The sequence below is a fragment of the Primulina eburnea genome, chromosome 4, assembly GCF_022965805.1.
Source record: "Primulina eburnea isolate SZY01 chromosome 4, ASM2296580v1, whole genome shotgun sequence".
In the NCBI taxonomy this organism is placed as follows: Eukaryota; Viridiplantae; Streptophyta; class Magnoliopsida; order Lamiales; family Gesneriaceae; genus Primulina; species Primulina eburnea.
In genome coordinates this window covers 44,498,223-44,633,461 of record NC_133104.1, presented here as the reverse complement: position 1 = coordinate 44,633,461, position 135,239 = coordinate 44,498,223, and the positions used below count along the sequence as shown (strand labels likewise).

Below are 135,239 nucleotides of genomic sequence, written 5' to 3'. Positions count from 1 at the left end.
CTTCTTCGAATCTCGAAGGAGGATGAGTTGGCGGGTATGGATCTGACCCGACATGGTGGATTAGCTTATGTGTACGAGGATGATGATGTGCATAATAAACATGGGATGCAAATGAAGAGAATAGAGCCAACTATATCTTAACGAAAAAATAAAGAAAACAATTCTCCTAAACTCAGGTGTATAGGCTAGATATTGTTTTCCCAAGATTTGAAATGTTACATTTTTATTTATTTTTTGCTTGAAAATTCCTACTTTATTCGACTGACTAGTTTGGTCATACTATTGGGTCGTTGGAATTAAAAAGACTGCTTTGAAAATGTGATCCCATCGAATCCTCTTCGAAAGTTAGAAGTCACGTGGCGCTTGAATCAACAAAACCAAGTCCGTCATTTATTAAATTTTACCAAGTTCATTTTCTTCTTATAAAACATATCTCAAAGGATGTATTAGTTTTAGATTTTTAATAATTTTCGTCAATTTAAATTTTTATATATTATTTTATAAAAGTTTAGTGTGTTCTTGCATATTGCATGTATATAGTAGATCCTGAATTCATAGTAGATAAGTTTGACGGTAAAAATAAAAACGTAACGTTACTAAAACTGTGAGATGGTATTTATAGCACATTGTAAACTTGTTAATTCTGTGTTTAATTTCAGTCCTCTTCTTCTGAATTTTTCCTGATGTCACACTTATGCATGCCCACGTCATGGTAGCAAATTTTCTTAGAAAGTTGATGAGCCCATCAATCAATTGCAATTTGCAGGTAGGCGTTGAAACTTTTGAAGGTACGGGGCTTGACCGTAGTACAGGAAACTAATATACTAAAGTCATGCTCTACCGGTTACGGTTCACTAATTTGTATAATTTTATATTAATCCATCAACTTATCAAATTTTTATTTTGGTTCATTAAAGTTTGATTTTCGACTATTTTATTTCAACTACTAATGTGATTAGGAGCAAAAAAATAATGAATTTTCGATATATTGATGTTATCGTACCAAATTTATCGAAATTTTCGGCATGATACCGGTATAAATATTTGTAACACTGTAAATTTTGTTATGATATATATGATATGCATTTTTCTATACGGTATATTATATCACACCCTAGATATGATTCTGAATTCATCAGCAATTTCTGACGTCGTCACGTCAGTATTTTTGGACATCATTAATATTTTTCGATATCACGTCAATAAAACTCAAAATAAAACAAGTATAATTAATTTCCCTCTATTATGTTTGTTGATCATCATTACATCAATATATATTATATACCGCCTAGATTATTATTTTTTATTTTAGTTTAATGTTATTTATATCTAAATGTAATTTCGAAACTATTTACAGTTCTTTCAAATAAAGGAATTTGTACCAAAAAAAAAAGTCATTGTTGATTATAAAACATGAAATAAGATAATTATTGTTTGAAAATATAGAGAAAAAAATATAAATACAATCCGAAGGGAAGAATGAGTCAATTTGATTGTGTAATATATTTTATAGCTGTTTGAGAAATTATATATCATTTTTACAGTAGAAAAAATAATAACTAAATAGCGAAAACAAAGCACAGATCATGTGATTCATATGGATACCCCTTTTTTGCGCAAGAACTTGGACATGGTTTACATTTACTGGGTCATGTAATATAAAGGTTAACAACCTCAAATAGACACTTGTCGTTCTCGCACGAGTCGATTAACTCTATAAAAACCTTTTAAAACAAACTAATCACATCATATACAACAAAAATCATCCAAGATTTCGATCCTAAAAAAATATTTGATTTTCTAAATCCTTGTAAAGGTTCAAGATGTCGAGTGGTCAGTTCAATGCAGGACAAGCTCGTGGCCAGACTCAGGTAACAACAATTTCAATACAGATGCATAAATGACCAATATTTAATATACCTATGTAAAAAAAAAAAAGCATAAAATACACCATAGTATTTTATTATATTAGATATGTAAAATTTCATTTTTCGTCATAGTATAAAATACACCATTAGTATTTTATTATACTAGATATTTGACTCTTTACGATTTTTCCATGAAAATATTATAGATGTACAAATTTATCGGAACGAAGTCGACGATTCCTAAAAGTAGCGATGAGACCGAATATTTAAGATAGAGAAGAGTAAAAATAAGAAATTTGGAGAATAATAACCTAATCACAGTTGAATATTATACTGTTAATTAAAAGAACCATATATCATCTAAAAATATGCTTCTTCTTCTTTTTTTTTTTTTTTTTTACTGGTGTGCATATATTTTATATTGGACAGGCGAAGACAGAGGAGTGGGTGGAGTCTGCTAAGAATACGGCAAGCAAGGCCCATGATAAGGCCTGCGAAGCTGCTGGTCAAACCCAACAACAGGCCCAACGTAGCAAAGAGGAGAATGCTACCTTCCTTCAACAGGTCCTCCATCCATGTTACACCAATTTAAAAAAAAAATAATTATATGATTTTTATACAAATATAAGATAATGTTGTTTTGTGTATTGTAATTCAGACTGGAGAACAGATGGCTCACATGGCTCAAGGTGCCATTGATGGTGTGAAAAACACACTCGGGATGGGTGACAAGAAGTGAAAACAACTCATCTCGTGCCAATAACGTTACGATTTCATTCTCATGTTTTTTGGATTTTTTTATCAGCATCCCTTTTGAGATGTAATAAAATATTTAGCATCGCTATGCTCAGAGATACAATTTTTTTTGAATTTTTAATGATGATTTTTTTCACGAGAATCTATCAATTTTATTTAAATAAATGAAAAGAAATTGTAATACAAATTTCATTTTCACATTTTTTTGATGTGTTAAGTCTTATGGCCCGTGGAATATAACAATTTGTTGTTTCTAGAACTTTTCATGATCAAAACAGTCTTGTGTCATGAACCACGAGTGTAACAACTAAAAGAAAACGCAACTCAAACCAAACGTGGATTGCATGGTAAATAACTAAATATAATCATTTATTATAAATAAAGAAATGAATATTTATGTATAACTTTATATTTTCAAATCTCACGAAAGTCATTAGGTTCTAACGACTGGACAATGTCATCGATATACAATATGGGAAAAATAATATAAAATCAAACGCTGTCCGCCAGCTACCAACCGAAACGCGCATGCATCAACCATGGATCTTCATAGCTTCGGAAGCCCTGATTCTACTTAGTATTGGAGATGCTTGTGACGACCAACCTAACAGATGCCAATAACGTGGCATATTTTTCAGCTAAGAAGGAATGAATGGTTGTGTAAATTGTGTTTTTGTTGACCTTTTGCGTATACAAGTTTATGATGTCGTACTATCTAGATGAATGAAATGTTTATATAGAAAAAAACCTGACGTTTTAATAAAAACTGGATTGGTTTCCAGTAACAATGCTCTGAAGTCTGATGACTTTACCAGATATCAAGAAGGTGACACGAGATTTATTGCGGCAAACAGACTCCATTTTGGGGGCATTGATGGTTATAATTGCTGCAGTTTTAAAATTAAGCCAAAGAGCTGATTTTACAGGAAAGTTTGATGTCAAAGAAAATATGCCAGTGAATGACAAGGAGAGTGAATCGTTAGCAAGTCAGCCAAATGGATTGGTACTGGACAGAAAAGAAGCTGAAGAGATGAGGGAACTTTTCTCAACAGCAGAAAGTGCCATGGAGGCCAGGCCAATGCTAGCTAATGCGTTGGGGCATCAGACGTTTATTAAATCTGAATTCGAAAAAAATTGTTTCTTGGATTATGCTTCTACAGACACTCAGGTTTGTTTGAGTCTGCTCTTTATGCACCTTTTGTCCTACTCTTATTTATGAGATAGATCAATTTTGAGTAATGATATCCTTTGTGACTTTTACTGCCACATCTCTTAAATGCTTTGCTCTGTGGAGAAAAAAACTTAATTTAATTGTCTTTGCCTTTATTTCAACTATTTTGCCACCACACCGCTCTGCTTTGACATCCAACACATCACCATAGACCTCTTTTTTTAAGTATGTTTCCCCACTACAAATTTATAAATGCATTGTATTTGGTTACATAGTGATATGATTTGAAGTTAGTCTTTTTAGTGATCATGTACTTTTTAAGGAAAGCATGTAGCACTTTGGCGAGATCCCAGAACAAAAAGATTGGTTATAGCTTTCAGGGGAACAGAACAAGTAGGTTTTGGAATTTTGCTGATCAGTTCAACAAGTTTTGTCTGTTTTCCTTGTCAATGTGCTGACATTTTTCCCATCCAGAAGCGCTGGAAGGATCTGCTGACTGATTTGATGCTATTCCTGTGGGGAAATGCATTGATTTAACAAAAATTCTGCTTTGTTTTCTTTCCATCACGTATTTGATGTGTCAAATGTTCCTCTTCAATCCATAAACATGAACCTGTTATAAATAAATGTGAAGTACTTGCCCGAGAAATTTCTGATGGTGATGATGCCTTTAGCATTATATTCGGATGCTTGCTTAAAGTTACTGTTTCTGGTCTTCTGTACTGCTTCTACAGGCTAAATCCTGAAAGGATAGGTGGAGATTTTAAGCAAGAAGTTCAGGTACTATTCAGGTTGTGAGCTTCAGTTTGGCAACTACATCTATTGGACCCACAGATATTGACATGCAATTATTCACAATTGCTTCATAAATCTGCAGGTTCATAGTGGCTTCTTGAATGCTTATGATTCAGTTAGAACAAGACTGATCTCGCTTATTAAACAGGCTATTGACTACCGGTATATCCCCTTTTTCTGATTTGGATCCTCAACTGAATTTCTGCCGAATAATTGTATCACTGTTCCTATGCAACTTGCAAAAAGCATAATTAAGGACTGCGCTTTTTGAATTTGAAGTACATGAAAAAACTTGTCCTCTTATATGTTGCTCTTGTTCTGAATGGTTATCATCTTACATGTGCTATATCTTACAGGTGATCCTTTGGAGATGCTCCCAAAGTGGCATATATCTGTGACTGAACATAGCTTGGGGGGTGCATTGGCTACTCTTTTGGCTCTTGAATTGTATTCAAGTCAATTATCCAAGTTAGTTTCTCTTCCTTCCACTCAATAGATTATATATCACCCAGTCCTCTTTTTAAGGCTTTCAGAAGTTGGCATTTGTAATTCTTGATTATTTTAGTTTTGGAACACCGAATGTGTTATTGACGCTCTTTATCTATGGATCAGGTGTGGGGCTATTTCCGTGACCATGTATAATTTTGGGTCTCCTAGAGTTGGAAATAAAATATTTGCTGAAATATACAACGAGGTAATTGTGCTTTTCAACCAACTTCAGTCAGGGTTTACATGTTGGAAACTATTCAATTTCCCTGTCTCGAAGTTTTCTGGGTTTTTTTTTTGAACAAAAGAAAATGAGGAATAAACTGTATGATACAATGTTACAGGAAATTGTTGACCTTTTGGAGGAAGGACACAGAGGCGATATTATCGGCGAAGCAACACCTGATGTTCTTTTCAGTGAATTTGTATGTACTTACTCATTCTTCTCCACAAATGATGTCAACTTTACTTGATCAAGATTATATTCAAAGATAAATTGTAACACCCTGATATTTTTATCTAGTTACATAAACACTCCTGAAGTTTGAATCGTTATAATGCTAGCTCCTGAGGTTTGTTAAACTTAGAAGAACGCCCTCTGAGGTTTGGTAAATCTTATTTTTAGCACATGGTTTTAAGGAGTGTAGTCATACATCTACCGACATTCAAGGATGATGATGTTAGTATTCGAACTCCAGCATTTTTTAATATACCCAGACCAAATCCACAGGTTTCCCTATATATTCCCAAGTTTTCTTTTGGTGTAAATAATTGTTTGAACCTTTTTTGTAACAATTGATGTTCATACTGCATATATAGTGCTCACTAAAGCTTAATAGCTGCAACTACATCTTTTCTGGGATGCATCAAAATGTAAATTTGGGATTTCTTTAGGAGGGATTTACAGAATTATCGTTGGACTTTGCCCCTTGACTTGGAGCTTTTGGTATGAATTGGACATGGGAGCGGGAGATCCCACGTTCAAACGCTCTAACCTCACGTTTCCCCTTTGATATTTCCGTCATTGCTTTTAGTTTGCAAAAAAATTATTGGTGAGCCACTTTTTTTTTTCAGCAACTTCAAACTTTTGGTATGGCTTGGTAAACTACCAGATTGTAAAGAAATTTTCTTACCACTTGTAAAGCCTTGCAGATTGGTTCTTTACACTGTGGTGCTAATGTTGCATCTTTTTTGTTTTGTGGTGGAACAGATGAGAGGAGAGAAAGAACTCGTTGAGAAGATGCTAAGCACAGAGATTAACATATTCCAATCAATTCGTGATGGAAGTGCTCTCATGCAGCATATGGAGGATTTCTACTACATTACAATTACCATGTCAAGCTGTTGCATATTTTGTGCATGTAGATTAACATACTACTTTCTTGTTACAATGCCACAATGTGAGATATAACTATCAGATTGTTGGTGGGTCAGAACCCGTGACAGACAAAAAGTTATCGATTTGAATAGAATGCACATTTTACGGCATCAGCAAAAAGAGTACAAGTATATTATTCCACACTGGTTGGATCAGTTTGCAGCTGTTTGTTTACGAAGGCATTAGGATTATTTACAGTTTGAACTATCCGTTTTTGCAAAACGAGAACGAATATGGGTGATTGTCAGTCTGCTAGCTGAGTATACTGCTTCGCGGGTAGTTCATTACATGAAAGGTATTCAGCTGCACATGAGGGGAAGGGGTATGTAATATCGTGGGATGTGATCTAGGATACTTTATTATGATATGGGGCTATAAAGTTCATTAATTAAGTCGAAGTCCCTGAAGTTAGGTTTGATTACAAAAATAGTCCCGAACGACTGCTATAATTAAAGCAATACCACCACCCCCCACACCATCGTGAGATGGTTGTTCTTTTTACATGGCCTTGTCTTGTTCATTATGGTTTGTGTGAAACTGAAGCATTCACGATTTTCAAAATAATTAAATTGATGGTTTCTGTAAGCTGTTTACAATTATATTTCCTTGAACTTGTGAGGTACTAGTAATTTGATGCTCAAAAGATAAGGTAGGCCAATGCATATAAACCAATATTGCATATGTAGAGGATATATGCTTTGTTTATGCTTCATGCTTGACGCAAACCTTAAATTTATTACATTTAACAACAAAAGATATGCCTTAGTCACCTGTTTGGCCGATTTTGTTGTTTAATTTCTTCCCGTGGCTCATAATTCTCAAGCTTTGTCTTAGTATGTCCACCTCTCTTTGCTTTTTGATTCCTTGATCTTCCATGGATGCTAACTTTGCTTCAAGATATTCAATTCTTTCTTCCATGGCTTTCAATTCTTTCTTATGCTCCTCTAGTATCTCTTCTTCTCTATCCCAACAAAGCCTTTCCTCTACACATACAAAAGAAGAAGAAGAAACAAGTAAATATATCTGGCACAATGGATTCTCGAATTAATCGTGCTCTCTTAGCCAAAAAACAAGAAACTATAAAATAATTTGTAGAACATAATATCTGTCCATAAATATTTTCAAACTTTCACATCAAATGGACTTTATATATTAAAAAAATTATAGTTTATATCACAAATTGCTTTGTTTAGCTAATATAATCAAGTTGTTTAACAATCAAGAACCAAAAACAACAGCAAATTCACAGCAAAAGCATTTCGATTCCAGTGACTCACATGATTCCAACTTCAACTTAACTGATTGCAAGATGATTCTCAATGAAAACTTTATGCAAGAAACATAAAAACTACACTAAAGCAAGGGGAATATATACGAAGTAAATGTAATTGATTTTGTTATTTTACCTCCATGTGTCCTTTGAATAAGCTCATCAAGCTCAACTTTTATAGTAAAATAAAGCTCTTTCCATTTCTCCAAAGTCTCATCTCTCTTCAATATTTCCCACTCAGCATTGAAATCCACGTTTTTCATGCAATACTTGGGCGAACTCTCTTCTTTTCTCAATTTCTTCATCTCTTCTTTCAATCTTCTCTTTTCCCTCTTCCACTTGTCTTGCTTGGCCGTAAAAGCAATCAATTGTTCCTCGTAAACTCGGCTCTCAATCTCTCTTATGGCCATGATTTCATTGATCCCACCTCGGAGAAGCCTGATTTTGTTCTTCAAACTTTTCACCTCATTTTCTTCACTTGGAGTTCTCTTGCATTTGGCTTGAGAACTACCCATTTCTTGATTTTGGTTTCTCTTCGTGGGAAGATTTCCTCAAGTTCAATTATTGTGTTAAGTTTAAAGACAGGTAATCTATATATTGAGTTGTCGACTCATAAATATTTGACATCAATTACTTTAGTATGCATGTTTTGAGTTAAACTAAACTTTTTCTTCGTTAATTAACTGTAAAACTTGTTAACAAATTACTCCTCAGTTTCATATATATATTTTTCTCATTAAATTATTGAAATTTACGAAAATTTACGCTTATTTAATAAATATTTTAATAAAATTTAATAATTGTTGAAAACAGTTTAATTTATTTAATGATAGTTGTAGATTGATAATAAAATAAAGGAAATAATATTAAATATGAATACTTGACTATATATTTGTTAAAAATGGAAAAAATATGTAGTCTTTATATATGAGACGTTGGAATATTAATTATTTGTAATGCCAATATATATTCAATGAGCACTTAAAGCATGAGATTTAGAAATTTGGGGAAAAAAGCGGAAATAATGAATTTTTACAACAAATTGGGTCTCTTTTAAGGCAAAAATTTATGTGAGACGGTCTCACGGGTCGTATTTGTGAAACAGATCTTTTATTTAGGTTATCTATGAAAAAGTATCATTTTTTATGCTAAAAGTATTACTTTTATTGTTATGGTTGACCCGTCTCATTGATTAAGATCCGTGAGACGGTCTCACACAAGACTCACTCCTCTTTTAATTGTTTCTTTAGACATCGTTTGAGGCTGTATATTATTACTCAATTGATAATTTATCTTATTCAATCTCATGTTTATTTGATCATATTATTTATTCATCTACTAATTATTTATCATATATCAATCAAATTATTGAATTTAAATTACGATATTATTTTTAATAAATAATGTTATTAATATTTTATTAAGTTTTAAAAATACAAGATGATATTTTATCATAACCAAACAAACTATAATTTATCGATCAAACTAAATAACATATTAACTATATTTTTTTATTATATTAAATCATTTATCTCTATATTTCTAATGTAAAGCCTCCGAGCAACGCTTCACTTGTTCTGTTATTATTAGTAAAAGTGCTCTCCTTCATCAACTCAATCGTCATTTATTGGGTGCTCAACAATCAATGGAGCGTGTGACCCATATTTCAAAATTTTGACTACTTCTAAACCAATTTTTTGGTAAACAGGTGATCAAACATGTTTACTTTAAAAATAATAATTTAATCGATTTTCATCGGTTGAATTGATTATCGAACCGAGTACTCTCACATACATATCTCTTGGTATACCTCTGGCCCCATCTGCTCCGATCATAAAATTGTGTATAAAAATGGTTTATAGGTTTGTTTCAGATCGAACTTATGGCTGGTTTCTGGTCAAATCGATCGGTTTGGTCTGATTTTAAAAACATTTTCTTAAACAATATAAAATATATTTTTTTCAATTCAAAACAATTTTATCTAACAATTTACAATGTGATTTGACATTTAGAAAATAAAACTTTTGTATTCCGAGTATGTTTTATGTGAGATGGTCTCATAAATTTTTTATACTATAAATATTAATTTTATGGATCGATTTTTCATGGATTGGATCAAATAATAAATTCATTTCACAAAATCGACTATTTAATATAAATTTCTATATCGTATTCCAGCTAGAACAAAACCAACTATGACCGCTATTGTGTTTGTTTTCGTGTTTTTTATGCCATTAACATGTAAAAAAAACCACAAAAAAAAAAAGAAAGCAAAAATTATAATGATGAAATATAAAATTATATATATATATATATATATATATATATATATATATATATATATATATATATATATATAAATTAAAAAAAAAATTGTGCGAGAAAAATACTGTGACCGACTGAGTTTGATGAAAAAGACCAGCGTGTTTCCAGCAGCATCCTCTCACATGAGCTTGGCCTTTTGCGGTTACCATTTTATGAGAGGTTCTTACTCCATCACAATCACCGTCATCATTTTCGGTGCTACCATTTCATTTCAGCTTGGTTTAACAATAACAAAAAATTAATATTGTTGCAATCAATTTATATGTCTAGTCAAAAATACAAGCATTCAATTTATTTTTCCAGTGAACCAGTTAGTCCATGTAGAACTTGGAAAAACGAGCTAACATAGCCATTCAAACTGATGGACTCACTCAACTAATTTGATGTATAATTTGACGGGCCTAGCCTATTTTATAACTATAGTACACTAACTAGAATTAAAGTATGCTTTCGAGTCACATTCCAAGAAACTGGAGAGTATATTTATTTTATAGAAATTTATTGTTGCAATTCCGGAAAATGCTCAACTGAATGAACAAGTTTTTAACTGAAAGAACAACAATGGTAGATGATCTTATCTTATAATATATAGACATAGGTTCTTTCTTTCAACCTCACTTTATGCTAAAAAAAAATACATATTAACAATAAAGATCGTGATTGATTAACCTTCTCTAATTTTGCAGCATCCCTTTCTCCATTGATGATATCTGTAGTTCTCTCCAAGAATCAGACTTCAGAGGTGTAAAACCTGCAGTAGAACTACTGCCCTGTTGTTGTCAATGAAGGAAGTGTGTCTGCTTATTTTTTATGTCCTCGTGAAAAAGAACTACCATTGTGGGTCAACAACCTATTATTGATGGCTATTTACCCTTTGTAATATCCATGTTATTTCTGCATTCAGCATATGTATGACCCTGACTGAGGTTAGATTTGTCATGCACATTTTTTAGTTGAGGTTGAGGTTGAGGAAGATAGCTTAGATCCGCAACTTTTTACTTTTAGTTTTGCTTTTTTGGCTGGCAAATAGTAGATTTCAAGATTAAGAGGGGGAGACTAAAGTGGACATGATGTGAATACAACTTGGCTACAGAAGAATATATTTTGTTCTTTTTTTTATTCAATTATTTACTTGAACTCCCATGGAAAGGGAAACCAGATGAACATACAAGAGGGTGATTTTGGAGCTGCTATCACCAGATTGGTACACAAACTCCTAAACAATAAACAAGAAAATTCAGAATCAAGACGATGTTTGCTTGGAGTAATTTGCCGTGTTTCACCAAATAGCCAGCAACTCAATTTAATTTAATTATCATACTGTAGCTTGAGTCAAGGTGTCGTTCACATGAAGAAGATGCTTTGTAATGTTGCGTCTGAAATAATTAATGAGGGAGGTTTTTTTCTCTTAATATAGTTTTAACAAGAAACTAACTAGTAAGCAAAATACCCAATCAATAGACAATATTAATTCATAATAGCATATGAAAATTTACGAAATAAATTGAAGAAATTAATATGGAACAAGCTGACGATATAGTAAAATTCATTCTCACATTCATATCAAAAAACTATGGAGTCTTTACAACTCTTACGTACTGTTCTATAATATTGAAAAAAAAGTAAAAACAAAAAAGTTGAAACATGTTTTATAAGATGTAAAGATTAATGCAGTCAAAATAATTTCTAAGAATACATAATACCCCGCAGAAGTATCGCAAATGCTACAAAAAACACCCTTTAATACAAAAAATTTTCTGATTCTAAATACCCCCAAAAAACATAGAATAGGCCTACAAAATAATTGCAAACTTTGAAAAGAAACCTCTCAACATCATCTTGGGAGGCCCCGTTGAGATTTCCCCCTTTCTGGAAAAAAAACAATGGACATGTGGTCACTCCTAGTACATAAACCGCAAAAGGGAGGAGAAGACAGTTTCTACACACCATGAGCCGCACTCTGAAAACTGTATTGCAAATCATAGACGCTTGCTCGTTCGCTGCTTCGATGGCCCTCCAGGAAATAGCCTCAATATCCATCCCAATACTCTTTCCACCACCTACTCGAAACAAAACAATGAGTAATGACAAGTCATTGGCACAAAAAGAGAATTTTCCAGTATATAATATTATAATTCAGTTCTTGTTTGAAAATCATCGTGTGTATGCATTTCTCACTAAACTGTGCAAATTATACCCAGTTGAGCGATAGACCAAATTAAGTTTTCCATTATATTTGATACTGCTTCATCAGTATACCGACTTATTTCAAAGTGTCGTGGTTCACCAGGCCAACATTATGACAACTGAATCAGCACAGAAAATATATCGAATATATTTTAAAGGCAACTGAATCGAACAATCTAAACGTAACAGATGCATTACCTCATCTCCTTCATCAGCATATGCAGTGTTTTCATGCTCAGAATGAAGATCTGGTTGTCTTGGTTGGATATTTTCATTTGCCATACTTTGAGACATCAAGAGTTCTAATCTTTGTGTTTGAGATTCAAGCTTTCGGGTTAATTCCTTGTTTAGTTCCTTCAGACAGCAGTAGATAAAAATGAAATAAAATCTACCATGCAAAAAACAAATCAAAATGACTATAAAAATAAACTCTTCATGTCTCTCACAGCACAAAACAAAATATAAAATGTGTATTTATGAGATAAAACATGCAACTTTTTCACACATTGTTCCGACCATATCTAAAATCTCCTAATCAAACAGAACGTTAACCCAGAAAGGAGAACGGACTAATTTTGGGAAGTGAATTATTAAAACAGAGGATAACACTTCTCTTTTTTGATGGCCTTGATTTTATTTTGTTCCTTCATAAGAGACTACTATTATAGTGCACAAAATTTCCTGATTGCGTACGGGTCCTGAGTCTTTGTGTAAGATCCCATGATCTACCTAACTTTATAGTAAACACGGGCAACATGCAAAATACTTTTTTATGCAGGTTATACACAATGGCTTACAAAGAGACATCACTCCATATCATCAATAAGATAAAATGTAGGTTTCATGATTGCGATGTCACCAGTCACCACCAACATTAAATTCCTTAGAGCAGTAGGTCTACTATAACAACAATTTCAATGGGCAAAAACAGCATAAAATAAAATTTACCGAAAGCTTTAACCTCTGAGATGATTCTGCCGACAAGGCTTGCATCAATTGATCTTTCTCCAAAGCCAACTGCAGTGGGAAAATCTTCTAGTTACTTTTGGGTTCTTGGAATGGTAACTGCAGTGATACTTCAACTAACGAACGCAAATCCACAAAAACAAAAGTTTCAAAATGCCAACAGAATTTACCTCCGCGATTAACGTGTTAATATTTTGAATCATTCTCGTCTGATCAGAAGGAAAAGTCAAAGGTAGACCTTCAAGGTGGAGCATTATGTTTTCATGACTAAGATCATCATCATTTCTGAGCAATTCAGTCCCATAGGAGTCCAAATTCGAACCTTCTGTGACACTACCTAGAATATATATCAACAGACTTCTTTTTAATCATAATTGACAAATCAATCACATAACCATATGATCCCAAACGGCAGAAATACAGTAGAAGACGGGAAATAGTGGTCTATCCGATTGAAACATGATACTGAAAACCCCAAGAATGAAATATCAAGGTCACAAAAGACCTAGAAGTTGCTGTTTAAGAGGCAATAAGGACAAACTGTTTAGGTTTATGCAAAGAACAAACATATCTAAATATATTAACAAGTTCTTCTTTATGTAAATACGTAATGATGAGAGGCATTGAATCCATCACAAGGTTTTCCAGGGGTAAATTGGTAGAAAATTTCAGTCCTAATTATACAACTCTAAAGAAGATCAGTACTCTCACATCAAATTGGAGCAGTAAAAGAACAAAAATATTGGAAATCAATACCAAGATCCTCTGTTGAAGTTGACATTTCTTTCTTATTAGTTGATGTCTCCTTGATGTCAACAGATCTCCCATTTGCAGAAGCTTTTCGTAATTTGACCTGTAACAGCTTTTTCTCTGCATGAGGGGATAATTATAGCATTACCATGTAGCACATCATAATGAATTCAGAAGGAAAATAAGAAAAAAAATCAAATATAGGTTATACACATATTAGAGTATGTATGGACAGATTCTTCTTAATCATATGATGACAGAGATAGCCACCACAGGTTCTTAGAGATGAGACATGAATTATAAAACAAATAGGCCACACTACAATGTTAAGAAATAATTATTTACTACCGTAAGACTTACAAGAAAATGGGAAATGATTGATATATGTCAAACAACAACGTAAGTCAAAATATAATGCAAAGTTCACACGCCAAAAGATATACTGGATATCAAATAATTAGGAGACACTTGAGTTATTTTCATCCTTTTGATCCTAAAAAGGAGAACTTTAAACCATCTGTCTAGAGAGAGAGTGAGAGGCAACAGCCAGAAGACAGTTAATGGGTTTGAACAGATAAAAAGGAAATTACTTTACTTTTCTGGTAATTTCATACATGAATATTTAGTCATCTGGAGTCCATTACGTTCTAACCCTAAGAATTCCTGAAAAATAAAAGATAAAGGACACAAAATCAAGAATGATACAGACTCCTAATTGACTTGAGATTCAACAATTGGAGTGACTCAATTCAGATACAAAAATCTTCAACAGAATCAAAACCATCTCTGTCTTAAGGCTAATGCTAAAAACTGGAGAATTGGAGTGACCCAAATTCGGTGATGATGATAGTCATAATGATGAAAAACAGTACAGGAATTCTCTTTTAGCAAGACTCCCTTCACCTAGAGAACCATTAGGCACTTGTGCTGCAACTGAGTCACAAAATGAAACAAAGCAAACAAAACTCATTCCTCTCTCTTTAATCAAACTTTAGCTCTCTTTTTTACAGTAATCACTCATTTTACCTATCTTCCCTGGTCTTGTATAGAACAGAAAGTAGCAGAAGAATATGGGATTTTTTGTGAAGAAGTAGATGGCAGAGGAGATGAATTGAATAGTCAGCACCTCCGCAGCTAAAATGTTGTCACAGCGGAGTTAACTTTGAGCTTAATTTAATATAATTAAGATACAGCGAGCTTTTTCTAGGGCTCCTTTGCGAATTCAAATTTTGATTTTAGCAAAACCAAAAATTCTAAGTTACTCAACACATGATTGGAATCAGTCAGACAGTCACTATCTGGAGATCAACATCAGACAAGGTTCAGAGAATAGAGTGTTGACAGTTTCAACAATTTCATGATTATGCTTCTCTCCATTTCAACTTCCTAAATATATTGCTCTGAATAAAGAAACATCAATAGAGCACATAAGCCGCATACCTTCTTGTAAAGCATCAACAGTTGACTGCAGATCTTGCCGATCTCTTTCAAGGCTTGACATTTTCTTCCTGTGGAGATCAAAGGGGCATTAACTATGAAGTCTTTTCTACTAGTAATGTGAATGTGATTAACAATAAGAGGAATCACAATACCTGTAAGAAGAAACTTCGGCCTGGGAATTTTCCAAAAGCCTCTCCAATTTTAGCTCATTAGACCTCAACCGTAATGCCTAGATGCACAGTTATACCACAGAAATGTAATTTGAAGAAACGAGGATAAAACTCCAAGCAAAGTTTGGCGTAACGTTAAATGGGACGGCTATTTCACTCTTTACATCTATATGACTGTAGTCAGTATTCTTCCCGCAGGAAGTCAAACTGTAAGAAATGGAATTATGGCAGAAAAATGTCTCACAGACAATAACGAGATAGATATCCTATCTCCTCGAAAAATAAAATGTAAACTGAATAAAGCATGAATATATGGCACCCTCTAGAGTCTAGAACTCCCATAAAAATAAGATTTAACAATGGTACTGTGAGCATTACTCTCCTTCTCAATTTATCAAAGCTGTTCATATCTAAAAATATTATGCAACAAATTACCTTCTCTTCCAACCCAATAACTTCAGAAGCCAATAGCTTTGCGCGTTCATCAGCTGCATTGCATTCCAATTGAGCATTAGCATATTCGATTTTCACAGCTTCCAGTTCCACCTACAAATTCATTACATTCACGAGTCAAGTTAGAGGCAGACTGCAAACAAATTGATTATGGTGAGTTGAAAAGAGCAAAAATTGTGAACTATAAAAAGGATAACAGTTTTTAAAATGAGCATCCCTCACAATGAATAACATAATAGAATATGAAAGATAGTGTCAGCAACTATCTACATTATGCATAATCAAGATGCAAGCCAGCATAATGAGAAACCAAAAATGGAGACATCCTACACTGGAAGACAAGCATATAACACCAGCAAAAATAAACACTTATATGTGCAGTCAACTAAGATGAGATACAAAAATTTGATCAAAGCAAAGTCTGTTCTGTCAACTCTAACCAGTTGAACTTTGATTTCTTCTTGTAACTTTTCCAAGTCAAACTTCAGTTGGTTGACAAGGCTTCCCTGAAGAGAAGAGGAAAAGAGTCATAAAACTCGAGATCATAGATGATGTTGTATCATAAAACATGGAATCTTATAAATTTGGATTCTCCAAGAGTCCAGATACGGCCAGAAGTTCAGCAATACCAGTGAGCACTGCATGTCTATTTAAAGAAGACAGGGAACAATGAGTAGGCATAAGTTTTTGCTTAAACACAAGAGAGCTAACAATAAAAAATGTTCCACCTGTCAAGGTTCAGCATTCATCAAAATAAAAAATGAGTTTATTATCAAATTGATCTGGGTATCTCCAAAAAATGGCTCATATATTCTCATACACGCATATGGGGACCCTGCAATGGAAGTCCTGCATATTCAGCTAGTAAATGGTATAATGTAACTATAATCAAAATAGGAACCCAAAATATAAAGTCCAGAGGGCACCAAATTTCTACCATGATTGACAAAAATCATCAGCCAAATGGTTGAAACTTGTCCATTAAATTTAATTTGACCAAAAGAAAAAAGGAAAAAACACAAATGCAAAACAGGCATAGAATTATATCTAATCATTTAAATTCCAGTTTTAACATGAAATCCACCAAGCAGTTAAAACAAAAGCTTTTCAGAAACAAGCATTGCGAGTACACACCTGCTGATTAAAGCTATCAGTCAAAGTTGAATTTTCAGAAGCCAAAGACTCTGCAAGAGCACGCGAAGTTTCCATAGCACGTTGCAATGAGAATTTCTCTTGTGTTAAATCCTCTATATGCTGCAAAGAAAAGAAAAACAGAACTGACTCCAAAATACAAACAATAAATCAGTTCCAAGAAAACAAACTAGAAGCAGTCCATCCTTAAATCAACGAAATAATCAATTTCATGGATCTTACAAATTAGTTTATAGCCTACAACATTTCCTATAAGCATGCGTCAAAAGAGACTTCAACTCTTATTTCATCCCTCGCCAACTTAGAACTGCAGCGTGTCCAATACATCAGCACAATAAACTAGCTTAATTCTATGATCATTTCTAAAAGATTCTCCAAAAGGGAATGCGAATGAAATATTCAATTCATCTATGCAAAGAAATATCTTATCCTTATGACAGTAAATGACTGAATTCACTGACATGCCAAAGATATTGTAGCTCCTAATCATCCATCACAATGTCAGCGCTTCATTTTCAACACAAACCCAACCAACCCCCTACCCCTGGAGGCAAAGGATGATGGATCACAGAATAAGAAAAAACATCAAATGCATAAAGAAATAAGAAACACAATAAACCAAAACAAAAAGAAATAAATGGGATTCTAGAATGCGGTATAATGGCATGAGGGATCCATATATCTAACCACAACAAATTTAAAACTAAAGATTTTATGATGATTATGTTAATTCGACAAGTATATACGGGAAAAGCATATAGAAGTGATTGAATTGATCCATTGTAGAAAAACAATATGCAAAAAAGATATAACAATATCAAGAAGCAAAAAAAAAAAATCAATATAGCAACAATCAATACGCAAATGTTCTTAAAGAAACCTGTTCCAGAGCAGCAAAATCTTCATTTTGCTTCCGTGAAAGAAAATCATGCTTGTTCTCAGTGAAATGATTGAATTTGGCAACCTCTTTGCTAGATGCAATAACAGAGTTCACAGATTTTGGAGAATCTAATTCAGCCAAACTATCCATTGGGTAGACCTTGGAATTAGATGAATCAACTTTTGTTGCTCCAAAGAGCGGAGGGGGTGATGCAGGACCTTTTGAAATCTGAATGGAATCAAGGAAAGAAGGACGTGATCTCCTCCCAGATGCAGTTGGAGATTGTGGTGCACGGTTTGACCATAATTGGGCATCAGAATAATCAGCATAAATATCGCTAGAACTCCATGGAGTTGAACGGTCTGAGCCTCCTATATGACCAGTGGAACCACTAAATTTCTTCTTCTCCTCCGTGTCAGGAAACTCAGGGATTTTTTGTCCAACTCCAAACACGGGTCTGACCATATTTGTGGAAGAACGAACAGAGTCTGTGACCCCACAGCATGACCAAGGAAAATATACAGAAGAACCATGCAACAAACACAATTAGAAATTTCTGGAAAAAAAAGGAGAGAGGAAGGAAATGTCCCAAAAAAGGACATAAATTAGTTTTTTATATTTATTTTTTTTTTTAAAAAAGCCCCAGAATCTTACTTTGGTAAGGTGTAGATATTTGTCCATTACCCAGGTAGCCACCATTCTCCAACTTGTCTTGCAGAAGAGCTCTAATAGAATTCTTAGGCAAAAATTTCGGAGTAAAAACAGATGTGCCAGAATTACCAAGTAAAAAATCCTTTTCAGGGGTATTATCGTAAATTGATGGGTAATTATCTATCCCATTGTCATTAGAGTGACTGGAAGCATGGTAAATTTCCTGGTTAGATGATGGGCGATGAGTCAAAACGTCGTCATTTCCAATAGTGGGAGCAACTTGAGTAGATGATACATCACCATTCATTTCATTTAGGAATTCATGGTTAGCCCTTTCATGCTTATCCGAACCCACATAATAGGCATCACCCTCGTACTCGTCGCCAATTAAGTGTGAATGCTTTGGAATAGATAAGTTACCATCGACGTTATTGGCCAATAAAGAAAGTTTAGTATTTTTATCAATGGAAGAACTAAAATCACTATTAAAGTCGGTTTCAGTTTCCTGAACCCTGTTATTTGCAATAACAACTGAAGGCTCAAAATGACCTTCAGCGAGATTATCATAAGAAATACCAACTCCACTAGAATCTGCAAAAACTTCTTCCTCTGATGCTTGCTTTTCAAGTTGAAGACCATCTGAAACTTGTTGTGGCGTGGATTCAGTTTTCTTAGCCTTCTCTGCTGCTTTCTTTCGTCGAAACTCTTCAAACTGCAGCATAATTACAAAAAATCAAACGAAATATTAACAAAGAAGAAAATATGCACTCCTTATGTCATGCTGAAGCACATTTAGAACACGTAAATTTGACGCCTAAAATCACATCTCGAGATTTTGACGATGCAAAAATTGTCACTGAAAAAGAGGTGTGTCCAAGTTCAAATACATCGACTAAGAAAAATTCAGTTTTTAGTAGATGATATTGAGAACTTCATCCATCATCCATCAATTTCTCACGCTCGGGCACCTAGCAAGAGGATTAAACCTAGTATTGGCACATCTTAGAAAGAAGGATAAGCTCCAAAACATGGTACGGTGATGAACTCATCAAGTCTAAAAAACAGGAGTAGATAAAGATGAATTTCGCGTTTATATTTTATATAAAATGCCGAGATAATATAGTCCTACTCTAAAAATAGAAGGAAACTCCATTCTTTGACCACCTCTCCACGAATATATCTCCAGACAACGTGGAGTGTTCTGTTCTAGCATAGAGTTCACACCACGCAGTATAACTTCTACATGTGGATCCTAAACCTTTTAATTATGAACAAGGCTGCATTTCGCAATAGAAAATTTGAGTTGCCACTTCCATGGTTTCAGTTTGTGGAATAAAGCCCAGCCCGCACTTCACAAGTATAATCGAGCCTCTCAACAGAAAAAGGTGGAGAGAGCTTCAATGGTTATCCGATTACAAGTAACTCGGCAGGAACTCACAAATGTGAATACAAAAAGTACATCAAGATTAAAAATTATTAGTTTCACTAAATACAAAGATGGTTGCATATGCTACAAACGCAATACAATAATCAAGCATCAAGCCCAAACAAAAAACTGCAACATAAAATAGTTATCATTACAACAAAATAGCACGTTTTTAAGGCAATAACCACTGAAAAAAGCTTCACTTTGAATAACTGAACAGGACAGAAAGTGCAGACCTTCTTTTTTCCAGCTTCTAAATGCCCTTGCTTCCTCGACACCTGAGCCGACGCCATTGAAAATTCCTATCACGGCCAAAATCTCAGCCCTTGATATTTTTTTATCAGATCACGGCATGAATTGAACAGACACTCGCAGAAATTTGCATCTATGCGCAAACACAAATTCAATGAAATGACAAAGAAAAGCAACGCTCCTGAAGAAATCAAACGCTCGGATTGCAACGGAAAAATAAAAAAATAAAATAAGAAAGAAAAGTAGAGTAAAAATTTTTCACCAAAATTACAGGAGAGAGAGGTCCGATCTAATCGGAGAAAGGGAGAACCGGGGGAAATCAAATATTTCTCTCTGTTTTTGTTTAGTATTTGTTCGACAAAATCCTCCCTCCTTCCCTCGATCTCTTCTCTCTCCCTTCCCCTTTGGCCGGTGAATATCTCGTCAGTTGGATATGCAAAATCGCATTCGGACATGTCTGAATGTCGCGAATCCGGATTTTAGGTGAAATCTTTATCAAATTTCATTTTCTAAAAATACGTACAAATATTATATTGAAAATTTCGTTTAAAATTATAAAACAGTCATAAAATGTTAGGTCCAATTCATATATATAATGTTTCCTCCAATTCATATAATTAGTAAGTATAATGCATTCATTGCATACGTAATATATAATTATTTTCACTAGATATTAATATATACACCAAAGAAATATAACACCTTAATTAATATCAAATATAAATTTTATTTTTTCCAATCTTTGACACTTCTCGTTGTTGGCACTTCCTATGATTTCCCCCCTGTATAAACTGAAAGCGAACTCAACCTGAAAGCCAGCATCTTTTTGGGTTTCGTGAGGGCCGACGGTTTAGTTTTTCTCGCTTTTGTTCTTCCTCTAGTTCGATGTCGGATCCAATTCGTGAACCAGAGAAATATGATTGGAAGAAGGCCAAGACTGGGGAGAATTAGGAGATGTTCATCCTCTCAGGTATTTATTCGATGCATTTTTGCACAATCTCGACGTAGAAACTGAGAATTTTGCTGAAAATGAAAGGGGAGAGGAGCAGAAGATTTATGGTGTCTATTAAATTGAAGTGCCCACTTTCTATGTCAACAATTGTCTGAGCGATGATATTGGTGATAGTTTTCATCTTGTGTCGTGACCGTCAGTAAAACGCTTTTGTACTTAACTATCAGACGTGTTCCATCAACCAATATTGCATTTCTCATGTATTTGAATCCTATAATGCATGCCAAGAACATATATTTGAAGGTATTTAGGTTGACCTTTAAATTTGTTGTTGACCCTGGATTTACTTGGTAAGTTGTATGCAATTTGAAACTCTGAACAAAAATTTTTTTAAAAAAAATGTCATAATATGTTACATGTTTTTTCTTGGTTTTCACAAAGAATCCATCTCCGGATTCATACGATCATTTATGAGTAGAGTAGGTCTCATGTGAGACCGTCTCACGGATCTTAATCTGTGAGACGGGTCAACCCTACCCATATTCACTATAAAAAGTAGTACTCTTAGCATAAAAAGCAATACAATTTCATGGATTACCCAAATAAAGATCCGTCTCACAAAATTTGACCCGTGAGACCGTCTCACACAAGTTTTTGCCTTATGAGTATATGCAACATAATATATATGGGCGCGTGTGTATATATTTCTCTGATTTGAATTGAATTTTTTGAAAAAAAAAGTATATATGGTGGCATAATAAATCATTAGATTGCGAATAATAAATGAATAGGAAACAACTCGTCTCCTTCTCGAAATATAAATATATTTTTAACAATTATTTTCTCCATTGATTTGTCATTATATTGAAACAAAGCAAAAGAAGAAATATATGGGGCTTTTGAAAGGATTCGAGGAGTCTTTTATGATTGACGATAACTTTCTCTTTAATTTCACTGAGGAAGGTGACAGCTCTACCTTCACAAATGGCGTTTCAGAACCCTCGAGCGCGAAAACGAAGGCGTTGGGACCTGGAACTCAGAACGATGCGTTTCCTGTAAGTTTCTGCCCTGTCTGTCTCACCTATATCGGGTTTTGTCGTTGTAAATTGAAAATAAATAAAACTGCAAACTTTTTTCATTCGGAAGCTGTGGTTGAGGCATGAAACCAGAGAAATTACTCCGCTTCCGATCACATCCCTGCAGTTTCCCGGCGGTGGTTGTTTACTGAGGCGGAGAACCGCTTTGACTCGGTTGCACGAAAATTAGGAGTCACAGTTGACGGCGCACGTTGCTGTATTGTTTTGTTTAAATAGGTTGACGAATCTGGCCTTGGGAAACCTAGAGGGGGAGTGAAGTATTTGGATTTATAATTTTATTTATGCGGGGTATTATTGGGAATAGTAAGTAGTTGTACACGTCATCAAAATTATATAGGATGATTGGTGCCTTGTGCGTCACCACACATAAATTAGCTGTTCCTTGTCAGCGTTTGAGATATATTCAAAACTGATTAATAACTATATATTTTTTCATTTTAAAATCCTCTAGTTAAATCAGAATACTACAGAAAATTTCCTTAAACAAATAGATGTCAATTGAAAAACAAAAATAATAGTAATCACAACAATGAGTAAAAAAAAAATTATAGGAATTTTGTTTTGTTAAGTGCTGCTCGAATTGGATATTTTTTTAAATTTTGGGATATGATTCTTTTCCTCAGAAGATATCAATTTGTTGGTGGTTTCAATTTTGTGTCATCAAATTAAGTAGCAGCATGCATGCACAAATCATTATTAGCTGAACTTCTCTTTTATTAACTTAGGCGTATGAGTTTTCCAGGATCCTATGGAGGATTTGGAATGGTTGATGGACAAAGACGCCTTTCCGACGGTGGAGAGTTGCTTCGAAATGTTATCGGACGACTCGGAGCTCATGCTGAACCAACTAGGCCTTATATCCGTGCTCGACTCCATCGAAACCAATGGTGACGGCTATAACAATCTCAGCGTGCCCATTGACCATCCAAAGGGCACCCGGAGCAACAAAAGGCGAAGAAGAACAGAGGGCTATGACGATCTGCCAAGCCACAGTAGCCTGTTGTCGAACAACTCAAGCGCCCGAATCGTGCAGGAGCCGGTGCCTTTGGTAAGGAGGTGCCAGCATTGCCTAGTCGACAAGACGCCACAGTGGCGGGCTGGTCCTAAGGGGGCAAAGACATTGTGCAATGCCTGTGGGGTACGGTACAAGTCCGGTCGATTGCACCCCGAGTATCGACCTGCTTGTAGCCCTACGTTTTCAAGTCATTTGCATTCGAATTCTCATAAGAAGGTGATGCAGATGAGGATGAAGAAGCATGGTGATTGATGGAGGGTTTTGGGGGTAGTTTTAGTTACTTTTTTTTAGTATAGTTAGATTAGGGTCTTAGGATTTGTTTCTTTTGAATGAAAGTACATGGATTAGGGTTAATTTATGTCTCATTGGACTAGATGGTTAGTTCTCATGTTGATTTGAATTTAGAGTTTCTCTTAATCAATTTTGTCATACCGTCTAATTTTTAAGTTTAAGTACCAGGATTTGATCTAATTTAATTTTTTTTCCCATAATTGCTAATTAAAAATTGCATTACAATGATAGAAATAGTAGTTTAAACTGGTACGTACCTATAAATTTTCCGAATAATAAGATCTTGTTATCATCTTTTGATCATAGCGTGAAACTCTCCTCTACTTTTTGAATGGCTATTTCAAATTACACGCTGTGTAAGTTAAATGACAAAAACCTGTTTGAAACGGTCTCGTAGGTCGTATTTATAGCTTATTTAAGTCATCCATGAAAAAATATTATTTTTTACTGTGAATATCGGTAGGGTTGACATGCCTCTCAGATAAAGATTTGTGAGACCATATCACTAAAGACCTACTCAAAAAATTTTGGACCAACAAATTCATCAAAATTCTTATATAATTAAAGTAGCTAGAACTTAAAATTTTAAAATTGGTTTTTACAAAAATTTAAAATTAATATATAATTTATTAGGGGCCTCCGCTCAGGTCCGGCCTGTCAATCGGTATACGTTCAAGATCCAATATATTAATATCAAATGCTGAGAGAACCAAATATTTAAATAAATTATTCGATAAGATTGATTTGGAAACGAATTATTCTTTATCACACACATAAAATGGTAACATGAGAAAAAGTTGCCTTTTGACTTATTAGATATATTTTATTATTGTTTAGATTTAGTTTAGATTCTTAGTTTTAATTTTCCAAATAAATTAATATTAGAAATTGATAATACAGAGAGCCGAATACAAAATGGTGTCGTATTTCAATTTAAATTCAATGTTGATAGTGTATAAGTTTAATATTTATGTCAGCCCTCTGAATTGATAAAATAGGTAAACGTTTCACAGATGATCATAGAATAATATGTCATATGAAATTTGTCCAGTATTGTTTACATACTAACATATGATGTGTGTTAATCCGAGATCTAACTTAATGTGCACCGAATAACAGCGACTACTGGTCCATCGTTATAAATAGGAAAAAAATGAGGGAGATTAATCTTAGCATAGAAATTTTAGATGTACTCAATATTTGTTGAAATAACCCAAAACAGTAATAATATCGGCTCACAATTTATCAATAATAGATGCAAGACGCAGCTCGACAACAAGTCATTGAGCCTTTGCCTTCCATTTCTATGTACCTAGCTTGAGAGTCGAAGATGCCACATCTTCGAAGCCATTGTCGATTAGTATGGACAGTGCTGTACATTAACTCACTCTTCACTGCCAGATAAGCTGAGCAAATGTGCGATCACATCTTCAAGTCGAGAGAATTGTTTCAAAATCAACTCACGAGCTTCAATTGGTTCGTCTCCGTCCCGTTTACATTGAGAAATACCGTCAACCATAACCTTTAAACCAGTCTGCAGCAATTCTACTCCTCTGCAAATTCCATCAGGAAATTTTCTTTTCTTATTGGGTTGTCTCTCTTTATCAAGTTCCATCATGTCACACGAAATAACCGCTGAATCAAGTTTTTGCAGGTTTTTTTGGACAATCTGTTTCAGCATTCGACCTTCTTCGACAAACATAGCTAAATGATCAGGACTTGGATGTATCATCCGACATGCCATTTCCTTCTCCAGGAATTCTTTTAATTTGGACATGAATCTTTCCTCGTCTGCTTCATTTCCAGACTCCACATCAAATGACAATGCAGCATCTTGTGGCAGGAATCTCCATAATTGATTGCAAGAAGTACGAGCAGCAAAATACCCAAATGCCGTGATTGCAAGATGAACAAACGCCCAGTGACGTTCCCTCAATATCATGTGGAAAAGCTCCCAAGTGGCTAAATTTCTGGCACAGTCTTCACTATCTGAAAATTCCATATGGCCAAGACCGGCCATGAAACAAGCTAGATTTGGTTTGCATAGAAAAAGTTGTCTATCTGATAGTGCTGGCTTTGAGATAAAGAGATTCTGAAGCTCTGAAATGACTCCGTCCATTTCATCGAACGAGTATAGATGCTTCATGCTAGAAATAATCCCTAGCAATTCACCAATGAGCCGGACATAATTTTCCCTACTTGTATCATCTGTGGAAGTTCTGTACTTGCGAATAATAGTGACAAGGAACTTCAAAGTCTTCATTTCAGTATCAGATAGGCTGACCTGTCTAAAGATGCATAAATGGGCTTTAATAACATCAAACTTTATTCAATCCTTTGTCAAGTAAATCTTTTATAATTTAAGAAAATAAATAATCGTAGTAATCTATATACTTACAGAGACTGCAATGCAGCACAAAGAGCAAAAACAGGACCGCCATAAACTCCAAAATCACACTGTCCTGGAGAATGGCCTTCAAAGCTCTCCAAGAGGTCAAAATACTGAGTTACAATTCTTTGTTTGGCTGAACTTCTATTCTTTTCTGAAAGGGAATTTAACGGGAACCCTTCCATGAGTAGTGCTGTGTGCACACTAGATGAATACTGAGTTCGGTTGCTCTCAAATATTGAACTGTAAACTCGATCAACCATCAGTTGAGGCCCATCAGTTGCAAGAACACAGATTAATCTTGCAGTTTTTCGAAGAGCACTCTCAGAAAATAGTACTGATTCTCGAGACGTCATCCATATTAGTGAGCAAAGCTTGTCAAAAATGTCATTCATCATATCAGGCCCGGAATGACGTAAGACAAAACACCAAAGTTCAGCAACAATTTCCCAACATAAAAAGTGAGGGTGGAAAAGATTTTCGATCAGGAATGATTCTATTTCACTCCATGTCGCACTAGAATCGATTGCCATGATCAGGAAAGTCTTCAGGTCATGAACAACAGCACAAAACATAGGCCGGTAAGCCAGTTCGTGCTTTTCACTAGAACCACAAACAACAGGAATTCGCATAACAAGAATTAAAGAATAAACATCTTCAACTACAAGTATGTCCAAAAGCCATCCTAGCTTTCTGGAGAGACCAAGCCGGACATCTTCTTCTAGATCAGCTTTCACGAGATTGAGAAATAAGAACACCCGACCAAGAGAAAGCATTTTATCCTTGTTCATAGCATCACAACTCACTGAAAATATTTCATCTACTGAAATGTGACCGTTATCACTGCTTACAACATCAGCCACCGAACTCACATTACTGCTACAACTAAATAGCCAGTCCAAGATTTCAAACTTGTCTTCTTGTTTCAGTTGAGTTGAATTTAGTAGAGAGTTGATCAAGTGAAATGATGTTGGCTCCACAATTTCTGATAATATTTCACTTGCAGATTTTAAATTTTCTACCTGGCTGAGTGAGATTCTGATGGTTAATATCAAGACAACACAAAGTGCGATCTCTTTGTAAGCAAGAAAGGCTTGCAATGGGTAGTGTGAGCTAATTCTTACAGCATTGATCAAGTAAAACTTGGCCAGACGGAAGATCCTTTTGGCTTCAGCTTCGGAGTCTTTTTCCTTCTCCAAAAATGACAAAGTCTGAGCAGCACATCTAAACGACTCCCTAGCAAGTGAAATTAAGGTCCTGATAACGCTTGTTACATCCACCTTGACAGCTAAAGCACCCTTGCCAAACTGAAGGAGTGTAACTACCCCTTTCCACGACATATTTAACAGGCTCACAAGACTGCCACCATCATTAGCTGCAACAACGCCAAGTTCACATAGTTTTTCAACCGTGCAACTTGTTATTTGGATTATATGATCTCCATTTTCAGCCTCTTTGTGATCTCTTACATTATTATCCTCTGTTTTTGCAAGGCGTGTATCCCAGTTTACACCATCACAATATACCCTGCATAATCGAGTCACCCCATCAATGGCCACCAATGCTGCCTTCAGTAATTCCGTCCCTAAAGTGTGAATTCTCTGAATAGAAATCATGGGAGTGAAATATCTAATGAGCGTTAAGTTTCAGAAAAGTCTTCAACTAACCTACTAGCCTATTTCAGACCCAACGAAAAACGGAAAAGGATAGTAGTATATGCATTAACGGGAAGTAAGTTGTCTAGAAGAACCAACAACTTAAGGAAAATGTCGAATAAACATGAACAAAGTACATAAATTAAAAAAGAAAAAAGAGAGAATGAGTGAAAAAAATAATGTTCGTGAAGCTCCATTGATGTTAGCTAAGTCCCAAATACGAGCATTGGAAATCTAGTGACTGAACACTGCAAGTGGTACCTTAATTTCAGATGCCAAATCCATTATTAGAAATAACTGTTCTGAAATGAAATTATCAATGCTGACTGTCAAGTCCTTACTAATGGAAACAGGATATCTAGCCAACGCTGAATAACTGGCAGCAGAGTAGCTGAGCAAATCCAAAAGCAACTGAAGAAGAGTTGACAGACGTCATAAAAACACAAACACGTGATTGGAAATTTGACACTTGTGCAGAAAATTCTAGAGTTTACCTGAAAAAAGAAACTAGAGTGGTCTTCTTCTGGAGAATCCTCAGTCGACATTAGTGTCATTTTAAGATGCTTTCTGCACCAAGCGTTGGCCTAAGAATGGTAAAATCCCATATCTTTAATGAGTTCAGATCAAAAGAATTAAGTTGCATGCAATGAAAAATATCTGCCAGTCCAAATATTAGCAATGGGAGACAAAAAACTTACTTTTATCCCTAGGACAAGAAATTGTACTAGGCATCCGGATATATCCAGCTCTAAGCATTTAGCAGCCACGTGTAAAACCGTTTTGTTCAATGTGCACTGAGATACATCCAAACAAGTGAAGTCTTCCCAAAATAGCTAAACAGTTAAGGTAAAAAGTGAGAGTAAAGGATGTTTTCGGGCATCCACAACATTTTGAAAATCCAAGGTACTAAACAAAACTATATGTGTTAACACCCATCATGACATCAAAACAATTTATGCATTCAACAAAATGGTGCAGAATAAAATAATTTTGTCAGTGTTTAGGATACTATTAAATACTCAACAACAGAATTCACTGCCGTATTCTCACTTAAATCTACTTCCTCCAACTCCTTAAGCAGTTGAATTCGATTCTCAACAACCTGAAAAATGGAAATTCCACATGAGAATCCAATCAAAAACATCAGAAACAGAAGAAAAAACTTAAATTAAAACAAGTGCCCATTCAAAAGTAGTTCCCTCTAAAAAGATAGTAATAAAAACAGAGTGTTACCATACTTTCCAAAAAGGTAGTAATAAAACAGAGTGTCGGGTGTCTGTTACATAATAGGCTCAAAAAACAAGTGCCCATTCAAAAGTAGTTCCCTCTTTATCTCTCTGAAGGTTGGCTAGTTACAATCGTACAGGTGGAACTTGTAGATGAAAATGAATTCTTGATTCATTAGTCAGTATGACTCAGTTTGCTTAATTCTCAGTGTTCCATCTTCTTTCTTTTGCTGCTGGCTTCAAAGCACTGGATTGAATCTCCACGAAATTGCATTTTGAAGACGGATTCAGTAAATTACTCTTTAACAATGCCTCACCTCATTTTCCACATTCGTGATGACGGCAGAGTAGAACAGCAAGAACAAGGTAGCAATTTAGGTTCAAAATGTACACCTTTATCCTATTACACCTAAATTGACCGGATAACCTAAATCTGACAGATAAATCCTTATATTATGAAGCTAAACCTCCAAAGCACACAAAAAATAACTCAAATCCTTGAAATACAGCAGAAGGAAAAAATCAAAATATGAAAACATGCAATGCAATTCAATCATAAAAAAGCTTGCCTCGGAAGATTTAATGGTTTCGAGTAGCTTCAGCAGATGTCCACCTGAGCTTGAGTTCTTCATTTTTTGCCAAAATTTGCTAAATTTTCTGTGTATAAAGCGATGTTTTAGGTAAAATTGTCTATTTGTAATGGTAAATCTATTTTCCCGCCAAGCGAATTTTGATCGCGTTTTGTTCTCAAGTAACCAAAAACTACTATATGAATATAATTTTTAAAACTACTATTTATGATTTTAATATAAAATATTATATCATTAAATAGTTTTACAAAAAAGAAAAACATTATAATTCATACATAAATTGAATTATAAGAAATTAATGTTGAAATGAAATTAAAAAACTCTGCCTCACACCTTGTTTTATGATATGAGGAGGCATAGACGATGCTCAATATGGACTATGAGTATCTTGGTGATGTAAAAGTTAATGTTCCTAAGAAATGAGTCAAGAATTAAACAAACTTCCTACTCTTTGAATGAAATCAAGACTTTTTCCGTGAAGAGTCTCCAATCTTGGATCTTTTACGGATGAAACCTCAAGAATCACAATAAAGTTGAACATTGGAAGATAAGAAATTAGAGAATTTGTTGAAATTTTACGTTTGATTATTTAAAAAAATTCTAATCATCCGTCTTATTCAAGTACATCAACCATTTTCAAGTTTCTTCTGAGAGTAAGGAAAATGATGTGACGGAATAAAATAAAAATGTATTATTTTTGGAAGCATAAGATTTCTATTACTGCGAGAAATGTTGTTAAGCCCAACCTCAGCCCAAAAAGGAGGCCCAATCCCTTATCTCACAATAAGAGGAAGAGCCCAGACTCGGGAAAGGGGATAAATTGAGAGGGGGTTGTTACTGCATACGACATTAACTTTAAAATTTTACAGCCGAGCAATATTTCAGAAACTGATACGATAATTTTTCATGATTGATCGAAAGCTCTCGTTTTATCTTTCAAAATAAACTTAATTCCTTTTCAGTATACAGAAGTAATATCTTCCTGGTATAATTTCTTTTGCAACCGATTATTCTTGTCTGAGATCTAGAATACTTTAACCTGATCGAACCGACTAATCAAGGGCTTTGATTGAATCTTAATATGTATAAAATTACTGAAAAGATAGGAAAATCCCATTAAGATATATGGCCACAATCCATGTGGGCTGGCTGGTTGATAAGTAAATGAAAACTGCTATGGACCCCAAACATATCACATGTAAAGCTTTGTGTTTTACTGATATGCCCACGTGACGAGTATTCCAATGTTTGCTATAATTTTTCATCTTCTCTCATAGATTTGATATTTAAAAAAAAAAAATTACTGGAAATAAAACATATATTTATGTTGTATTTAAAGTACAAATTTCAGAAGGGATCATTTAATTGTCTGCTGTGCACTACTTTGTCGCATACTTGCGAGATGTAAGGTGAAACACGATTTAAATTAATATTATTTACGTCCCGTTTGTTATTTTCAAAGATGGACTTAAAATTTGCCATGAATGCACCAAACATATATAAATGTTGTGGGGCATTCTGTTTATTAAAGGTACACCGCAAATAGTACAGAATAGATGTACCTAAATTTTACTTTATTGACTTCTGTGCTACTCCCTACACTAATTTGTCTACTTGATAAATGTAACAATTTAATTGTCTTTACTTAAATTAAACTGGTGACAATTATATATGCGTCTTAGGTGAGTTGCGATGAGAAAATTGTAGTAGCTTTGCAGCCTATATTACTAATAATTTTCATAAACATAAGAAAATCGATGTGTAGGAAAAATAAGTGATAAATGTGAGAAGTTGTGTATGAAATTAAAATTTTAATTTTAATTAACTTAATTGTCTGTACTGATCTATCGCTCTGTGGTAGTTGTGTGATGTTCTCTAACAGCAATAATTAAAGTTAATAACATAATTGTGCTAACATGCTGTACTAATCACACCTTTTCACCAGGGTAAAGCAAAACTCTAGTATTGTTTTAGATATTGTCTGATTTCTCACTCACACAAATGGCCCTATATTTTTAGACAGACAAAATATTATTAGACTCACTCACATGTTAATTTTATGAGACATATCTCGTTTATAATCCGACTCATGAAAAAATATTCTTTTTCTATGTCGTTATTTGGGTCAAAATAACATTATTTTGTATCTACTATGTATATCTATATAATTCAAGACCTGTTAACTTAACTTCTGGTTAGAATATCTAGATGAAATTGGCATTTGAGCTTTGATTCTTTGAGGATATTTTACTAACTTAATTTGTTAAAGTTCCTCATTATTAATCCCAAATCTTTCATTCATCTCCATCTTTGGATTGAGTGGCTAGCATCAATACTACAAATTGTGTGACATTGTTTTTAACCAAGTGATTTTTGTGAACGACAATGCCTGGTATAATATTAGCATACAAAACAGCAAGATTGCTTTCATAGACAAAGACAAATTGAAAGAAAGACATCTGTTACAAAAGTTCTTGGTTTTCATAAATTAGTAATTTTAACATTCACGCTATAGAGCTTGTATGACTCAAAGAAACTAAAAGAAGCGAGAAAAAATGACACACTATATATCATATCGTAACTATAAAAGACCAAATGCCAACACAATTATGTAAACTGAACAACAAGACTAATTGCAGACATCTATATATAGAGAGAGAGAAGAGGCAAGGCAAATCGTTCTCGTTAGGAAATGGATGAACCTGAGAAATCTTGAAGAATACTCGAACAACGCTTCGGCGCTTACTACCAGAATACTGGGTTTTTCTTCTTCCGACTAAAGCAGGCCGAGGTTGCACAGTAATGGTTGTGTTGGACATGTGTAAAAAATGAACACTTCCAAATGATGGAGTAAACAATTGCAGAAAAACGGATGAATGGTTGTTTTTTGAAGCCGTAAAAATGGACTGTGACAGTAAAAAGAGTGGGAAAAGAAGTGGTGAAAACGAAGAATAGACGACTCCCTTTCAATATTTATGTGGCAAGTGTAAGACTGTGCGTTAGCACTGGTGGCCGCGGCGGCAGTTCAGGACACCTGCACCAGAAGTAATCGGTCCAATCATGGAGGAAGATTTAGCACCCAAGCTTGAAGCTCTAGCGTAGCTAGCTGAAGCTCCAGCCCCAGATGGAGTAAAATAGGCGCCATTTAACATGAGGTCGCCTTCTGATCTCCAGTTCCAACCCTTCCATTGGCTTTCTGCTGTTTCAACCCTCTTAGTCACCTGATAAAAATCGGAACGTTAACCTTGTTTTAAATAGAGGTATTTATCCTTTGGGGACATTGAAAAAGTCGGAAGTTTTGCAACCTCTTTGGCAAAAGGATTAACTGGCGCAAGATATCTGTTGCCCTGGCTGTTGATTGTTGGGTTAGCACTTCCACCGATAGCATACATCTCCCAATGAGTATAGTCATTGTTCACGACGTGGAAATATCCGTGTCTGCACCTGTGATTACAAAATACAGGTGTAATCAGATTGTGTTTTGAAAAAAAAAATCCAGATTAGTACAAATGGATAAGTAAACATATGTCGGAATCTTAAATTCGACTATGAATTACCTAGGCATTCTTTGGATGAGGCCTTCTCCAAAATGATTATAGGCAATAGTCACTTGCATTTGTTTGTCTCTAACATAAGAATCACTATGACCCAACAGCATAACCTGTATTTAAAGAATCTTAACTTAAACTGCAGCAATGTTTGTAGTAACAAAAAAGCATTTGATAGTTACAGGCAAACCTCGTTGTGATGGGTGAAATAGTTGTTGGAAATGGTAATAGCAGTAGACCCCATGACAGCATCCACAAGGCCATCAGCACAGTTAGAGAGCGAGTTGTGATCGACCCAGATATGACTCGAACCAAATATTGAAATGGCATCTCCATCAGCCATAGTCCTCCAACCATAATGAGAAGGTGAGCTTCTCACCATGGCATTTCCCGTTGGTTTGCAGTCATGGATATGAAGGCCATGGATTATGACATTGGTCACGAATTGGATTGTGAGGCACGCCCCGTTAGCGATGTGGACGTTGACGCCACGGCCATCAATGGTCTTGAAGCTGTTCATGATGAGTTCTTGCTTCAATGTTATGACCATGTCACGTTTGAACACAATCCAGAGAGGCTGATTTTGGATAACAGCGTGGCGTAGGGTGCCAGGCCTGGGGTTAACTGGATCGTCATCTCCAGAATCGGTGACAATGTAGAATCTGCCATCACGGCCGCCAATGGCATTGCGCCCAAAACCAATCCCACAGTCGGCTAGTCTCTTGCGGTTTTTTTGCCAGTTGGGATCGCAACGCCAGCAGTCATCAATAGGATTACCAGTTCCACATGAGAAAAATCCAAGCTTTCGCCTCTCTGTGCTGTTTCTAATGGCCCTATCAATTCCAAGATTTATCAACACAAAATTACAGTCATCACCCTAGTTATTTCATCAAGATTACAGGTCCTAAGTTAGATCCCACAAATTATGGGGCGGGTCGCAACTTTACGTTAAGTCTTTATTGATAATTCGGATTTAATTTCTCAAACATATAGAACACCCCAGCCTCATCATCTCCTGATTTGCTTCTAACTCATGCATTTTTGGACATAGTTGATTATGTGACGCTTCATAATATACAACTGGTGCATTATTTAAGGTTGAATTATGTAAATCACGTATAGATATTATGTACATATATTATGATCCAAATGTAGTCAATCCACTTATAGTCACAACCAAGTGTTCTTACGCTTCTTGTCACTTTTTTGGCATGCACATGACTGTCACACAGTTACGTACACATGACTAGAATCAATTTACTTCTTTACAGAATGTGACAGCAGAAGTAAAGTGATAAGAGTGCGGTAAAAATTTGAAAGCAAAGTGTTAACAGCCATGGACAATTTAGCCCATCTAAAGTCACCCAAACAAAGGTATATATATTACTTATATAATTGTTGATATGTTTATGACTAAATAAATAAAGCAATTAAAGTAGATGCAAACAGGAATCTAACCATACAATGGTTGCATGTGGAGGACATAAAAAATAAAAACCCATTTAAAATAAGACAACCACCGAATCAAGAACGTGAACGAACGACCAAAAATGAGCATGTGAGAAACGGATTTAGGAAAGAGACCCCAATTGACCCATTTGTTACTGTAACAGATGAAATTGTCAAAAATCCAAAAAAACAAAAACAAATTATTTGTTATTAACATAGACCACACGTCAGTTGCGTAGGTCTGCTCGAAATAAAACACGGTGTCGGTGGCATTCAATTAAGAGGACCACAAGTGAAATGACAGTTAATAAAGAAAAATTTTAATCCTCAAAATACGAAGCCGTCCCTCTTCTAATTTCTTGGCACGACGCAACGACAGTACTGAGTGCTCAAAGGACAATAATGAGGCTAGAAATTTGCCGTTAAAATTCTCTAAATAAAAAATAGTTGCATGCTTTTGATAGGAAGTATTTACGTGTCCATGAGAAAAATCGAGCTGCACCACCTTGAGCTAGGAAAAGCCAATTTTCAAGTTTTACAAAACACGGAATTTTAAGGTAAAATGTCATAAAAGATCACCTACATTTCAACCATCCTTGCAACCTCTTCTGGGTCATCCACCTCATGTTCATTCAGCGCATCCTCATCAATTTTTACCAGTCTGAACAACAAACAAAAACCAGTCAATATTTATTACATTCACATGTAAGTTTATTTTTTTTCTAAATTCTGCTGTTGTGTATACATGCATTACATTCACATGACTTTCAAATTTCAAGAATTTAAATCCTATTCAGCAATCCCAGATTTTGACCAAGAATTTACTATTAAAGCCAGACCAAAGTAACCTCATCTCGTTTACAGAGAACCCATTTGAGGTAAAATTTAACCAAAATTACCAAGAGTAACAATAAATGAAGGAAGATGCCGTAGTAATTATTTCACATGGGTTGTTCAGTTGCCACCGACACACAACACCGTCATTCACATTACCATTCTTCATCTAATTCTCTCTCTCTCTCTCTCACACACACACGCACACACATATATATATATATATATAATATATTTATGTGAGACGAATCACAACTGTAGAATGTGATTTCAAAAGTAAATACATACTGAATCCAACATCGTTAGAAAATAACCAACTAATAATAACTGCTTTTTTGGGTGGTGTAAATTGGAATGTGTGACTGAAAATACCAATTTAACCTTGGAAAAAGCTTCACCATGCAATAAGTGATCACGGTTAAGAAAAAATCGAGGGTAATTTCGGGACGATAAAAAAAAGGGCGTGGTGGGTGGTTCCGTTTCTGTTCAAGCAGAGGAATCCGAGGAGAATAGGGTAAAACAGAATAAATTAAACGGTTGAGATGTGATACGAATAAGGGATGAATCTAAACGGTTGAGATTCATTCGTTACTGAACACGAACAAAGAAATTGGGTAGACAATGAGGAGATCCGACGGAGGAGGTTTGATGTGTACGAAAGAGGGAAAGTAGACGGCTGAGATTCGATTTAAATGCAATGTGAGATTAGGTGACACCGAGTTGACTCGGTAATAAAGAGTTTCCTCTCACCTTTCCTCCACTGTAGAGTTTGAAGAGCTCGGCAGCTGCTCTTTCTTCACAGCGCTGCAGAACATGAAAATCAAATTAACAATAATGTAATTTTTGAACGGAAAATGCATGTAATTCTCAAAAAAATCAAATGGGAGAAGAAAATGCAGAAGTACAGAACCCACATTCTGACAAATAAAACAAACAAGCCGAAATAATCTGAGAATGGGAGACATTCAACTGAAAACCAAGGTGTTTTTCAAAATGCAGAGGAAATCACAAAAACCGCCGATCTTTTTCGATAAAATCCAGCAAAAACCAAATGCGCGATCTTTCAAGACGACACCGAACATGAAAAAACACGCAGCATTTCGAAAACTTTAAGAATCTGAAGAAGAAAAACCTGAGATGAAGAGTTCCATCTTTCTGAACGGTGGCCACAACTCCAACTAGAACCACGAGCAGCAGCAGACCTAACAGAGAAATCCATTTCTTCGAATTCCTCATTGCCATAGACGACACCGGCTTTCTTTCCTCCTCCCCCACGAATCTGCGAAAATGGAGCGAACAATTCGGAAGAGAAATGGAGACAAGCAAAGCAGAGCATGAAGCACTACTCCCAATGTAACGGCTTTGCTCGTTTTATAGACTGTGAACATGTGACATGTAATTTATGTTACATCCAAAATATATTTTTCTTAATAATATTATATTATATAAATCTCTTATATATTATATAAAAGTTGATATATATGTTATTCCGATTAATATTTGACTATATTATAAATGAAAATACTTAAAATAATCCAAATGTCACTATTCACAACATTTGGTTTCATGTACATCTTTATAGTTAATACAAAATTAACTCATAATTGTAATATTACCTTAATTGATAATGTGAATCTAACCAATTACAATAAAATTGAAAAAAATGGGACAGCATTTTAGAAAGTAACATGTGTAACGCCGTACGGTACCATCCAAGAGGAAAGGAACATGATTCAAGCAAGTAGTAGAATCAACGGACTTGGATTACCAATCGAATGGAATTTTTTGTTATTAAAATATTAGTGCAATTGAGCGGATAATACTACCCACTTTTTTTTTGGGATTTTGGATTATATTTTGGACTCGGATATATAATTTAGAGGGACATTTCGACATGTGGTGAAAACATCTGTTAAGGTGGAAAAAAAATGTTTAATGTCAGAAATTGTTTGGACGGTTTGGTTTGTAGATTAAATGTACGTTAAACAATTAATGATCTCAATTGTTGGATCATGTAATATGTACGAGTCGCGTTAGAAAGTCATGTTTGGATTGCCAACATAAAAAGAAAATTATATTCAACATTAAAAAAATTAATAATTATTTAATTTATAAACATCAAGATTCACTTTTCATCATTTCCCAAACAGTGATATTTAAACCCAAAGATAAATTTATCTTTTTGGGCCATTTGGGTAGGGAAGAGTTGTCCGGGTGTTTCGGCGCGGTTCATTGAAGAGAGAAACCCAGGCTGGACTTGTGCATGCTTGATTAGTAAAAACGGGAATGGGATTAGCTTAAATTGTTGCATCAATTAAGAACTTTCTAGAGTCTTGTTTAAGATATATATAGTCATGTTTTCCTACTATTTGGATTTTATTTGTTTAATAGCAGATATTCATATCCTGATATTACATCCCTTGATCGATTATTATTGCTATATATGAGATCAACAAGAAAAAGATGTGCGATGAAGCACAGATGTGTATCATGTACCCGGATTTACATATGATAATGTTTATCTATTACAAAAAACAAATCATTTGCGGATATTATCAGGAGGGTCTTGAAGTCTAAAAGATTTTTAGACATGATATGTAAAATAATTTTAGTATATGTACCATTATCATGAAACGTAGGAGTTGGAGGCTTTGTATGTTACATGCGCGTACATGATTTACTTATGCTTAGTTTCGAATCCAAAATTATGAGAAATTTCATTATTGGAATTCATTTTCCCAGCAGCATTATTTAGGACGATGAATACACATGTAACGAGCCCAATATAGAGTTATTCCATGCGTTTTTTCCCAATTAATTAAAATATTCAGATAATTTTTTTAAAAAAAAAGACCCAAAAATTTCATTACGCGATAAATTTGCGACGCAAACCGGAAATACAGTTTCATTATTTATTTACCGAACTCTCTTTTTGGAATATTATTATTTACCCAGCATTTTTAGCCTAGCAAGTGTTGCACATTTGGGGGCATTATTATGTTCTCCGAGTGGCTCCCATCATAACCACATCACGCTTGTCAAACACAAAAGAACAGTGTTCCCAACATTTTTAATCAATATATATATATATATATATATATATATATATATATATATATATATATATATATATATATATATATATATTGAAAACTTTTATTTGAGTGGTTAGATACCTTAATTTATGTTTTAATTCGTAGATTTTACATTTTTATGTTGTTCTTATTAGAAACACACCTCAAACGAATAGTATCGTATGATTAACAAGAGAGAATCATTGTTGTCAGAAAACACGATAATCTAAATTGTGTTCTAGAAAGAAAAAAGTTTACATACTCGTTCCCCGGGGGTTTTTTTTTTTTTTTCACAAAAAAACATGTATCCCTCTATTCATTTATCGACTAACGTCGCGTTAAAAAAAGTGTCCACTTGACACGAATTTTGAAAATGTATATTCACGAAACGCTTAAAAAATTTACATGTCATATACAAACCAGAGAAAAAATTTTGGAGAAAAATTGTTAGTTGTTTTGTGATCATTCTTTATTATTATTATTGTTTTTAATGAAAATTGAATTTTATAAGATGGCAAAAAGTTCATGACACAAATACGATGTGCATGCTCATGAGATAATAACGTCAAACGCTGAAATTTTAACATACAAAATGATCAAAAATAAAACAGACACTAAGGTATATGCGTCAGGTATACAACAGAAGGTGTGAATATGTTGGAAGATCCCTACAAGGGTTATAGTTGATCTTACAATGTAAATTAATTATTAAAATATAATATATATATATATATATATATATATATATATATATATATATATATATATAAATTTATCAAGCCTTTAATTATTAATTTATCTTGAACAACAAGCAATGGGACATGTTGATATGGGAAGTTAGAGGGGTATGGTTTGCAAGATTGCTTTTATTTTATTAATTAACTTTTCACTCAATTTAATTAGCTTCTTTTTTTTTACATAATTAAAAGTGAAAGGTAGATTTTGTAGGGCATATTTATCACTCGAAATTTTGGCGGGTCTATGTTAACCCGCCCATTAACCTTTTTTATTTCCGTTTTTCTTAAAAAGAAGAAGAAAAAAAATAAAAGAAAAAAAGAAGTGAAGTCGAGTCGATGGGGTGGGTAAACCTTTCTGTAAATTTGACAGTGCGCTGTTTGAGCCTTTGTACTTAAATTTAAAAAAAAGTATAATTAATTTCCAAGTTTAAGTTTTAATGGGCACATAATTTAAAAAATTATTATATACATTAATTATACACATACGCTTATTAATCGCAAATCTTGAAGGCAAAAATTTGTGTGAGACGGTTTCACGAGTCATATTTGTGAGACGGATCTCTTATTTGGGTCATCCATGAAAAAGTATTACTTTTTATGCTAAGAGTATTACTTTTTATTGTGAATATGGGTAGGATTGATCCGTCTCACATATTAAGATTTGTGAGACGGTCTCACATGAGACTCACTCATTCTTGAATTACCACGACCCTCGAGTAGAAATGGTAATACTCCGGCCCATGCTTTAGGGAAGAACCAGACCAAGGCTCACAGATCTTTATTCGTGAGACAGATCAGCTATATCCATATTTAAAATAAAAACTAATATTTTGACATAAAAAATATTATTTTTTTCATGAGTGACTTAAACAGAATATTTTTATCACAAAATTGGTAGATTTTGTGATAAATAATTACCATGCATTGAGCCGTTAATAAAATGACAATATTAATAATTCAAGTCTCTGAATGAAGTAGACGTCACGTAACGGCCACTTAACGGAACCAAAAACAGCTCGGTCGAAGGAGTGAAACACACACAATGAACAAGGGGAGAAAACAAAATAACAAATGTCGACCAAGACAATAATCAATGGGAAGAAAGAAGAAATAGAAATTGGTATTTAAAGAACCATAGCAATTTATTTTAGGCAAAAATTTGTGTGAGACGGTCTCACGATTCGTAATTTGTGAGACGTATATGTTATTTGGATTATCCATGAAAAAAATTCTACTTTTTATTGTGAATACCGGTATGGTTGACCCGTCTCACGGATAAAGATTCGTGAGACCGTCTCACAAAAAATCTGCTTTTTATTTTATCTCAAAACCTCATTTTATTACTTGTCATATTAAAAAAATTTCAAAATGCATTAATTTTTTTCCCAAAATACCCTCTTTTAATTAAATAGATATATATTTAATAAAATATTCACATACATTTTACGTCTCTTCATTTAATTTAGTTATATATAACATAATAGTGATTTTAATACACTCATAGTAATATTACATTACTATTTGAAAAAATAATTTATAAAGAAACTTAATTTCATGGTCGATTTTTTTTTATAATTATTGGAATTTATCTTTGGTTTTTTTCTATAATCAATTCCTGGTTATAATACGTATGTTGTTGATTTGAATCGAGTATGTCATGCATGTGAGCGAAAACGGCACATTTAAATTGGTGTAATAATTAAATAATAAAAATAAATATATATTTAATTGATTTATGCATTAAAAAATTTGGAATAAATTAATATGTAAAAATTACAACTAATTTTTTTTTATTTTCACTTTATTTTTATGAATAAATTTGATACATATTTTATGGAGTAACACATGACAAAATGAAGTGTAAATATCATCTCCCATAAAAATAACACATTTGAACCATTTTTGATATATTGTTATTATAAATATTATAGAATGGGTTTTTTCATGATAAAATATAAATTGTTAAACTTTATTCGATATGGAATTTTGCGATAGGTTTTTAGTACTTAAATTTGCCTTTAATTTATATATATTCACTCGTGACTTGTAATAGGTTTTTATTCAAAAAAAATATCAAATCATCGTGCAACCCAACAGCTGTCGGTGCAACATCTAGCCCCAATAATAAATTGGTTCAAATTTGTCATTTTCCTCGCCAAATTTGTGGCAATATCAAACTTAAAAATGGTATTGCTACCTTACGCTTAAATAGATAGGCCTACGAAGAAAATCTGGAAAATGTTATTTATAAGGTATAGATTTATGTATAAGTTGAATCAAGAAATAGAATTAAACCTATCGATAAATTACATAAACCTCTTTCAGTAGAGAGAATGCGTGAGCTCGATTCCATGTTAAAACAAAAGCCCTCGCTCCATTGTAAAATTAACCTTGTAATGTACTCTTAACTGGCTAATAGATAATTTATTATGAGTGTGTCTCATGTGAGACCATCTCACTGATCATAATCTGTGAGACGGTCAACCCTACCCATATTCACAATAAAAAATAATACTCTTAGCATAAAAAGTAATATTTTTTCATGGGTGACCCAAATAAGGGATCCGTCTCACAAATATGATCCGTGAGACCGTCTCACACAAGTTTTTGTCATTTATTATAAATAATTAAAATGAACCAAGAGTAACACCACAATTTATTAAATTTAAATGTCATTCAACAACCCATCTGTGACATCACTTTCTTAGTTAGAATTAGTTAGCTTTTCTAACTAACAACTAGACGTATACGAATAGCTCGTTCATGAAAGAAACATTTGACATAAATTATCTACTTTGTTGAAATTGAGATGAAAATATATGTATGTATGTATGTATGTATGTATGTATGTATTGGTTCCGTTAAGTGGCCGTTACTGCAAATCTGCCTCACATGCGTGAAATTTTTTTTCCTTGTCATTTTGCTAACGGCGTACCATTCATCAATTCATAATGTTATTGTTTTGTTTTATCGATGCATAAATTACGTAAATTCCAGGTATCAAACAAATTTGCAATTGTTTGTTTTTTTTTCCATTTACTTACATAATAAGGGATGAAATAAAAATCAGGTACCAGTAGTAAACCTTTATTGAATTAGAATGTAAAAGATATTAAAAATGTTTGCTCGTAAAGAATTAATTCGCAACCGTTACTCTTTGTACAAATGTATAGATTGGATAGATTTTCAAACTTAATGTAATAACATACAAATCATACTAGAAAAATTATGTATGACAGATTCGACTGAGAAAATAATTACGATTTATGTTGTTTATGCTTGCTTGGTTCAACTTAGGCTGTGAAAGACATGATGTTTGTTTAATGAAAAAGTTAAATTGATGTACAAAATTATTCATGAATTTTGAGATTTTTAAATGTAGAAAGGTACTTTCATACCCCATACTTATTAAATTTTACCAACTCCAATTCATGGCCATATATTTTCCATATCTATCATCACTATCAATATCTTTTGTGTGAAACTGAAATTTATTTTGTTTTTCTCTTATTTCCTTCGAGGGAATTTGAGCCGGTCAATGTTATTCACCACTTGCTGCTCGACAATATGAAAATATATTTAATTTTTTAAAAATACAATTTACATATACATAATATAAATCGTATTTTCATGTGTATTACGAAATTTCAATTTTTTAAATCATCATTTCCTCTTTTAATTAAATATCAATTATCTTCGAAACGGACATTTGGTAAATCTACAATCTACAAGGTCTCTTCTCCAGGGCCGGAGACTGGAGACACATGATTGTTTACTCGGATGATCCAATTTTTTTTTAAGAAAATATAAATGTAAATTTTGTATAATTTTAGAATAATATGATATTAGCCCGGGTAGATCAATTTAAAATATTAAAAGACTTTAGAGTTTAAAATTTCAGCTCGGATAGAGCCATATTTCTGGCTCCGCGATTGTATCTCACTTAATGTAACATGTAAATGACACTTACAAAACTGGAGATCAAGAATCAATGGACAAAGGTTATATGTAAAATCACTTGATTTTTTTTTTAAAAAAAGTTTGTCTAAAATCCAAATTATGAAAGCTTAATTGAGTCATAATTCGATGTGATATTAAATGGAACCCATTTGATGGTGATGGCTCAACTTAGCAATTTGTTGTTTTTTTAAAAATGTCATTTTGACTTCACTGCAGTGTCCCCTGCCATAAAAAATGAACCACATGTAATTGAATTCCAACCATAATTCCACGTCTGTTTTACGAAAAATTGCATTTTTTAAATCTGGAATTTTGTTTCTTTGCTATTCGATCATTTAAAATAAAAAAAAAAACATTTTTAAGGCACTATGTACGTGTGGTCTATTCAATTTCCATGAACAAAATTAATGTGTAATGTGATGCCTTGTACAAGATTGGCCCACTTATTTGTCACGTAAATAAATAATTCAAGGCAAATTTTATATATTGACATAATACTTGTGTACATATATTAAGATCACTCGAGAGGAGGCAATCACAAAAATATAAAATAAATGCTCAACATTGGTGAATTTATTTTATGAATTAATTTTAAAATATTTGTTTGTTGAAAATTGTTTATTATTTTCAGGTGGAAAAATTATATTGTTAGGTTAGGTTCCTATCTATATATCTAACCTTCCAATTAGAGGCCGAAAACTGCGCACAGAAAAAGTCCACACGCCGCTCAATAACCTCAACATTATAATTTTGACCTTTGTCTTTTCTTTTTCTACGTTCGCTCGAGTTGTTTCAATATATTTTCCAATTGATTCTTTCCTATATTCATATTCAAATTACACGTATTTATTATACATGCCATTCATTTACATGTAAAAATATTGTAATCTAATTAATAATTTTTTAAATAAAAAAATAAAACCCATTTTTTTTGCGTTGGTTTTTCATTTTCTTGATTCGGTTATCAGGTGCTTTAATGATGAATAATTCATCGCTCGCGGAGTGATTGACGCACAACTACTTTTTACATATTCCAATTTGCCAGCCTAACCATTTTTTCGGGTTAGTGGTTGGTGGTTTGGTTTTATAAAAGCAAATAAAAAACTTGTGAGACGATCTCACGTGTCGTATTTTGTGCGACGCATCTCTTATTTGGGTTATCCATCAAATTAAAAAACATTATTTTATATGTTAAGATTATTACTTTTTATTGTGAATATCGGTAGGATTGACCTTTCTCATAGATAAAGATTCGTTAGACCGTCTCACAAGAGATCTATTCTAAAAGAAAATGTTATATATAAAAAATGAATTTAAGGGATGCGATTTCACATAAACTTGATACAGGGATGATCCAATCAAGTTTTTTTTTTCAAAAAAAAAAAAACAAATAAAGGGAATAAATTATTTTACATCAAGATTAAAATTTAATATATCCCCGATCATTGAAAGGAAACATGACAAGTGATTAGGAATATTTAGCACATGGTGATAATGCCAAGTGAATATAATTTAAGGTATGATTAGGGTACGTCTAAGATATATTATCCATTGCCTGCCCATTTTTTAAAAGTATCCATGTGTCTATTTAAATTATAATATTTATGTTTTTAGATTAGATTTGATCATGTGACTGTTCCTCCTTTATTCGGAAAATAATTATATAAGAATTTCTCATATGATACTGTTACCGTTTGATACGTTGGAGGTTTTTATTTTATACATTTGGGTTAGTGGTAAGTTTTTGATACAAAAAAGAAAACCGTTAGTGCAATTCTATTTTCGACAGGGAATAGAAATGCATACCTTTGAACTATTTAATTTGTAGGTTGTTGTCACATCTCGAGTGTCTTCTTCACTCTTTAATATTTCACAACTGTAACATTATTCCTAATTTTGTACGTTCGAACTAATTTACGAAGACTTTTTTTTTTTTTTTTGGGGGGGGGGGGGGGGGGGGGGAAGTGTTTGGTTTAACAAACGAGGCATTAAATCTAGAAAGCTAAAAGGCAACCACCGGTAATACAGTTGAGACCAAAACATCATTTCATTGTGATTTCAGTACTATCTTTCCCCCCCACTGGCTTCTCTTCCAATAGAATTTTTTTATAAAAAAAAAAATTCCGAGAAATCAACATCTAAAATGTAAATATAAGGCCCATACGATTGTTGTATCATATTGTCCCTATAAAGAGATCGTGCAATGGGCCTATTTTTCGATTTAAGCCCAAAGTGATCTGTTACTTTGGGCCTTAAATTTGGGGAGATATAGTTAGAAAGCCCAGCCATGCTAAACTGGACCCAAGAAGGCAGATATTTTATCCGTAAAAAATTAAATACTGTGGATTCAAGTTGGTATAAATTCGCAAAAGCACATCTACATTTATAAAATTGATATTCCCTATATTTTTTAGGCTTCGGATATGTGTTCGAGTCACAAATTTTGTTTCCAAAATATGGAAGTAGTAAATGTTCATAATAGGCAGGATTAGGTTCGATTAATGAAAAATCAAGCGCTTCGAAATTAACTTGGAAATTTGATTTGTTTTTTTTAAGTGCTCTTGATTACATCAAGTAGCCTGCATATTGCAAATTCTTGGTCCCAAAAATGAATATTACGGACGGTATATTAATTTCCATTGCTAGCCAACATGTTTTTTTGTAGTGATTTATAAATATTGGTAAATATACGAATGTTTACAAGTAATATTACAGAAACTTAAAACGTAACTCATTTGCACGTATACTCCCGAGTTCATGCATATTCTGTTTAAATTCAACAAATTATGTCCCTTCGTTACTTATAGAATTGTCAAGTTGCGTTGAGTTTTCTAGATGGTGAGATTTCAACTCTTTTTGGAGCCGACCAAACAGGTTCAGAATATGATTTATTTTTTTTATAAAATTGTATTTTGACACTGACATGCCAAATATTTTATGATTTTTTATATAAAACCAAAACACTCCGTGAGACAAACTACTGTTATATTTTAGTTTTAGTGAGTCTCACGTACCGTCTCGCGGATCTTGAACTGTGAGACGGGTCAACCCTACCCATATCCACAATAAAAATTAATATTCTTAGCATAAAAAATAATATTTTTTTATGGATGATCCAAATAAGAAATCCGTCTCACAAATACGACCCGTGTGACCGTCTCACGCAAGTTTTTGCCTTTTAGTTTTCATAGTTATAATAATCTTATATATAAAAAAATGTATGCCACGTGTCCTTATAATTGATAAATAACATAAAATAATTAACACAAATTTGTTTTCGATTTTAAAAATAAAATTTTATTTAGAAAGTCATATAAAATATCGAGTTATTTGAGATTTTAAATAAGTAAATAATTATGAAATTAAATATTATCTCCTATAATATTAGAAATTTAAAAATGTAATAAACTCAATAAAGAAAAAGAAACTGGCAATAATAATAATAATTCGTGTAATTTTTTCGCCCAAACAAATAAAAGAAAAAAAAAATATCATCAATGGACAAGTATCAACTATCCAGAGAAGGAGAACCCAACCCGTTCGCATTTCCACGCCAGCCACGGATTCTTAGCGAACTCCTTCTCCATTGTCTCCCTTCACCTCAAATCCTGTGAAAATCTGCAGAAAAGGGGATAAAAGATCGCCCACGGATTTGTTCGATGAAAATCCCTGACCAGACGATGCAGTACAAGAATCTTGGCAAATCGGGCCTGAAGGTTTCCCAGCTCGCATACGGCGCTTGGGTCACATTCGGGAATCAACTCGATGTAAAGGAAGCTAAAAATATACTCCAATGCTGCCGCGATCATGGGGTGAATTTTTTCGACAACGCCGAGGTTTATGCAAACGGCCGCGCCGAAGAGATCATGGGTCAGGCTATTAAGGAGCTTGGATGGAAGCGATCCGACCTCGTTATATCTACCAAGATTTTCTGGGGTGGGCCCGGACCGAATGACAAGGGCTTGTCCAGGAAACATATAGTAGAGGGGACTAGGAACAGTTTGAAGAGACTGGATATGGAGTATGTTGATGTACTTTATTGCCATCGGCCCGATATCGGGACGCCCATTGAGGAGACTGTCAGAGCCATGAATCATGTGATTGACAAGGGGTGGGCGTATTATTGGGGAACTAGCGAATGGTCCGCTCAGCAGATTACTGAGGCTTGGGGCGTGGCTGAGCGGCTGGATCTTGTGGGTCCTATTGTTGAGCAGCCGGAGTATAATCTTTTATCCAGGCATAAGGTAAAAACAAATGGAGTGGTTTTACTGTTTGTCAGTCTTTGTTTTTTTGTTTTGTTGGGATTTTTTGGTAGTTTTAGATAGGAAAGTTTCGAGCTTTAATAATTTGTTTCGTTTTTTCTCCTTTAGAGAAATTTGTTTGTATATTATCTCCGTTGTGGTTGTAGGAATTATAAGTTTTCTCCTTGAGTGATCTTGGCGGACCTAAAGCTTTAATGAAAAGTGTTTGCCGTTTGGAGCCTGCTGGCTTATGAAGCAAATAGCACTCTTTTACGAACAATTATTATCAGGACAATCTTTTAGTATACTCGTTATTCACTCATTTAATCACAAGCTTCATGTGTGTGTTAGATCACTTCGATGATAGTTTTCCGTAATAGTCGACTACCGTGGATAAGACTTCTCTCATGATTGCATAATTGGATGTCTCTGTTAGGAATACATTTTGGTTGACTCAGATTCTCTAGAGGAGTTTTTACCGTGATAAGACTGTAGTGGAGGCTTGGAAGGATTTATGCAGAAGATTTATGTTCTGGTCGCTTCTTTGATGTATTTACTCATTTTTCTTGTGTTAAATATGATTTCCTAATTCATTTAACTGCTCTAGGTCGAGTCTGAGTATCTACCTTTGTACGCTAACTATGGTATTGGTCTTACCACATGGAGCCCACTTGCATCCGGAGTTCTGACCGGAAAGTATAGCTCTGGAAACATTCCACCTGATAGTAGGTTCGCCCTGGACAATTATAAGGTGAGAAAACGAAATAGAACTTCCAGTTCTGAGTATTGATCAAATTTTGTTTTTCCTTAGGTGTATATGTTTCGTTGATCCTTGCGATGTCCTGGCTTTTCTTGTAAAATCCTGCAGTTTCTACTTCTAATAATTTGGTAGTCATGTGCCAGTAGTAATAAACTTAATCAATTTTGATTTTATGAACTTTAATTCACCCCTCTGCTTTGAGGAGTTCAAAATCTCACGTATATTTGTTCAGTATCGTCTTTCAGGTTCATTACAGAGGCAATGGATGCATCATCGTGCATTTTTTCTTGCTTTTGTCTTGTGTTCTATGCACCATCCCTAATGGTAAGATTGTTTTCTGCAGAATCTTGCCAGCAGATCATTGGTAGATGATGTTCTGAGAAAAGTGAATGGGTTGAAGCCCATTGCAGATGAACTAGGTGTACCTTTATCTCAACTTGCAATCGCTTGGTGTGCTTCAAATCCTAACGTCTCTTCTGTCATCACCGGTGCCACCAAAGAGGCTCAGGTCAGCTTAATGTCATACTATTTTTGTTATGTGTAAAAGTGATTTACTAGCTTCTCGAGAAAATGCCAACCCTGTACCTCTAAGCAAGGATTTTAGCATTTTTAGATGGGGAAATTTTTTATTTTAGTCTTGCTAGGCGATTAATTTCAGCACTTCTTACCATAATAAATATTCTTGTTGATTTCGTAATATTTACAGGAATTAAATTAGCATCGATTGTCGTCATATCTACTTGCTCGAAATCATTAAGTTGGAGAACTAATTTATTTTTGTACATGTAAAATCAAATGTCGTTTATATTTCTTACGATAATCTCTTACCAATTCAGATTCAAGAGAACATGAAGGCTATAAATGCCATACCTTTGCTCACACCAGCGGTAATGGAGAAGATCGAGGCTGTTGTTCAAACCAAGCCTAAGCGCCCAGATTCATACCGGTAGACGCTATGCACACGCCAAATCTTTCATATTTATTTACGCCGTTCGCTCTTTATCATCTCTCATCTCTGTGGACAGAATATATTTTCTGGTTGTGTTTCTTCTGTGTTTATTGTGCAGCACAGTTTTTCGAAGTAAAATGTTAGATGTTTTAGTTTAACATATTGACACTCGATGAGTTCATGAATAGCCTCAAATGCACAAGATTTTCGTGGATGAGCGGTAATTTCGGAATTTTTCATGGTGTATCAAGGGCTCGAGCTCGATGGAGCAGTGATCATAGAGCTTGAAATTAATTGGGATGGATTCTAATAACCATTTTAATCATCTCTGAGTTAAACACTCTAAATTAACTTGGCAATATGGGAGTGCAGTAATATATAGTGAACATATTTTATTACATAGAAAACAATCGTGCATCAATACGTCATTTTATAAATTTCAAAATTACAAGATTTTGGGTAAACGAACAGTAGATAACAAAAGCCATTTTATGACTTCATTTCTACATGAAATACCAGTTTCAAAGTTCAAATAACATTATCTATCCATCATTTTCTCAAGAAAAAAGAAATTGACATGGCCATAAAAATTCTTATAATATTATTTTTGACATTATTTGACTCGTGAGATTGGACGATGAAATATGTATGATTTATAATTCTGATTATCTGTAAAATTTGAAACAAATTATGTACAAAACGAAAAATATATGTTCAATTAATGTATCGTTATAACACCAAATAAAATATAAATTATACAGGATGGATCTAAATATGCGAACAATGGATTATAATTCTTTAGAAACTTTAAAATGGGTCAAATGATTAATGTAGTATTTTGGTAATAACGGTAGTGCATAATACTATATTATAAACTTAAAAGCATGGGGTCTTTTTTTGGTTTCGTAAAGTAGTTTTTCAGTTAAAAGCCGCGACAATGGCGCGTTATTCTGTATTGTTAATTTTCACTATCTTTTATTTATTTGCAGAAATGTATAGTTTTTGGTTCTTTCCTCCGAAATCAATGCAATGCTCCCTTCTCTCTCGATCGATCTTTGCTCACAACCGAACACCATACCCAAAGTCTTGTTTTCTCCTGATTTTAGCCAAAAGGGCACCTGGAAAAGGACAAGAAATTGGTATTTCCGAAGACAGGTAAACTTTTGTGTTGAGCCTCTTGTTTCGAGATTTTTATTACAAATTTTGACCACCCTTTCTGTTATTTGTTGATTTAATGGTGGGAGCAGGGGAAAGAAAAGAGGTTCTGTCAAGAAATGAGATGACAGAAACTAGATAATCTTTCCATCAATTCTTAATCTTGAGATATTTTTTCGGAGTAAACAAATTTTGGATTGGGTTGTTTCGCAGGATATTTTCTTTTGTAAATGCTTTTATCTAACATTTTCATTAATGTTTACTCGTTGAAACAGCTTACTTTTGGAGACTTTTGTTTGATGAGTGATGGGAGCTTATGAGTTCGCGACAATATATTTTGAATGAATATTCGAAGAACTTGGTTAAGAGGAAGTTTGATCGTATGAGAAGCTTTGGATTGCTAGTTGTTTTCCATGTGACGCTGGGAAATATCCAAGATGCACGGATATGAATGGAGACTAGGTAAAGGGATCGATGAGTTGGAAATACTAAAAATTGCTTCAGCCAAGTGAAATTCATCAGTGATTGATAAAATGAAGAGCGGATTTTATAATGATAACGGCCGAAACACAGGTGCTGATTCAGTCAATGCCGTTCCAAGTGAATATCAGCCGTTCAGACCGGTGAAGAATTTTCACCGGAGTTATTAAGGGATTGTCTTATGTCTGGAAGAAATCCTTTTGTGAATGAGGTAGATTGTAATACGAAGAATAAGCAATGTTCGGATGTTGTCCAGAATCACCACCATCCTGCATGTGAGGATCTAACAGATCATCCTGGATCAAGGATCCCAGATGGTTCGTTCTCGGGAAAAATGAAATTTCTGTGCAGCTTTGGTGGAAGAATATTTCCGAGACCAAATGATGGGAAACTTAGATATGTCGGTGGAGAGACAAGGATTATATCCATTCGGAAATACATAACTTATGTCGAGCTTATGAGAAAAACCAGTGGAATCTGCAATCAAGCTCACACAATTAAGTACCAGCTTCCTGGTGAAGACTTGGATGCACTTATATCCGTGTCTTCGGATGAGGATCTTCAACATATGATAGAAGAGTGCCATGATTTAGAGAGAAGTTCTCAAAGACTCAGAATATTTCTTGTTTCTTCCAGTGATAGTGAAAGCTCATGTTCTTTGGAATCGAAGACTACACAGCAAGGTGATGTCGATCAGTATGTTGTTGCGGTAAATGGCATGTTTGATCCAAGCCATCAAAGGAGCTCAAGTCGGGAGAGTTTGTCGAGCCAGAGGGGAAATAATATGGATGGAAGTCCTACAATTCAGAGGGACTTCCCATCATCACATCATCTTGCAGAGAAAAGGAGCGAAGGAAGCTCCACAAATCTGAAATTTACTCCTTCAAGTCCTGTTTCCCAATTTCTTAACGCATCTTATATTCCATCTCCTCCTCTGTCTCCCGTTCAGTTTAAAGAGCCAAAGAATTCTTACATAAAACGTTATGAAGATGCTTTGTATAGTGATGGCTGTGAATATGCTCATCCGTATGTGATGGATGCCCCAGGTTTCGACCACCCTTCATGTGCTGATGTCGCAGGTTATCGTGTACCAGTGATAGGTAGTCCTACAATGGGCTCTCACCTTCGGAAGTCGAGTAAAGAAATTGAGAATCTTCCATCATATGATCCAAGTAACTTTAATAGGAGAGGCCTGAAAACTACTGTGCCACAGTATGAAGAGAGGTCTTATGTCTCTTCAGAAGTTTCCAGCTCATATCAGCCAACGGTAGCAGTGCAACAACGACATCGGATGGCAGATGAGAATTATCATGTTTTCTATAATAAGGATTCTCTCTTCCTCAAAAACGCAAATGATAACGAGGATAATATTGAACGGGTTTTAGATGCAAAAGTTTCGGTAGAGAACAAAGACACTTCTTTTGATCGAGATATAAAACAAAAAGACTCTTCAGATGCCAAATTTGTGGACCACGAACATAATTTGCGAAAAATAGCATGTCTCCCCGATTCAAATCCTCGCTCACATCTCCCTATCCTACAAATGCATGGGCCTGAGAATCCTGCTTCGTCGTCTAACTTTTCGGAAAATCAATCAGAAATCCATTCTCAACCATTACAGAATCCTCACAAAATCGGTATACCAGAAATTCCAGTTATGGTTGAAGATGTTATGGATCATGCCCCACTGGATGCCCCGTCCTCCTCTAAGGAAATCCATCACATACAAGACGAGCCGAGTGATGAGATTGAATCACCTGGACAAGAAACGGAAGCTGGAAGTGTCATCCTTGAATCCGACTATGATGTATAATATTAGTTTCTTAGTTCTCATATTTTCTAGGTAACGTGCAAGAATCAGTTTTATCGGTTTACTCGTGCATTTTCTCGTAGGTTGGTAGTGCTGACGAATATAATAAGGACGAATCTATAAGTGATGCTGCAATAATGGAAATGGAAGCTGGCATATATGGTTTGCAGGTTCACGCCTAAACTTATTTTATGGTTGTAATTTAAGCTACTTTCCATTTAATCAATTTAGTTGCACTTCCACTCATGAATATGATTCATTACCATAATTTTGAATGAATTTTGCTTGATGATGCAGATAATTAAAAATGCTGATCTTGAAGACCTACAAGAGTTGGGATCTGGTACGTTTGGAACTGTTTATCATGGAAAGTGGAGGGGAACAGATGTTGCCATCAAGAGAATAAAAAAGAGTTGTTTTGCTGGGAGATTGTCTGAACAAGAAAAACTGGTTTGTCCCCATTTAAACATAGTAAACTGTAATTTTTTTACTTGTCATTTGACATGAAAAATGCACACCAGAATCCTATCTAAATTATCGTTTCCACCTTTTCACAGACTAAAGATTTTTGGAGGGAGGCTCAAATCCTTTCCAAACTTCACCATCCGAATGTAGTAGCGTTCTATGGGGTCGTTCCCGATGGACCTGAAACCACATTAGCTACCGTAACCGAGTACATGGCTAATGGATCGTTAAGGCGCGTCCTCTTAAAGAAAGATAAGTGAGTGTTTTTCTGGATTCTTTTCCTGGCTACACTATAGAACTTTGTATTCCCGAGAATTGTTCTTTGAGAGTTTGATTTCTACTGATAGGGGACTTGATCGGCGTAAAAAAGTGATAATTGCATTGGATGCTGCCTTTGGCATGGAGTACTTGCATCTGAAAAACATCGTTCATTTTGATTTAAAATGTGATAATTTGCTGGTAAATTTAGGAGATCCACACCGACCTGTGTGCAAAGTGAGTCCTTGATCTATGTGTAAACTTATATACTTTAAAACTCATTCTTGTGAAGAAATGAAGCTCAGATAGAGACTATTTGATTATTAGGTTGGCGATTTTGGACTATCAAGAATCAAGCAGAACACCCTCGTGTCAGGTGGCGTGCGTGGAACGCTTCCGTGGATGGCTCCCGAACTATTAAATGGAAGTAGTAGTCGAGTTTCTGAAAAAGTATGCAAAACTAACCAACAATCTGAACTGAATTGCATAATTTATTGACAAAGTTACAAATACTTCAAGCTTGTGATTTCATTAAAACTTGGAATGATCCAAGAGTCATGACATGTCACAGGTTGACGTTTTCTCGTTTGGAATCGCTATGTGGGAAATCTTGACTGGCGAAGAACCGTATGCAAACATGCATTGTGGAGCTATTATAGGTAAGCTTATGTTGTAGCCGTCCAGATCTCTGAATATGGTTCTAGGGATGTGCCTAATCAGATTCAACATCAAGTCATACATTTTTCCCTAGACGAAATCGTGGGTTCGCCCCACTTGATAACAAAGCAACTTCTGAAATAAAATGACACATTTTCACTTAAACTAGTTTCTTGAAACTGATTCATCATCTAATTTATTTATCTTGATCTATATATGAAGGTGGCATTGTAAACGATACACTGAGGCCGCCGATCCCGGAACGGTGCGACCAAGAATGGAGAAATTTGATGGAAGAATGCTGGACACACGATCCTGCTATCAGGCCATCTTTTACAGAGATAACAATCAGACTTCGTGCTATGTTCAATGCACTCCAACTAAAGAGATTCAATAGAGTCAAAAGATGAACCTAAAATTCTAGCCGAAAATGAGGTGGTATTTTGATAGCTTAAGTAGACTAAGAAAATAGAAATCTTATACATTTCCCCATTATATTTTATCATCCAAATGTTGTAAATTAATGTTTCGTAGATTAAGTTGTTTTAATCATCTCAACCGATTCGAACTTACAAATTCAGATTTAGTCGATTTCTTTGGTCCAACCAAGGAGAATCAATTATATTTTGGTCCTTGGGAAATTTTATTTAGGGTAAAAACAACAGTTCTTATAGAAGTTTAATTCAAAATTTCAATAAAAAAAGTACAAATTTGAAAGTGTATATTTGTTTATTTATTATTTTGATCTTTTATGATATTTTTTTCATCTCTTTCTATTTTTAGTAATTTTAATAATTTTTATTGAAAGTGTTAATACGACATTACATATAAGCAGTCCATAAAAAAAGAGGCTAAATTTTAAAAAAAATAATCAAAGATAACAAAGAAAACTTTAATTCAACAAAAATCATAAAAAATAAACTAAGACTAAAAATGTAATTTTATTGTATAATTGGGACACGAAATAGATATGGGTTTGGTAAATGGGCCAAGTTTAGGGACCCGAGCCGAGTTCATTTTACCATAAAGCTGGGAGCAGAGTCGATCAAAAGTTGTGTGAGTGGTAATCGGCCACATGACGTAATAGCCAAACGATCTTACGTTTCCTTCTCCTTCCTTTCAAAGAATCCATTTTTGTGCTGTATCAAGCGTAAATTCAAGCAACTACCACTCTATGATGGTCGGATGCCTTTCATTAAGCTATCCTGATGTTTTATTCTCAAGAAACTTGCAGTCGAGTTCCAAACCCAGTTTCACTTCTCAGGATGCCTTTATTTTTCTGCAGAAATGCAGCAGCTTCAGACAGCTGAAGCAGATACATGGTAGAATTATCAGAAATGGGTTCGATGGTTGTGAATTGATTGCTACGAGATTGCTTCAGCTTTGTTCTTCTTATGGGAAGTTGGATTATGCGACTTTTGTGTTTCTACAAATTGATGAGCCGACCACGTTTGCCTGGAATTTGCTTATCAGAACATATATTGTAAATGGCTGCTCGCGTCGAGCTATTCTTTGGTATAATTCGATGGTTTGTGACGGGGTGAGATTAGATAAGTTCACCTTCCCGTTTGTAATGAAAGCTTGTTTGGATTGTTTTTATGTTGAAAAGGCGAAGGAGGTTTACGGGCTTGCGATTAAAACCGGGTTTTATGGAGATGTATATTTGGATAATGTTTTGATTGATTTGTATTTCAAGTGCGGGGTTTTGAATGACGGGATCAAGGTGTTTCATAAAATGTGCGGGAAAAATGTAGTATCCTGGACTACTGTTGTTGCAGGGCTTGCTTGTACTGGAAGAATGGATTCAGCACAACAGCTGTTTGATAAGATGCCTGTAAGAAATGTGGTTTCTTGGACTGCCATGATCAATGGATATGCCAAGAGTAAGGAACCCGAAAAGGCATTCGAGTTATTCTCAAGAATGCAGGGCAATAATGTGAGCCCGAATGAGCACACACTTGTTGGTCTTCTCGGGGCTTGCACAGAATTGGGGAGCCTTAAATTGGGTTCTTGGGTGCACGACTTTGCGATCAAGAGTGGGTTTGAGATCGGGCCTTTTCTTGGGACTGCATTGGTTGACATGTATAGCAAATGTGGTAGTTTGGAGCATGCTAAACGAGTATTTGAAAGTATGGAGGATAAGAGTGTAGCTACATGGAATACGATGATCACCAGTCTTGGTGTTCATGGACGTGGTCATGAAGCCATTGCTCTTTTTGGGGAGATGGAGAGGATGAACGTGGAGCCGGATGGGATCACTTTTGTTGGCATCTTGTGTGCTTGCCTGCGCGTGAATGACTTAGAAAAGGGCCTTGAGTATTTTGCGCACATGACTGAACGATATGGTATTACACCAAGCATTGAACATTATACTTGCTTGTCTGAGATATACTCCCGTTTAACATCATAAAATCAGACCCTCTAGTGTTGTGATTGTTGGATGTAGATATGCAGTCAGGGGTTGGATTTCAGTTGGATTTCAGCAAATGCATTCGATGTTATGCGGCATGATACAATGCAAAAGTAGACATTACTGATGATAATTTTCAGGAATTTGTGACTAACAATAAGAGGAAATGAATGGCCTTGTCCTGTAACTGGTCCCTTTAACCAAAATTCCAGCTTCTCGCAGGGTGGGTGGAAACTGAACCTTCCATGAATTGAAAGTATTTTTTATTTTTTTGGCTTCTGAGCAAATTTTTTTAACTACTTAGACATACCATTACAGCACATTTGGCAAACCAAACAAGACTGATTCAATCATCCACGTCTTTGCCAAATATGCTACGGTGCCAAGAAAGACACAGATAAGGTCTCATATAGTGTAAACTTGTGAGATTTATGTATTATTCTTCCAAGTTAATTTAGAAATAGCGAGTCACTGGTTATATTTTCATACACTGGGACAAGAATGTAGGTAATCAATTTCGGGCTACGATCTGTCTTCTCTGCAATGTGGTTCAATATATGCACAAGGGAAGTGTTTAACCGAAAATAAAAAATTTCATGGTTACAAAAGCATATCTCGAAATATACGGGCCAAGACTCGCGAGGACAAACGATTAAGCACCTCCGGAAGCACTTTGGCAGTGAGTCCTGGAAACACCGGAAGTAGCTCTTGGATCAGTTGAGGAGCATTTATACCCTGTAGTTTAGAGAAAATCTATCAGCTATTAGTGCAATCTTTCCACCGTCGTGCAGTGAATAGAAGGGCAAATGTAAGTTACTGTTAACATAGTCTTGAGCTAAGTTTAAAGATTGGTTAGTTTATACATTGGTCAAAGTATTGAAGGATTATGAAATTGTAACATTTGAGCTGTGTATAATGTTTCATTAATAAAACAGCTATGTGTAATTCAAAGTCATCTACTGTATTAGTGTTTCATTGAGACATACTTACCGGTAATTTGTCATATATCCAATACATTATTGATTATTCGCTATGCAATCGATATGGTAAAGATGTAATCCGAATTGCAGCAAAAGATGTGATATGAAGGCTAAAATTTAATGATGAATTTTCTACTTTTGGCCTCAAGATTGGTGGGGGAACGAGATTCTCGAAAATATGCCAATGAGATAATCGATAATTCCAGCACAACCCAGTCTTAAACAATAAAGGACCATGACACCAGAACTTGATCTTGTAAGCTTAGTAATTTTCTTTTCATCTGACAAATGATGACGCAGTTAAACACTAATTCTACCAACTTTACCCATTTTAAATAAGTTTCAGAATCATTCTGCTGATAGTGCAACTTACCACAGGAACATAAATAATGCACAAAACTTTTCTTTGCAATGGTAATGAAAATAAAACTCAAAGACTTTGTATTTACCTTATCTGATGAAGGTACAGTTCCAGCACCCAAGAATCCAACGATTTTCTGAACATTGTTTAAAATAAGTTTATCCTCCTCAGTGATCGTGGGAAGAAGAGCAGCTGTCCTGAAAGGCCCCAGGGTAGGAATGAAGCCAAAAACTGGGGATATGTTTCTGATGCCAAGTAGCAGCATTATTTGCACTAACTGCTCCCTTGTAATGGCATCAATGCCCTTAACAATCTGTTTATGAGTCACCCAAGAAAAATATTAATCGGGGCACATAATCTCTTTGCAGAAACAAAGAAGCATCTAACAAATGACGTTTTAAGTCCCTCAATATAGTTGTTGACATGTAACGTTGATAAAAGAATTATTACAAAGTTTTTGTGGTAAAATAGTCTGGTAAATCATCTTGACCTGTTGACCATTATCAGTTTCATACGGCCAATAACGAACTTGCTTGCCATAATTTATTTTTATATAAACATAAATATGATTCCAAGTCGCCACAGATTCATAATTTCTCTCTTAAGCATAGTTCACTAACCAAATCCAAATATAATCACGCTTAGTTTTAAGTCAAATGGCTAGCAAATATGGAAACCACAATGTAACAATACCTCATCCAGCAGAAAATCTCGAAAAAAGTTCCCCTTATCAGATAGTAAAAAAGCCAAGGCTGCTCTTGTTTGGAATGGCTGTGCTTGCGAATCACTGGTCGTAAAACCAAGAAGTAAATTGTTTGTTTGATTTTGTAGAATCCCAAGATCTGCCATTCTTCCATTCAGATTTTCTCCACCTCCACTCTTTGCCGCATCTATGAAATTCTCAAAAGCTTGCATGACATCAATAAATCTTTCAGCATCAAAGATACCAGTTTTCCCATATATTGTGTAACGTAAAGCATTCCTTAAACGAGGAGATTCGTCGGTGAGCAGCCTCTGAAATTCACAAGAGAGAAAGGACAATATTATTATTCAATCTCGTATCAAGTTGAGTAAAAAACTCAAGAAATCAATAAAAGTAAAGAACACCCCATTGCTAATTAACTTCATAAAGATGAAAACATGAAGGAATGCGTGGACACATAAAATATATCCATGGTATTCCCAGTTTTCTCCCAAAAGACATTTTCACCCCCATGTTCACATATCCTTATTAAATCATTATTTACAATTGATTTTTTCACAACTCCCCAAAAATTCTCTCATCATATTACATTCTATCTCAATACAATATATCTTAAATTTTAAAATAACTGGACAATATTTTAAAACCTAAACCCAAATATTCTGACATGACATGATATTTATATAATAAAAGATTTCCTTCCGAAAAGATAACCACATAAACGTCACATTCTGCAAACAGATAAATCTGATCAGTGTGTTTCCGCACCTGTGCTATGTATGGATAGGCTTCATCTACAATGGCAAAATCAGGATTTCCCACTAAAGCTATGCCCTCCAGCACCCCAATTGCTCTAATAATAAGTGCGAAATAAGGCGGAATTCTGAATGGATAATCAAATGTTATCTGTGCCAAATCTGAAGCAAGCTCCTGAAAGTTTATATTTTTCGCTCCCCCACCCTCGAGGGCCTGATCGAAAACTTTGGCAAGTACAGGTAAAATGGGTTCCAAATTAACTCCTTCTGGAATAAAGCCTAGTTTAACAAAATCTTTTACTATTGCACCATAATCTCGATGAATAAGGTGGGCAATAGCTTCAATCATGCCATATTTCTGATCATCTGTCAACTTTGTCACCAGGCCTGCCATATTAAGCACCAGTCATTTATATGCAAGGGAACAGAGTGCATGATTCTTACATTTGGTGGCATGCAAAGCTTTGGAAAGAAAGAGAGAAAAACATTTAGATTAAATAATCAAATCACTTATTTCATCCTGTTCAATTTATAAATGTACATGAATCCATGAACTATAACAGAGATATTTATTATAAAGCTCAATATATTCATATTTACAGAAGGCTGTCAAATGTACAATCATAAAAGAATCTGAAAATTTTGCGACAGGTTACTCGTGAAAGAATGCATTTTGTCTTTATCCTAGTACAGCACCATATATGTAAAACATCAGGAAACAAGCAAGCACCTCCAGCTCTCGCTTTTGTCGCTCACCTATTTCATGAAACCTCCTCACAATAATAAACGGCTTTTCTCACCTTATTCAATAAGTGATGGTTTCTGGAATACCATTGGCAAAGATTTCAATAAAATTCAAAATAAATTTCCACTGACCAGTAGTAATAAAAAGTTTAATTTTAATGGAGGAAGTAATCTGCAGTTCATAAAGAAATTCAATAAAAAAAGGTACACTATAAATATTTTACCAAAATCCAGTATAGCCAGCTTCCCATCTGGGGTACGAATTAAATTTCCCGGATGTGGATCAGCATGGAAAAAGCCAGTGTCAAGCAACTGCAAATCAAGAAAAAGTAAGCAAGATGAGATTGGTGGATATATACAAAGGAGCTTTCTTTTTACATATTATGTAGCAACTTCTTCATATTCATGCATCGATTTACAACCATCCATATAAATAATGTTCTAGTTGGCATATAACAACATCAATTATTTATTTTCAAGATATTTGAACCCCCAAACATGGAGACAGGAGGGGCATCTGGCGTTTTCAATTAAGCAACCATTAAAACCCGATATCAACACTAATTACCTGCTTAAGGTAGCATATAACTCCAACATTTACCAACTCTCCAACATCACTTTCAGTACTTTGTGACAGTTTCTCCCCATCTATCCATTGCGTTGTCAGTACCTTCCTAGCAGTGTATTTTTCATATGTCTTGGGCACAACTACCTGTAAGTCCGAATATTAGTAAGTGTGATAAATCACAAACAAGGTTTTCATTACTTCGTTGGTTTTTACTCGCGATTTTGATCAAGAACCTTTTTTTAAGGAACATTACCTGGGGAAGGTCTTTCTTTATCATTTCTGCAAATATTGTTCCATTTTCCCCTTCATTAACATAATCAAGCTCCTCAAAGAAGCGAGCAGCCCATTCATCAACCAATCCAACAACATCAATTGAAATCTGAAGAAAATAGATGTCATTGGATCTACATACACATTTTTCAAATCACCTCTTTGGCATGTTATATAGAAACGGGAACACAAAATCTATACCTGAGGAAATTTACGAAGAAAAAGTCCCAAGTTCCTTATGATGAACAAGTCAACTGTAACAGTCTCAAGGACAAAAGGTCTTTGAACCTTGACAGCAACCAAATCCCCAGTTTCCTTTATCCGGCCCTTATAGACCTGGCCTAGTGATGCTGCCATTTATTTCCATAAGAATGAAAATAAATAAGCTTCAGGTATTCCCAAGGAAAGAAACATAAAGTTAAACTTCTAAAATATCAGACTCCATGATATATTTTCATTAGTAATTTGATACAAATAAATGCTGGTAAACCATTAAAGGCTTATAAGATTGATTACCTGCAGCAATAGGGGAAGGAGAAAGTTCAGAGTATAAATTATACCACGGCTGTCCAAGTTCTTCTTCAATAAGTGCCATAGCTACATCATCTGGAAATGATGGAACCTGCAAAAACAACGGACAAAAAAGTCAACAATTGAAATCATGATCACTCACATGTACCCCTGAAAAATTTTGTGGCCAGAGGGCCAATAAAATGTTGCTAATGGTGTTTTCAGAGTTTCCATCAATGAGCCATGCAATTAAAATAAATTCACAGCTAAAAAATTAACATAAGATTCCAGTAGACCAGTACCCTGGACCTAATTGGGACATGCAGAAGAAAGAGCTGTATGGCACACTTATGTTTTCTTTAGCATTTCAACTACTAGGCTCACGAGGAAGGAAAGGAATTCACAGTCTTATCTAGATTGCATTCCCCCATTCACATATAAAATCAAGCTTGCATTTGTCACAATACATACCCAGTTACCCAGTTGTTCAGTATTGAGCAATGTATTTCTCACTTAAAAAATATATGAAGTTAAAGTGATTGTAGCCTTGTTTAGGATAATCCAAGATCAATGCAAGTTCTCTTCAACTGAACACATTCTGGAACCCAAAAAAAAAAAAAAAGGAATTTACGAATTAAGAGTATCATAAAGTTCAAAAATCCCGAAATCAAATTTGTCTAAGAAGGCTGTAGGTTATTTATCTACGACAAATGTCATGTCAAAGAAAGTCAAATAACATTTCATCCATTTGCAACTTGGGGATATGAAAATGAATTTACCTTGTCACAAAGCTTTTGTAGTTCAACCATTGCCGCAGGTGACAGGATATCTGGACGGATACTCAATGCTTGCCCAAGCTTTATGTATGCTGGTCCCAAAGAGGTAACTATTTCCCTCAATTCGATAGCCCGGGCAACCTCATTCTATTTAGACAGAAAGAAACAGAGATTATATGAAAAATGAGGCCTATATCTTAGAAAATGCATGACTTTGCAGACTCACGAGCTTTATATCTTTAATGCCTAAAGTACAAGACCTTGAATCAACAAAGATGGGAAACTCACTGATGGAGAAGAGAATGCATATGGTCCGGAAAGATAACGCATATAAATTTTCATAATCATCTCAAAGATTGTTGCAAGAAAAAATTCAAAATAATCAAAATGACAAGTGGCAATATAAAGAATCAAAGCAAAACTGGCATTTCACCTCTTTTAACTTGTTTTTTATGAAATCCCAGGAAAGGCGAGAAAGAAAGCCTCCAGCCACAGACGATAATTGGACTATACGAGTGGCAACAGCACGTGGCCTTTTTCCCCAGTAAGCAGCAATCGTATCAGGTTCATAAACCAATGGCAAAAACTCACTGCTCTCATCAACCTGAAGAAGCAGAATACCTCGCAAGGCATTACAAAGCTGCCACAACTTCTTTTTACTATGAAAATATTGAGAAACACTTGTGTTGATAGAAATCAATCAAATCAAACACTGTTGCATTTCGAATAAAATCAGTATTCGCGCTGCATATTGAAATCTCTACTCCGTTGAGAGTTTAGAATTGACTAGATCAAAAAACATTCTACAAAATAAAATAGTCAATAAGAAAACAACTGGTACGTACAAGATATCATAAAACACAAACTTGATTTTTCTGTCAGTAGTGTGTGTTTTATGGAGAATTTGAAATAACACACGTCACTTAAATACAGTAAAAAACCTTCCATTCCTATGACCCTACAGCTTTGCTTCCCCGCAAAATTCTTCGACGGTATAAACAAAACTGGAGAGCAGAAACCTCAGACTGTTCTCATTTGGGTAAAAACAGTATATGGAGAAGGAATAAAAGACACATACATCATAGAAACCAACAAAACAACCACAAAAAGCTCTCAAATTAAATATACATAATTCAAAGTTGTGAACATAACCTCAACAAGACGGAGCTTGATACTGTCATCGGCAAATAATGTGTCCTTCAAATTCTGACCTCTGAGTCCTCTCATAAGTACAGCCAACTGCTCATTTTCTTCCATCTGTGCTCTCACCCTTTTGATCTCCTGCGAAACATCCTGAACTCTCTGGCATTTCCAGACAAAGTAAGTCAATAAAACACCACTTTTACACATCGCCATACACTACCCTAAAAATTTCTTCCATTTTTACGCAAGATTTCATCTTTGTGTCCCTGTTTAGATCTAATTTTCTATCAAGATTCTTTATTTATTCATTTATTCGTTAAACACTTACTTCTTTCATGTTCCTGAACAGATTAAATAACATTTTCAGATCATCAATATAGCGACTTCTGCATTCAATCACTCAAATCATTTAATATTTTAAAATAAAAGGTCATTAAATTAGCTCCAAAGAAAAAGAAACATATGAAATAATACTCAGTAAAGCATCCATCTTTACCAGTCAGCATCACTAAGATTTCCCCAATGATAGCATCATGAAAGAGAATCATAAAAGAGAATAGATGGGATATACCTAACACCCAAAGAATTAATACCCTCCAAATGCAAACACAATAAATGAAATTCGTCGCAAAACTTACAGTGGAAACACCGTTGACAGATTTAGACGTCGTTTTGGCCGATCCATTAACTTCTTTTGTCGGCGGAGACGATTTCGACGGTCTTGGCTCGGTGGAAACGGCCTTCACAACGCCTTTTCGCTTCCGAGCGTCGATCATTCTCGGGAAAAAATAACGACTGCTCGACTTCGAATTCAAGAAAGTTGGAAAAACTGATGAATTCGGGTGCTGAGGATCGATTCCGCAGTAGACCAGCTGAATAGCTGCATCCATGACGGAATCTCCGAGATTAAGTCAAACTCAGATTAGTTTTGAATATCAATCCAAATTTTGACACAACGCCGACAAATTCTGCGTGTTCTGAGGGTGATTTTGATAGGAAAAAAGGATGAAACGGCAGCTCAAAAAACACTGTGAACTGGGTTCTGGAGCTAAGTGGGTATTGGTTTGCGGGAAGAAACGTGGAGGAATTTGGAGCAACTGAAATCTTTTTGTACGTTTCCATTTTTTTAGCAAAAATCGTGTGGCCGTTCCTTTTATGTTCTCCATTGTTCGCTCACTTGTGGCTGGCTTTTCTTCGCCTTCTTTTTTTATTGTCGCCTTCTGAATTTTTTTCATTTTTTATGCACTAAATATTATATTCGTTTCTTTTAAAGAATCAAATTATTTGGTATCGTGATGTGATTTTTTCATGTTATTTTTTTAATTCTTGATTAATAGCATTTTAATGGAGCTATTTGTGATAAGTGCTGGTGCTGCAGCTCTTCAGTTGCGCCATTATTTGGTTACGAATTAATAGTTTGAACTTCTGTTGGTAGAGTAAGATCAACATTTGGTCATCGAACAAACCGCGTAACTTGTACCATTGGCAATTTGGCGTCATGAAACACAACCTCGTTCTTGATTGTCAAATCATCATCCTACGAGCATAAAAGACTTGATCGCTCTCCCCTTCTACCGGCGATTGGCTGTTGCGTTTACGACAACCGTGATCTTCTTTTGGCAACCATATTCTAATCATAAACTCTATGCGTGTGTACAAACACAAATGTCCGCTCAAATTCGTCAAGTTGAAACTTCTCTCATGCTCTAAGTACTCTGGTTTATGCAGTTTCTTTAACAAGTCATCTCTAGGATCAAAAATATTAACGAAACAATTAACATAGTCCAATACACTACTATATTTACATTAGTCCCTGCAACGTATGCAGATCCTATGACCGTTGTTTTAAACGGAATAAACCAAGTACTTACCCTCTGTCAAAACGAATATAAATTTGTAATCATCTTCGTATTTATCCAAGCAGAACCCGTAACCAATCATACAATGTCTGTAGCTAATCATCTTCGTATTTTACATATTGGGTCAATCCTTAGCACGTTTGGATTGAATAGAGGTCCTCTTTCTTTTCCTGTAGCCAATCATACAATGTCTGTAGAGCTCCATGAACCTGTTGTGACGATGTGCAATGCTTATTGTTTCATAGTTTATCATTTCTTTGTTTCCATAAAGCTCACATGATCATAACAGATTTCCTACCTTCCATATTCGTTAATATATTCATTATCAAAAATATCATTTATGCAAAACTTTCCACCTTAGTTGCACATGAGTTTATAACATGGGAGATATGGGATTCATTCCAGCATTCTTGAGCAAAAAGGCATAGCAAAAAGGCATGCCATGTGTTTTCAATATGACCACCGCAATGTACACATGTGAGAGCGACTGGAATACCTTTGCGTTGAATAGTTGCTCTAACTAATAGACAGTCTCTAATCGCTCGCCATAAAAAAGGTTTGACTTTTGGTGGGATCTGTAAATTCCAGACATTTTCCATTCTCCCAAAGTCCTAAATTCCATATTGGAATACATAATCTCAGAAACCATCCAATACCCCGATTTAACGATATATCTCTCATTTTTGTTGTAATGTCATATTCTTGTATCTGTCACTGGAGTATCCTGTAAAGGTATTTTCAAGGTTTAACATGTATCCCCTGCATTAAACAATTCATTGATTAGATCAACATTCCATTGCTTGCGTCCTGGAATCATCAATGCAGCCACCATTAGTGATTCCATTCTAGAGATTATCGAAGTTTGAACTCGAAAATTGTTGGCCTCTCTTAGCCAAGGATCATTCCAAGTATTAATTTTTGTTTCATCTCCGATCTTCCAACGGCTTCCAATTTGTAACAATGATTGAGAGCTCCAGATACTTTTCCAAACAAAACTTGGATTATGGCCCAACTGGGCTGTGAGGAAGACCCCTCCAGGGAAGTATCTAGCTTTGAAGATTTTGCTTGCGAGTGTTTCTGGGCTGGAAATAAAGGACCAACCTTGTCTTCCTATCATTGCAAGATTGAAACCGCAGAGATCTATAAACCCTATACCTCTGTTCTCTTTCAAACGCTCAGCCTGTCCCAAGAAAGCCAATGGATACAACGTTGGTTGTCTTTCTTCGATCCCTACCAGAAAGAATTTAACATTCACCGGATTTCTTCTGTTATAGACATCAGCAATAGAAAAACACTCATACAATATGATGGTATAGCTTGTACCACTGCCTTAATAAGTGGTTTATTTTTCCAAGATAGTATTCGTGACCAAATTCTCTCCTTTAAAAGAAGAAGTTATCATCTGCAAATAAAATATGAGATACAATGGGTGCCCCTCGACATACCTTGTGACCATGCATTAAACTTTGTGCTTCCATTCTTCGAATTAGTGCAGAGAGGCCTTCAACACATAAAATAAATAGATAAGGCGATAAAAAGTTAAAACACATGGCATAGAGCCCATCGTTTTTTCCTATTAAGCCCAAAGTCATAAAGCCCAATTGTATAACCCAAATCATTGGTTGCCAGGCCATGACTTCATAAATTGCATTGGGACACCTATATTATAAAATATTTAACACGTACAAAAACCATATTTAAATCATTTTCCAGGATTAATAAATTATGCAGCATATCAGCTTAAAAGGATAATTTTGTATATTGATTATTTATTTGTTAATTTATTAGGTTATGTTTATTTTCTTGGATATTAATATGATCTTATCATATGTTCTGGTTGTAATTTTATATGTTCATCTTTATTTTATATTAGTAAAATCGTTTAATATAAAACTACTATGTCAGCCTTCATATATATTTATTTATTTGTATTAATTATTGAAAATGAGAAAAACACAACTTTTGCATTTATTTCAAATAGATACCATGTGGTCATAAAATTCTGAAAGAACTTTTTAAATGAAAAAAATTACAGATAAAATAATTTGAGAAGAAAAAAAAGTCTTTTTCGGACACGAAGCACAAGGACATACTTGTCATTTTACTTCCCATTAACGATAAATAAATATAATCGTTTTTCAACATATAAGAATATAAGAAGACAAACGATACTGAAAATGACAATATTTTTAAATAAATTACATATAACACTCGGGAACCTCTTCATTTTTAGAGTATGTTTTTTGTGAGTATGTCTCACGAATTTTTATTTGTGAGATAGGTCAACTCTACCGATATTCACAATAAAAAGTAATATTTTTTCATGGATGACTCAAATGAGATATCTGTCTCACAAAATACAACCCGTGAGACCGTCTCACACAAGTTTTTGCCTAATTTCTAATATGATCTCAGTTCTGTTATAATTTCAATTAAATTATTATAAATTAAACCAAACTAAATCCAATCAAAATTGACCCAAAATTGAATTGACCGAAGCAACTTTCGACTAAAAACAAAAGTCATCTTTCCAAAATATGAATCTATTCGTTATGTGCAATTTCAAAAACGGAGAAGATCAGTTTCAAAATTTTGCTAACCAATCCATCAGAATAATCGAGTGAAAATTACTTAGATTTGATCTCGATTAATTTGGTTTAACCGATACAAATCGACTCTCGAAATCAAGATATTTGCATGATTTTACAAGCTAAACTTTTGAATCATTTTTCCTATTGTTTAACATTGCATCTAATTTACAATTAATTTCCTAACATAAATTAAGATTGGTATGTGAATGTGGACCAATTACTTTTATGAAGTCTTTGATGGAGAGCTCACAAATCAACTTTCTGTAAAAAGCTACGAATGCCTATCACATCTTCTAGATGGATCAAATATTATTAAAATAAAATTAGTGACGGAAGAAACTACGATTCTGGATCAAATCCACATATTCTTTCATGGAATATATAATGTAAAAATAAATTGTTTAAAAGTGGTTATGGAATCATATTTATAATAAAAATTATATATTTTTTGTAAGTTAGTGATGGGTAATGACTAATGAAGCTCATAATTAATTATAAAAGTCCAAGCCCACTATATTAATTATAAAAGCCCAAGCCCACTATACACTCTCCAAAAAAAAAAACTATAAATAAGAGAGTATTCTCGTTATTCAAGGGGTATTTTCTTAAACCTTTTAGCTCTCAGTTACGATCTAGGAGTTATTTCCTGACTTGAGCGTCGGAGTGTCTACCCCGACGCCTCTGGCGTTTTGTTTATGACGCAGGTGATAGCCCACAAAGATTTCTCTCCATCAGTTACTTGGAAGACCCGATTACGAACCAGTAGAGTAGTTCGGATAATCATAATTTTTGGCTACATCAGTAAGGTTGATTCAGATATCCATTTTAGAACTTATAAGACGTAGTTTTCGTGTTTTAATAAAGTTGATTTGAAAATTTTTCTTATCTTATTTATTCAAAAATAAATTATGAAACTTTTTATTAAGTATCATTATCATTAGTAAAAAAATGAACCACTCGCATACAAATTTGATCAGGTATAATTAAATTTCAAAATGCAATTTTGCCATTCTTGAATGGTAAACTAGTATTCCTTGACAGCTTGAAACGACTATTTTTAGCTTTAAATAATTACTTTTTTAAAAATATTTTAATTTATCGGTGCCTAAGCTAGGTCCGAGATGGTGGCTAAAGAAAATTATTGTGGAATTGAAGGTAACAACATACAATAAAAAAATTATAGTAAACACAATTGTATGAAAAATAAAAAATATATTATACGTAATTAATACATTATATATATATTATACATACACACACAACATGTATACATATATGTTAGGTCGTCGCGATTTATCATTATATATTTATATGTATTAAAATATGTACAATCGATATTTTTTTTTATTTAATTGGTATTCATACCGTATATAGTCGATATTAAAATATGTACAATCGATATTTTTTTATTGATATCCATACCATATTTTAATTTACAGTGAGCATTCACCATGTCCATGTGTTTCACTATATATGGTATGAATACCAATTAAAAAAAATAAAATTTCTATGCTACTTAAAATTGATGAGCCAACAAAGCCTAAGAATGATACTTAATTATTATTGTTGGCTTTGGCCATCCATTTTCCACGTTGTTGAAATCTCTTCATAATGGAAGACCAATGGAATCATGCAACTTAGTCCACAATTTACACCCATTATCTTATACTACCCTTTAACTTTTTAATATCCATTTTCTCTCGAAATCTTTTACCAATGGAGAATAAGAATAAAGTCGGAGCTCTAATTCAAAGAAACGTATTTAAAAAAATAACAATATTTTTTTCTAAAAAGTATATGATTACAATATTTTAGGTATAAAACATGTTGGAGGAGGCTGACAGGGACAAAGTGTTGTATTATTATTAGTTTTTTTTATGCACAAAGTGTTGCTGTATAATTTACTGGTTCCTTTAGGTTTATAACCACCTGTCGAGTATTCAGAACTCCACATTTCCAGGTGGTGGATCCTGTGTCCTGTGAAGAAGCTACGGAACACACAGAAAATCAAGGAAAAAATCAATAAAAATACCCAGTTGAGATTTTTTAAAAAAAACCCATCTTTTATTTTTCATTACCTGACAAAATCCGGATCCCAAGAATTTCGATCCTATTTTCGTCCCGACCTCTTCTTTTCGACTTACTACCATTTTCTTGAGGTTTTACTGCTTGATACTTTAAGTAAACCTTTAATGATTTATCCAAAAAAGTGGCCTAGATTTAAAGATTGGTTCTTGGGAGGATTTGAATCTAATTTTTGTGTTTCCTCCTCAATTTTTATTTGTAAAAAGAGGTTCTGAAAATTTTGAGTGATTTGGATTGCGATGTCTGTATAAAAATCCAATCTTGAGTTTATATACATATAGAGATTTAGGTACATAAAGAGAGTCAAATGGTGAGCGGCAACTTGTTTCATTTTAGAAAGAATTCATGGCCTCCTGAAGAATATATAAATCGGACAACTTTGCAGTTGGTAAGCTCTTCTTCATCTGGGATATCTTGTGTTTTTCTTTAGAATTTTGTATTTGGCTGAAAATTTTGTTTTCGTTTCTTTTTTTTTGTGTGTGTGTGTTCATACAAACTTCAATTGACTGTACGAAGAGTATTGGGTTGTGCATTTTGTATTTCCTGTTTGGAGATGTGCCTATACGGTTAAATTTACTGGTGAATTGTAGCGTGTTTCTTTTGCTAGAGCATAGGACTGACCGGGTGTAATTTTAATGGTCTGAGGTAAATCATCTTCCTACGTTGTTTTAGTTTGAAACTTGCTGCACCTTTAGCAAATCATTATATGATGAAGATTCTGCAGAAAGGGGAATATTTGATTTAGTTTTCTTCTTCGATTTTGTTATTTTTTCAGTAAAAAAAGAGAGATTATGTTGCAAAATATGCAATTGTATAGCTGGTTTTGGCGTCTTAGTGCAAACCTCTTTGTCGTGTTAGCACTCTTTTCTTTTATTGAGACTGCTACCATTTAGGAGAAAGATAAGTATAATGAACAGAGCGGACTCTATGTGAATTTCAATTGTTTGTTTCTTTTTTTCCCTTCTTGATGTTAATACGATTCTAAGTTTATGCGACAAGATAGTATTGTTATTTATAGACATGGTGTCATGAGTATGTTTTGTTGGTATCTGACCATGGAATCTGCACATTATGCATTTTAGCCGATAAATCCATATAATTGTGACCATTTTCCATCATCATTATCAAATGTAAATAGCTCAATTGCATATCTGGAGCATTTATTCATAATATACGCCATTTTGAGTTTGTGAGTTTATTGTGTGCAGCTTGATTTTGATAGTGCTTCCCCTCCCGAACAAGCATGGAGAAGGAAATTGAATAGCCAAGCTAGTATTCTCAAAGAATTCAGTGTCACGTTCACAGAAGCAGTGAAAATGGTAATCAACATTATTGATGTAACCTGCCAGCAAAAAATTGTATGAAGCGCTCACTTCCTGTTTTGATTTTAACTGAAATTTGCAATAATGTCTATAGGTTCGACTCGGAATACGTTTGTGGAATTATGTACAGGAAGAAGCGTCGCATGGAAGAGTAAAGTTCTCCCCTTTGCCACCATTTAAAAAAGAGCTCTTTGATGTACAAAATGAAAGCAAACACGCGTTATTATTGTTGTTGTGTCCTTTTAAATTTGCCCTTTGTACAGAAAGCACCGATAGATCCTTTCACTCGAGAAAGTTGCAAACCTTCTGCTTCACAAGGAGTTCCACTTGGTGGGATGGGGTAAGTAATACAATTAGTACTCAGCATTGGTACTCTGCCAAATTCTATTTTGTTTCTACCTGAACTAATTACTAGTCAATCTACATGTGATCACAGAAGTGGTAGCATATCTAGAGGCTTCAGAGGGGAATTCAGGCATTTTCAAATACTTCCTGGCATATGCGAGACATCTCCCATGATGGTCAACCAGTTCTCTGTAAGATCGTCTAATTGACATCATTCATCTGTTCTTTATTTGGCTGCTTGGATCTGGCTTCACTTAGTTGTTGGTGGGAGTGGATATTGAAAAGAAAATATTAATATGGAACAATTGAGTTAATATGGAACAATAGTGACTCCTTTTTGTGTGTTTTCTTGATAATTCAGCTGTTACATTTTTATAATCTGTACCATACATGTTATGAGTGAGACATTGGGTGTGATATGTTAATAAGTTTGATTGAGAATCTGTTTTTTTTCTCCTGCTTAGCAAAATCTATTTATTTCTCGTTTTAAAAAATAATTATCTATTTATTTCTGGGGAATTTTTTTTTCCACGTGCTATCCGACCCAAAAAGTGGAAGCTTAAAATAAATGCATATGCATAAAGGATGAAAGAGCACAATTAGGAAAGTAAAATAACTAGTTAATTGTAAAAAGTTCATTCAAGACCACCTAACGATTTACAAATCCACAGATTTTCATATCTCGAGATGGAGGAAACAAAAAGTATGCATCTGTTCTAGCTCCTGGCCAACATGAAGGTTTAGGGTAAGGATAATAAGAGGTTTCAGTTTTTCTTGAACTTTTGTTTAATATTCACTTGATGAAAAAGTCACAAATGCGGAATCTTGATGGTTCGGTGCTTTTTAGCTAAATCAATGATTTCTAACACTCCTATAGCCTAATATGCTGTTATCCATCGTTATGTTATAGCCTATTGAACCTTTCTTTATAGTACTACCTCCAGCCCTGACATCTCATTCCTGTGGTTCTGAACCCTTCTTATATTTATAGAACAAGTTCAGATTCACGTAATTTTGGAGAGTGGAATGATATTGCTTTTTCCGAGGCGAACTTATGATGGATCGTGTCATATGTATCAATTTGAGCGGCTATGTGTGCTCTCACATGGTTGATGCAGTGTTGCGGTTAATCCCTACCTTTCTGATTAAAAACTTTTCTTCTTGTGACATTACATTCTATTTGGTTTCTTGACAAAAATCAAGCAAAGACTGAGTCTAGAGGTTACTACTAACGTTAGTTTGTGAGGGAACGCACACCATGTCAGAAATACCATCTTGCATTTATACCATCGTTTTGCCTAATTGTCCTCTTTTTTTAATTGTTTGTCTTAAAAACCTTGAGAAGATATTATTTATGGCACTATATATCATTTCCATCTCAGGAAGTCTTGCGATCAAGGTATAGCATCATGGGGATGGAACTTGACAGGCCAGCATTCCACATATCATGCGTTATTTCCAAGAGCGTGGACTGTATATGATGGTAATTTTGTAAATTAATTTTCTTTTACATGGATTACATTTTTTTGTAACATTTTTGTGCCTATAGGTGAACCAGATCCCGAGTTAAAAATTTCTTGTCGGCAAATATCACCATTTATACCACATAATTATCGGGAAAGCAGCCTTCCAACAGCCGTGTTCGTTTACACTGTATGTAAAGTTCCGTCTCATGCTATATGGTTGTGCAAATCTCTCCATTCTTGGTTGTGGAATATAAAAATTTCTCCGTAGAACTATGAAATTATGCATGTAAAAATGTTGGATTATTTTCTCAGGATTTCAGTTAGTATTTATCCTATAGTAACAAAACAAAGTTTTCTAGTTCCGTGAGTTACAAATTCCATGAAAGGGTTTAGTGTGAATAATATTTCACGTATTATGGTAAAATGATATTTTTGTACCTTAGGATCTAACTTTAAACTGCCTTCTTATTGTTGAGGAAATACTGATGCTGTTCTTTGCTTATACAAAATCATTTTCTTTTTGTCATTTTTTAGTTGGCAAACACTGGAAAGGAGAGAGCAAAGGTCAACCTTCTTTTTACATGGGCGGTGAGTTTTTCCCCATTTTTTTGTTTCTGATTGATGGAAGTAAACGTGGCTGTGCCCATGAGAAAATATCTGGCCTTTTCAGTTATTACCTTTTGATTAATGCAGAATTCCATTGGAGGTATCTCACATACGTCGGGAGATCATGTTAATGAACCATTTATGTGAGAATCTATTCCAAACTAAGTTTGTTCTTTTATTGTATGTTACTGAAATTTTGACACTTTATGTTTATGTGGCCTTTTCTCAACTTTTTCAGAGGTGAAGATGGAGTTTCAGGCGTGCTGTTACATCACAAGCAAGTCATCAAACTTTACACTTAGTAATATGACCGTTGGTTTGTGAATTTTAGTTTAGGTGTTGCGGTTCACTTTTGTAGAAGTAAAATCGAATGATACGTTCCACTCGTACCAAAGAAAACCAGAATTCATCCTAGACTAGGTTATTTTCTTCCAAATTGTCAAGAAGTAGACCATCCCTGGTCCTCTACTTAAGCAGAACAGGTCAACTGTAGGATAAATAAAATTCATGCCTATTATAGGTGACACAATGACCGTGCAGCTTAAGCCAAACGGTTTCACATGCAAAAATTAGCCTCATTTTCAAGCTTATTATTATTAAGGATGACTTGCTGCTTTTAAAAAATTTCGTTTGTGGAACATATTCCAAAATCTCTTTTTCTTCTTATGTTGGTTCTCTAATAGTATTAGTGATCATTAAGACCTAAAGTCTTCTTTTTGGTGGGAATCTATATTTTATTTGTTCTCGGGCCTTCAATCAAATCCCATCAGACTTTGTGCACTTTTATTTCTTTATGCATTTCACCAGCAGTTACATAATGTTAATATAAGTCTATAAGATTTTCCATCCATCTTTTGTAATTTTTGTACCATTCTTATTGAAACTGGTCTTTTTGGTTTGTTTTTCCTGTTTTTCTCCCTTATTTTTCCTTTTTTCATGTTTATCAATCAAAGCAGTTTACAATACATAAACTTCTCTCTTTTAATCAACTTATCTCCAAATACTTCTTTTGGTACCTCACAAGCTTTCTAGGCCATTAAAAAAACAAAAGATGAGAAACAGAAATTATAGTTGAATCTCTGAATACGAGGCATGTAACCTTCTAATGCCACAACCACCACTGCAAGTCTAGAAAACAGAAATAATTCAAAGTATAGACCAATAAAAGAAACGTTTTCTTGTGACATAATAGATATGCACCAAATGTGCTATTTCGTAAAATAAAATTAATTTCTTGCAGAACAGCAAAAGATAACCCTCCTGTGACCTTTGCCATTGCGGCATGTGAGACTCAGAATGTGAGTGTATCAGTTTTGCCTTGTTTTGGTCTGACTGAAGGAAGCTGTGTAACTGCAAAGGATATGTGGGGAAAAATGGTTCAGGTAAAGATTCTCACCTATACTGAAATAAGAAGTGTTACTTGAAATTTTTTCGTTTTTTGGTAGTTTAACTTATATTGGCTTACGTGCACAAATCTGTAGGATGGCCATTTTGATCGAGAGAACTACAGCAGAGGGCCTACCATGCCATCATCACCTGGAGAGACGTACTGTGCTGCTGTTGCTGCTTCTACATGGGTTGAACCTCATGGGAAATGCACTGTTGCATTTGCCGTTTCTTGGTCTTCTCCTAAAGTTAAATTTTGCAAGGGGAAGTCCTATCCTAGGTAAATCAATAACTTGTTTTATGAGATTGACTTTAGGAGTGTCCGACTCACAACTAAGTCCAATGGCGAAGCTAGAAGTTCCTTAAAGAGGGGGAGGGGGGGTGGGGGGTTTAAAACTAAAACTCATAAAATTTAGGGGCAACAAAATCATTTGTAAATGTGTGTATGTGTATACACACATGTGTATCTCTGTGTGTGTGGTCTTGAAATCTTTATGAGGGTATTGTGGTAATCGTCCCTGCTAGCCCTCCTTTGGCTTCTCTCGCTGATTTTGTTGGTGACGTAATAATATTACATTTGGGTAGTGGTTTTTGAGAGTCTGATAATGTTTTTTGCTTATTTTACATGTTATTTTCCTTCTCTTGGTTTCCAGGAGGTATACTAAATTTTATGGCACCTCTGAAATGGCGGCTAAAGATTTGGTGCATGATGCACTTACAAGTGAGTATTCTTCATTCATAGCACCTTTAAGATGTGCTTTTTCTTTACCATCGTTAACAAATCTTTGCTTATTATAAATATAACTTAATTACTCGTGTTCTAAAAATGTATCAGATTATAAACTATGGGAGGAAGAGATCGAAAAGTGGCAGAACCCTATTCTTAAAGACGACCGTCTTCCTGAATGGTAAAATTCTTAGAAATCTTTTTCATCAATCACACTTTTTTTCCTACAATAATGATTTTATTGACAATGAAATTATCTGTTCTAATTATTCGCCAACAAATATTGTTCATTTTGAGAAGATTGTGCATGATATACTTTACAATATTGATCTTTGGTATGCAGGTATAGGTTTACACTGTTCAACGAGCTATATTTTCTGGTCTCTGGGGGAACAGTCTGGATTGGTATTAACTGATATTTATTGATCTTTTTTAATTATTATCCACTTAAGTTCTGCTCTTGCTTTTAGCCTGTCGCAAATGGTAGTTAAAACTCTTTTTTCCTTCAAGAATATTTTTTAGACTACATTTCATTGCAATATAATATGACAAAGCTTGAGAGGACTGCCACACGATTGTTTTCTCGAAGTGCTAGTTTTTGTGTTCGCTCTTTTGCTATGATTTTTGCGTAAGCATTTCCGTGATTATTTTTTCATGCAGACTCTTCCTTACAAAACGACGAGTCAACTGGTATCAAGTCCATAATCACAGATAGTAAACCAGCAGAATCAACCGAATCAAGGGTAGTACATAGGCCAGTTGAAATTCTTAAAGTAACGACTGAAAATGGTTGTAAAACTTCTTTAAAAGCTGATCCAATAGAAGGTGGTATAGCTTCTAGAAGATACGTAGATCAACAAGATACAGGCACTCGTATGGAGGACAAGCGCTTTCAATCGCCCTCTAGTAAGTTCATGGAATCAATGAACAGCAGTCATGATGTGGGCCGGTTTTTATATCTGGAAGGTGTTGAATATATAATGTGGTGTACATATGACGTGCATTTCTATGCTTCTTTTGCACTTCTCGAGCTGTTTCCAAAAATTGAGCTTGGAATTCAGCGTGAATTTGCTAAAGCAGTGTTAGCCGAGGATACAAGAAAAGTGAAGTTTCTTGCCGAGGGGAACTGGGGAATTCGTAAGGTGAAAGGAGCCGTTCCTCACGATCTTGGAACTCACGATCCCTGGCATGAAATGAACGCGTATAACATACATGACACAAGTAGGTGGAAAGATCTGAATCCGAAGTTCATTCTACAGGTTTATCGAGACTTTGCTGCAACAGGAGATTTCTCTTTCGGGGCCGATGTTTGGCCAGCGGTATGTGCCGCAGTCGAATACATGGATCAGTTCGATCGAGATAGAGATGGTCTGATAGAAAATGATGGGTTCCCAGATCAAACTTATGACACCTGGACCGTTCATGGTATAAGTGCCTACTGTGGTTCCTTATGGCTAGCTGCCCTTCAAGCTGCAGCAGCAATGGCCTTACAGCTAGGGGATGTTGCCTTTGCTGAGAAATGCAACAGGAAATTCTTCAAGGCCAAAGCTGTTTTTGAAGAAAAATTGTGGAACGGCACGTATTTTAACTATGACAGCGGGTCTAGCAGTAACAGCAAGTCTATCCAGACTGATCAACTTGCCGGGCAGTGGTACACGGCTTCTTCGGGCTTGCCGGATCTTTTTGAAGATTCCAAGATTCGAAGTACGCTTCAGAAAATATATGATTTTAATGTTATGAAAATTAAAGGAGGCCGGATGGGTGCCGTAAATGGAATGTATCCAAACGGTAAGATAGACACCACGTGTATGCAATCTCGTGAAATATGGACTGGTGTGACTTATGGCGTTGCGGCTACCATGATTCATGCTGGAATGGAGGAGCAGGCCTTCACAACTGCAAAAGGTATATTCCTTGCTGGCTGGTCTGAAGAAGGGTTCGGGTAAGTGCCAAGATTTCAATTTTTCCGTACCTGAAAATTCTCCAATTTTTCTGTACCTGAAAATTCTCCAATTTTTCTGCCTAACATTTCAAGAATTTTGAGTTTGTTGATATTTAAGTATTCATTCACAAGATCTTATTCACATTATTTGCGCTTCAGATACGCCTTCCAGACTCCGGAAGGCTGGACCACTGGAGGGCATTTCCGATCTCTCATATACATGAGACCACTCGCGATATGGGCGATGCAGCGTGCATTGTCCCCGTCCAAGACTATCCTTGAAGCTCCTGAAATCAATATCATGGATAGGACACACACATCCTCTGCAACTGTAGATCCTTCTAATACTGAAACCGGTGTAAGAAAGATCGCAAACAAGGCACGCTGCTTTGGCAACGCTGTATTCCACTGTACTTGCTAGCACAGTATAATTTTACTCGGGCGTAAATTTCTTCCGGGTATAGTGTGCGCTTTTCTTGGATTCTCTTTGAAATAAAAGTCGGGGGAAGGAATCAAAGTAATGGACTTTATATTTCAAGGAAATTTATGGCGATTTTCAGACGCAACTTAGAGCTGTTTTTGTCTCTTATTCAGTAGGGATTTTATTTATTCATTCTTGTTAATATTATTAGCGTACTCCATTCCAAGGCTGCCCAATAATTCATTCTAAGTCGTTTTTCCCATGCTTTTATACTACCGAAATATTTGTCAGACCAAAACAATCATTATTATTTTAATTATAAGAATAATAATCTTTTATCTCAATACATCGTGTTGTTCTATGTAAGGTAAAAGTAAAAAAAAAAAAAAAAAAAAAAAAAACTAACTTTCAATTAACCATGGAATCTAAATTTGTAAATGCGTAACTTATACCACCAGCTAGGTCCCCCAACTCTTTTGGTTCTGAAAAGGTTGGGATTGAAATAGATTTGATACCAATCACAGATAAGTTGGACCAAAAATATATGGTAGTGCAATATTCGATAATGTACTAAATCAACAAGAAACTACTACTCTATTAGAGTCAAAACTATTTTCCCACTGAAATCGTTATCATGGAGAGTTCGATCCAACTTTTAGGACAATCCAAATTCTTTCGAATGTGAGGGATCCGTGTCTTTTTTCAACACTCAAACCTCAAATGATATTAAATTTGGACCGCCAACTACCATGTGGGTAACAAAACCTCGTTATCACTAGCAAAAAAATCATACTATTTTAGTATTTGATCGGAACAAGCACATCCAGTTGAGCTCCAAGCTTCTCCCAGCAACCTTCTCCGCTTTAACTCTCACTGTTTCTTCCTCTTGTACATCGCTCGAGCTCTATCTTTTCTCTTCATCTCCAGCGCCTAAATAATCGGACATATAAGTTAATGCCTCAGAGGATTTAAAGGCCAGTTTCCAAATGTTAAAATCACTGAAATAAACAAATTGACTGACTCTAGCAACAAACACAATCTACAGTGAATTAACGGTAGAGGCAGATCAGGAGACATGCTTTGAAGGAATATTTAGTAGATAGATCATATACACAAGAAGTTGAGACATGAAAAGAAAACGAAAATCAAATGCAAGTCGCCACAGTGCTATATTATATGTTTACAGAAAATAGGAAGATTCATTTGTAAAACATGTCAATGACAGGCGCGCATATACCAGAGATTGAGCATTTAACTTACCCTGATAATATCATAGTGGTTCCATCCAACCTCAGCCGAGAGTTTACCCAATAAACAGTACTTGCGCCAAGCTTGCAGCCGCAAAACCCTATTTGTCAAACAGCCAATATAAAAATGCCAGGTATCAGGCACTACAAATGAAACATAAAGGTAAATAAAAATATATCTCAGCAGTGAACTAACTTGAGAGCGTCAGGAATAATCATCCTCTTGATCTTGTCATATGGTGGAGCCGTGGAGGTACATCCTCGTAAACCTTCAAACGATGCTGTAAATATATTTATCCCTTTGTTTCTCTAAAAAAATCACAAATCTGAGCTTCAAAAATGAGTACAAGGGAGGGTCCCCAACACACATGGAAAAATCCGACATCAAACATTGCCGGGTTATGATTTCTGACACGGTCAACTCTATAAAGTCAAACTTGTTCCAGGCCAGGGACGTCGTTGACTTTCTTGGTGGATTCTATAATAAATCAGTTAATTACTGAAAAAAATGAATTGGTAGTTGACAAATCACAAGTACAACACACATAAATAATATCCACCGACAAAAAATACAGACTCGTTGCATGTATTATTATTATTTTTTTTAATTTAATAAAATAATACTAAATAATTAACACGAATTATTTTCAATTTAGAAGAGTTGTTCGATTAAAAATAAAAGTTTCGTTTAGTTTTTTCTATGTAAAATATGGAGTGGCTTGAGAAGTTTTTTAGTAGGATAAGAAGGATAATTATGTAATTAAATATTTTGTTTTTCTCTAAAGTAGTTACTCTAAGGTATCACACTTAATAATATAATATAGATAATATAGATATACGTACTAATACGTGATGTATACGTCACATGTGTTTGTTTTAATTTTTTTTAAGTTTAATAATTTTTTTACAAAATAGGGTAATATTATAACTATCAAAAGTTATAACAAGGGAAGATTTTGTAAAGTATCAAAATTTACAAAACCAAATCTCCATATCATCCACGGGATAACCCTATTATATATCATGCACGGTGAACTAAAATAGAAGCCAAGCATAATAAAAACTTTTTTGCAAAAAAAAATATTTTCTACCTACGTACATTGAATTTTTCGTTATCAAAATTTAAATCTTGTTTCCCCAAAAATTACGGACCCATTTTATTTGTAATAAATGAAGGCTTAAGTATCCTTACTTATCTTGTCATTTCGTATTAATATTTGTTAAATTGATGGGTTGTTCGGACATAGAAAAGTTGGCGATAGAAAAATAAAATTAATTAATTAACCATCAACATTGCAATTGAATCGATATTTAGTAATTAATGTAGAAATAAATTACGGAAAATTAAACGTGGAATTAATAAAATGGATTAATAATAAATTAATTAAAGAATTAGACCGGCCACTAATTGAATCAATATTTAGTAATTAATAAGCGTAAGCTTTAAAATTTACTGCTGCGTAGAGGTTTCAAACAGAAAATGACAGTATTCAATATTATTCATTCATTTAAAAAAAGTACATGTAGTTCAAATATTTCGTTAATAAATAATTAATACGACATTATCATATGCCACTATTTGCATGGATAAAACTAAATATTTGCTGAACTGAGTTGGCTATATCTTCCGCTGCAACCCTTGTTTCCCCACCAATCTGCATGCATAAAGCGTCACAAATTAATAATTTGTAAATTGAAAATACGTACATGTATGTTGTTCTTATTTATAAGAAAAGTTGAGAAGTACCTTGACATTGAAAGAATAGAGAACAGTTTGCTCAATAGTTGTGATATTGGTGTGAAGAATACTAAGCTGCAAATCTTCGAGTGCAGCTATCAATTTAATCAGCTGGCCAACTCTTCTTCTTGATAAAATCTTGATCAAAGCGTCAAACCCTAAAACTTTCACTTCAACATCTGCCAAGCATGACTTACTCTCACCTGTTTCCTCTTGTAATCCAGGGTCATATTCAAGAAGCTTCGTTTGTGGATCATTTGGAACACCCACCGGAGGAAACATCAATGGCGGTTGAGGAGTCTGGACACCGAGGGACGTCTCTCCAGGCCTCTGGCCATCGCCATAGAGTCGCCTTCTTTTCTGTGATTCAAGGCATTGGAGGAGTTGTTCTAGTTCCCTCACAAATTCAATGGCTCCACCAATTATCGAAGCTTGATCACCCTGATAACAATGTATTCGGGTTAAAGTTTACACTGTTAGAAATGAAGGGGATTTCATTTTTGAGGAAACTATAACACGAAGATAATATTAATATTAAAGCTTATACGTGTGAAGTTTTTTTACCCTTTGGACGTAAGAACTAGGCATCAGAGATCTCAAAACGCGAAGGTGCTCGTTCATTTGCTTCCTTCGGTTCCGTTCAACCGCGATATGTGTCATCCTTTGGCTCTCAACTTCTTCACTTGTCTTCAAAGTTCTTGGCCTCTTTTTCTTGCTCTTACTACTACCACCTTCTACTAGTGGAGTTTTTTCGAGATTTTCTCCAAGAAACCTCAGTTGCACCGAAGCATTATTTTCGACATCAACCCTAGTTTGATCATCACCTATTCTATCATCACTCAACCCTTTGTAGCTTTCTTGATTTTCTCCAAAGTTTTGAGGAGCCATTAACGAGAGATGATGATCCTCCTGCAACTTGTCGTTCAGAACAGGGAACTTGAGGAAGTAAACAGGATCCATACCGCTTTCTTCCTCGCAGGTTTTGGCTTGATTTAAGGCCAACTTAGGCCCAAAATCAGCGAACTGCATCACATCTGCAAAACTCAACTTGTCGAATGAAGATGAACCACAAAAATTTGACGCTAGAGAAGGCTGTAGCGGCAGAGATTGCGTCGTATTTATCATGTAATCCACCATTTGATTTGTACTTTGATTAGTGGATCCTTCTCCAATTTGTTGCTTCATTAATTCTTGATCATGAGTTTGAGCTTCAAGAGAATAGTCCAGTCCAGGCAGATTTCCCTGCAAAACATTTACTTCAAAGTAAAACAACACGGGCATAATTACCTCAGAAAATACTCCCTTTAATCAACAGCGACAAAATAATTAAACAAATCAGTGAAACAGCCAAACAGGTAGGTTAAAATCATACACACACAATCTTTACTTGATGGCAAACGTTAATTTTGTCAAAATATACGTTTTGTAAGAGCTAGCATAGCAAACAAGAAATATAAACTCTTTATATATATAATACATGATATATATAGCATACCGGGTAGCTTCCATCTTTCTCCATTATATACAACTCCACTGGCTTTTACCCAAGAAACCCTAGTGGGCTCAAATCATGAAAGTAGACAGTCCTAGACAGAATTTTTTACAGCTATGGTCCACCATCCTGAATCATGTAAAAAACAATCGATCAAGAAACAAAACTAAAAATTTAAATCAAATAATTGATACTTTGACATATCATGTAGTGACAAAAATAATTAATTACACAAGCACATATATGAAAGATAAATAAAGACAAAAATGAGTGAACCACACCTTAAACCTTCATAGAAACAGTAGGAAAAATCAGAGAAGTGAAAAATGAATAAAAGGGTCTTGTTTTTTGCGTGGAAATAACTGATATTTTATGTACTGTTGTCTGAAATATATGAAGAAGGGAAGCTTATAGTATTATCTTAAAAAATGGAGTACTTGAGTTCTGACTTTATCCATGTACAAATTCGCAAGATATATACATACATGTGAAGAGGCGAGGAGCCTCGGGATTAATTTCAACCTCACATAAAAAATCACCTCACCTTTTTCACCTCTTTTCATTAATGTGTATCACAGGTCACCACCTTCTTTTTCATGACTATTTAATTAATTAAACGCTCGAGATTGGACCGTATTGTTTAAAAGTTTGAATCTTGAAACGAGGAGATATATTGTATGCATCTTGGATTTTGCATCTGTACCCATATTAACCAAATTAAAGTATATACATACATACATATATAAATATATGTATGTGTATAGTAGAGTTATGAGAATTGTATATATGGAGTTGGACATTAATTCTATCCGAGCTAGCTTTTGAGGTTGATTTAGGTCCAACTCCCAGTGTCGACATGATATCAAAACTCAACCCACCACCAAGAAAATTTTCAATGGGATTGGAGAATATTTAGAGCTAAATCAATTACGTGATGTGGTGACCATTAGCTCAATAAGTGTATTAGCTTTTTCCTACTCGACATAAGGAAATCCAGAGTACATGTCATTACCAACCATCAGTAAGTCCATATTGATACTAGTAACTTCATTAGCATTAGCAACATATATTCCTGCGCAATACTTTTGCTATGTCATCAAAGATACGTTTCTTTGTCAGCAAGGCTGACAAACGGAGACTTAGGCAGGAAGAAGGCCATGGCAGATGGACAGATCGATCGAGTCCCGCCGCTGCTATATTTAGCCAATCAGTGGCCCCTACTCGACCGATTCTAACATTTCCTATGTACAATTTGGAAGGACCGATATTCGTCCCGACCCATCTAAACCTAGACCCATATCGTCTCAACTCTCAACCCATGCCCCTTAGACCTGTCATTTAATTAATTATATTAATAATATGTTTTCTGACATTTTTTTATTTTTAACTTGTTTGATTATAATAAAAATATCCAAACAAATTATATAACACACTTTCAACTAAAATTCAAAAGTAGCAATTCTATTGAATCAATATTCCGTATAAATCCCACTACATATTAATTGGATATAACAATATTCAATCTACTATGCATAAACCTATACGGATTTTTTATATGGGTCGGGTATTATTAAATTCATTGCCTGACCCATACCCGTGTGGGTACAAAAATTGAATGCCCATAGCCGACCCACATCTATTTAAGATCATCCTGCAAACTCGACCCAAATATATTGGGTTCGGGTCAAATACCTTTTCTACCCGTACCCATTGTCATTTATAATCGCAAACATGTTGGGAAAAATGTACGTGATCAACTTCAAAATATGTGTATATTTGTTGCCATGGCAAACTTGAAACGCCATTGTTCCTCACAAGTATTTACAATCGTCGGCAACATGTTTCCTAAGATGCTAAAAACTAATTAAAACTTCGTAGTAATACCATTATAAATATGGAAGACCTAGCTACGAGTCACAATAAGTTTGGAATGTTACTATATTTTTGGTGCATGTACAAACTCTCAACTTTAATCGAATATCAAATTCTAAGCATTAGCTTCTTAAAAATCTAAATTTAAGATTTTATATAGTACAAATTTGAATTAAACCGTGATGACTTTTTTTTAAAAAAAAAATGAAAATTAGAAAGAACTAGTGGGATATATTGAAAACTTAGTGATGAAAAACTTCATATTTTACGATGTTCAAATGTCATATTTTTGTTTTTTTTAAATGTCATGTTTTTTAAACTTTCTATATATAATGTTGACTGCTTTGGCTTCTAAAATCGAACAATAGATTCTCAATTTTTATATTTAATCTTAATATACTTGTTCTTCATCGTATACTCTCCTACTTATGTGGGTAAATTCGTTAGACTATATTTTTAATTTTACATATGTTTATTTTTTCTAATTTTGTGATGGAAATGGTGGAGTTTCGTGTTTGTACATCTTTAGTTCTGTTGAAGAAATCATTTCTTCATTGCAAAATATATATTCACGGGAATTTCAGCATGAAATCCGGTTTTTAAATATCCCTTTACAACACAATTGGTCCATAATTAATCTTGCTTCAGCAATAATTATTATTGAATCGTCGTCAACTGTTATAGGGTGGGACAATTTTTTCTTGTTTAGAAACATCGCATATTTAATTATAATCGTCGATTTGGACGATGAATCAGGGTATTTCAATTGATTTTTTGATGATAAAATCTTATTTAAAGAAAATTAATTATGGAATTTATATGTTTTTATTTTTAGTATTGAATATTGAGTCATCACCTACCTCGTCCCTCGATCTTCTACCGTTGACCGCCTTCCATCAACCAATTTATTGGGATTCATATATGTTTTAAATTTTAACGATAATTTGTTTTAAAATTATTTGCTTAACTTCAAATACAGGTTTACAACGTGACAAACTTCCTGAGCAGAGTATGTCTCTTGTGATACAGTCTCGTGAATTTTGTGAGACGGGTCAACCCTACCTATATTCATAATAAAAAGTTATTCTCTTAGCATAAAAAGTAATATTTTTCCATTGATGACCCAAATAAGAGATCCGTATAACAAAATACGACCCGTGAGACCGTCTCACACAAGTTTTTACCTCCTGAGCGAGCACCCTGGTGGCGATGAAGTCTTATTTATAAATATATTACAAAAACTTCAATTTTACTAGATAAATCTCTTATTTAATATGATACATAAAATAATATAATATATATATATATATATATATATATATATATATATATATATATATATATATATATATATATATATATATATATATATATATATATGCATCGATAAGTCTGTTTATTAGAAATGATATTATTTCAACATATTTAATTTTTCTTCATCAACAAATTTTGGATCTGAAATATAACATGAGAATAATATAATTTCAACGAACGAATTTGAGGATGTCGGCCACGGGAGCGCGGCTAGGTTCATGTTGGACGAATTCTACGTTGGAGAGGTCGATCCACCGAGACATGAAACGAGATCGAATTCAATGTGTGGTGCATCCTCAGGCCATGTTAGAGCTATCGCGGACAAGCCACTGGAATCGGCTATTAATAATCGTCTTCTGTATTTTGTTGTGGCTTTTGCAATCACGTACAATTCTTTGTATGGGGCTGGGGGTCAATGTCTTCATCCCATAAAGCCAGAGTTGTTGATAAGGTCGAAGAAACTGGACTTGGACCTCAATAATTATATACATATAATAAGATTATTTCGTGTACCTAATCTAATTAACTGAAATCTTGTATGTTTTATCTATTTTTTTGTTAAAATAGATCTCATATGCAATTATCTCACGGATCTATATCCATGAAATGAGTCGACTCGATCCATTTTTATAATATAAAAAATAATATTTTTGACATAAAAAATAATAATTTGCAATCAAATCAACATATATCACCGTAATATTTTGCAATGACATAATTAAACAAAAAATAATAGTTTTGAGAATAAAAATAATATTTTGGACAAAAAAATAATATTTTTCATCGTCGGATCAGGTTGATGATTCTTTTCACACACATATCATGATTTTTTTTATATGTTTTTATTAATAATATAAGCTATGCAGAAAGTTAAATAAATAAATCAGTCATATTCACGACTATAATTTTAAGATTGGACACTTCTTCTTTTCATGAGTTTAAATTTAGAAATTGATTGCATTCCATATACTTCACTATTGTGAATATCCGATCGATCAATTTTGGATTCAAATATTTTTACTTTGTTAGGAGAATGACATGGCTGATTCGTGTAGTTCTCGATCTTCTGGGAAAAAAATGAATACATATCGAGTGTCCATTTAAAACAATCTGAATTCGAATGTAAGGGGTCCAACTAATTCATCTTATCCAATGTAGATATTCCAAAAGTTGGTGTGTGTATTTAAGAAAGATTAAGTAAATAATTTTACGTACATAAAATTCGAATATTTTCCCAATGTCAGTGCCCGAGGTTTGAGCTAAAAAATACACACAGGTCACTAAAATATATACAACCATCGAATGCCTAGCGCATATGATTATTTTGTAAAAGTTAAAGGTAGGTGGTCTTGGAATAACATATTGTCCCGAGGATGCATTTTTCCGAAGCACCGCATTGTGCTATGGCTGCTTGCTCAACGCAAGTTACTAACACGTGATATACTTGGGTTTGTTGAAGACAAACAATGCGTGCTTTGCCATGAATTCGAGGAATCGAACACACACCTTTTCTTCAAGTGAAGGATCTCGAAACTGATTTGGGATGGTGTGCGGCATTGGCTAGGCATGAAGAAGATTATGGGTACCCCAACATCGATTCTGAAAGCTTTTCAGAGACGTACAGAGAGAAGTCTACAGTGAATAGAATGAGAGTCACGGCTCTTGTAGCGATAATTTACTATGTCTAGAATTTGCGTAACAAAGTAATGTTTGAAGCTGAAAAACTGTATGTTGAAAGGATAATAAGGAAGATTCAGATCCACACTTACAGATGTTTACCTTCTTCCTCTCATTTGTTTTCTAGTTTGACGTAGGTAGATTGCAGTGTTTCGATTTTAAGTGTATCTCTTGAGGATGTTCAGTTTACTTGTATTTGTAACTCTTTTTACCTCTTTTAATAGAATTACTTCATTAAAAAAAAATATGAGTTTTTCTAAAAACTAACTTCGAGAAAGATAATCAGAGAGGGTAGCAGCAAAGAGTAAAAATTTAATTAAAAATCATATACATCAAACCAAACACCACAGCAAATGCAAGAACAGTGAACAAGAATTCTTGTACCCGTAAAGCTTTAAAAAAAAATGAAGGATACATAGCCTAGGAATACACCAACCCGCTGTTTATACGCAGAAAGTCAAGTGTTATTTATTGATCACGCGTCTGATCGAGCTGTGAGACACTGAAAGAAGCTAATTAAAGAAAGTAAATGGCCGCGCAGTTCAAATGACATCGATCGTTTGGTTTAAGTATTTATCAGATCTAGAAAACAATACATTAGGTAATCATGTGATCATTTAATTTCACTGAAAACGATCAACTTTTGAAAACGAAATAACTGTAATCAACTTGTGGGTAGGAGCAGAATATCAGTAATATGTATCCAAAGCTTATAATAAATTGCGGAAATCAAGAATAATGCTAAAAGCAATTATAATTCTTCCAATTTAGGATTCGTAAAAAAAAAAAATTATTCCAATTTAGCGAGTCTGAAAACAGGTGACGGTTGGAAAATATTAAATATTTTGCCCGATCACATTGCAACATACATTTACTGCAATAAAGTTGGGCAGGCGAGTAATAGAGGACCTACCATGTGGTTTGAATTTGATGCATGCATTTTTCAGTATAAATAGTGCCTTGAATGGATGATCGAGAATTGTGTGGAGGTTAGGTTTCGTTTAACAACTAATGATGAGTGGATTTTATCGTGCATTTGTGGGTTTTTGTTTGCTGGTTTTGGTTTCTGATTGTGCTGTTTTTGGGGATGTCAATGGAGGTTATGATGATGAAAAGTTGCTACCTAGGCCTTTTCTGCCCAGGCCTTTCTTGAAGCCACCATTGTTGCGCAAACCTCTTCCTATAGGGCTTGGGGTTGGTATAGGTGGTGGAGGTGGTTTGGGTGGAGGTGGTGGATTAGGCGGTGGCGGAGGTTTGGGTGGCGGCGGTGGATTGGGTGGTGGCAGTGGTGGTGGTTTGGGTGGTGGTGCTGGACTAGGACATGGCGGAGGTCTAGGTGGTGGTATTGGTCATGGAGGGGGGCTAGGTGGAGGTGCTGGTCTTGGAGGTGGAGCTGGTCTTGGAGGTGGAGCTGGTGGTGGACTAGGACATGGTGGCGGCCTAGGTGGTGGAATTGGTCATGGCGGGGGACTAGGTGGAGGTGGAGGTTTAGGAGGTGGAGGTGCTGGTGGGATTGGCCATGGTGGCGGACTAGGTGGAGGTGCTGGTGGTGGACTAGGTGGTGGTGGAGGTTTAGGTGGTGGGATAGGTAAAGGTGGTGGGATTGGTCACGGCGGTGGACTTGGTGGTGGCGCAGGAGGTGGACTAGGTGGAGGTGCTGGTGGTGGAATTGGGAGAGGTGGTGGACTCGGTGGTGGTATAGGCCATGGTGGCGGCTTAGGTGGAGGTGCTGGTGGTGGAATTGGGAAAGGTGGTGGTGGAGGTTTAGGTGGTGGGATTGGTCACGGTGGAGGACTCGGTGGTGGTGCAGGAGGTGGACTAGGCGGTGGTATAGGTCATGGTGGCGGATTGGGTGGAGGTGGAGGTCTCGGTGGTGGTGCTGGTGGCGGACTAGGAGGTGGATCCGGTGGCGGTTTGGGTGGAGGGGGTGGTTTAGGTGGTGGTGGTGGACTTGGTGGTGGAGGTGGATTCGGGGGTGGTGCTGGTGGAGGTGGAGGTGGAGGTCTAGGAGGCGGTGGTGGTTTTGGTGGTGGAGGCGGCGGAGGTTTTGGTGGCGGTGGAGGCTTTGGTGGCGGCGGAGGAGTAGGAGGTGGAGGCGGCTTTGGCGGTGGTGGCCATTAATCCGTCTATTCTCGTGTTAAAGAAATTGGTCTTGTAATTTAAACATGCAATATTATAATTTGCGATCGTAATTAAACAGTATTTATTTTCTTTAATGCTATGTCATCTAATTAATTAATATTCTTAGTTATACATGATTGATATATTTAAAGTACTTAAAAGAAATATCTGTCCTTTCGGCTTTTGTACTAAAAATTTCTATATTAATTGACATATTAATTATTTTCTGTGTCTAAATTATATAAAAAAAATTCCACAATATATTTCCTCTCTTAAATATTCTTATTCGTAGAAGATAAAACGAACCATAAAAAATAGTGACCTTGAGAATCCAAGATAGTGCATATTATATAGTAAATTATATTATTTAATATTTACTTTTATATGCATCATTGGAACAGTAGGAGTAATTTGAAATTATATGAATGACTTGATTCTTTAATTCATCGTACCACGCCATTTGTTGACTTGCCAATTGCCATACATACTTCATCCAAATCACAAGAAAGAGTCAAGGAGACACCATTTTCCCTTTCTATATGGGCCTAAACTCAATGCCTTCGACCATAAGTCCAAACTTTCCATGGGGATTATTAATCTCAATCAACCAGACCTCTATTTCACCATCATAATCCTCATTCTTATTGTAAAACTTTCCCATTTCAATCTCCATCCATCCATCATCTCTCATTTTTGCCATTTTCCCAGTTTCTCGACATTCTTTGTGCTCGCTCCTCGTATTTTCGTCGTCGATGAATCTTACTACCGTGCTTGATGATTTAAGGCCATCCATCTTCTCAAGCCAAAACACTAAATATGCAGCATAATGGGCATTCTTTGACAGAATTCTAGCTTTTATTCTTCCTTGGATATGGATCCAACCTACAGATCGTAGCCTCGCGACTTCTGCAAATCTAAAGTTTTTATACATAACAAAAAAAAGAAGATATTACGTATTATGCAAACAAAATAAATGTATGTTCTTATATATATAAATCATAGATAAGTTGCATTTTAATATATATGTACATTTGTGTATTATTATTATTATTATTATTATTATTATTTTTATTATTATTATTATTTATGGATTCGAACCTGGAGTTGGTGTGTGGAATGAAATCCCAACAACCTTTCCATGAAATTTGAAGTTGTCTTGCTCCAACCATAAAGCATTTCTTCCCATCTCTCTTGTGAAGGGAAAAGCTCTGGTTACATTTCACAAAATTTATGATCACATGCATAAAAATATAGCAGTAAAATATAACAACAATTAATTTTATTTTGCTATAATTATTATAAATTAATCAGAAGGCTGATATATAGCAATAAAATATTGACGTACGTATGATCGATATAATTGTGTCTTTCGTGTAAATTAATAAATGGATCGTTTATAATATGACGTAAGAATGTCAATTTATCAATTATTGCGTCCTTTTTTTCGATAAAGTGGTACTGCGTGCATGGGCCATGGCTTTTACAATAATTAAGTGCAACAATTTTTATCAAATAATTTGGTGTAATTGTACTTTTTGTCAATGAATTACGTTATGCAAGAATAGGCGAGAATCGTCGAGGATCTCTAAACTTACAGCAAAACAAAAACAAAACAACACCTCCGATCCGGGATAGTACGGTAGATGAACAACTACTTTAACTTGTGTATATTAATAAATATAAATAATAAAATTCCATTGATCATAAGCATGCAGAATAATGTGAAATAAAATTAAACGATAAATAAAGAAATCTATCAACAAACAAATATAAAACACTATGTACATATATATCATATGTAAAGAAATTAATTAAACAACACTGGTGATTGGAGTATTAGCTTACCATTTTTCCTCCATCAACAAGAATAGGAGAGTGACAGAGATGGAAATACAACTCTTTCTTGGTGGCGTATCTGAGAGGAGAAATCGATTCAGAGACAATTTCTTGATATTCAGATGGCAAAAATCTCTCCCAAACAGCGTCCGACTCGACTGCCGATCCGAATTCTTTCGATACAATTGATGATCTTGAAGCATCCAAAGGGGATGTAAATGATAGGATCTCAGAAATGCATCCCTCAGGCAACCTCGCAAAAGGGTCCATTCTAATATAAATTTCTCCTTGTGTTGTTTCCAACTAATGAATCGAGATTGATTTGTAGAGGCTATGGAGTTTGTTTATACTTGTAGTAATTCGCAAGATAATTAAGTAACGTGTTTATATATACTTGAAAAAATGTCAATAGATGTTGAACCAAAAGGACTTTTGGCCTAAATTATAATATTGTGTTTTTTTACCAAACATGATAGACTTCACTCATCTCTCTTCGTCTTTGTCAATCTTGTTCAATACACTTTTCTATTATATTGTTTTATTTTATTGGACGTGCGATCTTATTGTATTTAATTATTTATCAATGGATTCGCGACTAAAGGTTTCGTGGATTTGGTTCTGTCACTAATTTCTATATGTGTTTTTGTTTAATTTGATTCGGTGAGATCTTATTTATTGTAGTTAGTCAAATATGCATTCTAAAGTTCTAAACTCCATGCATGGCTTTCATTATTGAACGAACATGTCCCAAGGGGTCAATGGAAGAACTAAGATTTGAAATCTACCTGAGCTAGAATTATGACCGACGATTCTTCTCCCGCCAGGAACAGACGACACCGTCGAGAAACAAGGGGGGTTGGGTTTGTTTGATTCAGTATGTTTGGGCTCACATATGTTTTCATATTGGGTTTTATTGTATTAGTTTTGGGCCACCGTTCTAATCTAAAAGTTGCCCAAAATAATACATAAAAAATTTTAAAAAACAATTGGGCCACCGAGGTTACAGCCCGGGTGCGCCAACACGTAGCTCCGCCCTTGTAATAATAGATTAAATGAATTATTGATCAATAATTAAGATTTTGATTTCATCAGCGAGCTTGTCACATATAGTTTTGTACAATATGGTTTATCTGATTAATATGATTTCAAGTTATTGTGTTAATTTTAGAGTTTACCCAATTGATACTTAAAAGTAGCGGATGCGTGTTTCTACGTCATAAAAAAAAATTGGACAACCACCGTCAATTTATAAAATTAGCATTTGATCATATTATTATATTCTAATATTAGATACCGTAGCATAAATATTATATGTTCAAATGCACAATATAGAAGTAGTCTAATAACTATTAACTAATCAAACATCTTTTGTGAATATTCGGCTTGTTCCAAATATTCAAATTCACGTACTACGAATTTTAATTCTGCCAAGGTTTTAGACGACGGATACTCGAATTTTTTTACAGAGTTCTCTTTGATCTGTTGCTGCATGTGAGGAACTTTTTTAACCCGCTTTAAAAAAAATAATTAACGGCTCATTAACGACTCGCCGTTAAAACGAGTGGTCCACGAAATCATTGTACACCGATGCCACATGATATAAACTCCTTTTCAGACACTCAACGGTTGACGTGACTGACATCACCGTCTATGTCCTTCAATGGCGCACGTTAGTCTCACTTTACGATAAATACTATTGTGGAAAAGCTGAACACACACACCCCTCCTTACCCTACACGCCTCCCGTAAAGAAAAATATCAATTGAAGAGTACTGATAGCTGTCTCAAGTGAACGAAGCATTGGCTTATATTTACTGATTTTTCCTGTGTCGAGGGTTTATATCGGAGCTGAAATATGCCAATGAATTGTTTCTTTGGGATGGAAATTTGGAGGAATTTGTTGTCGGTGGATTTCAATTCTGGAGGCTGTGGATGCTGATTTTTCTCTGGAGTGAACTGAAATCTGGCCGTTTGGATTACTCGATTGTGCCATCTGTAGATCTGGACAGGCCTTGTTGGTAATGGTGCACTTCGTGAAATTGCGGTCCTTTTCCGGTGTGTTTTATGTGACTTCTTTGAATTTCCGTGCTTTCATTTGTCAAGAAATTTTTCTGTTTAATTTGGTTTTCAACCTTTTCATGGCAATGTAGGAAGAGTCGAGTTGATTGTATGAAAATTTGATAAATAAGTCGATATCGATGTCTGCTGATTGCTTGAATTGTAACTGTTTACTTCAGTTTCTAAGAGTTGATTTAAGAATTCTTATTATTTTCCTTATATATTGAACCTCTTTTATGTTAGTTTAAGTAACTTGACCTTTAGTTTTTTAGTAAGTGCATTTTTTTTATTGTGTTGGACTCCATGAGAGAATATTGAGCAAGGACGAGTTCTCGACCAGATTTATAGCATCATTCGATTGATGAAGGCGTTTTTGGGAAAAGGTCCATGAAATAGCAGTGACTCTGTTTTTTTAACTTTTGTTGGAGCGTGTGCCATAGGAGGAGTTCAACTTGTAGATTGTTATTTCGAAACGGTTCACGACTAGAATACATCATGATTTGCTTTGTGTCTAAAGAAGGGGGGCTAGGTTTAAGCTTGTTATATCATTTTCTTTGAAAAACTTGTCATGTTATGTCAGCAAATCCAAATGCAAACATCTCCGCATTATTGTTAGTATAATTTTGGAGATTCATATGCCCCTCTTGGATTTGAGCTTCCTTGTGTATAAATAAAAAACAGTGGTGAGTGAAACCTATTTTGTCTATTGAATCTATGGAAGCTCAAAGAGGGTAATATGGTACTGGAATTTCATGATAGATATGAAAAAGACGGGTCTGATTACGTCTATTTGGTACCCCAGACTGAATCAAGAAACATAAAGGATGCTAGATAAATATTGTGGGCTCAGTTAAATGTAGCTGAATAAAGTTGGGATGATAAATAATTTGGCTAGGTACTAGTTTTTATACTGTGAGTGGCTTTAGTTAATTGTCTGCTGCTGTTAAATTTTTCCTCCATTTTAGCAGTTGTTCAGCAACCATGTTTCAACACTTTCTGTATGTAATCTGTATTACAGGGTTGCTACCAGAGGGCTGTTGGTCTGTCCTTAAATGTTTTCTTCTCTTTTGCTGTTTGATATCCATCACCAATGCAAATTTAGGAGATAATATATTAGAAAGAGAAGATTTGTATTCAGCCACAGTTCTTGTGGAAGCACGAGCTATGCCTGAGTTTCCACTATCTGCCAATAGACCTCTTTCCTGGGAACCTCATCGAAAACATCCGAATCCTTATGTTGCACCTGCTCAGTCGCCTGGCTATGATCATTTTGTGATTTCTGCTCCCCATTCTAGTTCTCGTCTGTCCAAACCATTAATGGAAAAGAGTGTATCAGTGCCTGCCAGCACTAGCCTTCCAGCTCCTCACCTGTTAGAGGTTGCGCCAACTCAAGCTGAACCTAATACTATGCCCACCGGCTTATCTCAGCCTCCACTTTCTCCAAGCATCTCTAGTAAGATTGATGTTCTTTTTCTCCATTTTCTTGCAGAAAGATTTATATTGAATTTATTCTTTGTCAGGCCACCACCGACTATTTTCTTTTCTTTGGGCGACCAAGAGGGATTATGCTGAATACTTAGCAATACTCTTTGATGAACATCACTCATCCTCACTTTTTAATTTAATATTTCATTTTGCGCCTTTTTTTCCCTTTTGGCAGATTGTTGTGGACCAGACACAGTACTAAAACGGGAGAGCCGGGGGTGCCACTGTGTTTATCCATTAAAGCTTGATATTCTATTGTTGAATGTCTCTTCTAACCCCAATTGGAATCTTGTTCTAGATCAGTTTGCTTCTCAACTTGGTTTGTTGGTTTCACAGATTGACCTTATCAACTTTTATATGGTCAGCGTATCTGGCCTTAATATATCGATGGATATCACTCCACACACTGGTATCAGTTTTTCTGCCAGTGAAGTTACTAAAATAAACTCCTCACTGTTGATGCACAAGGTCCATTTAGATCCTGCTTTAGTGGGCGATTATCGGCTTCTTAATATAACGTGGTTCAAACCCATGGTATCTTTTCAAGGTAAACTTCATGTTTCTTGTTATTGTGCTAATATTAAATATCAACCCCTGCTTGTTCATGGTGAATTTTAAATTTTTGACTGTTTATGGTTTTCTATTGATTGGATTGGTGCATGCAAATGTCATAAGAAAAAAATTGATTGACTATTCGAGTTGAGAATATTGATGTTTCTTTACATCTGGTGTCATATGTGGCAATATACCGCCAAATGGTAGCAAACTTCCGTGCTTAGTGTTATTCGAACTTTGCTGATGGCTCGACCAGGAATAAATCATTTGGTAGACTGTTTATAACATTAACTCTAATTTCAATATATTTACTGTGTTTTTTAGGTTCGTTCTTTTACTGTATGTCTGTACCTGTCTTTTAAATCAAATAAATCTCCCCATGACCACCTCGAAAAGAAAATTAAAGTGAAGTAACCATTTTGTTTTCAATACAGCTCCGCTATCTGCTGCATCTCCAGTCGTAGCACCACCTAACCGTCCATCAGGTCCCGCAGCCGTCAATACAAACAGAGAAAAACCACCAAGCTTAGTTCTTGTCATCGCAATTGGAGCTCTAATCCTGATTATTGCTGTCATCTCTATGGTTATAGTTTGCTTGTGCGTATCTCAGAAAGAGAAGAACGTGGAACCTCCTAAAGAAACAGGTTTGTGAAGTATCGTATTTTCTGTATTACTGCTTTGAAATTCATACGTGGTTGATCATTTCTAGATTAGTTTTCTATCATATCTGTTTTGTTTTCTTCTTGATGGTGGGGTTAATATGCCGTGGGTCTCAGACAGTCAGACCCAAATACCCAATATTTCCTTGGTTTTTGAGTTTTTTTAAAATAATTTTGAAAGCAAGAAATTTTTTTCTTTTTCTTCCTGTTTTGCTCTGGCTTTTCTCCTTATTCTTTTATTCAGTTATAAATTTGCAGAGCACTATGAAGGCCTTTGTTCGTTTGTTTTCATCATTTAACCTGCCCTTAAATTATCAAAAGGACTCGTGGTCATCATGGTCTATTGCCTTTTAATATTGGACTTCACTTTTTTTTTCCTGGGATCTCACCTGCTATTTTTATGGTGTGATAGTAAAACAAAGGACTCTGGAAACAATTCTGGCTGGGGTATCTCTTCGCCACCCAACAAGTGCTCGGATTCTCGCATATGATGAACTAAAAGAGGCCACCAATAACTTTGCTTCTGCTAGTATCCTTGGGGAGGGTGGCTTTGGTAGGGTTTTCAAGGGTGTTTTAAGTGATGGCACACCTGTAGCCATAAAGAAGCTTAGTAGTGGTGGACAACAAGGGGATAAAGAGTTCTTAGTTGAGGTTGAGATGCTTAGTAGACTGCATCACCGTAACTTGGTAAAACTTGTTGGTTACTACAGTAATCGAGACTCCTCTCAAAACCTACTTTGTTACGAGCTAGTTTCAAATGGAAGTCTTGAGGCATGGCTCCATGGTAATTTTTCATGATGATACATTATTCAAATTTTAATGATGATGCTTTTCAGCTGAAACTTTATGTTACAGGACCCTTGGGATTAAATTGCCCACTTGATTGGGATACTAGAATGAAAATTGCTCTTGATGCTGCTAGAGGGCTTGCATACTTGCACGAGGACTCTCAACCTTGCGTAATTCATAGAGATTTCAAGGCATCAAATATATTACTTGAGAACAACTTCCATGCTAAAGTTTCTGATTTTGGCCTTGCAAAACAGGCTCCTGAGGGTCGGACTAACTACCTTTCCACCCGTGTTATGGGAACTTTTGGGTTAGTGTTTTTCGTAACCATGTCTCCACCTCCTTTGACTTGTCCAAAGTCCAAGATTTTATTTATTTAATTCAACACTTTTGACAATTCCAAATCTTTTACAGTTATGTCGCGCCTGAGTATGCCATGACTGGTCACCTTTTGGTAAAGAGTGATGTTTACAGTTACGGAGTGGTTCTTCTTGAACTGCTGACTGGGAGAAAGCCTGTAGATATGTCGCAACCCACCGGCCAAGAGAACCTTGTGACATGGGTTAGTTGTATTATAAGATCTATCCTCGTTATTTATGATTTCGTCATGTGAAGTCAGTTCTTGCTCTATGTAGGTTATGTTCATCAAGTTAAATTGCTAATTGTCTGTAAACCCATTGATTTAATTTTTAAAAAAAAGCTTGATCAACTCCAGTTTGGCGATTCATGCTATATTGTTTACAGGCGAGGCCAATACTGAGAGATAAGGATCGACTGGAAGAACTTGCTGATCCAAAACTTGATAGTAAGTACCCAAAGGAGGATTTTATTCGGGTTTGCACCATTGCAGCTGCTTGTGTAGCCCCTGAGGCTAACCAACGGCCAACCATGGGTGAAGTGGTACAATCCCTCAAAATGGTGCAACGAGTTACTGAATATCAGGATTCTGCCATAGCAAATTCCAATAACGTACCCAATCTTAGGCAGTCATCTACGACCTTCGAATCTGATGGTGCGTCATCAATGTTTTCGTCTGGTCATTACTCAGGTTTGAGTGTCTTGGATAACGAAAATATATCTAGAACTGCTGTGTTTTCTGAAGATCTTCAGGAGGGTCGATGAGTATTTTTTATTGGATGGCGCATCGAGGCATTTTAACTATTGAGTGTAACAGTCCAAGTGATGATTGTATTGAAATGGATTGCGCGTTCCCTTCAGGATTCAAGAAAGGATGCCTGCAAACTGTTTTGGTAAGGTCAGTTATTGGTTTGGTCTTTATTCATGTTGTGTTGAAGGATTGTTCAGTTTTTTTCCCCCGAGTTTTAGGCATGTGTTTAGATTTTACTTTGTAAATACTTTTGGTTATCAAACATTTTGATTTGGGGGATCCCGTTATTTTATGCTGTCAATTTAGTATTATGTTTTGATTTATTTATGTATAAATAAATGTATTTCACATATATATGGAATTAAATTAAATTATACTTGGAATACAAGTGACATTCGTCCATATACGTGAAATCTTCTTATTTTGACGCATAAATCCAATTGTATACAATGTGAGTGCTAACTGCTAAATAAGGTGGAATTAAATTGACGTGTGATTATGTGAGACACACTCACAAAGTTAAAATCAACTTTTCATTATATATTTCTAAAATTAAAATGCAAGAATAAATCTTTGGGATCTCTCGGCTATTTGTCACGAACATCTTTACGAGACTTTTATTTCAAATACATGAAGGCTTGGTTGTATGATTTGTTAAAATTAAAATTTTGTAAAACACTTAATAATGTAGTTAAATATAACAAATTTCTTTTGTGTGAAATATATAAAAGAATATCGATTAATTATTTTGTAAAACATTTGATAACTCGCACCCTTGAATATTTCAAAATAATATTAGAATAAGAACCCAAAAAGCAAAAGAAAACACACCGTCAACACAAAAAAGAGCAAAAAGAAACGATGAACAAAAGAACTTCATTCTCTCTTTATACATACCTTCAACTCCATACTACTTCCTTCCCAAACTTTCCCAACTTGCATTTGCCGGCCAGGCATGGCAGTAGCTGTGTTTAAAGTGGTGCTGCTGCTGCTGTTAGTGTGCAGCTCCACCGAATACTCTGCGGCCGCAGCTACATGGTGTGTAGCGAAGAGTGACGCCAGCGATCAGGCTTTGCAAGTTGCTCTTGATTATGCATGTGGAGGTGGTGCTGATTGTGCTCCACTCCAATCTTCTGGCCTTTGTTATCTGCCAAACACGGTGCAAGCTCATGCCTCGTATGCCTTCAACAGTTATTACCAGCGAAAGGGGAGCCCCCCTGGTTCTTGTTCTTTTGCCGGCACTGCCTTCATAGCTCAAACCGACCCAAGTTCGTATCTTTTGACATACAAACAAAGTCACATACATTTATTGGTTGCTTATGTTTATATCTGCATTGATCCCTTATGGGTTTCATTGTATTTGCTTTAGTATTTACAAGGCGAAGCGACCTGTTTCCATGCACTATGAGCGTGTTCCTGAGTGCACATTTTAGAAAAATTTCTGTGTTTTTAAAAAATGATATGAGATTGAGATTTATCCAATTTATTCTTTTGTTCTAATTAATTGGTTTTTTTCAGATTTATCCAATTTATTCTTTTGTTCTAATTATTGGGTTTTTTTTAAAGGTTATGGATCTTGTGTTTATCCATCATCTCCAAGGTGTGTACTGTTCCTTGCCTGGCTCTAAGATTTGTCTGCTTTTTCGTTGTCGAGCGCCTTGTTGCTTTATCGAAAGTTGCTCGTTTTGCTTCTTTTTTCCACTCTTTTTTCTTAAAACTTTTTTCTGCACCTAGGTGCTCATGGCTAGAGATATGTTTTTCCAGGTACAAAGACTTCGGCATTAAAATAGTAGCTATCCAAGCCTAAATATGTGATGCAGAATTTCTCAAATTTAATTCATAATCTGAATTTTAAGCATAGGGTTCTTTAAAAAAAATCCAAATTCAAGATTTTGCCTCACACTGAGTACGTAGTTCGAATGTTTCTCCAAGTGGGAATGAAAGACGAACTTAGGAGCGACCACGATAGTCAATTGCATGTAATCATTCATATCCAGTTTATTGGAAGTGATATGATTCTCATGTGTTTGCATTGAAATTAAGCTGTGAGGGGTTTATGGATTAGATTCTCCGGTTCTCCCCATGTTTTCAGTTCCATTTTTTTAGGCTAACTTGTTTTTCACAATTTAGCATCTGATACTCATGCAAAAACCTTTTTCTAATGTAATTTTCTGCCCCTGACTTCTTTTTCCGAGGCCACACAATTGCTATCCTGATGCCTACATTGTAATATCCCCGTCTCACATATTTTCAGCACCGCGGGAGGCCTTATTGCACCAGGAGGCACAACGACACCTGGCTCGACTCCTAATACGATTCGACCAATGTCACCACCCGGAACACCACAGCCTCTATATGGAAATGGAGGGGGATTCACACCTGACATGGGAACACTACTCCCCGATTCCCCCAAGGCTAATGCTTCGCCTAACTCTTTGTTTAAGACACTCTTGTCCTCGGCCAGTACTTTCTTGTTAAGTATTTTGTTCATTCTTCAAAACTACATTCACTTAAAACTTGTTTAGCGCGGTTTTTTGTAGCTGGATGAAGCCTTCTTTTGTATCGGCATTTAAGCCATTCTGATTCTTGATTTAGTAGCTCTCCCCCGATTAACGGGAAGACGGCTGACAATATTGAAACGGGATCTCCACGAATCATGGACCTGTACAAATTATTTGGATGGAAGAGGGAAAATGTTGCAGATTTTTTTTTAATTCATGTCCAAAGCGAGACTGTTGGACTATATCCAATATGTTTAGATTTTTTTTTTAATATTTGAAAGTTAGTTTATCTTTATCAACGTCTAGAATCCATTTCTTTGTTGTAGCTACAATATTTCTGCCTTTTTTTTATTTGTCAATTTGTTTTGTCGATGATTTACAGTTTATTTGATAAAATTTGAGATGTAGTCTCATTTTTGGGATCTAATATTAACATAAATAACAAAAAAATTAACAAAAGATCAAAAATAAATCAATTGATATATTTCCTATATATTGTGTATAAATTAATTATAGTTTTTTAAAAAATTAAAGTTTCATATATTTTGCCGGAATTTGAAACCCACCCGGCTCCTCATTCTTTTTTGATATTTTGTTAAAATTTAATTATATAATTTAAAAAAAAAAAAAAAAAAACCCCCTTTGGACAGAAAGAGAGAGACGAAGGGAAAATAGAAATTCTAGTATTGTTACCAAATCAAATCATCGTTCCCCCGGCGCCGATCTGTTTTCTTGGCTCCATAAGCTGTAGCTTATTCTGCGTCTGCTTATTGTAGGGGAGAGTATAAGGTAGAAAAGATGAATTTATTTAGGTTAGCTGGAGACATGACCCATTTGGCCAGTGTCCTTGTTTTACTCCTCAAGATTCACACTATTAAATCTTGTGCGGGTAAGAATTTTTGTATCATTTTTTTGGGCTTTTAGTATGCATCAAAAGATCCAAGAAAGATTTGATTTCTGCAGCTGGAATGATCGATTAAAGACCCCACCCTTTTTATAATTTTGCAGTTGTCATGTTTAACATAGTTCATAAACTGTGATTGGTAGTTAAGGGGTGGAAATTGGGAAGAATTTTTTAAATTGACAAGGCAATATAATTGGAAGGTGTCGGTGTGTAATGCAGTGAAATTGACCAAAAAAATTCAGATCAAGATTGTTGTTTTTCCCTTATTTTGAACGAACAGCACCTCGCGGGTTGCATCAATGGATAATAGCCATGTATGTTTGTTTTATTTAATGTGGGGATATTATGTTGTACCCTCGTCAAAGAGATTTATGTTTCCTATTTGGGGCTGTGATTTATAATAATATGGGATGTTGCAAGATGACCTCCAGGTGGTATTTTGCTTTACTGATTGAAGATATATATGTATCCGGGGAGTTTCTTTCCAGTGGCTCAAAATAAATAGCATATGCTTTTATAATGTCTTTTATTTATTTTATCGTTGAAGTGATTTTGGGTGGGAAAGTAATGCAGTTAAAGGTGATCTTTTACTTATATTGATTAATATTGTGGTAGTGGCTTGGTGTGGTAAAGGGATGTGCTCTTCTAGACATGAAAAACTTCTGGGTGCCAAATAATTACGGATCAGAATATGCTTCTAATTGCTATTTGTGATTCTTGATCACAACAAGAATCAGGTCACCGGGCACTGGCAGTCTTCTATTTTCTCGTGGATTAGTTGACAGCCACTAGTGTTTTAACTAACCACATGGAACTTTTTCAATTGTCTGACATGTGGAGGAGGACCTTCAATGCAGTAACTTATTTTGTTATCACCTTGGTAATTATGATTGGTTCCTACAAACCACGAAAGCCTCAAGGTTCACTTTGAGCTATTTTGGTTTGACATGAAGTGGAAGTGATTTGTCTAAAGGTCCTGTTAAAAGGGGATCAAATCACCTGATTACATTCACTATAGTGTTTTTGGTGTAATTCATTAGGTTCACATATCACTTTATGAAAATAGTCCAGTCACTCATATAAAATTAATATGTTACTTCACTTTGTTTGATGTTGACTTTGTATCCATATGCATAGGCATTTCTCTGAAGACTCAGGAGCTCTATGCTATTGTGTTTGCTACTCGCTATTTGGATCTCTTTGTAGACTTCATCTCACTCTATAACACGCTAATGAAGTTAATATTTTTGGGAAGCTCCTTTTCAATTGTTTGGTACATAAGGAAGCACAAGATCGTTCGCAGATCCTATGACAAAGACCAGGATACTTTTCGTCATTATTTCCTTCTGCTGCCCTGTTTTTTACTAGCTCTGATAATACATGAAAAATTTACTTTCAGAGAGGTAACCTGACATCATAGACATCTGTTTCCTTTATATTATTAGTGTTTTATGTCTGCCTTTTATATGATTAATCAGGTATTTTGGGCATTTTCCTTGTACCTGGAAGCTGTTGCTATTCTTCCTCAGCTAGTCTTGCTGCAGAGAACAAGAAATATCGACAACTTGACTGGACAATATGTTGTTCTTCTGGGGTAACTTATCTCTCTGCATTGTGACTTATGACAACTAAAGATCGACATTCATCAGTAGTTTTGTATGAATTGAGTTTTTGTGATGGTAAATTGATTCTGGGTTCGAGTCACCTAATCAGGGTAGACTCTACTGGCTGGTTAGTGATGGTGAGGGGAGTCTCTAACCTCTACCTAGATACTTGCAACAATACTACAATTTTTTGAGAAAAATCCAAGATTCACCCCTCCTGGAAGTTGAATCTTTTGGTTCCTCCCGTTTAGAAAGGGTTCTCTCTCTCCCTTCCAAATTCTTCCCTTATCAATGATTTATCAGAAGTCATTGATTTCTATACTCGGTGAGCGATTTATTCCATAAGATATAAATGGATCGGATGTTAAGTTACAAACAGTGTCTATGATAATGGGTTTCCCCACCAATGTGGCAGAGGAATTAAAGATATCATATGTGCAATTTTCCTTGCTTGTCTGCAGTTCTCCAAATTATTTTTTACACATGAGCTACACCCATGGATGATCAGGGACAGCACGAATTTTGAAATATCATGTATAGTTTTATCAAAAACTTTAGGTTGTCCCGTGATACACCAAGTCACCCTTTGCTTTGCTAAGTCCTAGATCTTCTCAATTCTCACGCTTGCATTAAATTCTATTTATGGGGTTTAAGTCTTTACGTATTGATTTGTCATGTCGTCGCTCAAAGTTTTCAAGATATTCCAAAATTTTATTCTTCATGATGACTGAAGCGATTTGGAAGTAACCCCATTGCTAAATCTCATAAAAAGTTTTATATCCTGTTTTTTATGTTACAGAGCCTACCGAGGATTGTACATTTTGAACTGGATTTATCGCTACTTCACCGAACCACACTATACACACTGGATAAGTATACCTCTCTCACTCTCATACACGCTTATATAACAGAGCACACATACACACAAACATTTACATAGAGTTTCTGCATAATGATGGTTCGATTTTGTTATGAAGTAAATAGTTGTGCGTAAACATTTATGCCAAGTTTGGTTGTTTCCTGCTCTTACAGCTTGGGTCTCAGGAATTGTTCAGACACTACTTTATGCTGATTTCTTCTACTACTATTTCCAAAGGTATTCTTTTTTCGAATAAAAAAGCTGTCGTAGCATATATCCATCTCATAGGCGTGACTGTTTTTCATATTTTACCGTTTCAGCTGGAAAAACAACGTAAAGCTCGAATTACCTGCTTGAGCTAGAGGGTCATATGGTATTTCTTCAAGTACTGGTCACTTTTATTTATTATTGCTCGTGAGATAAGTTTCCCTCACATCCTATCATATTTGGCATCTAAAGTACACTTTTTTCTGATTTTAATACTACTGCTGTAAAGGGATTTTAGCTCAAATAGTCAAATCTTTAGATAGGGAAGGGTTGTGAACATATTATCAAAATTTACAGACATTTTATTCTTTATCACCAGATATGATGCAAATATTATTTATTTGTAAGCCAGTGGTGACAGTTGAATTAAAAAAAAAAAACTACTACTTGAATCTATGTGCGAGGGGCATGTGTCAATGAGAAATGCATAATATTCTGGTTCCACATAGAATATAAAATGAAACAGACCAGAATACAATGAATTCGCATTAACATTACCTAAAACTTTTTTAAAAAGTAAATAAATAACAAATTACGTTATGTCGCTTATATTTGCCCTATTAGGCTAAAGCTATTGTCTTTGTTTGGGTTTCAAATTCATACCTTTGATTTTGATCTCGTTTTCTAGATATTTCAAATGAAATTTAGCAATCCAAAACACCAAATGCAATCTTATGTTACAATATTTTGTTCGGAGGGAGTGCAATTGCATAAAATTTGAAGTCTTTGCTTTTTAACAAGATTTCGAATTCTTGGTCATAAAACAAAATTCCTCTTATATTCACACAACACACACACACACACACACACACAAACAAGGAGAGAAATTTAAGTTTGAAGATATAAACGAAAACAACTTAGAAAGAAGTCCTAATTAGTTTTGTTTAATTGGTTCTCCTCCTCTTCACCCGCCTCCATGCTGATGGAGCATTACATCGATTTCGTCTTCATCGTGCATGTCAAGCTGTAATTTCACGTTAAAAATAAAATAATTCGATCGGGTCTTAAATTTAGATTGTTAAATGGACTGAATATTGAATCATAACTTTCTGTAAAAAAATATAAAAACACATTACATAAAAAATATTAGCAATTTAGGCCTCGTGTTTTTAAAAATCAAGCATAAAACCTCCGACCAGAGCGAGTTTTTATAACATAAAGGTTAAAATGTATTTGATTTTTAAAAAATGAAATGATATATTAGTTTATTAAAATTTCCATAGGGTTTTCTATATTTTACAAAAGGGTTGGTGCAATTAACTTGGGGAAGTCGAAGTAAATTTACCTCGGCAGGAGTTCGGTTAGCAGCGAGTCTCTTGCCTTGGTACAAGAACCTCAAATCTTTATACTCCAAATTATTTTCTTTGCAGTAACTAACCAATAGTTTTTGCAATTTGGTGTCGGCATTGAATTTGTAGTAAGCTTCAGTTCCATCCTAAAGTTTCCAAAACCAAATTAATTTTTTCCTTGAAGAATCACAAGCACGTTACCAATGGATTATCCGCGAAATAATTTTGAACATGTGGATGCATAAAAGATCAATGTTTGCGTATGGTAAAGACGAACATATTCTCCCCTAAAAATCTTACTCTTTGGTCTCTTCTAGTTTTTCAATCTTTTGTGTACAAGAGTTATGCGTCCATGCACGAAATACAACGAGCAAAGAACTAACAATGCAAGGGGAAAACGCGATATGTATGAGCTGCCCCATAAAATTTAAAAATTCAGAGCAAACAGTGTGTTTGTGTGTCTTGCGTGCGTGCAGGCTGTGTGCGAAGAATCAAAGGCACCTGAGCCTTGAAACAAAGCTTAACCCGACGGTCGTGTGGATTCTCCAGAGGCAGCTTCTGATTCTCATTTCCACCCATTTCTTGTCTGAAGGATATATGTGCTGTGTGTGAAAATGAGAGAGGAAAATATAAAGGGATTGAGATTTGTTCTTTTATTTAAGTATTAAATTGAGTGGGAAATTTTGACAAAAAAGTGGATTTTTTTGCCTTCAATGCATTAAAGAAGATAATCTCATTGAATGCCTGGATTTTGAGAACACTAAATGTTGTATTTGTGGTTACAAGTATCGATTTCTAATATCCTTTATGAAAATCCAAGGGGAGCGTTGATTTTAAAGATTTCAGAGTTCAGTATTATTATTTCTTTAAAAAGTTTGAAGTTTTTCACCTTTTAATTTGTGATTTGCAAATTGGATATGTGCAATGTATCATATCATCTATGGAAAATTCAGCCCTGGCATTAGTTTTACACATGGTCCACAGAACTTGCATTAGGATAACAATACCCAAAGACCATGGTTTGATAGAAAGCTCGAGATAATGAGAAAGATTTGAAAAACACAAAAATCCATGTAATACGGTCTCACCGATCAATTTTGTGAGACATGTATTTTATTTGAATCATCCATAAAAAATATTATCTTTTATGTCGAAAATATTAACTTTTATTTTAAATATAGACATGGTTTACCGACACCTATTCTTTTAAAAAAAATAGCATAATGAAAAGGTTTGGGCCAAAAGACTGGTGCAGTCATTTGGGATTACCTGGTTCGATTCTGTTATATGAATACATTCTCTTACTATATAAGCATGTTTCAACTTTCAATCAATCAAATAAGTACAAGATAATTTAAATCTTAAAATCCTAAGTTTGATTGGCAAACAATTCATTGGAGAATAAATGCCATTGCTAAATTCATGAAAATCTTACTGTAAAATGAAAGAGCAACTGTTACAGAAATACATTAAGAAATAAGACTAAAAAACGTAACGTAGACCAAATATAAAGGCAACAGAAAACAGAAACATGTTCAAGCATATTACAACATATCAGATGCAAATTTGAGCAATGTCGTACAAAATTCATTTATAAAACGGAAACAATATCAAAACAAAGATAGTAAGAAGACACGCACCGGCGATTGAGCACCTATTCTGAGAGCTACACGGCGCTGTGAAGGAAAAACAAACGGACATAAAGAACAAGAAACCATACCATTACCAACTACGTACGTACCAAGTGCCAAGTACCAACATCACGAATAAGACACAGCATGTTTCTTTCACGGTGATAGTTAAGTATGTGACTGACAGGAAGAGCAAAGCCAGCAGTCACAAGTCACCCTTCATCGCAGCTGCCTTTGTCACCTTAGCTCCACTAATTGGGTCCTTCTTTCTACACTCTTTATTACACCAACAGCAACAGTCTGACGCATGTCCCTACTCCCTAACTGCGAAACGTCCCAAAGGTGATGGGTTTAGAGGGATCATCTTGAGTCCTTGACAAGGCCAGCATCCAGCCAGGAATCTGGAGAATTTTAAACTCTAACATCTTTTATTATTTTAAATTGATATATCCGGACTAATATCAAATTTATCCAAAATTATACCAAAATTTACATATAATTTTTTTAAAAAAAAATTGGACTAAGGCTGCCCCTGCCAGCATCACCATTCTTGAAGAATTTAGGCTCTTTCTTTCTCGAGCTCCTTGCCAGATCGATCGACGGTCAATCTTGGTCGCAAGCTCGGAAAATTCAACAGGATGAAAGAAGTGTGCCAATCAAGAACGGGAGCATAACCGTTGACAATCTGGCCAGTGGTGGTTCATGATAATGACTTGGGGACATAAAATTCGAGTCATGATTTTTTTTTCAGAACCTTCGATGCATAACGTATCCAATCGAACCTGTGGCTCGATTGGATACAATTAATGCTACTAATTTTAAAAGTCCAAGTTCAATGAACTAATTATGATAATATCCAAATTTCACGTGTGCCTTTATTTTTGGTGAGGCCCGGGATCGAACTTTTTTTTGTCTGTTGAAAAATAAATTAATTTGAAATTTGACTTAAATTGGATTTATTCCATGCTACAAGCAATATCCTAGGTGGTGTTAGTCAAATGGTGAAAAACATCTGGTTTTTCAGATCATATGTGGTCCATTTCATGCAATTGAATCCACACCTCAAGATTAGGATCAATCCAACCATAATATCTTAGGCGAAATTATCTTACTCAAGAATGTTTATTTGTCCAGTGTTTTATATTTTTATTATTTCATTGTGAAGCTTGTCACATTCTTATATTATTTCATTCGAATGTAGAGAAGAGAAAAGACGTGGTGGTCCTTCGAACCGCCCGGATCCCGAGAGTGAATCAAAGTTGGCATCGAGAGTAGGATTTTAATAACCCTTGAGATTATAGTTAAAATTTGTATAACACGGTCTCACTGGCCGTATTTTATGAGATATATATCTTATTTGAGTCATCCATAAAAATTAATATGTACACTTCAATGCATAACGTATGGACATTCATAAAATTATGTGTATGAATTTCTCATAAATTTTATGTAAAATTTGATTATTTTTCTCTGTTTTTTGTTTAGATACTGTCCAACTATTTTATATTATAATTCATGTCGAGTTTTTCCTCTGCGACCAAACAAAATATAAGACCGCATTCTGTCCTCAAGTCTTCGTATCATTTGCATGCATTCACATTATATCTTGGTATGCGTTAATGGATTTTTTTATGGATCAAACATTCGTGAAAAAAACTATAATTATTTTTGTAAGATAAGTTCTTATCTATAATGTTAATTTACGAAAAACCGCACTGACATAAATAATACCAGAAACTACATGTGCATAAATTATCAAGCAGATAAATTTGTTTCAATGTCAAACTCACTCACAAGACATTGTGAAATACAAATAACAAGAAGACACGCCACCGGCGATCCAACACCCAATTCTGCGAGCCACTGCCACGAAAAACATTTGGACAGAAACAGAAAAAACACGAAACAAGACCAGACACATGAAAAAGAAACAGCAAGTTTTTATCGTTGCAATTGAAAATTTTGAAACATATAGGAATGCTAGAGCGTAGCCTCATAAGTCACTTGGCACCCTTCTTGGCCGCTGCCTTCGTCACCTTAGCTCCAGTCGGGTCTTTCTTTTCCACACTCTTGATCACACCAACAGCAACAGTCTGACGCATGTCCCTAACTGCAAAACGTCCCAATGGTGGGTACTCAGAGAAGGTCTCCACAACCATGGGTTTTGTGGGAATCATCTTGACAAGCCCAGCATCACCATTCTTCAAGAATTTAGGCTCTTTCTCGAGCTCCTTGCCAGATCGCCGGTCAATCTTGGTAACAAGCTCTGCAAATTTCACAGCGATGTGAGAAGTGTGGCAATCAAGAACGGGGGCGTAACCGTTGCCGATCTGGCCAGGGTGGTTCATGATAATGACTTGGGATGTGAAATTCGCAGCTTCCTTAGCAGGATCATCCTTTGAGTTGGATGCAACGAAACCACGCTTGAGATCTTTAACAGCAACATTCTTAACGTTGAAGCCAACATTGTCACCGGGGAGCGCTTCAGGGAGGGCCTCATGGTGCATTTCAACAGACTTGACCTCAGTTGTCAGCCCTGTTGGACCAAAGGTAACAACCATGCCTGGTTTGATGACACCAGTTTCCACTCTTCCCACAGGGACAGTACCAATACCGCCAATCTTGTATACGTCTTGCAGAGGGAGACGGAGAGGTTTGTCGGAGGGCCTCTTGGGCTCTTGTATCAAGTCCAGAGCTTCCAGGAGGGTGGGTCCTTTGTACCAGTCAAGATTGGCGGACCTCTCGATCATGTTGTCACCCTCGAAACCAGAGATCGGAACAAAAGGAATCTTATCAGGGTTGTACCCAACCTTCTTCAAGTAGGAAGAAACTTCCTTCACAATTTCATCATACCTTGCCTTGGAGTACTTGGGAGTGGTGGCATCCATCTAAAATACACAAATATTGTGATAAATCAGCGCCACACATACGAGCTAAGCATCCATCTAATCTAAAATACAAAAAGCATGCTCCTAAAACAAAGAGCACTGTTATCAGAATAATTGATGTAATTTAGAACAGAAATCTAATCGAAATAAGCCAACAAATCGACAAGTATAGCACTCAAATAGAACACAAATATTACAGGATTTTAATCTCAATTCTGTAAAAGCTCAAAAAACTCAAAGAAAGAGTAAGAATAAAACTTTACCAACATTATTTAGCACCCACGCATAAGGATAAAAAACACAAGCATACAATATAAATGACAGAGCTGTGTACCTTGTTACAGCAGCAGATCATTTGCTTAACTCCAAGCGTGAAAGCCAGAAGTGCATGCTCACGAGTTTGACCATCCTTGGAAATACCTGCCTCAAAACCACCGGTGGTTGAATCGATGATGAGCACAGCACAATCTGCCTGAGAAGTACCCGTAATCATGTTCTTAATGAAGTCACGGTGACCAGGAGCATCAATGACAGTGCAGTAGTATTTGGTAGTTTCGAACTTCCACAAGGCAATATCAATGGTGATACCACGCTCACGCTCAGCCTTGAGCTTGTCAAGCACCCATGCATACTTGAAGGATCTCTTGTTCATCTCGGCAGCTTCCTTCTCAAACCTCTCAATCACACGCTTGTCAATACCACCGAGCTTGTAGATGAGATGTCCCGTGGTAGTTGACTTCCCAGAGTCGACATGGCCAATGACCACAATGTTGATGTGAACCTTCTCCTTACCCATGTTAGCTCCTTAATTAAAATAAAACTGCAGCAATGAAAATCGGGGTGAATAAAAAATATCCATTCAACATAAAAATAAAGGGATTCTATAGCTGGATAATTTGAAGGTTGGATGTTAGTAAAAAGTTAATCTAAAATAATTTACTGGAATATTCAAGTAAATCAAATATAATAAAAAATTATTTTTTACAACCAATAACATGCACCAACCACTTGATCGTATATAACAAATTAACAAGCATCAACTTAGAATACACACACACACACACACCTAAAAATCTGTTTTTTACAGAAAGACCGACAACTTAAACGATCTAAACGTTAACAAGAAATGGATTATATGGAGAAATCGAGAGACCTTCCTATATTAGAACAAATCAAAAGCTTCCTCGATTTGAAACTAGCAAGCCGCGAGTAGAAACAGCTCACAGAATAGAAACGGAAAAAAATTATTAAACATCCAAATCCTCAATTTCTAACCAGTATGATCACAAATTAACAATTATTTAACTCAAACAACAGGTAAATTAACAGCAAAACACCACAAACAATCCAAAAAAACTGCAATTATCGTCAATCAAATGCATAGAAGCAAGATCTAGAAAATGAAAATTGCATAATTCAGGAAATAAGTAAATATTACCGGCCTAAAAAAGCGCTGAAGTTATCGGACGCGGAATGTCCACTAAATGGGATTGCACAGATATTTATAATGCAGAAGGGTTAACGAACTAGGGTTTGGGGAGATTTATTATTAAACGGTTAGACGAATTCACCCTTCAGTTCGACTTTGGAATGACTGTTTAGTCCTTTGCGGGCGCAAGAACTATATCCTGCCATTATTAAGTGCATACAGTTCACTAACTGGACATTCATAAAATTTTATTGTAAAATAAATTTCTAATAAATTTTATGTCAAATTTGATTCTTTTTTTTTCTATGTTTTTTTTTTGTGTGTGGACTACCGTCAAGTCCTATTATGCAGCAGAATTGACATTTTATTATATATGAATGTAGAACTTATTTAAATAAATACGTAATAATTTTAACATGTAACAACTAATTAAACTGTAATTGAGTTATTCATGTGTCTGTTGATAAAAAGTTAAATAAATATATTTATATATTTCAATCCATACTTTTATTTTATACACTCTAAACTGAATTTGGGAAAAAAAATATTACTAAAAACATATATATTAGAAATAAATAAGATATAATTATAAATGATTGGATTATTTCGAATAATTTAAAAAATATTTATGTATTTTTACTCATAATAATAATAATAAAAGTTGTAGCTAAAAGAAATCAAAGTTTCACTATAATTCCAAGAGTTTCTTCTTTAAGTAATAGTAATAATAATAAATATATATAAAACCTGGGAGAAAAAATATTTGTAGAACACAATATATCAAAAGCCGTAAATTTTGAGAACAAATTGTTTTAATTGTCTAACTTTATTATTTTCAAGTGATGAAACACACTACGTTGCATTTGGATGTCGAATCAAATTATATAATTTTACATTTGGCTAACTAAATTAATATTATTATTTATTCAATTTTTATCTATAATTAAAATCGTGGAATTTGGAACGAATCGTGAACAAATGGACGATACGTAGGCACGGGCGCTCCAGGAGCAGAATTCGATGCCACCGTCATATTACCTTGACCAGATACATAAACATATGAAAGATCTCTAGGGATTATCATTGTTTAGTACATTAAAATAATTTTGAACAAATATTAAAATTAAAAAATATGATTTTTAAAAAATTTACACATTATAATAATATAGTAAAAATATATAAAAGGTCTTAAAGATATTTAGGCGGATATTAATAATCATTAGTAAAATATTTAGGCGTATTATACTATATTAAAGATCTTTTTTAGATATTTTATTCTTATTAGCAATAACATTTAAGGAAAATAAAAGTATAAGAATAAGTATAAATATAAAGACAAAAACTTGTGTGAGACGATCTCACGGGTTTTATTTGTGAGACGGATCTCTTATTTGGATCATCCACTAAAAAGTATTACTTTTTATGCTAAGTGTATTACTTTTTATTGTGAATATGGGTAGGGTTGACCCGTCTCACATATTAAGATCCGTGAGACGATCTCACATGAGACTCACTCAAATATAAATTGATATACACAGCTAGAAAATTCCAACTCACAGTATTTCAAATTAGGCAAAAACTTGTGTGAGACGGCCTCACGAATCGTATTTGTGAGACGGATCTCTTATTTGGATCATCCATGAAAAAATATTTCTTTTTATGTCAAGAGTATTACTTTTTATTGTGAATGGGTAAGGTTGACCTATCTCACAAATTAATATCCGTGAGACGGTCTCTCATGAGACCCACTCTTCAAATTAACATCTACATTTAGTAATTAATTTTAGCCTTTAAAAATTACAAAATTTTCTAAAATTTATCTAATACGCATGAATTAATCCTGGCCTTTAAAAAATACAAATTCTTCTAAAACTTCTCTCATACACTTGAATGTGAAAAGATTAGCGGGTAAAAACTTAAAATAGTATTAAAATAAAAGGTTGCTCCAACATAATTATATTTTACAAAAAAAAATTATATCTTACAGGTCAGCAAGATTGATTTACTATATATATAAATATTATATATGCACAAATAAAAATGGGAGAAAAAAACCGAACAGACGCAAATTACAACGCAAACATTACCGGAAACCACAAGTCATCAAGTGGCATATTTGGTCCAATGTCATACTCAACTCAATTTATGACATTGTCAAGTACAAAAAACAAGAATACACGCCACCGGCGATCCAGCACCCAATTCTGAGAGCCATAACCGCCGCACAACGAAGGAAGAACACTTTGACATAAACAGAAAAAACAAGATACAAGACCAAACACGAAAGTATCAACCGCATGAAGAAGAAACAGAACGTTTTCATCGTTGCAACTGTAAATTTTGAAACAAATAAGAAAGCTGAAGCATGACCTTAAAAGTCATTTGGCACCCTTCTTGGCTGCTGCCTTCGTCACCTTAGCTCCAGTCGGGTCTTTCTTTTCCACACTCTTGATCACACCAACAGCAACAGTCTGACGCATGTCTCTAACTGCAAAACGTCCCAATGGTGGGTACTCGGAGAAGGTCTCCACAACCATGGGTTTTGTGGGAATCATCTTGACAAGCCCAGCATCACCATTCTTCAAGAATTTAGGCTCTTTCTCGAGCTCCTTGCCAGATCGACGGTCAATCTTGGTCACAAGCTCTGCAAATTTCACAGCGATGTGAGAAGTGTGGCAATCAAGAACGGGGGCATAACCGTTGCCAATCTGGCCAGGGTGGTTCATGATAATGACTTGGGATGTGAAATTTGCAGCTTCCTTAGCAGGATCATCCTTTGAGTTGGATGCAACGAAACCACGCTTGAGATCTTTAACAGCAACATTCTTAACGTTGAAGCCAACATTGTCACCGGGGAGCGCTTCAGGGAGGGCTTCATGGTGCATTTCAACAGACTTGACCTCAGTTGTCAGCCCCGTTGGACCAAAGGTAACAACCATGCCTGGTTTGATGACACCAGTTTCCACTCTTCCCACAGGGACAGTACCAATACCGCCAATCTTGTATACGTCTTGCAGAGGGAGACGGAGAGGTTTGTCGGAGGGCCTTTTGGGCTCTTGTATCAAGTCCAGAGCTTCCAGGAGGGTGGGTCCTTTGTACCAGTCAAGATTGGCGGACCTCTCGATCATGTTGTCGCCCTCGAAACCAGAGATAGGAACAAAAGGAATCTTATCAGGGTTGTACCCAACCTTCTTCAAGTAGGAAGAGACTTCCTTGACAATTTCATCATACCTAGCTTTGGAGTACTTGGGAGTTGTGGCATCCATCTAAAATACACAAAGATTGTGATAAATTAGCACATATACGAGCTAAGCATCCATCTAAAATACACAAAAACATGCTCCTCAAACAAAGGGCACGGTTACCAGAAAATAATCAATATAATTTAGAACACAGCTCTTATCAGAAGAATTCAACAAATCTTCAAGTGTAGCACTCAAATGGAAAACAAAAATTACAGGCAGCTCAATCTCAAATCTGTAAATGCTCAAAAAACTCATAGAAAAGAGTAAGAATAAAACTTTACCAACATTATTTAGAAGGTGTACATAAAATGATTAAAACATTCCACAACCATGTTCACTCAAATAGCTAATCTAAACACTAACTAAGAAGTCATGAAAAGCTGTATACCTTGTTACAGCAGCATATCATTTGCTTAACTCCAAGCGTAAACGCCAGAAGTGCATGCTCACGTGTTTGACCATCCTTAGAAATACCCGCCTCAAAACCTCCAGTGGTTGAATCGATGATGAGCACGGCACAATCGGCCTGAGAAGTACCCGTAATCATGTTCTTAATGAAGTCACGGTGACCAGGAGCATCAATGACAGTGCAGTAGTATTTGGTAGTCTCGAACTTCCACAGAGCAATATCAATGGTGATACCACGCTCACGCTCAGCCTTGAGCTTGTCTAGCACCCATGCATACTTGAAGGATCTCTTGTTCATCTCGGCAGCTTCCTTCTCGAATCGCTCAATCACACGCTTGTCAATACCACCGAGCTTGTAGATGAGATGTCCGGTGGTAGTTGACTTCCCGGAGTCGACATGGCCAATTACCACAATGTTGATGTGAACCTTCTCCTTACCCATATTAGCTACTGAGAGTAAAGCTGCAGCAATGTAAATCAATGTCAATGAGAAACGATCCCTATCTATAGGTTTCCAAAAGGCTGTTATGTGGGAGTATTTGAAGAAATTCTAAAACCTTCCTATAGATTGTCGAAACTTCAAAATTAATGAATTTCTCGATTCGAAATAACAAGCTGCAATCAGAAATAGCTTACATAAATAAACATAGAGGAAAAAATGGGTAAACTCCACGATACATACGAACAAACACAGATTCTCATATTCTATCGCTCACAAGTCTTATATACTTATTAATTCTACAATCAAACTAACACGTAAATTGACAACAGAACCCTAAAAAAATCCAAAAACAACGATTTCCATATGTCAAAGACATAGAAAGAAGATCTGAAATAGAAAATGGCATAATTCATATGCAAATTACTTACCTGCGTAGAAAAATGAACCAATTCAGAGGATGGGAATTGTGATCTTCTTGGGTCTCGGGAGTGCTACTCTATTTATAGTGCAAAAGAGCGAGAGAGCGAGCTAGGGTTTTGGCACATATTTCATCTACTGATTGGACGTATTTGCCCTGGTTGTCACCGATAGAAAGTCGGTCAAGTTCTTTCGCTACTTAAGCCCAATCCTCTCAAGATCCGGACACACGCCGTAATTTTATATTTTATATATTTAGTTTAATTATGATATTTTTATAAAACTAATATAAAAAAAAATTAATTTTTATAAATGATAGATATAGAAAAAACATCATGTCAATTTAAATAAAATTGACTATAAGTAATTATAAAATAAAATAAATTATAAATTATGATTAGATATGCAGTGAAGCTGTAGCAAATCCGATCAATAGATCTATAACTACTTCCTCTATCATTACATAACATAATATTCTCTAATACAAGTGGTCATTAAACCAAAATTCGGAACCTAATGTAAAAAATAAATTTAAATTTAAGCAATGGCAGGCGGATTCACAGTACTTAAAAGGACAAAAAAGAATGTGTTTGCCAGCATCATGTATCAGTCTTATACTGGCTCCATCTAAACAAATCATCCTCACTGTCATATAACTTCAAAGGGCTTCCATCTTCTGCCAAGTCTTGCCCTACGTCTTCCACTTTCTCTTGTTCCTCGATCTGCTGCCCATTCTTAGCTTCTTCATCCTTCACAGAGAGACGAATGAACAGTGAATTAGAAGCCACGGATATTAAATATTTCGCATTTCTTCTAACAAATTGAACTTCTAGTCAACAAGTAGTCATTGGGGAACTGCGTTGGAGTGGCACAACCAATTATTAATAAAAGAAGGTTCCATGCGCAAATGGCTCAAGGAAATAAAAACCGGTAATAAGCGAAGGACGTGTCAGAAACTACAAACATTAAATGGTTTGTATTTCTATCAACTTAAGCACTTGTATGCTGCAATCATGGGATGATTATCATTCAAGCATTTGTTCGATGCAGTCATCCGATAATAAAAGACTGTTCGGAACTATTAGGGATAAAGGGAAAATGGCATTACATTGACATCGGAAACATCAGGAATTCCCTCGTCTGCCACATCATTATCTCCCAACTCAGTAGAGCCATTTTTATCAGCATTCTCATTTTCTTCAGCTGCTATTTGTTGTAGCCGCACAATCACTGCTTCAAAATGGGAATGATCTGCACAACATAAAGCACAAAACAATATTTGAATTAAAATGTTGTAGCCTCACAATCACTGCTTCAAAATGGGAATGATCTGCACAACATAAAGCACAAAAAAATATTTAAATTAAAACCAGCACATTTAAATGTTTAACATCCTTGGCCTTCTTAGGTAATTTTCTTTCTGCAAACCCAACAGTTGATAAAGGGTGTCTGAAATTACAGCACATGCATACCTTTAGCTCGATTTGTCAAAGCATCACGAAGCCTCAATGGTTGCTGTCGTTCTTCTTTTTTGTATTTCAGCTTTACTTGACGACGTGTACGACCAGGAAAAAGTTGTTGAATCAAAGAAAGGTCTGTCCCAAACTGTCTCACACCCTGAAGTGGGAGATGGGTACAAATAGAAACCAAATCTTACGAAGTTCTTAGTTGCTAATGACGTGAAAATAACTGTCCCACATAAGGAATGTTCTACCAATAAATTTGGAAAGAAAATGCCATGAGCACGCAAGAAATTGACTTGAAATTACTAAAGGCATGAAAGTTGAGAAAAATACACAACTCTATTCCATTTTAACATGCATTTGAATACACAACTCATGAGAAATGCATCAATTTCCGTCAAAAAGGGATATCACAGCAAGATTGGTATTATTCATTGTACCCCTGATCATCATTTTTAACAATGTCACATTTACGTCTACTTAAACTATGTTCAGTGCCCCCATGAATAACAACAGAAACAAGCCTCTTGCAGTGAGATCATAGCCAAATCTTGTCTTATGGCCCAAATTCTCTGTATGCTTCATCAATCAGTACAGAAATCATAAACTAATCAACTCTCAGTTTCTTTTTATGAAAACATATTCAAGTTCTAAAAACAAATACCTGATAGAACAATTCAGTGTCCTGTTTTGACCATCGTGTAATTGGCGTTCTATCCATGTAAGTCTGATAGTTGAAATAGGTGCCGCTCTCTTCAACCCTAGGACTTAAATGTCCATCATTATAAGAGTTATCATGACTGCAAAAAACAAATAACAAGATATGTGCTATGATGGGTTAGACTGGATATAATACAGTTCAACAACATGCTTTCAATATATTGAGTTGTTTCTAGTATAAAATAAAGAGACTTGATAGATAATGGTAAAACTTTTTCTCAAAAACTGACTAGATAAGAAAAATACTAGCATTGTGCTGTTTGCAATGAAGTCTTCATAGATGCTAGGACTGACAAAGTGAATATCAGAAGTAACATTTCGTGAAGCTGAGCTTTATATATATATATATTGGATACATCACAAAATGCAAAAAGAAAGAGCAAGAACTCTAGAATAAAACACGAAACCGACAAAACCAAATTCATTATTTTACAGGAATATAGGAAGCCCTCATTTCAGCGGAAAATAATATTGTGCCTAACTAACAAGGCTATCTAGGAACAAAAAGAATGTCATACTTTCCCTAAAACAATTAGGACCACTAATTTGTCAGGCCAGCTCTCTCATCTTTGTAAAGTTAGAATCCATGAATAGACGAGTAACTTACTCACATGCCACAACTCGATTTTAAATCGTCATATTGACTTTGAAATATGAAATCCACAAGGATACAAGAAATATGGGGCCTCCATATTGCTAAGACGCTGAGAAATTGAAATTAAGGAGATTATTCAATGCAATATCTATCTCAGCTTCAATACGAACAACACATCTTGAAAAATTGAATGCCCGCAATTTCCTCACCGGTTTAATTTTTGCAAGAAAATATCATAAGAAACATGGGCTCAATTATTTTCTATTTTGTGAAAAACTAAAGTAAATAATGCCTTGTTTTCTTAAATACGTGTAATGAAATACAACATCCCCCACTGACTCAATTCCTGCGAAAGTAAAGATGGTACATCAATATTATTATTACATCAATATTATTATTTCCCTCTAGGGAAGATTGTATCATTAAGATCCAAAACTTCAAGAATGCGGATCCGGGAATTTGCATTCAGACAAGAGATCGCGTGCAACACAAATTAACTATGCCGAGAGAACGAGCTATTTCTTAGCACATACGGGACCAAACACCTTGACTAGGATCTGAATGACATATTATTACCTCGGTTTTGTTGAGGGAGCTCCTGCTACTGATTCTTCTTTTTTCTGTATAACGTAAATTAAAATATCACACCTCCGATGTATAAAAAACCAACCAGATAAACTGACCAGAACACAAAGTTTATAATGAATGCTGCAAGTAGAAGTAGCGGCAATATAAATATTAGTAAGGTGATCTTGATATTTCTCTTGTCACTGTTCATATTTCATTCATCCATAATAATTAGCCCCAAGCTAAAAAAAGAGGTATGATGTGCAACATGCTTACCATCTGCCGCTCCTTGTGCTCTGCAAGCAGAATTAAATCCCTAAGAGGCACCTTTTGGTAATCAATTTCATCTTCTGGCGTTTCAAGCAAAACCCTGTCCACTATCACAAAGATTTCTGGTCAAAAATATCATCAGGAATCAAAACCAAAGCTCTCGGACTAAATTAACAACTACCTTTTCTTCTCCGTGTAGAATGCGAGAACTTCTTAGGCTTTGCATCAACATCCTGCTCTGAGGCTCCCTTGGAATTCTTCCGCTTTCTAACAGTTTTTTCCTTTTCGCTATCTTGTTTTTTAGACTTCCTCTTCGCCTTGTTTGTTACAAATTCGCTGTCCGCTTGATATTCCTCATTGTTAATGTTGTCCTCTAGAGTAGAACTGTCAAGACATTCATCTGCAGACACCCTACCAGCAAGAATATCATCTTCTGACTCATCAACTAGTTCGCATATATTTGTTTTGGGTTTTCGTGGCCTTAAAGATCTACCAGGTTCATTTTCTCGAGTGGATGTGAAAACGTTTTCCTGTGGTTGAGAAGAATCTGATGCAGCAGGAGCATCGTTTTTTCTTGCCTTTGCCCTGCGTGAATCCTAGTAGATATACATCCATAACACAAGAACATTTAGCAAAGAGTGAATCATGGACCACATAGAAGAAGAAGAAGAAGAAGAAGAAGAAAACAGATGTCAACAAATCAAACGGTAAGATGTAAAGTTTACAAGTTTAGCAGGAAATTCTGGGACACTGTCCAGATGGATGCCTGAAACCAACTGGTTCATTTCCATGAGATTCATGGATCCATCATTCACAAGCAGATCAGAGGTAGCATCAACAGGAATGGCGGGAGTAAATCCTATGGATGAAAGATCGAGAACATCCTCATGTTCAAATGCAGGAAGCGGTTCCTCCTGCGGTTCCTTATTAGCAAAATTAATTTCAGAGGACACCTGTTGTGGACAAAATGGGCTAGAAACAGACTCGATTCTGCGTTGACATATCTCCTGCATTTTCAATTTTGGCTTGGGGTGAAATTTTCCAGTTCTCTTGTCTGCCCACCAATTATAATATCAAAATCTAATATTGGAAACAAACATAAGCTTATAAAGTAGTATAAAAATTGCATACCAGATCTAGTAATTAACTCGGACACGTTTTCCATATCCATGACATCCATTTCCTGCAGTTAGCCAACTTTCAGCACAAACTATCGAAATACAAGAATCAAGATTTAGAGGTTAAGAAAGAGTGAGTAGAACTAGCATATCAGTTCTTACGTTGGTTTCCATTACTCTGTTGTCCATATGACAAACTCCATCACTACTTAAAACAGTATATTCCCCAACAGACAAAGGAAATGATAGTGCGTCACTTTCTTTACTTGTCTGGTTTGAGTTATCAACAGATGAAAGAACTGGAATAGCAAGCCCCCCTTCTCCATCATGATAGTTGGGGACATTAACAGTTCTCGTCTCTTGAGGATGAATATTACCTTCTGCAAAGTTATAGTTGACAAACAAATGCTTAGGTGTTCATCAATTAGCATCATTTCAGGAGTTAATTAGGATGAAATTTCAGGAAATTAACTATTTGTAAATCTTTGCAATTAGCAATTACGGATATTGTTACAATAATTATTTGTCTCTTTTGCACTATAAATAATTGTCAGTGAAAAAAGGGAACTACAACCTTATTATCCTTCAACATTTTTTGTCAATTTATTTCAACAGTTATAATGTAATTCATGTTATAAAATTAGTGTCTATTTGATCACCAATTTCATCAAAAGAGAACTAGACGAGCATCAGGTAATCTAATAGAAGAAATAGTAACTTAAGAATAGAGGATAACCAATAGAAGGAACTTCTTGCTTACCGATATCTGAATCAGTGTGAGGAATAAAATCATCAAGGGAATCCAATCCAACAAATATATCAGCATTCTGAAAATCGGTCAATATAAGTGTCAGCATATTAAATCAATAGGTGCAACAAGATATAAGGTACTCAACTCACTGACCGACTTCTCCATGCAAGAGTGCCAGCCTCCACTATCATTGGGCACAACATCCAAACCAGACTGCAAACTAACAGTTGAGTTGGCAACCTTCTCATCCAAGAAGCTCACTGACCCATAATTCCACTGATCATCTGTAAAGACACCAATTATTGTCTCAAAATCTACGCGATGGAACACAGCACCAACGATAACTTAATAATGTTTATTCTCTGAACAACTAAAAATTAAAGCATCCCATTTTCATTCAGAAATACTAACTATGTTCTGATGGCTTTGCAATTGTCGTAGGCTCACTTATCTCGCTCTCTACAACCTCATTTACTAGTGCTGCACTAGAGGAAGAAATCAAAGTTGGGGTAGAGTCATTTCTTGGTGTTCGTAACTTCGCCTTAGGCTGGAACTTTCCTGTGGGTCGAGCTGCAGAAGTGTTGAAGTTAGTGTCATCACTTACTAATCAGTAAAAAGCCACACCAGAAAGAAAGGCAACAAGAAAACTAAACATTTTACCATTCTTTATAGGTCCCACAGCAAAAATGTCATCCAATGGATCCAAATCAATCCCCATCTATGCATGTGCTGAGTCAAAATGAATTTAGTAAGTAAAACCACAAGGACAAAAAGTTTAAGGTCTCAGACAAACCAACAATATAAAATTTCTAAAAGATCAGAACAAAAAAAGGTTGAAACTACAGAAAAATAAGGACACATTTCAAAGTTATACGATATATCTAATCATAAACATATCAACTGCATCTCAGAAGATTTAAAACCAATGAAAAAATTTAAAAACTAAAATAAAATTGGGTTAAGCGTACATAAGTTTAAGTAGTACTAGATGGGTGACCTCCTAGGAAGTTCTCGTGTATCAAGCTGTTGATGTTGCGCCGCTTGATCTGGTTGGATAAATACCATAAAAGAACGACCTCAAATCTTAACGGATAATATTGTCTTTGATGGGGATAGGACCGACGGTAGGGAAAAAGTAAGACCGATCTCCAAAAGATATGAGACAGCACCAGCAGATAAACACACACTCTCCGGACTAATACGCCTAACAGCCCGACCCAATAGCACCCAAATAGGTGCAATCTGCGTTGTTGCCATAAAGTTGTGTCTTGACTAACAGTTATAACTTTTGGCCTAGTGGTAAGCGTTTGCTCCTAACAATTGGTATCAGAACGAGGTCATGTGCTCAAGTCGCCCAATAAGCATATTTCTATTCTTCTTGAGAGGAATGTTTGGTTAAAAACGTGCATGAGTGAGAGTATTATTATGATAGGCGACCTCCTTAAACTTCTCGTGTGTCAAGCTGCTGACCTTTTACCGCTTGATCTGGTTGGCTAAGTGGCCCATAAAAGAGTGACATCCTATCTTAATTGATAATACTGTCTTTGCTAGAAACAGGGCCGGGGATAGATAATGGGTAAGACTGATATCTAAGATATATGAGACCGCACTAGAAGATAGACACGCATCTCCCTGGACTCATGGATCTACGGCCCGATAAATTAACACATAAGTAGGTGCACTCTGAATTGCCATTAGTATAAGAAAATAAAGTTTAGTTTTTGCTAATAACTATAGCTTTTGACCTAGTGTACCATCACAAAATTCTTTATTTCGCGCCGATCATGATCATTGGTTGCATAAAGGTAGAATATATTGCTCTCATCAAAACCAAATTGCTGCTCCCAAATTCAACCCTAAATATCAACCTTAGAGCTGAATGTTTACAGCAAAGAGTGCTATTTACCTCTGAATTGGCAAAATAAGAACAGAGAGAACAAAAGGTTGTTCACTGTCAAGGTTTGACTTTTCACTTCTGGTTATACCATCACCTTATGTATAAACGGCGGATAGGCCGTAGAGGTTGGCCGGGTCAGGTTTCTCGGGATCAGTTTTTTCCAGGTCAGGTACCCAAAAGCTTTGGTTCCAAAAAACCTACCCAAACACGAGAAACTCACTAGCAGACATTTGGGTACCCGAAAAATATGGCTTCGAAACAGCCAGGACATTAGATCAAATTATGAGGTAGATATTGTTCTTCGTGCCAATTTTGCATGATGTTCTAAAGCTTCCAGAACTCAGAACATCCAATCAAAGGTTACAATTACATTGATATGACAAAAATGAAACACTGGTCATAAAAACGAATTTTCAGCAAAAGCAGTACCGAAATTCCCAATCTACAAGCAGTAAATGGAACAAAATGGGATTAAAATTTAAAATACAATAGTAACTCACGAGATGATATTGAAGGTCAGTGACACAGTGTGGCAGCGAGGGAGAATGCCAGTGAACCTAGCCAAGAGAGGCAGCTAGGAGTGAGCATTCGGTTAAAACCAAACAGACCGAACTGAATTTTTTCCGACCAATTTTCACCACTGAAACAGAACAAACAATATCGGTTATTTCGGCCTAAATAACCGATATTTAAAAAACAATAATAATATCTTGAATTTTCAGTTTTTTTGTCAAAGCTGAACGAAAGTGGTGTTAAAACAGAACTAAAAATAAAACAAATTGATAGATCAACGGGTAGAGTATGCATTTCAACAGAGTTCGTGATTTAACAATTAAAGATAACATCTTTTAAGCTAGCTTCCAATAATTATAGCTCCATTTTCGAAATAAACTTAAACTTAATACAGAAAATTGAAACATAAACTTATACTTCTTCCTCAATTGCTCAAAATACAGCAAGTACTCACTTTAGCAAATAATAATTAAATAAACGAGAAATAAAAGAAAAGGGATTTACCTTTAAGACGTGCAGATTTTCTGTTTTCTTCGATTTAGTTAGGTTTAGATCGACCCACGGGAGCAGGGAGTTGGGACGATGAAGATGAAACTTGGAAAAGCTCAAGTGGATTTCTTTGTATGATTAAGTGAGCCCACTATCAATTTTTGTTAAAGGCCCAACACAAATAAAATCAAAAGAGTAAGGCCCTATCCTATTAAGTATTAATTTTAATTATTTATACTATTCTATACTACTAGTTTTGAAAACCTCAATTTTTGAGGTGTTTTCCCAAGTTTATTATGCAGCATATGGTTTTTTTTTCAATTAATAAATGAAAGATATTTTTTTATGTTTGTATAAGGATTTTACTATCTGATGAGAACTTTTTCAGGAGGTAATTGGATATTTGACATTGATTATGTTAATGGATTTATTAATCTGTTAAGCCTAATTTTTTTAGTATTTTAGAGTATTAACGGTTTTGTGATAATTGAACAATTGATGAGAATATTTAAAGTAAATATTACTAAAAGATATTTGAGGATTTCTTTACTTCATATTTACGAGCTTAGGTGATATATTTATAGTGGGTCTCACGTGAGACCGTCTCACGAATCCTAATCTGTGAGACGAGTCAACACAACTCATATTCACAATAAAAAAATAATATTCTTAGCATAAAAAATAATATTTTTTCATGGATAACCCAAATAAGATATTCGTCTCGCAAATACGACCCGTGAGACCGTCTCACACAAATTTTTGCCATATATGCATTAGCCTTGCCACTTTATTTTTTGAAGATATGAATATATAATTTTATTGAATTTATAGAACCACTGATAACAACTGTTTAACAAGAGGTTAATTAAAAAAAAAAAAACTAAAAGATATGAATAGAATTATCTTAACTCTCATAACAGGGAAAAAGCAAATTTTAATATGCTATATGTAAAATGGATTTACAAAAAAGTAAATGTATTACAAGGCAAAAAAAATTCATAGAAATAAAAAATGAAAAACAACTTTTATAGATTATATATAGTACAAACTAAATTTTTTAATAGGTAGATACAGACAATTTATAAATAAGCATTTTATACAACACACGGAAAACATTTGCTTATTTATTTAGTGGACAATCGGTTGATGTTGATGCATGCATATCTTTGATATCTAATTCTTTCTCAATATCAGTTACATATTTTAGTAAAAGAGAAAGCTTTGCTTCCATTGTAAACACTCGTCGGCAGGGGCGGAGCTAGAATTTTGAATCAGTGTAGGCTATGATTCAGTGTAGGCTATGATATGCTGTAACTTATCACCACAGCGGTTTTTTTTGCAACGAACGGAAGAGGAATTGGCCCACTTATATTTATAGACCCTATTAATTTTATTTCCAAAGTGTAGAAAGCTTTTAAAAAAAATTGGCCCACTTATATTAATAAACACTATTCATTATTTTTGGCCCACATTTATAAATATTATTTTTTTTGGGCCCAGTGTCGGCAGCAGCCCACACTAGGCCTTAATAAGCTCCGCCCCTGCTCGTCGGAAGATGACCGTCCATATTGGGTTGGAGTAAAATATTTCATTATAACTTCAACTTCTTTTTGAAATGAGTGGGTCTCATGTGAGACCGTCTCACGGATTTTAATCTGTGAGACGGGTCAACCCTACCCATATTCACAATAAAAGGTAATACTCATAGCATAAAATGTAATACTTTTTCATGGATAACCCAAATAAGAGATCCGTCTCACGAATATGACCCGTGAGACCGTCTGTAGTAGCCTGAATTCCAAATTGGGTAATTAACGGATTAATGGTGATTAAGAAGGTTTAATGTGTGATTTTGACCATGGTCATGATCGGACGGACCGAAGATGGTTCGGTAGCACCGAAGAGTTCGGACGATCCGAAGTGGGTTCGGTGGGTCCGATCATGAGGTGTCAAGAGTTGATCGATACGTCAGTTTGCATGCAAGTTCGGATGATCCGAAGTGTAGGTTCGGTGGATCCGATCATGAGGTGTCAAGAGCCGATGGACACGTAGGAGTTCGGACGTTCCGAAGTGTGTTCGGTGGATCCGAACATAGCCTATAAATAGTGCTCGGAATTCCTCATTTTGGATTGCAAATTCTTGAAGTTGTGTCTCCTAGTTGAGAGGTTTAGAAGGTTTCTAGGGTTAGTTGTTGGTCGAGCAATAGCCAAGAGCTGCCAGGATTGGTAGCGTAGCGACGCCTGAGTTACGAGGCAATCGACATCAAAGGGCTGTCGACGGACGAAGGTAAACCCTAAACCTTTGGTAGTACTGATTTTGCTAGTCTAGCATGGTAGTATTGTTCATTGGGTATGCTTTTGATGCGTAGGCTTGTTCTAGACCTGATTAGCGGTGTTGCGTAAGGCTAGGCTTGCTGTGATAGAGGTACGAAAGTACTATCCGAGATATCCTGGTCGAGTATACATCCTTATATGTGTTGCATGATTATGTGGTGCATTGATATATGTCATATGATACATGCTATTATGTCACGTTTTATGATGCATGTTGCATTTCATGTTGAGCCGTATCTCCTTCGAGATAGCCTTTACTGTTGAGCTGTATCTCTTTCGAGATAAGCTATATCTTGTGGGGTCGCTCAGCCCTGTCTTGTCTTGTGGACGCATGGACACCGAGAGTACACAGTGGCCGACGGGTCCGGAGGGCTTCGGTGATCCGGGACATTTTAGGTCCACGTCTGTTCTTATAGTGGATGCAGTGACCCAGAGGAGTACCGCGCGGCACTATCCACTTGGCGCCTCTAGACTGAGCATTTTGAGATCCTTTGTTATTCCTGTTTCTTGACTACCCTGGTATCATATCATAGCATGTGCATTTCATATAGGCTTGTATACTCATGCTTTTGTACTGGGCGTTCTTATCGCTCACGTCCTCGGTTTTGTTTATCTTGGACACCCTATTCCCACGGGGCAGGCCTCAGGTTGGACAGCTCAGGAAGAGCAGGAGGAGGACAGTGAGTGGCTGGTTGGTTTAGTTTTCAGTACTATTCTTTTCGATATGGTTGTACCGTATATTTCATTTTAGTTCGAGTTGTTCTGGATTTCGATTGGGTTGTATAACTATCGTTTGTTGGCCTTTCCGCAATTATCTCTGATTATTATTAATTAAGTTAGTTGCATGCTTAGTTCTTGATTAGTAGGTGATTCTGGAACGGGTCACTACACCGTCTCACACAAGTTTTTGCCTTTTGAAATAGATATATGTAGTAACATTGTTCACAGTCGATACAAGTACAGTATGGGTTGTTTTCCATTAGATTTGATGATGAACAAAAGATATAGCTAATAAAGATAGTGAAAATATGGTAAAATAATTAACTAACTTTGAAGCAATAAATAAGGTAAATAGATATCTATATATGGCAAAAGAGGTGGTTTATTTAGATGAGTCATTAACAACTATTGATACTTGTTGGATTAAAAGCTACTATTTTCAATCAAAAAGAAAGGCTAGTCATCTTTATTTTCACATTTGTAAAGTTGAAGCAAGCTTAGTCATCATTTTTCTGTGTTGTGTGTCAAAAAAATGAACACTATTACAAACAATAAAACAATTTTCAAATTGAAAGGAATTCAAATTTTTTTTGTCAAGCAAGAGTTTCTACTGTATATCGTAACGCAAAACTAAACAACATTGATTTAATTTAATTTTTAATCTTGATTATTCTAAATTAAATCAAAAATATAATTAAAAGTTTAACTATATATAATTAAAAAAATACAATTTCATGAAACTTATATTAAATCTTAAATTTCAATTTGGAATTAATTTCTTTAATTATTTTTACAATACTTTATTAAAATAATTAATTTTAAATATTTTATTCAAACTAAGCTTTTCTGAGTACAAATTGATTACTTTTCAAGTGTATAAATGAAGAATAATTTGATATAAATTAAACGAATAAATATATTTAAAAAAATAGTTAAGATTACTTGTCTAAGCAATTTTCGTATAAATCAAGCATACGATTTTACATATAAAATCTTTTATATGTAAAAGAGTGTTGTTCTAGATATTTTAAATTTTTATTTAAATATTTTTTATTGTCCCAAGAATTTCTTCCTATAATTGATTGTCATAATTATGTGATCTCTTTTGGATTTATTTAAAGTATCCAAAGAGTTTAGGGAAATTCATGACTATTTCTAAGAACCTATTAATTTGAATCATAAATTTATCTTAAGATTTTGATATGTTTTTTGTCGTTCTTGATATGTAACCTTAATTAGATATTATTGTTACTAATTATTAAAATAAATCATATAAATAATAAATTTCGAACATATGTTCGGAATTTCTTTGTCGTTCTTGATGTGTAATCTTAATTAATATTATTGTTTCCAATTATTAAAATAAATCATATAAATAATAAATTTCGAACATATGTTCGGAATGGTATTTTGAGAAAAATCACCGTCTCATTGAGAAAAAGTATTAAATCAAATCAGTATCGTTGCTAAATATTTAAGACCAAATTAAATTTCCCCCGTCAAAATCAAATCAGTTCGTAAATTGAACAAAATACATGTCGACCATCTCTCGAACACGTGCAACTCACGTGGTGGCAATCAATCCACCTGTCAAACATCTCTCTCACACACACACACAACAATGCTCTGTTAACACCATTTCGACGATCGAATCGAGTTTAACACGAATTTCGATAATCTTCAACTCGTTTTCTTCTCCACAAACCCTTCGGTTCCGATTCCCGATTTTGTTTCCACAGCTGAAAATTCTCGACACGGCGATCGACCCGATCAATTTGGAGTGAATATTCTATGGTGAACAAAAAGGTGCCCGAATGGCTCAATAGCTCCCTCTGGTCGGCTCCTCAACCTCCTCTATCGCCGCAGACTTCACAGAACCCTGGCGCCGCGATTGTCGAGGCGCCGGCGGTGGCGGCACGGCCGGAGTCTCCCAGTACTTCTAACACGTCTGCTGCTGCTGTAAAAGAGGAAGATAGGGATCCGGTTGGTGGTAGTCATGGTAATGATGGTGGCTTTTCTTACAATGATGATGAAAATGGAAGCTTTTCAGCTCGTTCAACGGCTTCTTCTGGTGGTGTGGTCGCATCTTGGCCGCCGCCGCCGCCACTTCCTGCTGCTGAGGATGTTTCCAGGCATGCTCAGCTTTTACAAGAGGTTTTTCTTTCCCCTCCGCCGCCCACCCTTCTCTAACACACTTGCAATGGCAAATGTCTCTGCGTGTTTATCTGTGAATCCGATTTTCAACCTCAAGAGTGAAATTAGAAGATATTTCACGTGCAAATTGATGCTTAAAGATACCTAATTGACTTATTATGCAGTTACATGGTTCATAATCCTTGATCGGGTGTCAATGTAAAGCGAAAAAGATGCTGACTCAGTCCCTTCCCCAAGCGAACACGCTTAGATTTTGTTAGGGCAGATTAATATCTTGGGACTTGTTGGTAAATGGCTGTAGTCGCTGTTGCCCATGGATTTTGTCGGTGTAACAACTTCATCGTAATAGAAGGGGCTTACCATTAATCTTTTTATATTGCATGCCCTCACTTATAGACTGTTCATACAAGCTTAGCGACGTGGTGATACTATATGTTGGTGTGCGGTCACTCTTTTTCCCTGTGTTTTAAACAAGAAGGAAAATTTCTACAAGGCATTTACTCCTGCTTACGATTTGAACTCTAGTCGGTGATCTCAGGATTATGATATATATAAACATTTGTCTCCTTTGGATTAAAAAATATATGATGCGTTTTCTTCTTTTTTCAGCATTTCCAGTCTTAAACCTTTTTGGATAATCTTATCAATTGCATCACTTCTTCCTGTTTATTTTTAACCACTAGTTGTCAAGGAAGATTATAAATATGGGAGAAATACGGAGGCTAGCATCACAAGGGATTCCTGATGGATCTGGGATTCGTCCAACAGTGTGGAAGGTATAAATTTTCAAAAGAAACAATCAGTCAATGATGGGTGAAGTTCATAGGCTATTGCAGCTAGTGCTTGAAATATCGTATGCATCTGTCGACAATTCTTCCAAGTGATTTAATTTTTAGTTATGGTTTAAAAATTAAACTCTTTATCCGGTAGCACTTCGGTATATCTTTTTTTTGCAAAAGGGACTTGTGGGCCATTAATATAATAATGGAATTGAAGTTGGCTGGTTGACAGTTGCATAACATATCACTTTGATAGTATAAAGTACACATTAGGATGCTAAAATCTGAAAGAATTTGCAATATGTTCCATTGTAATGTATTATTCTCGAGTACCGTAGCTGCGTTTATCCCTCATTTATTAAACCCGTTTCTGTTTTCTGATAACGGGCGATGTGGCTTGTTAAGCATTTCATGAAATATTAGTTATTCAAAGAAATATTTTTGTTTCAAGTGTTAATGTAAACAACAATTATGTGATACCGTCAAAGCAAGAGAAAGGTTGATTGTGGCAAAAACCTTCTCCTTTCAGAATAATTACTATTTTAAGAATGTGCTGGAAAGTATAAAAGAGCCTATGCACTCATCTGTTCTTCTTTGATGATATGGATGTAAATATTGTGAATAGAGATAATGAAACCTGTTAGTTAACACCTGATGATTTATATTTTTCATTACGTGTGTTTATTGATTTCAAAACTTTGAAATAGTTGGATTAATATCTTACCACGGGCGGTTTGCAGCTGTTATTAGGGTATTTACCAACCGATCGCTCGCTTTGGCCTTCGGAACTGGCCAAGAAAAAGTCACAGTATAAGCATTTCAAAGAGGAGTTGTTGATGAATCCTGTATGTTCTTGTGTCCTAAACTCTTCTAGAAATCAGCTATGTTCTACATGATGTTGCCTTATATACAATATATTTACATGTACTGGACTGATTACTTGTTATTGCCAGCTTGAGCTGAGTTAATTTAGTTAGGTTCTCCTTGTGTTAATTCCCTCAGAATTTTCACTCCAAAAAATATTAAGTTATGAGTTCCATTCTTTGCTTGCTGCCGCTGTTCAGAGAGCCCGAGACGTTACAAAGCACATAAAATGTTTGGTGCATATTTATAAGTTTTTTCAAACCATGCAGTGCCTTTTTTCCCTCTGCACTACTTCCAATATTTTTGCATCTTCTGAATGTTTCCGTGGCTAGTCAGACGGATATTACCAGGAAGTTGGAAAAATCAAGTCTTGAGAACAATGAACCAGATGGAACTCAGGGCTTCCTCTCAAGATCAGAGATAACTCATGGAGAGCATCCCTTGAGTCTCGGGAAGAGTAGTGTATGGAATAAATTCTTTCAGGTACTGTCTTTCTTTTCAGCAGTGTGGGGATCGTATTGCTGTTGTATGGACATCATGCTACCTTTGTCAACCTTGTAGCGAGCCCTCGTATTGAGCACTTAGTTGTCCATCTTTCATATATTAAGTATCTACCACAATTCCACAAATACAGCATGCAAAGTCAGTAACTAGTATGGTATGGCGTTTGACTCCACTTCTATAATTTGTAGGACACTGAAATAATAGAACAGATTGACCGTGATGTCATGCGTACTCACCCGGATATGCCCTTCTTCTCAGGAGACTCAACTTTTGCTAAATCCAACCAAGTGAAGCCCTTGTTTCTCTCAGTCTCTATAGCTCCTAGGGTTGACTAAAAGTACATTTATTTCACTTACATTGTATATTTTACATTCAGGAAGCTTTAAGAAATATATTGATTGTATTTGCAAAGTTGAATCCTGGAATAAGATATGTGCAAGGGATGAATGAAATCTTAGCACCACTATACTATGTGTTCACAAATGACCCAAATGAAGAAAACACGGTAAGATAGGTTTCCCAGTTTCCAATGTTTTCTACTTTTCTGCAAAATGCAATTGATTTAATGTTTTTAATTTAACTAAAAATGTCCAAGTTTTGACTGTTTTGCTGCTTCCATCCAAAATTTCTTTAAAAGTTGGTGGTCTTTCAAAGAAAATATGTGCTTTTTCCACTTTGTGTAGTTTGATGTATATGTCAACAGAAAACTTCGGATTTATTAATCTCACTACTACAAGAAACACTAAGTACCTTGAAAATATCTAATTTTTTCCTCTTTCCAAGTATGTAACTTATATGAGTTGAAGATGCAAGGGGCAGAAAGCGGCAAAACCAAACCTATTTTATTCATAAGAACAAAGGAATTGAAACCTAATGGAACTGCTTCCATGGTGGATTTTTATCAAATATTAAGTTATGGTTTGATCGATCTCTTTACTTGATATAGATATTTTCTTAAGATTGAAAGAATATTGGGACTATATACATAAAAAGTGAGGCAAAATAGGTATATAATACAATAAAGCAAAAGTTGTGATATCAACTTCAGATCTTCATCATTTAAAGTTATCAAGTTAATTTGCTTGAGGTAAAAATGATTGATATTTGATTAATTTCTGTGAATTTTTTTACGTTGCTTTTTGGATTTTTTTTTCTTTAATTTTCTCTTGCGACTCCTGCAGGGTTCAGCTGAAGCAGACACTTTCTTCTGTTTTGTGGAGCTATTGAGTGGGTTTCGGGATAATTTTGTTCAGCAACTTGATAACAGTGTTGTGGGGATACGGTCTACCATCACGAGATTATCGCAGCTTCTAAAGGAGCATGATGAAGAATTGTGGCGTCATCTTGAAATGACCACAAAAGTAGGATTACATCCTTTTCTGATGCCACTGTATATTATGTTCTCTCTTTGTTATTGTTCAAGAATGTTTCTGGATTACAGTATGAGGAAGGATGCTGAATTTTTGGGTATCTGAGTTAGAACAACATGATATCTTTAGCCACACAAGAACATGACAGCAAAAGTTGCTCCAATTGGGTTTTTTACATGTATGCTTTGTTAAAATTATGGTGTTTATCATCGTTGTGTCTACTTCATGGACACATTAAGTTAGCCTGTTCAGGGTCTCAATACGGAGGATTTTATGCTTCTATGGAAGAAACCCTCTCATTTACTGTTGCATATGATCAGATATCTTTCTTTGTATATCCATTTTTTTCCTGGAAAAAGACTATTAGAGTGCATATTAAAACTTTGCTACACCAAAAGAAAATTAGACTTTGCAAAGCTGTGAGAATAATATGGTTGTCAAGTATAATGCGGTTATTTTTCCTCACGTGGTTGTGTTTGTACTTTCAGGTCAATCCCCAGTTTTATGCATTCAGGTGGATTACACTACTTTTGACCCAAGAATTTAATTTTGGAGACTCTCTCTTAATTTGGGATGCACTTCTGAGTGACCCTGATGGTCCTCAAGTAAGTTGTTTTTTTGTCAGTTCTTTTGATATCTATGTATATACATCATCGATTTATGTGTGATAATGCATTGAGCATTTGGTTCATTTATTAGTTAAAATCTAAAGAAATAATTTATGGAATGTCTCGAGAACATTCAAAGAGGGACATCTGACACACCAAGTCATAAAATAGTATCTGATTTACATGGAAGGATGATACTATAATCACGCCATAAGATAATGTTATCCCAGATTTTTTTCAATAATATTGTAAATATGTTTCCATTTTCCCTTTTATAATTTATTTATATTTATATTTTTGTTCATTGTTTACACTTTATAATCACACCACTAGTTGTCCCCCTTGCGTTCCTTCCCTGTTTTCTCCTGGCTGAAAGGTCACAGTGTGAAAAGTAATTGGTTTATCCGTGAACAATGCAATTTTTGCAGGAAACGTTACTTCGAATTTGTTGTGCGATGCTGATAATTGTCCGGAGGCGTCTACTTGCAGGCGACTTTACTGCTAATCTGAAGCTACTCCAGCACTATCCATCCTCAAACATCAGCCACCTTCTTTATGTTGCTAACAAGCTGCGTATACATGTGGGTGGATGAATTTGTCAACAGCTGTTTTTGTAAGTGTTTTTGCTATTTTTTTCGTTAGTATCATTTTACATTCTATTTTACTTGTAACATTGCAAGATGTAACTGTGAAATGTAGTGATTTTTAGGAATCATCGGTTTGTTCTGTTGTTGACTGGCCTAGGTTTCTCGAGCTAGAACTCTCCTAGAATTTGTTCTTTTTACCTTCCCTGTTTTCCGAGCGAGAACTCTCCTAGAATTTAATCATATTTGATATTACTCGGCAGAATGAAGTGCTTGAATTGAGTTGAGGTTGATGTACCCAAGAAGAAAATCATTCAGAGTAAATTATATCTTACAGTTCCAAGAATTTAGTCAGTCTTTTTGAAAAGAAGAAGAAGAAATAAACTAACTATAATAGAGCATTAAATTAATTCGGGAACATGGTGTTTTTTGTTACATATGTAATTTGAAGTTTATGTGAGTATCGATTTCTCCTTTTCTAAATTTATATACTAAATAAACGGTAGTTGCATTGAGATGTGTAGGGAGATTGGGTGGTTATATTTAAACTTCCATGATAAAATTGTTTTCTAGATCAACTTCGAAGAGAGTCCTAAAATCATATGAGATCGAAAAAATAATTCAACAGTTTAAAATTTGTATTTTTATAAAATCTAAATTCAAAGGTGGAAAGCTAGAAGCAATGAACGTTATATGAAGTGACAAAATCATATAGGACGCCCGTATGATGGCCACATGTAAACAAAACCAAAATTTGAAGTAAAAAAGGATTGACATAGGCTGTTCTATTGTTAACTTTCGCGATAGAGAGCTTGTTTTTTTTTTTTTATCGACCTGGCTTTTCCCACTGTACTTTCAGAAATATACATTTTGTTGTTGGCCATTATCGTATACGAGCTTTTAGTTAAAACTAATTGATTCTATTTAATGAATCTTCAGCTTAGAGACTCAAATTTTCCCGAATTGCAACTTCGCATCAAGTTGGATCTTATTTTATTCCACTCTCTGAAAAATGACGACGTACGTGCTCAAACATTCAGCCAACTTTTAGTAATACATATCAATCTTAATTTTATTATTTTGTTGGTCACGTTGTCAAACCATGCATTACTACAAACTACAGAGGAGGAACAATACACAAAGTACAAATAAAATTCATTATCCCGT

The 135,239-nt window shown here is 35.1% G+C and overlaps 24 protein-coding genes and 2 long non-coding RNA genes across 42 annotated transcripts in view; 13 read left to right on the top strand and 13 right to left on the bottom strand.

The window, feature by feature from the left end:
- The window catches only part of LOC140829471 (ammonium transporter 1 member 1-like), a 1,631-nt gene extending 1,446 nt beyond the window's left edge, over positions 1 to 185 (top strand). The window contains exon 1 of the mRNA XM_073192733.1: positions 1 to 185. This exon is cut by the window's left edge and continues 1,446 nt beyond it. Coding sequence (XP_073048834.1) covers positions 1 to 141 — 141 coding nt within the window. The 3' untranslated portion in view covers positions 142 to 185.
- A 1,474-nt stretch (positions 186 to 1,659) lies between these two features.
- On the top strand, positions 1,660 to 2,824 carry LOC140829996 (uncharacterized). Its single transcript, XM_073193276.1, has 3 exons — positions 1,660 to 1,871; positions 2,298 to 2,432; positions 2,527 to 2,824. The coding sequence occupies exons 1-3, from the start codon at positions 1,824 to 1,826 to the stop codon at positions 2,605 to 2,607; spliced, it is 264 nt and encodes an 87-aa protein (XP_073049377.1). The 5' UTR covers positions 1,660 to 1,823; the 3' UTR covers positions 2,608 to 2,824.
- Positions 2,825 to 7,048: 4,224 nt separating this feature from the next.
- On the bottom strand, positions 7,049 to 8,301 carry LOC140829995 (uncharacterized). Its single transcript, XM_073193275.1, has 2 exons — positions 7,861 to 8,301; positions 7,049 to 7,437 (listed from the first exon to the last, which is right to left on the bottom strand). Exons 1-2 carry the CDS (start codon positions 8,237 to 8,239, stop codon positions 7,217 to 7,219), a joined length of 600 nt encoding a protein of 199 aa, XP_073049376.1. The 5' UTR covers positions 8,240 to 8,301; the 3' UTR covers positions 7,049 to 7,216.
- A 3,382-nt stretch (positions 8,302 to 11,683) lies between these two features.
- On the bottom strand, positions 11,684 to 20,847 carry LOC140829467 (protein BLISTER-like). 3 transcript variants are annotated; one of them, XM_073192729.1, is made up of 14 exons: positions 20,361 to 20,847; positions 18,702 to 19,410; positions 18,048 to 18,535; positions 17,150 to 17,269; positions 16,456 to 16,521; positions 15,998 to 16,108; positions 15,545 to 15,621; positions 15,393 to 15,460; positions 13,959 to 14,072; positions 13,373 to 13,539; positions 13,185 to 13,253; positions 12,435 to 12,590; positions 11,997 to 12,109; positions 11,684 to 11,918 (listed from the first exon to the last, which is right to left on the bottom strand). In XM_073192729.1, the coding sequence occupies exons 1-13, from the start codon at positions 20,415 to 20,417 to the stop codon at positions 12,029 to 12,031; spliced, it is 2,283 nt and encodes a 760-aa protein (XP_073048830.1). In that variant the 5' UTR covers positions 20,418 to 20,847; the 3' UTR covers positions 11,684 to 11,918; positions 11,997 to 12,028. The 3 variants fall into 3 exon arrangements, with proteins under 3 accessions (XP_073048830.1, XP_073048831.1, XP_073048829.1); XM_073192730.1 differs by having other exon boundaries at positions 11,684 to 12,109; positions 20,361 to 20,426; positions 20,648 to 20,847; XM_073192728.1 differs by having other exon boundaries at positions 11,684 to 12,109.
- On the bottom strand, positions 16,545 to 17,143 carry LOC140829469 (uncharacterized). Its single transcript, XR_012117469.1, has 2 exons — positions 16,744 to 17,143; positions 16,545 to 16,661 (listed from the first exon to the last, which is right to left on the bottom strand). It is a non-coding gene; the product is annotated as an uncharacterized lncRNA (long non-coding RNA).
- Positions 20,848 to 22,109: 1,262 nt separating the features above from the next.
- On the top strand, positions 22,110 to 23,887 carry LOC140829994 (GATA transcription factor 1-like). Its single transcript, XM_073193274.1, has 2 exons — positions 22,110 to 22,383; positions 23,168 to 23,887. Exons 1-2 carry the CDS (start codon positions 22,219 to 22,221, stop codon positions 23,690 to 23,692), a joined length of 690 nt encoding a protein of 229 aa, XP_073049375.1. The 5' UTR covers positions 22,110 to 22,218; the 3' UTR covers positions 23,693 to 23,887.
- A 998-nt stretch (positions 23,888 to 24,885) lies between these two features.
- LOC140829465 (uncharacterized) lies at positions 24,886 to 29,712 on the bottom strand. Of its 2 annotated transcripts, none has more exons than XM_073192726.1 (7): positions 29,571 to 29,712; positions 28,785 to 28,877; positions 28,474 to 28,608; positions 28,270 to 28,359; positions 28,037 to 28,186; positions 26,130 to 27,721; positions 24,886 to 26,019 (listed from the first exon to the last, which is right to left on the bottom strand). In XM_073192726.1, the coding sequence occupies exons 1-7, from the start codon at positions 29,631 to 29,633 to the stop codon at positions 25,116 to 25,118; spliced, it is 3,027 nt and encodes a 1,008-aa protein (XP_073048827.1). In that variant the 5' UTR covers positions 29,634 to 29,712; the 3' UTR covers positions 24,886 to 25,115. The 2 variants fall into 2 exon arrangements, with proteins under 2 accessions (XP_073048827.1, XP_073048828.1); XM_073192727.1 differs by having other exon boundaries at positions 28,474 to 28,569; positions 28,826 to 28,877; positions 29,571 to 29,616.
- Positions 29,713 to 32,053: 2,341 nt separating this feature from the next.
- On the bottom strand, positions 32,054 to 36,784 carry LOC140829464 (probable pectate lyase 8). The gene is made up of 7 exons (XM_073192725.1): positions 36,555 to 36,784; positions 36,173 to 36,226; positions 35,172 to 35,249; positions 33,330 to 33,972; positions 33,149 to 33,252; positions 32,897 to 33,035; positions 32,054 to 32,812 (listed from the first exon to the last, which is right to left on the bottom strand). The coding sequence occupies exons 1-7, from the start codon at positions 36,662 to 36,664 to the stop codon at positions 32,591 to 32,593; spliced, it is 1,350 nt and encodes a 449-aa protein (XP_073048826.1). The 5' UTR covers positions 36,665 to 36,784; the 3' UTR covers positions 32,054 to 32,590.
- A 9,909-nt stretch (positions 36,785 to 46,693) lies between these two features.
- Positions 46,694 to 49,367, top strand: LOC140829463 (probable voltage-gated potassium channel subunit beta). Its single transcript, XM_073192724.1, has 4 exons — positions 46,694 to 47,437; positions 48,042 to 48,185; positions 48,538 to 48,702; positions 49,031 to 49,367. Exons 1-4 carry the CDS (start codon positions 46,853 to 46,855, stop codon positions 49,142 to 49,144), a joined length of 1,008 nt encoding a protein of 335 aa, XP_073048825.1. The 5' UTR covers positions 46,694 to 46,852; the 3' UTR covers positions 49,145 to 49,367.
- A 750-nt stretch (positions 49,368 to 50,117) lies between these two features.
- LOC140829462 (uncharacterized) lies at positions 50,118 to 54,615 on the top strand. The gene is made up of 9 exons (XM_073192723.1): positions 50,118 to 50,298; positions 50,574 to 52,585; positions 52,672 to 52,758; positions 52,886 to 53,038; positions 53,146 to 53,309; positions 53,401 to 53,548; positions 53,639 to 53,761; positions 53,883 to 53,970; positions 54,191 to 54,615. The coding sequence occupies exons 2-9, from the start codon at positions 50,960 to 50,962 to the stop codon at positions 54,376 to 54,378; spliced, it is 2,577 nt and encodes an 858-aa protein (XP_073048824.1). The 5' UTR covers positions 50,118 to 50,298; positions 50,574 to 50,959; the 3' UTR covers positions 54,379 to 54,615.
- Positions 54,616 to 54,988: 373 nt separating this feature from the next.
- On the top strand, positions 54,989 to 56,831 carry LOC140829461 (pentatricopeptide repeat-containing protein At3g26630, chloroplastic). 2 transcript variants are annotated; one of them, XM_073192722.1, is made up of 2 exons: positions 54,989 to 56,601; positions 56,697 to 56,831. In XM_073192722.1, exon 1 carries the CDS (start codon positions 55,143 to 55,145, stop codon positions 56,376 to 56,378), a length of 1,236 nt encoding a protein of 411 aa, XP_073048823.1. In that variant the 5' UTR covers positions 54,989 to 55,142; the 3' UTR covers positions 56,379 to 56,601; positions 56,697 to 56,831. The 2 variants fall into 2 exon arrangements, with proteins under 2 accessions (XP_073048823.1, XP_073048822.1); XM_073192721.1 differs by having other exon boundaries at positions 56,683 to 56,778.
- LOC140829460 (uncharacterized) lies at positions 56,789 to 64,324 on the bottom strand. The gene is made up of 13 exons (XM_073192720.1): positions 63,827 to 64,324; positions 63,198 to 63,347; positions 62,479 to 62,649; positions 62,049 to 62,192; positions 61,276 to 61,381; positions 60,961 to 61,109; positions 60,743 to 60,868; positions 60,490 to 60,633; positions 60,146 to 60,233; positions 59,191 to 59,564; positions 58,413 to 58,733; positions 57,808 to 58,032; positions 56,789 to 57,113 (listed from the first exon to the last, which is right to left on the bottom strand). The coding sequence occupies exons 1-13, from the start codon at positions 64,076 to 64,078 to the stop codon at positions 56,979 to 56,981; spliced, it is 2,385 nt and encodes a 794-aa protein (XP_073048821.1). The 5' UTR covers positions 64,079 to 64,324; the 3' UTR covers positions 56,789 to 56,978.
- Positions 64,325 to 69,496: 5,172 nt separating this feature from the next.
- On the top strand, positions 69,497 to 78,168 carry LOC140829459 (uncharacterized). The gene is made up of 18 exons (XM_073192719.1): positions 69,497 to 70,111; positions 70,932 to 71,042; positions 71,140 to 71,196; positions 71,309 to 71,385; positions 71,482 to 71,581; positions 72,062 to 72,135; positions 72,773 to 72,873; positions 72,940 to 73,043; positions 73,391 to 73,444; positions 73,550 to 73,605; positions 73,701 to 73,739; positions 74,703 to 74,844; positions 74,944 to 75,128; positions 75,502 to 75,569; positions 75,684 to 75,756; positions 75,919 to 75,980; positions 76,236 to 77,517; positions 77,677 to 78,168. The coding sequence occupies exons 1-18, from the start codon at positions 70,031 to 70,033 to the stop codon at positions 77,936 to 77,938; spliced, it is 2,928 nt and encodes a 975-aa protein (XP_073048820.1). The 5' UTR covers positions 69,497 to 70,030; the 3' UTR covers positions 77,939 to 78,168.
- Positions 78,169 to 78,548: 380 nt separating this feature from the next.
- Positions 78,549 to 79,505, bottom strand: LOC140829992 (uncharacterized). Of its 2 annotated transcripts, XR_012117590.1 has the most exons (3): positions 79,382 to 79,505; positions 79,199 to 79,286; positions 78,549 to 78,868 (listed from the first exon to the last, which is right to left on the bottom strand). It is a non-coding gene; the product is annotated as an uncharacterized lncRNA (long non-coding RNA). The 2 variants fall into 2 exon arrangements; XR_012117589.1 differs by having other exon boundaries at positions 79,199 to 79,390.
- Positions 79,506 to 80,683: 1,178 nt separating this feature from the next.
- On the bottom strand, positions 80,684 to 82,849 carry LOC140829991 (transcription factor FAMA). 2 transcript variants are annotated; one of them, XM_073193273.1, is made up of 5 exons: positions 82,697 to 82,849; positions 82,419 to 82,544; positions 81,488 to 82,165; positions 80,933 to 81,364; positions 80,684 to 80,840 (listed from the first exon to the last, which is right to left on the bottom strand). In XM_073193273.1, exons 2-5 carry the CDS (start codon positions 82,440 to 82,442, stop codon positions 80,751 to 80,753), a joined length of 1,224 nt encoding a protein of 407 aa, XP_073049374.1. In that variant the 5' UTR covers positions 82,443 to 82,544; positions 82,697 to 82,849; the 3' UTR covers positions 80,684 to 80,750. The 2 variants fall into 2 exon arrangements, with proteins under 2 accessions (XP_073049374.1, XP_073049373.1); XM_073193272.1 differs by lacking the exons at positions 82,419 to 82,544; positions 82,697 to 82,849 and having other exon boundaries at positions 81,488 to 82,376.
- Positions 82,850 to 84,785: 1,936 nt separating this feature from the next.
- On the top strand, positions 84,786 to 86,131 carry LOC140830350 (cytochrome B5-like). Its single transcript, XM_073193621.1, has 4 exons — positions 84,786 to 84,800; positions 85,267 to 85,296; positions 85,484 to 85,501; positions 85,760 to 86,131. Exons 1-4 carry the CDS (start codon positions 84,786 to 84,788, stop codon positions 86,129 to 86,131), a joined length of 435 nt encoding a protein of 144 aa, XP_073049722.1.
- Positions 86,132 to 88,082: 1,951 nt separating this feature from the next.
- Positions 88,083 to 89,621, top strand: LOC140829456 (uncharacterized). Of its 6 annotated transcripts, none has more exons than XM_073192713.1 (2): positions 88,083 to 88,938; positions 88,981 to 89,621. In XM_073192713.1, exons 1-2 carry the CDS (start codon positions 88,290 to 88,292, stop codon positions 89,397 to 89,399), a joined length of 1,068 nt encoding a protein of 355 aa, XP_073048814.1. In that variant the 5' UTR covers positions 88,083 to 88,289; the 3' UTR covers positions 89,400 to 89,621. The 6 variants fall into 6 exon arrangements, with proteins under 6 accessions (XP_073048814.1, XP_073048813.1, XP_073048815.1 ...); XM_073192714.1 differs by having other exon boundaries at positions 88,085 to 88,848; XM_073192716.1 differs by having other exon boundaries at positions 88,085 to 88,866; positions 89,029 to 89,621.
- Positions 89,622 to 89,806: 185 nt separating this feature from the next.
- On the bottom strand, positions 89,807 to 91,578 carry LOC140829458 (F-box protein At2g02240-like). The gene is made up of 3 exons (XM_073192718.1): positions 91,245 to 91,578; positions 90,498 to 90,607; positions 89,807 to 90,313 (listed from the first exon to the last, which is right to left on the bottom strand). The coding sequence occupies exons 1-3, from the start codon at positions 91,503 to 91,505 to the stop codon at positions 89,935 to 89,937; spliced, it is 750 nt and encodes a 249-aa protein (XP_073048819.1). The 5' UTR covers positions 91,506 to 91,578; the 3' UTR covers positions 89,807 to 89,934.
- Positions 91,579 to 92,872: 1,294 nt separating this feature from the next.
- Positions 92,873 to 98,176, top strand: LOC140829455 (uncharacterized). Its single transcript, XM_073192711.1, has 8 exons — positions 92,873 to 93,290; positions 94,312 to 94,746; positions 94,954 to 95,325; positions 95,768 to 95,977; positions 96,405 to 96,776; positions 96,848 to 97,091; positions 97,196 to 97,343; positions 97,526 to 98,176. The coding sequence occupies exons 1-8, from the start codon at positions 93,257 to 93,259 to the stop codon at positions 97,901 to 97,903; spliced, it is 2,193 nt and encodes a 730-aa protein (XP_073048812.1). The 5' UTR covers positions 92,873 to 93,256; the 3' UTR covers positions 97,904 to 98,176.
- Positions 98,177 to 98,733: 557 nt separating this feature from the next.
- LOC140829990 (PLASMODESMATA CALLOSE-BINDING PROTEIN 1-like) lies at positions 98,734 to 100,691 on the top strand. Its single transcript, XM_073193271.1, has 3 exons — positions 98,734 to 99,157; positions 99,456 to 99,489; positions 100,144 to 100,691. Exons 1-3 carry the CDS (start codon positions 98,845 to 98,847, stop codon positions 100,412 to 100,414), a joined length of 618 nt encoding a protein of 205 aa, XP_073049372.1. The 5' UTR covers positions 98,734 to 98,844; the 3' UTR covers positions 100,415 to 100,691.
- Positions 100,692 to 101,009: 318 nt separating this feature from the next.
- Positions 101,010 to 104,420, top strand: LOC140829454 (ER lumen protein-retaining receptor). Its single transcript, XM_073192710.1, has 6 exons — positions 101,010 to 101,279; positions 102,432 to 102,697; positions 102,773 to 102,888; positions 103,698 to 103,771; positions 103,931 to 103,994; positions 104,078 to 104,420. Exons 1-6 carry the CDS (start codon positions 101,189 to 101,191, stop codon positions 104,112 to 104,114), a joined length of 648 nt encoding a protein of 215 aa, XP_073048811.1. The 5' UTR covers positions 101,010 to 101,188; the 3' UTR covers positions 104,115 to 104,420.
- Positions 104,421 to 104,588: 168 nt separating this feature from the next.
- LOC140829989 (small ubiquitin-related modifier 2-like) lies at positions 104,589 to 106,005 on the bottom strand. Its single transcript, XM_073193270.1, has 3 exons — positions 105,815 to 106,005; positions 105,310 to 105,459; positions 104,589 to 104,988 (listed from the first exon to the last, which is right to left on the bottom strand). The coding sequence occupies exons 1-3, from the start codon at positions 105,890 to 105,892 to the stop codon at positions 104,929 to 104,931; spliced, it is 288 nt and encodes a 95-aa protein (XP_073049371.1). The 5' UTR covers positions 105,893 to 106,005; the 3' UTR covers positions 104,589 to 104,928.
- A 2,667-nt stretch (positions 106,006 to 108,672) lies between these two features.
- On the bottom strand, positions 108,673 to 111,425 carry LOC140829453 (elongation factor 1-alpha). Of its 2 annotated transcripts, none has more exons than XM_073192708.1 (3): positions 111,271 to 111,425; positions 110,167 to 110,652; positions 108,673 to 109,832 (listed from the first exon to the last, which is right to left on the bottom strand). In XM_073192708.1, the coding sequence occupies exons 2-3, from the start codon at positions 110,626 to 110,628 to the stop codon at positions 108,945 to 108,947; spliced, it is 1,350 nt and encodes a 449-aa protein (XP_073048809.1). In that variant the 5' UTR covers positions 110,629 to 110,652; positions 111,271 to 111,425; the 3' UTR covers positions 108,673 to 108,944. The 2 variants fall into 2 exon arrangements, with proteins under 2 accessions (XP_073048809.1, XP_073048810.1); XM_073192709.1 differs by having other exon boundaries at positions 111,275 to 111,412.
- A 1,921-nt stretch (positions 111,426 to 113,346) lies between these two features.
- Positions 113,347 to 115,987, bottom strand: LOC140829452 (elongation factor 1-alpha). Its single transcript, XM_073192707.1, has 3 exons — positions 115,785 to 115,987; positions 114,895 to 115,376; positions 113,347 to 114,527 (listed from the first exon to the last, which is right to left on the bottom strand). The coding sequence occupies exons 2-3, from the start codon at positions 115,354 to 115,356 to the stop codon at positions 113,640 to 113,642; spliced, it is 1,350 nt and encodes a 449-aa protein (XP_073048808.1). The 5' UTR covers positions 115,357 to 115,376; positions 115,785 to 115,987; the 3' UTR covers positions 113,347 to 113,639.
- Positions 115,988 to 116,133: 146 nt separating this feature from the next.
- Positions 116,134 to 124,287, bottom strand: LOC140829450 (uncharacterized). 5 transcript variants are annotated; one of them, XR_012117468.1, is made up of 16 exons: positions 124,172 to 124,287; positions 123,655 to 123,794; positions 121,918 to 121,986; positions 121,669 to 121,827; positions 121,404 to 121,541; positions 121,267 to 121,335; positions 120,669 to 120,886; positions 120,520 to 120,571; positions 120,114 to 120,442; positions 119,570 to 119,984; positions 119,395 to 119,495; positions 119,128 to 119,171; positions 117,901 to 118,036; positions 117,246 to 117,390; positions 116,882 to 117,103; positions 116,134 to 116,522 (listed from the first exon to the last, which is right to left on the bottom strand). XR_012117468.1 is itself a non-coding variant. In XM_073192702.1 (16 exons), exons 3-16 carry the CDS (start codon positions 121,973 to 121,975, stop codon positions 116,373 to 116,375), a joined length of 2,157 nt encoding a protein of 718 aa, XP_073048803.1. In that variant the 5' UTR covers positions 121,976 to 121,986; positions 123,655 to 123,794; positions 124,172 to 124,287; the 3' UTR covers positions 116,134 to 116,372. The 5 variants fall into 5 exon arrangements, 4 of the variants coding, with proteins under 4 accessions (XP_073048803.1, XP_073048806.1, XP_073048804.1 ...); XM_073192702.1 differs by having other exon boundaries at positions 116,882 to 117,024; XM_073192705.1 differs by having other exon boundaries at positions 116,882 to 117,024; positions 121,267 to 121,333; positions 121,411 to 121,541.
- A 4,535-nt stretch (positions 124,288 to 128,822) lies between these two features.
- On the top strand, positions 128,823 to 134,359 carry LOC140829449 (uncharacterized). Its single transcript, XM_073192701.1, has 9 exons — positions 128,823 to 129,363; positions 130,047 to 130,139; positions 130,883 to 130,987; positions 131,343 to 131,489; positions 131,699 to 131,797; positions 131,887 to 132,015; positions 132,692 to 132,871; positions 133,369 to 133,485; positions 133,917 to 134,359. Exons 1-9 carry the CDS (start codon positions 129,001 to 129,003, stop codon positions 134,079 to 134,081), a joined length of 1,398 nt encoding a protein of 465 aa, XP_073048802.1. The 5' UTR covers positions 128,823 to 129,000; the 3' UTR covers positions 134,082 to 134,359.
- Positions 134,360 to 135,239: the final 880 nt, after the last annotated feature.

Bases quoted from the DNA above. Each gene is read 5' to 3' on its own strand.
- LOC140829991 (XM_073193272.1), bottom strand. From the start codon at position 82,204: ATGCCCGTGTTGTTTTACTTTGAAGTAAATGTTTTGCAGGGAAATCTG. The intron at 81,365-81,487 runs GTAAAAAAACTT...CATTGTTATCAG, and splicing joins CTAGTTCTTACGTCCAAAGG to GGTGATCAAGCTTCGATAAT. The intron at 80,841-80,932 runs GTACTTCTCAAC...TTATGCATGCAG, and splicing joins TCTATTCTTTCAATGTCAAG to ATTGGTGGGGAAACAAGGGT.
- LOC140829463 (XM_073192724.1), top strand. From the start codon at position 46,853: ATGAAAATCCCTGACCAGACGATGCAGTACAAGAATCTTGGCAAATCG. The intron at 48,186-48,537 runs GTGAGAAAACGA...TGTTTTCTGCAG, and splicing joins TCGCCCTGGACAATTATAAG to AATCTTGCCAGCAGATCATT. The intron at 48,703-49,030 runs GTCAGCTTAATG...TTACCAATTCAG, and splicing joins GTGCCACCAAAGAGGCTCAG to ATTCAAGAGAACATGAAGGC.
- LOC140829990 (XM_073193271.1), top strand. From the start codon at position 98,845: ATGGCAGTAGCTGTGTTTAAAGTGGTGCTGCTGCTGCTGTTAGTGTGC. The intron at 99,158-99,455 runs GTTCGTATCTTT...TTTTTTTTAAAG, and splicing joins CATAGCTCAAACCGACCCAA to GTTATGGATCTTGTGTTTAT. The intron at 99,490-100,143 runs GTGTGTACTGTT...ACATATTTTCAG, and splicing joins GTTTATCCATCATCTCCAAG to CACCGCGGGAGGCCTTATTG.
- LOC140829458 (XM_073192718.1), bottom strand. From the start codon at position 91,505: ATGGACCCTTTTGCGAGGTTGCCTGAGGGATGCATTTCTGAGATCCTA. The intron at 90,608-91,244 runs GTAAGCTAATAC...AAATGTAACCAG, and splicing joins TTGTTGATGGAGGAAAAATG to AGCTTTTCCCTTCACAAGAG. The intron at 90,314-90,497 runs GTTCGAATCCAT...TAAAAACTTTAG, and splicing joins ATTCCACACACCAACTCCAG to ATTTGCAGAAGTCGCGAGGC.
- LOC140829456 (XM_073192712.1), top strand. From the start codon at position 88,290: ATGATGAGTGGATTTTATCGTGCATTTGTGGGTTTTTGTTTGCTGGTT.
- LOC140829995 (XM_073193275.1), bottom strand. From the start codon at position 8,239: ATGGGTAGTTCTCAAGCCAAATGCAAGAGAACTCCAAGTGAAGAAAAT. The intron at 7,438-7,860 runs GTAAAATAACAA...TTGTATGTGTAG, and splicing joins TATTCAAAGGACACATGGAG to AGGAAAGGCTTTGTTGGGAT.
- LOC140829460 (XM_073192720.1), bottom strand. From the start codon at position 64,078: ATGGATGCAGCTATTCAGCTGGTCTACTGCGGAATCGATCCTCAGCAC. The intron at 62,650-63,197 runs GTTATGTTCACA...CTGCTTCTTCAG, and splicing joins TCAAGCTCCGTCTTGTTGAG to GTTGATGAGAGCAGTGAGTT. The intron at 60,869-60,960 runs GTATAGATTTTG...TATTTTCTTCAG, and splicing joins TTCTTCGTAAATTTCCTCAG to ATTTCAATTGATGTTGTTGG.
- LOC140829996 (XM_073193276.1), top strand. From the start codon at position 1,824: ATGTCGAGTGGTCAGTTCAATGCAGGACAAGCTCGTGGCCAGACTCAG. The intron at 1,872-2,297 runs GTAACAACAATT...TATATTGGACAG, and splicing joins AAGCTCGTGGCCAGACTCAG to GCGAAGACAGAGGAGTGGGT. The intron at 2,433-2,526 runs GTCCTCCATCCA...ATTGTAATTCAG, and splicing joins ATGCTACCTTCCTTCAACAG to ACTGGAGAACAGATGGCTCA.
- LOC140829989 (XM_073193270.1), bottom strand. From the start codon at position 105,892: ATGGGTGGAAATGAGAATCAGAAGCTGCCTCTGGAGAATCCACACGAC. The intron at 105,460-105,814 runs GTGCCTTTGATT...TGGAAACTTTAG, and splicing joins AGCTTTGTTTCAAGGCTCAG to GATGGAACTGAAGCTTACTA. The intron at 104,989-105,309 runs GTAAATTTACTT...GTGAAATTACAG, and splicing joins CTAACCGAACTCCTGCCGAG to CTTGACATGCACGATGAAGA.
- LOC140829452 (XM_073192707.1), bottom strand. From the start codon at position 115,356: ATGGGTAAGGAGAAGGTTCACATCAACATTGTGGTAATTGGCCATGTC. The intron at 114,528-114,894 runs GTATACAGCTTT...TGTGTATTTTAG, and splicing joins TGATATGCTGCTGTAACAAG to ATGGATGCCACAACTCCCAA.
- LOC140829465 (XM_073192726.1), bottom strand. From the start codon at position 29,633: ATGAAGAACTCAAGCTCAGGTGGACATCTGCTGAAGCTACTCGAAACC. The intron at 28,609-28,784 runs GTATCCTAAACA...TTAACTGTTTAG, and splicing joins CTGTTGTTGAGTATTTAATA to CTATTTTGGGAAGACTTCAC. The intron at 27,722-28,036 runs GTACCACTTGCA...ATTTCTATTCAG, and splicing joins ATTTGGCATCTGAAATTAAG to AGAATTCACACTTTAGGGAC.
- LOC140829450 (XM_073192702.1), bottom strand. From the start codon at position 121,975: ATGGGGATTGATTTGGATCCATTGGATGACATTTTTGCTGTGGGACCT. The intron at 121,336-121,403 runs AGTTGAGTACCT...TGACCGATTTTC, and splicing joins CATGGAGAAGTCGGTCAGTG to AGAATGCTGATATATTTGTT. The intron at 119,985-120,113 runs GTAAACTTTACA...TATATCTACTAG, and splicing joins CAGAATTTCCTGCTAAACTT to GATTCACGCAGGGCAAAGGC.
- LOC140829453 (XM_073192708.1), bottom strand. From the start codon at position 110,628: ATGGGTAAGGAGAAGGTTCACATCAACATTGTGGTCATTGGCCATGTC. The intron at 109,833-110,166 runs GTACACAGCTCT...TGTGTATTTTAG, and splicing joins TGATCTGCTGCTGTAACAAG to ATGGATGCCACCACTCCCAA.
- LOC140829449 (XM_073192701.1), top strand. From the start codon at position 129,001: ATGGTGAACAAAAAGGTGCCCGAATGGCTCAATAGCTCCCTCTGGTCG. The intron at 130,988-131,342 runs GTATGTTCTTGT...GTGGCTAGTCAG, and splicing joins AGGAGTTGTTGATGAATCCT to ACGGATATTACCAGGAAGTT. The intron at 131,490-131,698 runs GTACTGTCTTTC...TATAATTTGTAG, and splicing joins TATGGAATAAATTCTTTCAG to GACACTGAAATAATAGAACA.
- LOC140829462 (XM_073192723.1), top strand. From the start codon at position 50,960: ATGTCTGGAAGAAATCCTTTTGTGAATGAGGTAGATTGTAATACGAAG. The intron at 53,310-53,400 runs GTGAGTGTTTTT...TTCTACTGATAG, and splicing joins GTCCTCTTAAAGAAAGATAA to GGGACTTGATCGGCGTAAAA. The intron at 53,762-53,882 runs GTATGCAAAACT...GACATGTCACAG, and splicing joins GTAGTCGAGTTTCTGAAAAA to GTTGACGTTTTCTCGTTTGG.
- LOC140829994 (XM_073193274.1), top strand. From the start codon at position 22,219: ATGGGGCTTTTGAAAGGATTCGAGGAGTCTTTTATGATTGACGATAAC. The intron at 22,384-23,167 runs GTAAGTTTCTGC...TGAGTTTTCCAG, and splicing joins CTCAGAACGATGCGTTTCCT to GATCCTATGGAGGATTTGGA.
- LOC140829459 (XM_073192719.1), top strand. From the start codon at position 70,031: ATGGTGAGCGGCAACTTGTTTCATTTTAGAAAGAATTCATGGCCTCCT. The intron at 71,197-71,308 runs GTAAAGTTCTCC...CCCTTTGTACAG, and splicing joins AAGAAGCGTCGCATGGAAGA to AAAGCACCGATAGATCCTTT. The intron at 73,740-74,702 runs GCAAGTCATCAA...AATTTCTTGCAG, and splicing joins GGCGTGCTGTTACATCACAA to AACAGCAAAAGATAACCCTC.
- LOC140829464 (XM_073192725.1), bottom strand. From the start codon at position 36,664: ATGGCAATGAGGAATTCGAAGAAATGGATTTCTCTGTTAGGTCTGCTG. The intron at 33,973-35,171 runs GTAGGTGATCTT...TGGAATTGATAG, and splicing joins GTTGCAAGGATGGTTGAAAT to GGCCATTAGAAACAGCACAG. The intron at 33,036-33,148 runs GTAATTCATAGT...TTGTAATCACAG, and splicing joins CTCATCCAAAGAATGCCTAG to GTGCAGACACGGATATTTCC.
- LOC140829454 (XM_073192710.1), top strand. From the start codon at position 101,189: ATGAATTTATTTAGGTTAGCTGGAGACATGACCCATTTGGCCAGTGTC. The intron at 102,889-103,697 runs GTAACTTATCTC...TTTATGTTACAG, and splicing joins CAATATGTTGTTCTTCTGGG to AGCCTACCGAGGATTGTACA. The intron at 103,772-103,930 runs GTATACCTCTCT...CTGCTCTTACAG, and splicing joins ACACTATACACACTGGATAA to CTTGGGTCTCAGGAATTGTT.
- LOC140829455 (XM_073192711.1), top strand. From the start codon at position 93,257: ATGGTGCACTTCGTGAAATTGCGGTCCTTTTCCG. The intron at 96,777-96,847 runs GTAATTTTTCAT...TTTATGTTACAG, and splicing joins TCTTGAGGCATGGCTCCATG to GACCCTTGGGATTAAATTGC. The intron at 97,092-97,195 runs GTTAGTGTTTTT...AATCTTTTACAG, and splicing joins CGTGTTATGGGAACTTTTGG to TTATGTCGCGCCTGAGTATG.
- LOC140829467 (XM_073192728.1), bottom strand. From the start codon at position 20,417: ATGGCGTCGGCTCAGGTGTCGAGGAAGCAAGGGCATTTAGAAGCTGGA. The intron at 14,073-15,392 runs GTATGCGGCTTA...CCCCTCATGCAG, and splicing joins TGTTGATGCTTTACAAGAAG to AGAAAAAGCTGTTACAGGTC. The intron at 13,254-13,372 runs GTAAATTCTGTT...TTCCCACTGCAG, and splicing joins TTAACACGTTAATCGCGGAG to TTGGCTTTGGAGAAAGATCA.
- LOC140829461 (XM_073192722.1), top strand. From the start codon at position 55,143: ATGATGGTCGGATGCCTTTCATTAAGCTATCCTGATGTTTTATTCTCA.